Here is a 135872-nt window from a genome sequence, read left to right as displayed (position 1 = left end):
CCGCTGTGATTGGTCATGTGACTCGTATCTCCGCTGTGATTGATCATGTGACTCACATCTCCGCTGTGATTGGTCATGTTACTCGCATCTCCGCTGTGATCGATCATGTGACACGTATCTCCGCTGTGATTGATCATGTGACTCGCATCTCCGCTGTGATTGGTCATGTGACTCGTATCTCCGCTGTGATTGATCATGTGACTCGCATCTCCGCTGTGATTGGTCATGTGACTCGCATCTCCGCTGTGATCGATCATGTGACACGTATCTCCGCTGTGATTGATCATGTGACTCGCATCTCCGCTGTGATTGGTTATGTGACTTGCATCTCCGCTGTGATTGGTCATGTGACTCGCATCTCCGCTGTAATTGGTGGTTGTCAGTGTTCTACGATGGTACCAAACAGATAATAGTCCTCAACAGATCTGTAAATTAACATTATATCAATAGTGAAATACGATTTTTCACTGTAAATTTAAGTTACGTCTGTAAAATCTAAAATGTTGCTTTCATATTTTTTACAGTAAATTTCTGGCAACCTCAGCTGCCGTTTTATTACAGTAAATTTAATGGATTTTTTTTGCAGTGTGAGATATAGAAATGAACAAAGCCTACGTTTCTGATGAGAATCAGATACGGAAGCATGTGCATAAAGAGAATGAAAGCTTAGGACAGAACAGAAGAATGAAGAGTTTAGGCATTTGAGGAAAAACTCAAGAGTTTAATAAATAAATAAGCAGAAAACTGCATAAATATAGGCCTAGTTCCACAGACAGGGTTTAGATTAAACCAGGATTAGGCCCATTTAAGTAGCTTTTATAAATGTGCTTTAGAAAATAAAAATTCCCGATATGCATCTTGAGACAAAACAATCATATTTTACAAAAAGCTCTCAGGTAAAACAGCTCAAACATGCACTTCAGTCTGGGACTAGTAAAGCCTCGTCTGTGAAACTCATATTTTCAGGATTGATTGTGACTGAACGAACATAAGCTGCTCTGATAGCCACTGTTCATTCAGGATCATTGAACACACTTGTTAGTGATTATGCAGTATCGTATAACTTAATCTACCTCCACCAACTCCACCATATGCAAATTAACTGAAGGAAAATCACCTGTTTATTTAAATATCTCATTTGCATTCTGATTCCTGGATATAGTGAGTCTGTCAAGATGTTCCCACAGGTAGAGCGCATATGACTATCAGAGTCAATCATCAAACACACACACATGCCAGGGAAATGATGTCCTTCAGGAATGTTCGTGCATAAAAGCTCATTAAAAAAAACCTAAAATAATCATCACAGCCTTTATAATAATCATAACTGCCTTTATAATAACCTCAGCAGATCATGTCCGCTCTTGCAGTGCCACGGTTTCATCACCCCACATGTTGAGCTCTTCAGAAAGCGGTATTTTCACATTCCGAAATGGAGAAAGCTTATCGCAGATCAGTGCAAAGGAGGGTAAATAAACAGCAGACGATGGCACTCGATAAAACCGCAGAACGTCTCTTTCCTAAAGCACTCATTCAGTCAGGCTCAAAGAGCAAAGAACTCCACAATCCACATATCAATATTTCTCTATATCTGCATTAGCCTAGTCATGACATGTAAGCATAGTGAGACGTTTCAGTGTGTGTGTGTGTGTGTGTGTCTAAATGAAGGCCTGCTGTTGACAGAGCCAAACGAACTAGATCCTGATGTACCAGGATGGTCTCAGCGCTTGTGTTTGCTCTTCATACAAACACGACTGTAGACATGGCAAATCCTCCGAAACGGGGACGAGTTTATGCCTTCTGAAACATCACACTCAGATATTCACACTGCAAAAAAATATATTTAGTGCCTCTTGATTCAGATTTTAGGAAAGATAACATCAAGACACCGAAACACAACTCAACACTCGCTTACGATGTAATTATTTCCATAAAATAACATATTAAAGAAGAGATGATGCGAAAGGATCTTCTGATTAAAGATCAGGGCATGTGAATTTAAAAAAAACAAATGATGTGCAAAGATAAGTATAATTATAAAAAAATATATACTAACAAGTGAGAATGCTCACATAAGACCTGAAATAATCAGGATTAACAACAGATTTGTACTCATGATCTGTTGATAAACATGAATGAATGAATGAATGAATGAATGAATGAATTTCATCACGGAAGAAATCCACACATTTCGGTCAGCTATTGTCCTGTGCATTGCGGTATAATTAGCGTTAATTACAGCCACGCCTCACAGGACAGGAGCAGTTTGGGTTTAAACTCATTACGCACGAACAGGTGTCACAGGTAACACACACACACACTTTACAAAACACATCAAACTACTTTTCTGCTCGAGCACTAACACTCGCCAACTTTTCTTTTTTTTTTTTCTTTTTTTTGTTCACCACTGATTGTTCCTCGAGTGAGTCCCGGTTGCTAACACGCACATGTTTGTGTGGATACAAAATACCGGCGCGCTGCCAGATTTTTTATTATTTTTTCTCTTCTGAATGACGTCACGCCGTGTTTTTTCCTTCGGTTGCCTGGCGACGAGGGGCGTGTCCGGGGTTTAAGAACTAGGCGAGGAAAGCCCTAGTTTGACAACTCACTCACTCGAGTCCACAGCGCGGAGAACGAGCGCGTCCCGAATGGCACTGAGAGGGAACCGATAGACAGGGATTCCCCGACGAAACGAAACCGAGCCGGGTTCTGATGCGCGTGTCCATCGACATGGCACGGACACGCGTCTGACGCGCGCGTTGGACATTACTGTCAGTGTTGCAGAATTAAAAGACTGAGGATTTCATATTTTGACTGGACTCATGAGGTGCGTTTTGCACTTCTCCAATACTTTTTTCCTTTGGGCTTTTGTGTCATGTTTAGGAGCGATAGTTTTCCACAGCCCAGCAGCGTGACTAGGATTATTTTTTCTTTTATTTTTACCTTTTTTCTTCAATTGCAGGCAGCCACCGAGTGAGTTTGACAGTATGGCTCTGAGCGGCACGCTTTTGCCCTCGATCTCCAGCTTTGCTGATGTGAAGCACAATGCCATTATTGGACCTGGAAATGCCAGTTCGGTGAGTATCTCATCTATCAGACAGGTGATGGTCAGCAATCAGTTCACGCGCACATTCAGGCGCTTTACTCGCGAAATTCCGCTGCAGGTGAGATTATGTCATCGGCTCATATATAATATTCCTCGAGCGACGCGCGGGGCAGAGGCGTGAACCTCGCGAGCTCCTCGCGCTGTCCGACAGTCTTCCTTAACTCACACCCCAGGTTGGATTGTCCTTAAGGCACTATAGCTGGAAAAATAAAAACAGTCCTGCACTTAAGGCATAACATCAGATTAAAATCAACTGATAGTTTGGCGATTATTTAGCATGCAAAAATAAACGTTCGCATTTGATAATTACGTCTTTGAAACTTATTATTTATCCTCCACTTCAGGTTGGATTTTCTAAGTCGGAAACCTAATTCTGCATGAAAGTGTCTATTAATAATTAATAACATCAGACTAAAATCAACATAGTTTGGCAATTATTTAGCATGCAAGAATAAACGTTCGCATTTGATAATTACGTCTTTGAAACTTATTATTTATCCTCCACTTCAGGTTGGATTTTCTAAGTTGGAAACCTATGAAAGTGTCTATTAATAATTAATAACATCAGACTAAAATCAACATAGTTTGGCAATTATTTAGCATGCAAGAATAAACGTCCGCATTTGATAATTACGTTTTTGAGACATTGACTTATTTAACTTTAGGTTGGGATTCTCTTTGTTAAGAACATAATGCTAAATGAAAGAGTTTTTTAACAATTCATAAAAAAAAAATCAACTGATAGTTTGGCGATTATTTAGCATTCAAGAATAAACGTCCTTTAATTTTATTCATTAAATAATTACATCTTTGAGACTTATTATTTAGTTTATCGTCCACTCCAGGTTGGGATTCTCTTAAACATAATTCTGCATGAAAGGGTCTTTCAATAATTCATAACATCAGAACAACCAGGTTGATTAAAATCAACATGATAGTTTGGCAATTATTTACCATGCAAGAATAAATGTTTGATGATTACGTCTTTGTCCACTTCAGGGTGGATTCTCTTAGTTGGCAACATAATGGTGGATTTAAGAGTCTTTTAATAATTCATAACATCAGATTAAAATCAACATGATATTTTGCTGATTATTTAGCATGCAAGAATAAATGTTTGCTGAATACGTCTGTGAGACTCACCTTGTCTTATTCCCTGTCTCTGCATGTCTGTGTTTGAAATAAGAGATGGATGGAGGACATGTGTCAGCTGAAACACCCCTGCATGTCTTCAGGCGGGACTTGCACTGACCTTGACGTCCCATCCGTCATGACCAAGAGGGAACCGGAAGAGCTCGACCAATTGGACTATGATTTTATTCTGTCGAACAGCATGTTTCAAAAACAACAACAGCAACAACAGCAACAGGAGGCCTCGACGTCCAGACCTCTCCCTCCGTCCCCGTCGTCCTACACCTATCAGATGCCCTCTCCTCAGGACCAGGACAACAACATGTTGTACAACATACCGGACATCAGCGACGTGTCTCCCTCTGGAGGTTTCGTCGCGGAGTTGATGAGACCGGAGCTGGATCCTGCGTATCTTCATCCCACGAGCCTCCAAGGGAAATTTGTGGTGAAGACCACCAGGGACATGAGTGATTACAGCATCAGCAAGGGCGGGTTAATGTTGGACACGTCTTCTGTGCCGATCGTATGTCCTCCGATTAAACAGGAGTGTCCTAGCACTTGCAGCATCTCCCGACCCATGGATATTCACTTGGGATTGAACTCTGGCTCCGGGGTCGGTCCGAGAACGCTGTTGGATCCTCACGGTTTCGGCACGGGTCGATCTTCCACTTCTTCTCTCTCTCCGGACGAGCATCCTCAAGCTCAGGTGTTGGGAGAGCCTTCATTATCTCTGGGCTATTCCGGTTATTCTGGTTTTCCGCAGCCTCCTGCTCAGTACCAAGGTCAGTCACTACTATTACCCATTTGACCTTTAACCCATTGGTGCATTTCGCATGTCGGTCAAAAATGAATGAAATGAAATGAATGTTCTATATTATTTTTTTATACTTAATTATATTTATTCTGTATTTATAATCCATTTATTAAATTTGAGCATAAACCTAAAAATTTCATTTCTAACTTAAACTGTTGTAATTGTTGAATGCTTTAATTAAAGTAACAGACTGCAGTTTGATCTCAAAGATGACACTTGGCAGATTATTGCTGAAGTGAAAGAAGTTTTTTTAAAAGTAACAGAATTTACGAGTATTGTTATGGAAACTGCACAAAAATACTATTTTAAATTTGTATATGAAATATATATTTTAAAATCACATTTTACTCAAAAACGTCCAAATTCCAGTGAGATGTTGTTCGGCTGCAGTACCAAACGCTTCCACTAGAGGAAACTCGCTCATTTTTTACCGTGAGGAGCGCAAGTGACTATTTTTTACAGGACCATTTACCCTGTTTAATCATGTCCATGATTTTTGGTGTTCACATAACAGCTAAAACAAATGCCTTTGCCAAGTTTTGTTAAATTCCGTTGAAGTAAAAAATTCTAAAAAAAAAAAACGTAATGTAAAATTTTTCACTGTGACTTTTTCACTCGTACACACCTGTCTGTGCCCCGGGTCCTCTGAATCCACTAGCTGAAGTGTTTGATTGGGCTGGGAGCTCCAGGAACAGGATTGCTCTGCATGACAATAATGCTGTTAACATCTGTGTCAGTCAGACGACTGCTTTCTGTCAAAGCTCAACCAAAGCAGTCATTTTAAGCACTAAGTTTTAACCAAGCGTTAACCTCCCTCTCTCTTGTATCAAACACTGAGTGAGTTAACCTGCAGTTCCTCCGATGGCCACTAGAGGCCGGCTGCAGAAGAGACTCAATCCCATACACGCGGGGTCGCGTGTTAAAATGCCCAACTTTACAGCTAAAAAACATGTATATAGTCTGGGGCAAAAAAAAGGTTTTGGCCTTTATAGCTAATGTTGCCCTTCATGATGACTGAGGACAGTGAATATGTGAATATTTTCAGTTTAAAGTTCTGCATAATTAAGGGCGTGGCCACTTGAGTGACAGGTGGATTGTTGGCGCAAACAGTGGCTTTAGTCTATATAGCTAATTTTGCCCATTTTTTTTTCTTTGGCAGAGCTGATTTCTCCAGCTGAGGGTTTGCCGGAAGAGTCCAAGCCCAAGCGGGGTCGCCGCTCCTGGCCGAGGAAGCGGATCGCGACACACACATGCGATTACGCAGGCTGCGGGAAAACATACACCAAGAGCTCGCATCTCAAAGCCCACCACAGGACTCACACAGGTCAGTGTCTGTCCTTCCTCTGCTTGGTTCTGAATCGGTCTCTTGGATTGGTCAGATTGATCCGCCCCTGTGGCATCCACAGTGTTAGTGGGTTGGTCGATCCCCCTGTCAATCACAACGGCTGGACCAATCAGAGGCTGAGCTGATGAGGGAACAGGCCTGGCATCTTTCTTGCTGTCGTTAACAGTCCTGAAAACATCAGATGTGTGTTCAGCTTCACTGGCTGATTAATGAACATTTAATTGTAGCTGTATATCATGAGCAGAAATCATCAGCTGAAGAACACAAGGAACGCTTGCCAGTGGTTTAAGAACACCATAAAAACACTAGCTGAACTAATATACACTTCAAGCATTATTAAAGACAAGTAATGACTTGACAATTAAAAAAAACAACTGGAAACAATTAGCAATCTCAACAAATAAATAGAACTGAACAAAAATACGTTTGAAATAAAGTGTTTTAAGATTTCCAGGTTCAGAAAATGTATTAAATGTAAAACAACACTGCACATTATAAATGAAATATACAATACAAATAAAGTTACAAAATAGTGCTGTGCAATGATTATCACATCCAAAATAAAAGTTTGTGTTTACATAATATGTGTGTGTACTGTGTATAATTATTATTTTGTATATGTATTTAAGAAAAATGTTATGTATAAAATATGTATATTTAGATCTAATATAAAATATGTATAAATATATGAAGAGTTCAGATGCAAAAGCCTCTAAATGCCATTTGAAATTTTCTTCTTTAATGATGATTTTTATCAAACTTGTATATTTAAGTTCAGTGATTTCACTTAAATAACAATTAATAGGTAATTATCATTGCCATTTAAGTGAAATTACTGAACTTAAATATACAAGCTTGATAAAAATGATCATTCTAGAAGAAAATTTCAAATGGTACTTAGAGGCTTTTGCATCTGAACTCTTCATATATACAGTGTATATATACATGCAAATATTTCTTAAATACATACATGCATGCATGTGTGTATTTGTATATACAAAATAATTATACACAGTACACACACATATTATGTAAACACAAACTTTTATTTTGGATGCAATTAATCATTGCACCGCACTGTGTTTAATCATTAACTATATTTTATATAAATATACACTGTTACAAAAGTTATTCAGTGAAGAGTAAGGGAATTTTCTCTTTGTCTTGTGTTGTTTGATTAGTGTTATTATAGAGACGGGAGGAATATTAGTTATTAATATTGATAATCAGTTTAAGAGCTGCAGACCCAAAACGTGCGCAGAAAATGTGATTTTAAACCATTCAAGCATGAGACGACACAGTTTTCAATGCCTAATATCTCTCATCTTGAAATCCTCACAAAGGAATTGGAATCGCAATTTTAATTTTATAACAGGTATCCGATTCCTGACCTCAAGTATTCGCTTTTCGCTTCCCAAGCCCTGTTTGACACACATGTGCTGTAATGCCGATCTGAAGAGGGAGAGTTCAGTTGGCAGGTGTTCTGCTAGTCGAACAGCAGGTTAATACTGATCCCTGATGAAATAAACCACAACCCTGTGTTTGACTTCCCCTTCTATTCAATAAACCAAAGGACGAGCAACACCTGAATGGCCTCTCCCTCTCTTTAATTGTGTGTGATTGTTCTCGTTAGCACCTGAGGGTAAAGCGCTAACTGTTGCATATGTTTTTGTTTAGGAGAAAAGCCGTATCACTGTGACTGGGAGGGATGTGGCTGGAAGTTCGCCCGCTCGGACGAGCTCACGAGGCACTACCGAAAACACACGGGACACCGACCGTTCCAGTGCCAGAAGTGCGACCGAGCATTCTCCCGTTCCGACCACCTCGCACTGCACATGAAGCGCCATCTATAACCAAACCTGGAGGACCACAACCCCAGTGGAGAGACTGGAGAACCAAGTGTTGCCTTTGAAAAAGAGTCAGCGGCTACGTTTACATGCAAGCTAAGGAATCCGTTAGTAATCAGCTCAATCACTAAAAGCCTTCATGTAAACGCATGAATCTATCCGATTGAGCTCGATCCCAATTAGATTTCAATCCGATGTAAAGGAGTGTTTATTCTTTTTCTAATTCGATTGAGAGAACATGTGAAAACTTGATCGGATTGAAAATCGGAACTGAAAGACTGAGCATGAGCGATGACGTACAAATGGCGTGATGACATTTGAAATAGCTTACAAATGGCGTGATGATGTTTAAATAGTGTACAAATGGCGTTGAAATAGCGTGATGATGTTGATTGAACTGACAAAGAAATAGCGTGATGATGTTCAAATGGCGTAATGACTTTGAAATGGCATGATGATGTTCAAATGGCGTAGAAATAGCCTAATGGCATTGAAATGACGTAGAAATAGCATAATGACGTTGAAATGTCGCAGAAATAGCGTAATGGCGTTGAAATGACATGATGACGTTGAAATGGCGTAGAAATAGCGTAATGACATTGAAATGGCGTAATGCCGTTGAAATTACGTAAAATAGCGTAATGGCGTTGATTTGACGTAATGACGTTGAAATGGTGTTGAAATGCCATAGAAACAGCGTAATGACGTGGAAATAGCGTAATGAAGTATGACAGAACGAGCTGTTGTTCCTGTTGAAAGTGTCGTATAATTTCCCGTCATTATAAAATTACATTATTATTTCACTACATTAACAACAACATATTAATTACAGTATATTATTTATATATTTCTATTATCACCACCACCAGTGCTGGCTTCAGACTCATCCACAGACGAAAGAATAAATATAATCAAGGGCACAACGGCTCATGCGCTCATTATCTCCAAATTATGACCAGAAATGAATAAATATTAAGTCTGATGTTTAAAACAAAGAATCAGTGCATGTGAATAGTTATTACACATAAACAGCAGAAACACGTGCGCATGTCAAACAATATATCCAGATTGAAGCTTATGACATATAAACTCATCTTTGATCACCAAAATGACAATATTTAAAGTATAAACGCACATCAACCCGATCACATGTTCAGCGTTCATGTAAACACTACATTCAGATTAAAAGGAAAGTTGTGCATGTAAACGTAGCCGGTGAAACTCTACGACAAGCTGTGTTTTTCACAGCATCAGGGTTGGGAATTTCTGCTTTTTCTTCATTTTTTTTTCTTCTTTTTTTTTGTCGTCGTCGTCTTCCAACATGCTGGTGACTCGAGAGCTGGGACAATACTGGAACGTGCGTCTACTTACCGACAAAACTTGGAGATGCCAAGTGCCAAACTAAAGACTGGAAGTATATGAATATCAGGGATACACATTAGATTATATGCAGGGTTTGAAATTAACACTCGCCAAATGTGGCGGGAAAAATCAAATGTGGCGGGAAAAATCACTAGCCAATTTGGCGAGTTACTTATTACTCATTTGCCAAACCAAATCTGTGCAGATTTAGCGCAAATACTCAACATTTGTCATCATTGTATATTAAATACAGCGAAGAATCTGCTCATATCTGGCTTACTTGAACACACTCATCACTACGCTCCACATAACAATGCTTGCATTGAAGCGATAGCGAAGATTAAAATCATTCGTATCATTCACATCCTACATTTCTTTGTTCTTTGTAATGTATTGATCTGTCCATCTAAAACACATTTTGGAAGGGAGGAGAATAAGAATGAATGTATGAAATCAAAATATTACGTATATCCTGTGACGTATAGTTACTCTGGTTTATTTCTTTTTTACTTTTGGCTCGTAGAATTTCAGAATGTCTGGGAACTTAAAAATACAGGTGAAACTCGAAAAATTTGAATATGGTGCAAAAGTACATTTATTTCAGTGATTCAACTTAAAGGTGAAACTAATATATTATATAGACTCATTACATGCAAAGTGAGATATTTCAAGCCTTTATTTGTTATAATTGGGATGATCATGGCTTACAGCTTATGAAAACCCCAAATTCAAAATTCAGTTTTCATAAGCTGTAAGCTATAATTGTAATATATATTTCACAATATTCTAATGGTTCGAGTTTCACCCTTATTGTAGCCAAATTGTCCGGTGAGTGAATAATTAATTTCAAACCCTGATTATGTATTAAAGAGGCCTTTAATTGACCCACATTCCATCACTCGATCCTCAAACACTGATTCGTCGACTGGATTGTTTTGTTGCTCTCTCTAAAAGCCATTAATTTCAGGTACAGAATAATTTATAAGTGTGTTACAGGAGTATCGGCCGGCGTGTTCAGTGCGGTACCAAAGATAAGAGTTGCAAGGTGCAATAATTTTGATATGTAAGACATGCATATTTTTATATAAGAAACAACAAAAAATAACTCTGAACAAAGTTGTTTTGTTTATAGTCAGATTCATGTAATATAATCTTACATTTTGTACATTTTGTAAATATTTTCATTAAGGTTTTTTTGTATTTTATGTATGAATGCAATCCAATAATAAACCAAAAATAAAAGGTATGTGACTTACATTTTCTGTCTGGTGATTAATGTGTGATCAAGGCAGACGTTAATCTGCTTAATCGGGTTATTAAATTGCTATGAAGTTCCTGTTCATGTTAGTTCACAGTCTATTAACTAATAAAACTTTGGTTTTAATAACGTATTAGTAAATGTTAACATTAATATTAATTAAGATTCTGTAAATTGTTCATTCTTAGTTCATTTTAAAGAACCTTAAGTGTTTTCAAAATACGATTCATTTGTATTACATAATACCCTAATGTCAACAAATCAATTAAAATATTTGGATATTAAGATATTTTAATAATCTATTAATTATTAAAAAATGAACAGGTTTCCTTCTAATTATAAACTAAACTGATTCATTATGCCTCATAACTCAATGAAACTATTAATATTATTCCCTTCGACACCATTATTATTATTTACAGACTATATGTCTGTCCATTAGAGAAGTGTGTTCGTATGCAGTGGATATCAGACAAAATGATGTTTTGGCTTGCTTTTGTATATTTGAAGACATGCCGAATATCCTCGTCAACGATCACTAACTTGCTGATGTTTTTATGACTTTTTATCCAGATTAGATCCAGTCAACACACTTTTCAAAATAACATGTGAGGGGAAAGTAATGAAATATTGCTTTGATTTTTCGTTGGCAGCTTTAGTTTATGAGCATATGTGTGCACATGTATTACAGTTTTTCTCAATTGTTTACACACAAATTCTGGCATTTGAGACACAGTGACCATGTAACTCATTCACCAACCCCCTGAACCAATTCGGCTAAACTACAAGCACAATTCCTGCTTTACACTCAAATTGCAGTTCTAAAACACACTTTTTTCAAAACACTACACACAAATTCTCTGCATTTGGCACAATTTTCATGCAGAAAATCTCTTTTTTTCACGATCGAGGAACACGCTTCAAATATTCACGCTGACTCGTCACATGGGCAAAACACACGTCAGACGTCACACAGTTTTACAATTACCAATCAGAGCTTTAGCATAAAATACCAAAACCGAAGAGAGGATGCAGCATAGATATTTATTTCGTTTTTTTTTTTTTTACTTTAACAGCATAATTTTTTTTTCTGTTTTGTATGTAGACCCTGTATGTGCAACTTTGTATTGGTTGGGATGTATGAAATGTGCGATCTATCTCCCATTGTTTTTGTGGGAAAACAAAATATATTTGTTACCGTCTATTTGTGTGTACTGGACAACAATATTCTCAAATATTTTACAACAAACTTATCTATGTAATGTCTGTAGTAAGTGTAACACTGAACAAAAAAGGCCTAAGTCCTTATGATGAATGGAGAAGAAGTGTTTTCCATTGATCATGGTGTTTTACATTGAGCACATCAGAACTGGTTCTTATAAATGTCTATTCATATAATGGTTTGTGTGTTATTTGAAAACAAAATAACATTTTGAGAATATATAACATTGTTTTTAATGTAAAGTTTCATTTTGCACTGGAATTTGAGGGGTTTTGCCGATTGTGTGTGTGTGTGTTTTTGGATTTGTGTGTAGAGTTCTGAGAGTATGAGGCATACTTGCAGGAAATATGTGTAAACAATCGAGAAAAACTGTAACTTTTATTAAAAAAAAAATATGCTGGAATTTATTGCATTAAAAATATTTAATATTCTTTTAAATATTTCCCTAGCTATGCTGTGTATTTATTCACCTCTAAGCGGCAACAGGGAAATATATTTAATACACTGAATAAATGCATAGGCTTGTTTCCAGTCGCGGGCAACAGCGCCCCCTGGAGGATGAACTCAGCCAGAAAATACAAATTGTGTCATAATTTATTCACCCTCAACTTGTTCTAAATCTGTGTGTTGTTCTTTGTTCTGTGGAACAAAATAGTTTTTTTTTTTTCAAGAAGAATGTGAGTAGAAGAAAAGAAAAATACTAAACTTCCACAAAAGAACGAAACTCATACAGGTTTAGAACAACTTACAGCCATGCATTGTTAAATCATAATTACGACAAAATTATATTATGACATAATATTACGGGTTTTTTAATGACATTTACATCTTAATTAAAATTTCCAAAGCATTTGTTTCTAATGTTGTGGAAATGGGCCTCGATATGAAGCAAAGATGGTCATCATTCCTTGACATCTGGTTCAACCGAGGCTCAATTCAGTGTTTTTTTTTTTTTATATTAAAACAAAATGTGGCCTGATACTATAATTAAAGCACGTCTTACCCAAACACACCTGAAATGTAAGACGCAAAAATTAAATGTGAGGCGAATGCTTGAGAAATCAGGTCTGACCAAATATCTCAATTTCTTTAAAAATATGATTTACCAACGATTTAGATAACTCTCTACGGCCGCCTTTGAAGTTCGTCTTTATTTCTTAGCATATTTTGTTGTAATATTTCAATTATACAACGTATTTTTAAATCATTTTTTACTTACCTTTATGTAACGTCCATTTTAAAGTTCTCGTTATCGCTCACGTTTGCCCTAACTTTTGCAAGATTTCGCGCCATTTCTGTCGCAGGCGCGCGCAATTCTGTTCACGTGTTCATGTTTCAGTCAGACGTCTGCGACATGATTTTTACAACACTTTTGTCATTTTTATTTCTTTTTTAAAAGGGACATACTCACTTGCATTATTACTGTAAAATACTGCAAACTCGCCACCCATAAAAAACGGCCAAAAAAAGGTGCCGAGTGTTAATTTCCCATTTCCGCTCATAACGTTATTCTAAATATGGTCTATTTGAGGTTTAAGACATTACGTGCGTTATAAGGGTCTTTTATGTGTGTATACAGCTTAATCTGTCTCTCATTTGCTCGTTTTTAATGCAATAAAACATACGCTCCTCGCGACAAAACAGCATAAGATCAAGAAAAGGTATTTATCGTCGAAAACATTTATTTCCCTGTAAAAATTACAGTATAGTGATATTGACGTCCAAACTATGTCAAACGATGTAAGTCATATACATGCATTTAATGGTATAATGTCTATATGAAAGGCCTGAATGTATCAGTATTACTCAAAACATCAACAACAAGAGCCGATATCCTTTACTGATAATTTCATAAAGAAAGGAACCAATTTTATATAACTCTTTTGCTTATTTAAAAATCTTTACTGCGATTTAAAACTGCAGTTTAAGTATTTTCGAACCCTATTAACGGTCAACTTGAGTGAGTGAAAGATAAGAGAGAAAGAGAGAGAGAGAGAGAGAGAGAGAGAGAGAGAGAGAGAGAGCGAGAGAGAGAGAGAGAGAGAGAGAGAGAGAGAGAGAGAGAGAGAGCAAAAAAAAGCTGTCCTGAACAGGGACAATGATAATATGATTAAAGCAAAAGTCCTGATGAATCCTGATTCCGAATTCAAGGAAAACACATTCCACAAGCCTCTTGAACCTGCTATGTCCTAACAATGGAGAAAACAATGTTCTTTATTGGTCATTAAAAAAAGAACAAATGAAAAACAAACAGGCATCACACGGCCAAATGTTAGATGAAATAAGAGGCTTTTACTGATTTCTGCCACTGGAGACAAACAAATGAAGTTCAGAAGATCTCCAGACAAACTTGCTCATGTCATCCAGTGTGTAAAATGTAGAGTGTGTGTGTGTATGGGGGAGAGGGAGAGAGAGAGAGAGAGAGAGAGAGAGAGAGAGAGAGAGAGAGAGAGAGAGAGAGAGAGAGAGAGAGAGAGAGAGAGAGAGAGAGAGAGAGAGAGAGAGAGAGAGAGAGAGAGAGAGAGAGAGAGAAAGAAAGAAAGTGTATTTGTATAGATTTTCTTTTCCAAAAATGATCATTCAAACAGAAAAAAGAAACTTGAGAGGGGAAATGATAAGCGCTCCACTCCTCTAATCATCGTCAAAGTTCTGTTGTAAAAGGAAGTTTGCAGCCAGATTTTCATTCTTCTCACACGCGAAGTAAGCCTGTATAACGAGTCCTTCAGGGAATCCGAGAGCTTTTAGCTGAGGAGAGAGCAGAGGAACATGGGAAGGTTAGATAAGAGCACAGCCCGCGCACCTTTGATCGTTCGCCAGCAGATCCTCCATCTGTGGCTCTCTCGTAATTAAAGGCCCTCGCTTTAATTACATAAAAGTTAAAATTCAGACTTTGACTTTAAAAAGTATCTTACGTCTAAAGGATAAAGTAGGAAAAACCCTCGTTAGAATAGCACTGATAGAAACTTTGTGATGAGCAACAGCTTGCTGAGGCCAATCATAGTTTTTAAACTAATTAACTCTAAAGACCAACTCTACTGCTTTTTAATAATCTTACTAACTAAATCGCATGAAATAGTCATGAATCAGTAAAAACATCACAAATGTAATCTACAAATATATTTCCCCTATTATATTATTATTTTGTGTGTAACAATTAAAATTGAATTCAAACCACATATGAACGTGATTTTTTTTTTGCAAACTTGCTAATAAATATGATCAGATTCCAAAAGATATGTACAAAAATCAGATTTGGACTGACACTCTGAACAAGCTTTAAAAGTCCCGTAGTGTCTTGATTTCTGGCTATTATTAGGCATCTCTCTGAGCCAGTCACAGGCAGGAAAGACTAAAAACAGTCAATTCAATATATATATATATATATATATATATATATATATATATATATATATATAAATTTGTAGTATATTGTATATTAAAACACATTTGTTTTAAACACATTAGTATCAGCAAATAGCGATCAACCATATATGTTGACATATTAGTGCATAAACCAACTGCAATACATGTATATATATATATATATATATATATATATACACATACACATATATATATACATATATATACACACAACACACATGTATGTATTATTACATGTGTGTGTGTGAATATATACACATATATTAACAAATATACACATATATTACACATTACACACTTTTATGTTACATGCAATTCATCGATTTGTCACCCCATATATTATTTTATTATACTAATTGTATATAATATAATACACATTTTTATGTTTTACATTTTATATTTAAATTTTAGTTACTTTTTTGGTTATTTTTAAGCTACTTATCTCGGTTTTATTTCAGTTACACTAAAATAATTTGGTGAGGAAACTTAGAATTTTCACTCAAAAATTGCTAATAAATTTTAAAAAACACTTTTTTGTTTACATAATGTGTGTACTGTATATAATTATTTTGTATACATAAATACACACATGCATGTGTATATTTAATACATATTTGCATGTATATACTGTATATATATTTATACATAATTTACATGACATACATAACATTTTTCTTAAATATATACATGCATATGTGTGTATTTACATATACAAATGAATCATACACAGCACACATATATTATGTAAACACTTATTTTGGATTCGATTAATCGTTGCACATTCATTTTTGAGATTGCATGAGTTAATTCTGTTTGAACAATTTTTTATTTTATTTGTGGGTCTTAAAGTCTTGAATTTGATTTAAAAAGACAAAATATTGTTCTTAAAGCTGAAGTTTCACCCTCTCAATAGCTTCTTTCTCCTGCGGCGTGACCTGGATGTAGTTCATGCCTCCCGCCTCAGCCACGCCCCCGGCCACGCCCCCACTGCCCGCCTGCCCCCCCTCCTGGACCGGCTCGTTCAGCATCTGGATGAACTGCTCCTGATGGCTGCTGATTTGCTGGGAAAACAAGAGAAACAGAAAAAGCTTAGCCCTGATTTTCTGGGCGTCAGGGACATGGACAGGAATTTTGAGGTGCAAGGGCTCAAGTGAAAGAAAAAAAAGGGGCACTTCTCAAAGTTACGTTTCGTTTTTAAACAAAAAAGTATAAATATTAGAGGTGGGCATAGATTATTTTTTTTAATCTAGATTAATTTTGAAATTAATCTAGATTAAAATGGCTCATTTGAATTCTCCCGTAGGCATTCAGAATATGTGTGCTGCCCAAATAATGACTAAAAATCTTTGAGAATAGTTCGCCTCATGTAGGGATGTGCATTTCTGCCAAAAATACCATTCGAGTCAATAGAGGAGCAAAAGTCGAATATCGTTCGAAAACAAAACAAAAAAACCCCACAATGACAGAAAGGGAGGCCAATTTCATCTTTAGCGATTTGTCATCAAACAAACTGTTTTTTAATTTAACAAGTAACATGTTTTCGTTGTTTTTTTTTTTGTTTTTTTGTTTGTTTTTTTTACATAATTTGAAGAAGAAAAAAAAACAATACACACGAAGGTCAGTTTTTGCATCGCCAATGCTCGTTAGATCAAAAAATAATGTCATCATATATCATAATGATTTTATGTGAACCTGCCTTATTACTGAAATAGCCTCATTTTTAAACAAATTAGTTTCAATCAATGTAAACTATTCGTGTGATTATGCCATTGTGCAATACACACACATTACCGCGGGGTGGCGGGTGTTCATTTCATAAAAAGTGGATAATGGTAGCTTATTTAACCTGTTAAACGCTCTGAAGCGACACTCTGAAGTGTTTTTTTGTAGCATATAAATAAAAGTATGACATTATCCGGTTTTTGGACATACATTCTAGTAGTGCTATCGTGGCATAATAATCTGTTTGGTTGTAAAATGTATTACCCGAATGTATCGTCCTGTGGAAACATTCAGCTTATGAAGATGTTAAACAAATAAAGATCTACATCGCTGGCAAAAACATGATGCATTTGCAGATTTGCTTTCACTAGACTAAACTGTACATCCACAGCGACTTCATCCAACGCTCTTGATGTTCTTAAATATTCCTGTTACTTACGACTCCTCGTTTGTGAATTGAAAGCGCTTCAGACGATGTGCGTGAGGAACTGAACAGATCAGCTGATTCGCAAACCAATTTAGACCATAGACAGTTTAAGAAGATTTAGACAGATCTGACAAATTGTTTGATGAAGTCTTTGAACAGAATCAACTCAAAAGAGTGATTCATTTGTAAAGCATGTGAGCATCGCTCATGCCCATTCAAAGGATACAGCGCGCTTGGAATAAAATCATTTAACAACGAGAAGAACGTCGCCCACCGTAACAAAGTAAAAGTACACCTTATTGCGTCACTGACAGGAAAATACCCTGCTGCGCGATCTGTGACAGTAGGCGCTGCGTCAATTATGTCATACTTAGGGTTGGGTACCAAAACTCGGTGCCAATAGGGAACCGGTTCTGACGTAAACGGTAGTAACCAGACCGAATTAGACTGAACATTTCGGTGCCTGATTTCGATGCCTGAGTCTGTGACATGTGGCGCATACATGCAGTCTCTCGCTGTCTCCCTCTCCGACGTGCGCTCACTATCCACAAGTTTCCTACGCCCCATGAGGCCTTGCGTCAAAAGTGGGCGCGACTTCCGGTTGGAAGTAAACAAAGCGCGATTTGACATGCTTGACACTCGTTCATTCAACAGTTGACAGTCATTCAAGTTATAGCGATCCAAACTAGCTAACGATGTGGGAACACAACCTCAACGAAATTCAAAAGGGTGAAATAACAGTACCTTTACCCTCCGCAGTAGTTGATTGGGAGTATAATAACATTATTAATAATCAATACTCATCAAGGCATGGTGACAGACAGTTGTGCGAGCTGACAAACAATTAAAATAAAAAAATACACACTTAGTCATTGTGCTTTGGAGTTTATTCAAAATTATAAATGAATGTGCTGCTTGAATACATTAACTGCACATTTGGTATTCTGTCAACACAGGCTTTGATCCTGAGTTTAGGTGTAACATCAGTAGCGAACAGCCAAACACATGCTGATAGAGTTTATAGAACATTAAGAATTTAAACAAATGTACACAGGAAGATTCGTCGTCTTTTGGGAGGTGATGGAAACTACAGTCGTTGGCAGGATCAGAGACGGGCTCTGGCAAGATCACTCTGATTTCGTTTTCAGCTTATGTACAAAACAATCCCGTTTAAGCCACTAAATTTGTTTAGTCCGCCTATACATACAACCGCGAACAGCACATGTTGTTCCTGAGCTCCGTAACGACATCTCTCATAAAGATTTGCGTCTTTAAATAGTAAAATAATTCTCCGGAAAACAGCTAGCCTCTTCGCTAACTAACACACAAAATACCATTGGAATGCTACTTCCGCCGTATTTTTTACAGGAGCGCCCCTCGGAAACTTGTGGATACGGTTTATTGAAGCACTGTCTGATCTGTCTTGCACGTGCGCTCTTGCTCGCTCTAGATTCCGGGAGATTTGAACTAATTTGCGATCATCCGGGAGCCGTTATCAATATGCGGGTGACTCCCGGAACGTCTGCTGATAGAGAGGAGATTAAACACACGTGAAATGTACGCGTGAAATGTTTGGCTGCATTTCACGTGTAGAAGTTACGCATCAGAATAACGATTGTCTATGGATATAGAAGAATCACCATTTGCGCCGCGTTGACGCGAACGTCGTCATATTATATTAGCGCGCGCATCATCTGCTCCTCAGAGTTCTCTGCCAAAAAAGGAAGCTTGTCGGCAGCGCGAGATATTTGGCAGCGAACGCAGCGTCTTGTTCCCTATTCAGAGAACATGGGTTACACAGAGACGTTCTCTTTCATATACTCAAAGCTGCGTATTAGACGCAATGGGAACGAAATATCAAACTGGCTAAGAGCTTAACTAGTAAATAAAAACGAGATAACTTAGCCTACATGACTAGTTAAAGCAGAAAAAACATGGAAACCTGTAGCCATGTCGATATTATATTACCCTGGTAGTAATCTCTATTAATCTCCAGTATAATTACAATGTTTAATATAATATTGTTTTATTTGATATTATGTAAATATGAACTTTTATTTTATATTGGTTTATTTATTATTACCATATGTTACATGTATTTATATTGCAAGTTAATATTGTGTCCAGTTTGGCCCTGTAAATAAAGGGGTATTATTTTTTTGACAAAGTGTGTGCGGTTCCATTTTCTTAAGTACCGTTTCAAGAACCGTTTAGGCACCGGAACCGTTTAAAAAATACCGAGTAGGTACTGGTATCGGATAAAACCCAACCGATACCCAACCCTAGTCATACTACACATTAGAATTTCACGAAAATATAACGATATTCCGAAAAGCTATGTAATATGATTCCAACCCAACTTTGATTAACGGTGATATTTTTTTTAATCGCTCGATAAGAGTCTCACGTTCACGCCGATAACGGCCCAGCACTAATATATATATATATATATATATATATATATACACTCACCGGCCACTTTATTAGGTACACCTGTCCAACTGCGCGTTAACACTTAATTTCTAAGCAGCCAATCACATGGCGGCAACTCAGTGCATTTAGGCATGTAGACATGGTCAAGACAATCTCCTGCAGTTCAAACCGAGCATCAGTATGGGGAAGAAAGGTGATTTGAGTGACTTTGAACGTAGCATGATTGTTGGTGCCAGAAGGGCTGGTCTGAGTATTTCAGAAACTGCTAATCTACTGGGATTTTCACGCACAACCATCTCTAGGGTTTACAGAGAATGGTCCGAAAAAGAAAAAACATCCAGTGAGCGGCAGTTCTGTGGGCGGAAATGCCTTGTTGATGAATATTTTCTTGGCACTCTTTGGGCCCCTTGGTACCAATTGAGCATCGTTGCAACGCCACAGCCTACCTGAGTATTGTTGCTGACCATGTCCATCCTTTTATGACCACAATGTACCCAACTTCTGATGGCTACTTTCAGCAGGATAATGCGCCATGTCATAAAGCTGGAATCATCTCAGACTGGTTTCTTGAACATGACAATGAGTTCGCTGTACTCAAATGGCCTCCACAGTCACCAGATCTCAATCCAATAGAGCATCTTTGGGATGTGGTGGAACGGGAGATTCGCATCATGGATGTGCAGCCGACAAATCTGCGGCAACTGTGTGATGCCATCATGTCAATATGGACCAAACTCCCTGAGGAATGCTTCCAGCACCTTGTTGAATCTATGCCACGAAGAATTGAGGCAGTTCTGAAGGCAAAAGGGGGTCCAACCCGTTACTAGCATGGGGTACCTAATAAAGTGGCCGGTGAGTGTATATATATATATATAAACACAACGGTTATATTACAACACAAAGATCTTCCTCAAACTCGCGCAATTGTTTCATTTTCAAAAGATGTCTACAAAATAATCAGTTCACACAGAAACCATGGTCTCCTTATTATTCATCGGTTTATAGAGCAGCAAAGAAAACCACGCCACAATGACAGGGTTCCTGCACACTTTTTAAAGTAAAATTTAAGGCTTTTTAAGACCTTTTTAAGACCTGAAGAAATCAAAATTAATACCATACATTAGGGGTGTGCGATATTGACAAAAATATATCTTGATATTTTCACGTTTTGTTGATAAACACAAAACAAAAACAAAATCAGTAAAATATCAACTAATTATTATCAACAATAATTAGTTGATATTTTACTGATTGTGTTTTTGTGCTGGTGCCATGGCTGGTTTAGGCCTGTTGTTGACAGCAGACTCGCGGAGATATTTATATTTTTCATATTCTATGCAGTGGTCAGTTCACAGCAGTGACAGAAATTATTAATTAATGTGCAATATTTGCCACCTTAAATTGATTTCCAGGGCATTTTCACCTATGTATGGAGATTTTTTTTCTAAACTTATTTAGAGTTATGCATCACGTATATACAGTAATTATACACTTATTTATACAATAATATTTAATTACACAATAATTATACAGTACCACTGTTAGCAGTCAAATTAAATCATTCAATCAAAAATCCATCTTTGCAGTGCAGAGTAGACGCAGAAGCAGCCTTAGAAGTGGCATTAATACACTCCATTTACAATTGCATTAATCAAGCTATAAGGTTTTTAAAAAAAATCAATATTCAATATTTAAATGTGAAATGATTTCTAATTTTTTACTTTTAATATGAAACTAAAACAGCCAGTAGGCGGTGGCAAATCGCTGTCTTAATAAGCGAGTTGAGGGAGTCATTCATTCAACCGATTTGTTAAAACGGGAAAGAAGCAAGTGATTGAATCGTTAAAATGACTCGTTCAAGACGCGGCTTTCCTTCAAGAAATCATCGCTGTCTGTTGCATTGAGACTCTGCTATGGTTTCATTTTGAAATTCTAGTCGGCGAAATAAAGGAAAAACAAACAATATCGATAATGTTATGGCTAAAAACTAACTCACAATGTCACTTTATTTTTAATTTAACTATTGTATAACATAAATATCACACTTGTGCACGGGAAAACGGCACTCTTACTGATGTGATATTCTAATAACAACATGATATAAATATAAGGCAAAAACTAATTTGGGGACATACCTATAACCATAATAAATACATGTCTATGCCTATAACTGCACACATCACGCCGTGAAAACACGAGAGACAAATGCGATGTCAGCTCACACTCACAGTGCCTCGTTCATCGTTAAAAGAATAGAGTATCATAATAGACAATACATATCGCACACCTCTACGCACATAAAGAATTAACTTACGACTTAACTGACATTTGCCAACTTTCTTCTCTCCTCCTCTCCTGTCTCGCGTGCAGAAGACGGACGTTATTCTGCCGCGAATGTGACGCGAATTTGTCACGTGAACAAGCAAATCCACAAAGATAAAAATTAATACGTACGCAAATTAGATGGTTTTAATTTGGAAAACATTAAGATATGACTGAGTCGAAGTGTCATCTAATATTTAAGACCTTTCATACCTAAAAATAAGACTTTATAAGACTTTTAATGGCCTTAAATTTTAAATATCTAATTTAAGACATTTTAAGACTTTTTAAGGACCCGCGGGAACCCTGAATGAGCATATTTTCTATGCTACTAGCTTCAATCAAATAGCCCATATTAGGAGTGCTCCGATCAGGATTTTTGGGGCCGATTACCGATTACTGGAATCTGTATCACCTGATACCGATCACAGATTACAGGGTCATATCATGTAGCAGTATTATTAAACTATATTTAACAACAATGTAAATTAAGTATTACATTTAAGAGAAGACAATGTATTATGAATTTACACCTGTGTATTTATGTCCAGCATATTATCTTAGCAGCTTGTGCTTGGTTATTGGGAGCAGCTTAGGACTTGGCAAACAACTTTCCTGTAAAATATAAAATAAAGTAAATAAAAGACAGAACATCTGAGTCTTTAAATTTAGCTTTAGATCATGTTAAACTAAAAACTGCAACAAAAAAAGCTATAGCCAAAATTATGTTTTGAGTCAGACAGTCAACAGTTTTTCTAATACATTTAAAGGACCACATGTAGTAAAGCGACCGATCAATTGGAGCACCCTTATGCTACGTTCACACCGGACGCGAACAGCGCGTCAAATTCGCGTCTACCGTGTCTAGTTTGACGCTTGACCACTTTGGGTTAATTCGCCCGTCAAGAGCGAAACTGACGTGCCTAAAATCAAAAGTTTGAAGCGAAATTTATGCGCGTCAAATCTCGCGCGTCAAAATCGAAACCCATTGGCGGCCATCTTTTTTTTTATGTTGATCGAGCATTCATCGAGAGATTCACCACACTGTATTTGCTCTGGAGAGCTATAACAGTGGCGTGGGGATCATCGTTGCTGTATTTGTGTCCACCGGACCCTTCAGAGGCGAACCGTTTGGCGAGTTGGAGCTGCGCCTGGATGACGGCCGCTATCAGCGGTACTTCCGCCTGTCACGCACCCAGTTTGATGATCTGTTGTCCCGCATCGGAGCAAGGATCACCCTCGCCCTCATCCATCTAATCTAGCTGTCATTTATTTTTGTTTTGATGATAAATAGAGCCAGCCTTCAAAAGTTATTAACCTGTCCTGTGATTTTTTTTCTCCCACGTCCAGACACGAAATTATGCTCATGTATGTTGGTTGTCTTTACATCATAATACTATTTCATATAATCTAGATATGGAATGAATAACATTCAATACAATGAACATGTCTCGTATATAGAAAAAAAGTTAAGTGATAAAATATTTGCTTTGTTGTGCATAAGAATCTCACCATGCATTTAGTCATATTAACAAAATAATTTATTGAAGCATCCAGACCACGTGAGCAAGCAGCTAGGCTTGGTTGGTTGGCTGATTTGATTTGTTAACGCGGCGCGAATTGATGCCAAAGTTCAGATTTTTTAACTCGGGCGAAGTTGTCAACTTCGCGTCAAACGCGTGAATGCACAAATAACACTAACTAAACCATTTGCGCTTAACGCGCCAGACGCTCAATTCGCGCCATTCGTGCAAACTTGCGTATTTGCGTCGTGCTCTACGCCTCATTCACGCCGCAGGAATTTTACGCGCGTCTTTGCATTGACTTAACATTGAAATCATTCAAGTAAGCCTATATATTTGATACACCTGATGGTAACATGGACTTAGTTTCACATTTGAGGAAGGACTGTATCATCAATAAAACCTTCAAAAAACACATTTAGATGGATTTTGTTTTAAACCTACCATCCTCCATCTGTTTGCATCTATAGATTTCTTCTAAATTCACCAATTTAGATTTCTCAATTTCAGGTGGAAAGGATCTTGATGTATTTAAGTCATTAACTTTAATAACAAGAATTTTAGGCCATAGTCATACAACGTGTAATTTTCCATTCAAGGAAGCTGTGCGCAAAAAGGAATATACATTATATTTCAAGAGTAAGCTGCCACCAGTAAGCTGCTGTTTAATAATGAAACGCTTATTGAGATGCAGGGAAAGTTTGCCTATCTGTTTGTGCAACCATTGTGCTACCGCGGCATATGCGCGCAGTTTGTGTGTAGATAAATGTTGATAATTGTTGCAGTGGGAACATTGATAATCTCGTTTACAACCAATGTTTAATGTTGTCATATTAATAGTATTCGCGGTAATACTTAAGTAAATGTTTGGATTTGGAGCGTTTCACTTTCGCATGAGTTACTTCCTGGTTTGCGATGCCGGATGGGAAATGTAGTTTGTCGACTTGCGTTGATAATGATTTACTATGCTAAAGTGTCACTACATAAACTACACTCACTAGATTCACGTTGGGCCAACGCACTGAGAATATCTCTTTGATTTAGAGCGATGTATATCTTATATGTGTGAAGCTGTTGCATTTCTGAGTTTAATGTTTATGTTTGTATAGTCATTTAGATTGAAAACTAAATTATATTATAATATTTATAGAGAATGTTGATTAATATAGTATCCCGTAATGTTTATTGGAATTTATATTTATTTTATATATTTCAGAAGTTATAGTATGTTATGTAAGTGGTTATTGATATTGTCATTTGCATTGTCTTTTTATGTCTATAGGTTTATAACCTCTTTGTTTGTGGACTAATCAACTATATGTGGAAAAAATAAATCCAAGTAAAACAAAACCACAATGAGTTATGAAAACGTGTTCTCTCCTGATGCCCCGTTCGATGGGGAAATTCTTGAAAAAACTGAACAATCACACTGAAACAGGAAGATCAAGTCAAGAGTCAATAATCTGTAACAGAACGCTATTGCAAACATAGAGACAGAGCACATTTAGGCCACCCCCACACCACCTCCATTGACTTTGCATTGCGAGAAGCTGCCTCCTTGTCATTTCTGACTTTGTGTGTGTGTGTGTGTATGCGTACCTGCAAGAGCTGTGGGTTCTCTCTGCCGATCTGCTGTAGTAGAGCTGGTAGCAGAGACGGGTTCTGCTGGATGATCTGTCTCATCTGCAGGAACTGAGGCTGGTTCCTCAAGAACTCCAGAGGATTGGCTGCAAACACACACACACACACGAGAGCGTCAAAGAACCTGTTGCACATCAAGAACTAGAGCTGCACGATTAATCACAATGAAACGGCACAAGATTTGGCAAAAATTTTGGCTGTGATTATTTTATGTGCAGTTTGTGCCAGAGGGCGTCTCACACACACACCACATATCCATCTGAACACTAGAGGGTGTTTCACACACACACACACACACACACACAACATATCCATCTGAACACTAGAGGGTGTTTCACACACACACACCACATATCCATCTGAACACCAGAGGGCATCATGCACACACACACGCCACATATCCATCTGAACACCAGAGGGCGTCACACCCCCCCAGAAGTATGGTAACACACATCAGTCCAGGTCATCACTCTCTGTGTCTGAATAAACAGCAGATGAACAGGAGGAGACGCGTTTACAGAGACGATCCTCACTGACAGTGTGCGTGTGTGTGTGAGAGAGAGAGAGAGAGAGAGAGAGACTCACCCCCTGATCCTGTGCTGGGCTGTGACGGGGCGGTACTGGACGGTGAAGAGAGACCCGAGGTTACAAGAGGAGCGCCACCTACTGGAGCCACTGGGTCAGCAGGTCCTACACTGCCCTCACCCTCCGCGGGAATGCCCTAACACACACGCGCACACACACAGACACACAAACAAAATAAAAGTATAATTTTAGGGCTTTGGGTCATTTTGATCCTCAAGGGAAAGATGAGTCAGTGTTGTGCTGTGCCCTCTTGTGGGCATGGGAGACAAAACAGTACTTTTTCTCTCTAACATTAAAGGGATATTCCACGCAAAAATGAAAATTCTGTCATCATTTACTCACTCTCAAGTTGTAGTTAACCTGTATGATTTTCTTTCTTCTGCTGAACACAAAGAAAGATATTTTGTAGAACGACTGGAACTTTGGCACCATTGACTTCCATTGTATTTTTTTCTACTATGGAAGCCAATGGTGCCAAACAATTGTTTGGTTCTAATCGTTAGGGATGGGTATCGTTAAGGTTTTATCGGTATTACTACTCTTACCGATACCGCTTATCGATCCGGTACTTTAACGGTATTCTTATCGGTTCTTTTTGGTGTTTTTTTTTTTAAGAATTAAGAACATAATTAAACTCTATATTTTGAAATGTAAAATAGAAAAAGCAAAACGAAGAAAAATATATTTTTGTTATGCAGCAATGTGCAGGCTTTTTTGTTAATAAAAAAAGGACACATAAGAAAAAAAAACAAGTACAAACACAAGAATAAAATCAATCAAAGATACAAATTATATACAAAAGTGCTTTAATTTCAGGAAGGTGTACTAACATATCTTTTCAGGTAATTGTTTCTGTCTGAAAAGAAACCTAATTTAGTAATCAAATATAAAATAGCACTAGTTTATCATAGATAGATTAATGCTTATTAAATCTAAAGTTACTTATTCAAAAGCTGTGAGTGATTTTCTCTGCCTTTTGTTGTTTGATTTGCATTAATGGCTGAATCGTCAGCAAGTTTAGGCTATTAGACTGCTGCCCCTTTTAGACCGAGACCAAATCTAATCGGTAACCGGTAACTGAAGCACCATCATTTTCTCCCTATTATTTACGTCCATTTAAGACATAATTGTGTTTAAGTGAATAAACTGTGTTTAAGCGAATCTCAGAGCTGGTCATTTTGTTAAGGAGGACACACGAAGCCCAAAGTATAGGCTACTTTTCTTGTCTCGTTGCAGTCCGTTTCGGAGCGCGCACCGCCTTGTGAACAGGCTCTTTCGCAGGCTTTTGTGTTTTTAATAGCCATTTTTGATCTTGCAACAGCAGAAGACAGCATTTTGCAACAATCGCCGATTGTGCTGACGGTACGTTTGGGTTTTAGGAAGAACTGACAGCGCTCCGCAGTGCTGTGAAGTAAAGGAAGTTAAGCTGGACAGATCATGCGTCTTGTTTTTTAACGGTTTTATCTCAAATATCTTCTTTATATAATCTTTGGAAGCCGAAATACAAAATATATTAGAATAATATCCCACATCTAAAGTGTAACCACGTTGAATGTTTAGTTCTGTCCTCATTGTCACTCATTAAGCAGGGCTGTCGTGTTGCGCGTGCTGTGGCTTTGCGTGAGAGATCGCTCTCTCTCCTCTCTCCCTTCTGAACTGCGAATTTCAAATTTGCATCACAGACAAATGGTTTAATTAAAATATAGTTTATATATAGAAAAGGCTGGCGATATAAACATGTTCAAGAAAACGTATTTATAGGAATGATAAATAATTTCTCCAGTACCGACAGCAGAACCGATAACGTCCGAGCTTATCGATACAGCGGTCTTTCAAAATTCAGCACCGGGGCCCGTTTAATACCGGGTTTCGGTACCCATCCCTACTAATCGTCATTCAAAATATCTTCCTTTGTGTTCAGCAGAAGAAAGAATCATACAGGTTTTCAACAACTTGAGGGTGAGTAAATGATGACAGAATTTTTTATTTTTGGGTTGAGCATCCCTTTAAGTATTGCCTTAAATATCCAAATACACTTCGAATTTTGCTATTATTAAAAAAGACATTTGAATTTAGCATTTCAGCCATTTTGACAGCCCTAATACGCAGCCCTCGATAACATAAGAGGGGGTAGAGTGTCACCCTAAATATGTGACCTGCTGATTTACATGTCAGAGTTTTGCTGCATAAAGACAGTGTGTTCTCACCGTGAGCAGGTACTCCACGGCGCGATCCGGATTGTTGAAACTGGCTCTCAGTGCCGCCACAACTCTGTCCCGCTCGTATCCCATCAACATGATCTCCGTAACCATGTTCTCGTAGGACTGCCCCGTCACTGCACACACACAAACACGCGCGCATCAGCTGAGAACGAGAGCACACAGATGTGAACGCGAGCGTGTGTATGGATTTACCCAGCGCTGACGTCGCCTCCTCAAATATGTTTGCATTTGGCGAAGAATCCGAACTGTAATGAGGAAAAGGATAAACATTAATCTTGTTGAGGTTCAGTTTTTCATATTTGAGTATAAAAGACTAAAGTGAATCTGCTGATCATCTAAAGTGATTGTGTCTCTTCAGAAGCGCTCCATTCATATTTGACCATCTCTTTATGAACGTTTCCCAGTGGCAGTTTTAATGGGAGGGACAGAAATCTTTGAGATCTCCATGTGTGTGGGACTGACGTAGCCCAGAAGCCTATGCTGAACCTTTCACTGAATCTAAAAGAGTATCAAAGTGGCGTTTGCATCATGTGCTCATTTAGTTTGGAATGGCATTTTAAAAAAAGACTATGATGGAATTTGGAAAAGACTGAAATGGATTTGGAAAAGACTGAAATGGAATTTGAAAAAGACTGAAATGGATTTGGAAAAGACTGAAATGGAATTTGAAAAAGACTGAAATGGATTTGGTAAAGCATAAAAAGGAATTTGGGAAAAAATGAAATGGAATTTGGGAAAGGATAAATGGAATTTCATTTGTTACCGACTAAAATGGAATATGGAAAAGAATCAATGGAATTTGAGAAACTAAAATGGAATTTGGGAAAGGATAAATCGAATTTGAGATGGACCAAAATGGAATTTGCTACTGACTAAAATGGAATTTAATTTGGGAGAAAAAAAAAATGGAATTTGGAAAAGAAAAAAATGGAATTTAAAAAAAAAATGGAATTTGGGAAAGGAAAAAAATGGAATTTGAGAAAAAATAAAAAAATTTTGGGCAAGACTAAACTGTTAAAGACTTTATGAATTTAAAAGTGAACTATCGCTTATATACATCAGAAAAAATGTTCAAGATGACGTTTATATCATGTGTTTATTTAGTTTCCTCACATTATTTGCTTTAGAAGAGAAACTAGATCATCCAGCGACAGCATTCACATCTAATAAACATTAACTGAGTCTGTAACATCCCATGTGTGTGTGTGAGTGAACAAGCGAGCAAGTGAAAGCAAGTGTGTGTGTGAGATGAGTGAGTGAGTTGGGTTTTTTTGTGATTTAAGAGGACAGAAATTTGAATAAGGACATTTCCTGAGTCCTCGTATTTCAAATTGCTTTAAAAAAATACCAAACAGTGTTTTATTAAAAATGTTAGTGTGTGTGTGTGTGTGTGTGTGCACCTGGCGGGTGTGGAGGAGGGCGCAGTGCTGCCGGCTGGTTTCTCCTCAGTGGGTTTGTCGTCTTTGGCCGGGGTCGAGGTCGGGCTTTCTGGGGTCGCAGTCGGGGTTGTCGCTGTAGTGATGGAGGAGGCGGAGCCGGTCGCTGTGGCAACAGATGAGGAGGCGGATCCAGATGAAGATGAAGATGCAGGAGCCGCTTTAGGCTGCAGGAGACACATCACATTATACTTCATATAAACACACACACATCCACATTATCAACAACGCATCATCTACTGTTCAGGGAATTGCAGCAGCAAGCAGAAATAGCCAATCGAAACAGAGCTCATTAGCATCTAGATGTCTTAAAGGAACAGCAGCAGGAATGTTCAATTGTAAAGGTTTAAACTGTAAAATGGAATTTACTGTAGAATATTGAATGTTAAAGAATTGGCATATTTTGGATGAACAGATCAACATGTAATGAGGACTAGAGGACTTCAGACTCCAACACCTCATAAATGTCTCACCTTTGCAACCATAACCACCACGAAGTTCTTCTCATCTATCTTGTACTCCTTGAGTGCTGTGTCATCATTCAAAATTTTGCCTGTAGGAGGACACAAAATAATGGAAACAAACGTCCAGTTATTCATCAGCCAGCAGCTCTCGTGTCTGAATCTGACAGCTGTCAGTCATCCATCAAACGATGCCACTGCACAAACACATTTAATCGCTGCATTTCACATCATTTTAGAGCGCATAGAATCCTTATCAGCCAGAAACAGCCATCCAAACACCATTATACCTTATCACAAATATGACATACCTGCGTATATCAACTTCTGTCCCGCCACCGGAAAGCCATCTTTTCCCTTTTCATTCTCGATTTTTTCCTTTAAGGCTTTTACCTGTGAAAGACAGAGCAGGAGAAAACAAATCAGAGTCTGAGAAGAGAAAAAGTGGATCCGCCTTACGCAGCTCGTTAGTTCAGAGTAAACGAGTCCGGATCCAAACCAACCATTCCAGTCTAATCTGATCATTCAGACTAAAGTTGACTGCACTTTCACTATTGAATGAGAATAAAACCTAAGGCTACACGATCATTAATGACATAGTGATTGTAAATCACGATTATTTTGATCAAAAATTATAATCATGTTTTTCTCCTTGGCTATTGACTTTATGATGAAAATTAATGATTACAATTGTATTGATACGAGTAAAGTGAATACTACGTACTCACCATAATTTATTTGGTAAGAGCTTAGTAAATCATATTATGGCGCTTTTCCACTACACAGTACCAGCTCGACTCAACTCGGCTCGGCTGGCCTTTGTTTGGTTTTCCACTGTGTAAAAATCGTACCGGTTCCTGCTTTCGGGCACTTTTTGTACAGCGAGGTTCTAAATGAGCTAAAGCGATGCCAAAATCTCACGTGAAAACAATGCCGAATGCTGATCGGTCAGACTGCTGGTCAGAGAGAATAGTTACCATTCACTGCTTCATCATTACACATGTCAGATGGAGTATCCAGAATAACCCCACTATTTTTAAATAGTTGGGCCAGAGATAGTTACTAAACTTACTACTATTATTATGGCAACTTGGAAAAATACGCCGTGGTCAAACGAGGAGGTGCAGACTTTCCTTTGTTTGGTGGCCGAAGAGAGGATCTAGCGAGAGATTGATAGAGCAACGAGGAACAAAAGGCGTCGCTATGACAACCAGGTACTATTTGTGGCGGTACTGTCTGCAATGGAAAACGGAACGAAAAGCGAGCTGAGGCGAGCCGAGCTGGTACTGGAAAAGCGGAATTAGCCTAGATATTTCATAAGTAGCAATTCAGTTGCAAATGAAACCAGATTCAGATTGCCTCGAAAATGCAAATTTTTACTTGTCCTCATATCTTCGAAATGGCTAAACCATGCGAACGGACACGTACCTTCAACTGCTTTAAATTATTAAACTGGTATAATCTTCAGATGCTAAAACTTAATTTCATCTGTTAAATTTCTACTTTTGTGTTGCAGCACAAAAATTGTCATTCACCAACCATGATCAAACCAATATGGTCTTTCATGTTTGGATTTAGTACAGGTTCTTTTCGCAGATTTAGCAGCAGCTAACAGCTTTAAAGTGTCATTTTAAAGGGGCACTTGGCAGCTATTTCAACTTAATAAAACCATTTAAAATCATTTGAATGGTTCAATAAACTGTTCTGGAGAGAATGGTGGCTTTCCCCGCTCCCCCCAGCGGTCCCGTGGCGGAAAACCAATCTTGAAACATGACGACTAACGTCCCAGTAAGTTGGAAATAGAAGTCTCGTGAGAAGCGAGAACGAGCGAGAACAAGTGAGAAACACGAACTGCTTTATGGCAATTCGACATAATTCTATGATACGACGAATGATGTATAACCCACTCGGTAGACATAGCTCCACACGATTGAGTTGGCCTGCTACGATAATAAACAGAAGCACATGAGCAGCGGTAGAAAGCTGGAAGGCACCGTAAGTGAGTTTCTTTATAGCCCCCTTTCACACAGAACGTTGATCCCGGGAAATTGCTGGGAAATTGCCAGAACGCCTTCTGTGTGAACGCAAAAACGACCCGGGATTGATCCCGGGATCGATACCAGTTTGGGGACCTAGTAACATTGCCGGAATCAGTCCTGCAACGTGTGCCGTGTGAACAAAAGCCAGGACCAATGCCGTAAGGGGTGTGTCATAGTGATGACGCTCGTGCCATCGCGCGACTCTGTTGCTCTTAGAAGAAAGTTTGTGTTCCTCATCAACAAAGAAAGGACGAACAAATGTCTGCAAACTGGAACGGAGCAGAGACCAGGAGCTCCTCTCTATCCGCGCTGAAGCTGAGATCGTTCACCAGCTTTGTGGAACGGTATGCGCGTGTACATGTTTTTGACGCGCAAGTTACACGTTTCGTCCTGACGTCATGTGTCTTTCCGGGATGTTTCCGGGTTGTGCAACATGACATCATGACTTTTGAGTAAACATGCACGCCAATTTCAAGTCAAGTGGCGTGTTATCTCGACGCATTTTGAACTATCCGCATGTATGTCTACGCCATTAATATCCGCGTCATTCCGTGTGTCTGTACACGCCGTCAAATGTCCGAGCAAAACAAAGCAAAATGTAGATCTACATCTGGGGAGCTATGTTTTTCTTTCCTAGGATGGTGAGGGAACAGTCATAAATGCAATTAACCCTAGTGACGGTTAGGTTTAGGGACAGGGTTTGAAGTAATTCATATATTTATATATACAGTAATAACGTTAAGTCAACGGCGTTCATAAACACGCTGAAAAGCAATTATGCGTGTTGATAGCACACCAAAAATGGAAACACGAATTGGCATGTCATTCACACGCTACTTCATGAGATCAGTCTGGGTTGTGTGTGAACACACTCTCACAGACCGGCAAATCACTGACAGTGTGAATAAACCGAAATCAAACAATCCCGGGACAAATGCCGAGTCACATTATCCGTGTATTTTCCGGAATCTCTGTGTGAAAGGGGCTTATGACAGTGTTGTGAAATATATGCCGCACAGCTATAGGGGGCGCTGAAGAGAACACGCCACAACAAAAGTGGAAATCAGCGATGATAAAACTAGAGTTGCCAAGTGCCCCTTTAACATCATTAAAATGATTCATGTGACTCCAGTGGTTCAACCTTAATGTTATGAAGCGACAAGAAACTTTTTGTGCTCAAAATAAAACAAAATATTGTTTTACAAAGTTGTTATTTTGGGGGGGTTGCCATGAAGTTTGAACCCCTGTTTATGTAAAAACTTTATGCAGATACTTTTAGACTTTATTCAACAATATTCCTGGGGGGGGGGGTATAAAAACACAAAAAGTATTCTTGTCGCTTCATAACATGAATGTTGAACTAGAGTCATATGGACCACTTTAACGATGTTTTACTTTCTTGGCGTTGAAAGCTGCACTGATTCATTCTTCTGTCTATGGAGGATCAAAACCCTCTCAGATTTCTTCAAAACATCTTCATTTGTGATATAAAGATGAAGGTCTTACGGGTCTGGAACGACATGAGGGTGAGTAATTAATGACAGAAACTTTTTAGCGTGAACTAACCCTTAAAATCAGCTAAACTGTACAGGTTTGCTGTGTTGTCTGACCATCAGCGCAGAGAAAGCGAAGGTTGGCTTTGCAAGATGGAGAAGGAGAAGATTAAATAAAACACTGTGCAGAAAATGTGTCCTTTTAAGAGGAAAGCTTCATCCGGAAGATTTATTGTCCTGTAATCTGGCAACCGCAAGCCAAACTAAGTGAACGCTTGTTACCAAAGCAAGATAAAGCAAATGTCTAATATATTTTTTACGTTTTTAGGACACATAATCAGCGGCGCAAATATAGTGATGATTGTTTTTAAATCATAGACAAAAGCAAAACATCGTTATCACGATAATAAAAGCTTGACCTTGATTATAATATGATTAATCGTGCAGTCCTAATAAAACTAGAACTGAATTGATCTGAATTATCGTATCGGTAATAATAGACCTATTGGCGCTAGTTATGAGGGAAAGAATGGCATATTTATGGTTTTGCTTTCCTGGGAAAGACAATTTCTAAGAATGATCTGTTCCAAAAGGCCTGATCAACAGGAAGTGAGGAGTAAACCCAGCGAGTGTCTTCCTTCCGAAAGCTCCAGCTGACTTATTCAACTGCACAAACAAGTCATTTGGTTTAAAAAGAAGCTTTTTCAAGGGGCTTATGGGTAATAACACAACTCTATAATATAGCACATGAAGTTGAATAATAATAGATAATATGAAATGAATGATAATAAAAATGAAATGAATGTATAATAAATTAATGCCCAAAACATCCACCCTATTAGTCAAGACAGTTTTATTTCTATAGCGCTTTATACAGTACAGATGTTGCAAAGCAGCTTTACAGTAATAAACAGGACAATAACAGAATCAATGATGCAAACTAAGACAAATTAAAGTGTCATTATTTCAGATCAATTCAGCTCAAGTTTGTTCTCAACTGATAGTGTCAGTAATACACAAACATGAACAGCAGTGTGCAGTAATCTCTTAAAGTGACAGTTCACCCAAACATTTACTTTATCCCATAATTTACTCACTCTCTCAATCCATCCTAAAGTGAAACTCAGAAAATTATGAATATCATGCAAAAGTTAATTTATTTCAGTAATTCAACTTAAAAGGTGAAACTATTATATAGACTCATTACATGCAAAATGAGATATTTCACGCCTTTATTTGTTACAATTGTGATGATTATGGCTTACAGATATGAAAACCTTTTCACAATATTCAAATTTTGAATTTGGGGTTATCATAGATGTAAGACAAGTCATTTGGTGAGGTCAATTTGTAGAGAAAGTCTACTCAATATGGAGACGTATGGATTACTTTTATGATGGATGCATTGCACTTATTTTTGGCCTTCAAAATCTCAGGTTTCCCATTATAAAGCTTGGAAGAGCAGGATATTCTTTGATACAACTCAGTGTTCATCTGAAAGAGGAAAGTCATATACACCTAGGGTGCCTTGAGTGTTATTAAATCGTGGGCTAATTTTCATTTCAGTGTGAACTAACCCTTTAATTGGCCAACAGGGACCAAAAGACAAAGACCAGCAATAGATCGAGATCACGCAACAGTCACGTGACTATCAGGCAACAGACATGAGAAAACAGACAGAAACACAAATCTGTGATAAGAAGTCACTGGGTAACATTAAAGTTACAGTAAAGCCAGCACCAGTGACCTTTCATCAATGCTCTTATGAGGCCAAACTAAACCAACTGATATGGGAAAATCCCCATCTAGAGGACACCGTCACCGCAGCCTGGTGAAGACATTCACTGACTGCGAGCAATAAAAACGTGTTAGTAATCCAATAATGAAGCACTTGCACACAAAATATACCAAACTCTGTCATTTCGATGTCTGCAAAATAGATAAATCATATTAATGGACCAAACACACACAGAGAGTTGTGTGAGTGTGTTTATATGAATCCCTCTCACACATTAAAACATGGTTTAACGCATTTACAACACCACAGCATGACTTGCTAAAACACCCAAATTACCCACTGAGTGTCTTCCTTGCCCTTCTAAAAGGTAATATTGACGTTTAAAAGTTGATTGCAGAGATTTACAAGTAATCACAAAATAGCGTGTCTTATTTAGAAAACTTTAAGTATGTTTCGATGAAAGTAAAAACTAATTTTACGAGCAGCTAATATGCTAATGCTAAAACGGTTCTTATAACTCCTTAAACACCCAACAGCGCCGCGCGCACACAGAAACGCGTCTAGTGTGGCCATATAAAGCATATACGTAAAATTCTGGTGTGTTTGAGTGGCTTAATGGAGTGTTTTCGTGTGTTTTAGTGACATCGCTGATAGAAATCCGTTAGCTGTTAGTCGCTAGCATCGCGCGCTCCTCTCACGCGCGCGTCTCTCACCGTCTCCTCTGCGTCGATGTCGATTTTAAACGTCTGCTGCTGGAGGGTTTTCAGCGTGATCTGCATCTTCAAGTTCGTCCGTGTCGCCGGTGTGGAAACTGATCGAGGGCTGGATCGCTGGATGTGTGTTTTACGCCGTGGCTCATCACAACCTGATCGCCGCCATTACGCGCATAAACACTCGACGGCCCGGCCCCCCTCGCGCCACACAGGGCATGCGCAACGATTCCGTCACTGCAAACAGGGCTGCTGGGAAATTGAGTTTTTCAACAGTTGTTGAATATAAAAACTACGTTATCAGGAGCTCATTATGGAGGACCAAACCCGCAGAAATAAAATTGAATGAATGAATGAATTAATAACTAAATATATAAATGAATAAATAGATAAATAAATGTGAAAATAAATAAAGCAATAAACCACTTAATAAAATAAATATTATTTATTTTTAATCAAATTAATGTTTGTATTATTTTTCTCCTAATTTATTATTTTATTACTTTTAAATTGTATTTATTATTATTATGATTATTTTTCAATGTATTTAATTATTATTATTTTTTTTTTTTATTCACACAGGTATAATTTTTTAGTCATTTATTTATTATTTTCTGCTGGTTTGGTCTCCTAGCGTTTAGTAGATTACACTCAATCAGGGTGACTACGTTGAAATAAAAGTAAAACTGGTTGATTTGAAATAAATATTAGGGTTAACCCTAACCTGGCATCCGGCTCTACAGGGATTGGCATCATCAGTCGATATGTTGCATGTTTTCAAAGGTTCCATTGCCGCACTCCTCGAGCAAATGGAAAGAGTGGAAAAGCAGCAGATGCACAAACAACAGGAGCCTCACACACTCTCATGTTTACGTCACTGAGTGACTCAACCTGAGGCTCAAACTGCCAAGAGACCCTGGGAATCAGGCAAGAACACCAATGATCCTGCAGTCAATAATCACCTAATACATAAAATGGAAATATAGCCTACACTACATTCAAGTTCTCCATAGGCTAGAGATAACAGTAACTTCTAAACTTTTAAAGTCAGTCCTACTGTGAGCTATGGGGCTGTTAATCGATAGAATGTGCTTCTGCTTCACATTATTTCAACTCAGTTTTTTAAATAGAAGTGTTAAAAAGCTGAATTTGTGGTGAAAAACTACATTACCCATGATGCTGTGCTACAAATTCCACCAACTGAGAGTCGCTGTGAGTAAATCCACCAATCCACCATGGCACTTAGAGGCTTTTGCATCTGTTCATAGTTCTCACTAAAGCTAATAAGTTCACATTCTTGTATTTTTGTCTGATTTCCAAATACGTTTTTTCTTCTAATTAACGTTTGCAATGTTGTTATTCTTGTCGTTGCTTATTGGTTTGTTGTATTGCTTATAATGCTTTAACAAAGCTTTTTTTTTTTAAATCCTTATGGGAGAAATGAATGGAAAAAATACTTCTGGAACCAATTCCTAAAACAAACTACCGGGGAAAAAAAAACGTTTGTTCATAACTTTAAGAGAGAATGTTCTGAGAATGTTCTGGCATGACACATTTAGATTAATATTAATATGCATTGCATAAATGATTGTCAATGTCGTTCAATAGGCTATACTGATCCTAATGCATGATGCAAAGTTTGCAGAAAGTCCACAGAATCCGAGAAGAATGAATTATTCAACAGGGAGTTTGTCACAGGTTTTAATCAAATATGCAAGGTTTTGCCCTGAAGGATGTGACCCGGGTTCACACATTTCACTTGTGAACCCGGGTCTTGTGGAAATCCTGCCAGCTTTCTCCGCCGTCGACTGAATGTGTGCTTTAACACAAGGTGTTCGCTGAGAGTCGAGCTCAAAATCAGTGACACATGCATGTAAAACATCTACTTTTGTGTTTCACAGACGAAAGAAAGGACATGAAGGTGAGCAAATTATAATATTGATAATTTGCTGTGCTTTATTAACTGAAAAAGATTTACTTTAAAATCCTTTAAGAATTTGCATTAAATTTTACTGCCACTGCTCTGTACAACTGACTTGTTGTTGAACATGAATTCATGAAATATGTAAATATTACTTAAATATATATGATTTATTTAATTTTGAATATAGAGTTTAAGTAAAATCTAGTAAATTCAAAATTAACCTTTCATCAAAATCTTTGTGTGACACACTAACATTGCAGTTCACATCGACTCTTTTCCTGAACATTCTATAAGCATTCTTGACAGACACACAACAAACATTTAAGATGAACTATTAAAGAAAATTAACTTTTTTTTTCATTCAGCAGAATTAATCATGATATTTTTCTAAAATCCCTATGGGAGAAATTAATAGAAAAAAAATATTTTGGATCCAACGCCCCTGAAAAAGTGGACAATGCACTAAGAACTTTTATTCATAAAAATAAAAATGTATTCAGCAGAGTTAATAACTTACATGCATAAAGGTAAACGCATTAAAACACCGGCAGAGAACCGGCAGTAGAAACGCATTTTGCTCGCACTGGTTTGCTCGTGTTTTCACACTGAAGGGAAGTGGGAATATTCCTGAGGAACGTGCGGTTCTCATCACTCTTCTTCGTCTGTGTCGAGGCGTCTCCAGGGTCTCCTTCCTTCCACAGAAACACTCTGATGTTCTGATCCGATGATCCCTCATGTCTAGCAGATATTTTTAAAAGATGATGTTATAGTTGAGAAATAAAAGCAGCTCTGGAGTCTTCTGTTGGTTCACACGTGATGTCTTCATATCAGCATCTGCTCAAACGGACTGCATATTAATATGCATTTCAAATCTTTAACCAAATGATCATGTGGTGCATTATTACATTTACTTAATATTTATTTTTTTAAGGCTGTCAAAGTTACAAACAAATGTTCCTCCAGTAACGATCTGGTCTTTGATAATGTTATGAAAACATTAGTACAAAAACGTTATTTATACATCATTCATGCAGCATTTTGTCTGAAATGTTTCAGTTAGACGTTTTTTTTAAACGTGACCACGCGTTTTCGAATGTTGCATTCAAAAGTAACGTTAATCTTTGAAGAATGATACAATGTTCCATTTCAATAGCTTTTTAAACATTTAAATTTTTTGAACGTTCAGAGAACATTTAAATATTGTTTTCATAACTTAATGGGAACGTTGTACATATTTTTGTAAAGCATCTAGTATAAAATGTAAGTACATTTTCATTTAATTCTGTTTAAATAAAATGTCCGAAAAACATATTTTAAGGTTTTTTTCTTCAAAAATTCATGAATTGGAATCATATATTTTAGAAGATTATATGAATACATACACTCACCTAAAGGATTATTAGGAACAATTTCTCATTAATGCAATTATCTAATCAACCAATCACATGGCAGTTGCTTCAATGCTTTTAGGGGTGTGGTCCTGGTCAGGACAATCTCCTGAACTCCAAACTGAATGTCAGAATGGGAAAGAAAGGAGATTTAAGCAATTATGAGTGTGGCATGTTTGTTGGTGCCAGAAGGGCCGGTCTGAGTATTTCACAATCTGCTCAGTTACTGGGATTTTCACAGACAACCATTTCTAGGGTTTACAAAGAATGGTGTGAAAAGGGAAAAACATCCAGTATGCGGCAGTCTTGTGGGCGAAAATGCCTTGTTGGTGCTAGAGGTCAGAGGAGAATAGGCCGACTGATTCAAGCTGATAGAAGAGCAACTTTGACTGAAATAACCACTCGTTACAACCGAGGTATGCAAAAAAGCATTTGTTAAGCCACAACACGCACAACCTTGAGGCAGATGGGCTACAACACCAGAAGACCCCACCGGGTTATACTCATCTCCACTACAAATAGGAAAAAGAGGCTACAATTTGCAAGAGCTAACCAAAAATGGACAGTTGAAGACTGGAAAAATGTTGCCTGGTCTGATGAGTCTCGATTTCTGTTGAGGCATTCAGATGGTAGAGTCAGAATTTGGCGTAAACAGAATGAGAACATGGATCCATCATGCCTTGTTGCCACTGGCACTGTGCAGGCTGGTGGTGGTGGTGATGTAATGGTGTGGGGGATTTTTTCTTGGCACACTTTAGGCCCCTTAGTGCCAATTGGACATTGTTTAAATGCCACGGCCTACCTGAGCATTGTTTCTGACCATGTCCATCCCTTTATGGCCACCATGTACTATCTCTGATACTGGCTACTTCCAGCACCACAAAGCTTGAATCATTTCAAATTGGTTTCTTGAACATGACAATGAGTTGACTGTACTAAAATGGCCCCCACAGTCACCAGATCTCAACCCAATAGAGCATCTTTGGGATGTGGTGGAACGGGAGCTTTGTGCCCTAGATGTGGATCCCACAAATCTCCATCAACTGCAAGATGCTATCCTATCAATATGGGCCAACATTTCTAAAGAATGCTTTCAGCACCTTGTTGAATCAATGCCACATAGAATTAAGGCAGATCTGAAGGCGAAAGGGGGTCAAACACAGCATTAGTATGGTGTTTGTAATAATCCTTTAGGTGAGTGCATATGATGAACTGGAATCATTTATGATCATGTAATCATATTTATAAATACAACATGTTTTTTTGGTTTCCAAGATAAAGATGAAGGTCAAATGTAGGAAATATTTCCAAAAATCATTGAGTTTTGAGTAAATAATGCTGTTCACAGACATGCAAATATAATCTATTTGTGTTGGTTTGTTTGTAAATATTTGTTTTTGTTGGTCAATGTTCCCTCGATGTTCCCATAATGTTTGAAGAAAAACTGGATGATAACTGGATGTAATGTAAATATAAATACATTTTGCTTTCATTTTGTTTAATCAAAATAATCAAAAAACATATTTTCAGTTTTTTTTTCTACAAAATATCATGATTCGGAATCATAAATACAACACATTTTATGGTTTTGTTATCACATAACAACAACAAAACGGCTTTCTGTGTGTTTGATTTAATGAACAAAATGATTTCAAATGATAATTGTAATAAAACAATTTTGTAAAATTTTACAAGGTGGATTAATTTGTTACATTATTAACTAACAATGAGCAATATATGTTTACAGCATTTATTAACCTTTGTTAATGTCAAATGTTTTGGGACCGCAATGTTAATGTTTGACCACTCATTTTACTTCACACACATGAACAAAAGACGACGGAAGCCGTGCGTTTAGGTTATCTGATAACTTTATTACCAAGTTAAAAAAAGACAATGAATTACAATATTTACAGAATATAGAGAAATCAAAGGAATAAAACTGTAAACAACCAGTCTAGTCGACATCACAACCCACCATCAGAAATCATCAGGAGTTTCACAGAGCCGAACGCAGAGATCTAAGGTCAACTATGGCCAAACCAGGAGAACTAAAGCATATATATATACAGATATCCAGTGTGTCACAAGAGTCTTAAAAGCTTATTCTGATGGTTTTCTACACGGGCGTCTTTTAGAAAGGCTGGGCTACTCCTTATGAAGGGCTTTAAGGGTACAAAAGTTTTTTTTTTTCCTTAACCAGAACATTTACAACAGCTTTTGAACAGTGGAGAGCTAAAAACGGAAAGAGACGTCATCTATTGATTTGTATTTTTCTTCTCTCTCTCTCTCTTTTTAATTTTTTTTTGTTAAGTTAAATATCAGAACAACACTTAAAGGAACAGACCCCGTTCAGTTTCAAACACGTAGCTTTGAGTTTATACACGGCTGCAAAACGGCATGCAGATTACCCAGAAGGCCACTGGGTTTCACCCTCAGCAATGTCCAGTCATTGCTCGGGAAAGACAATCATATCTTGCTTTGGGACTTTGGGAAGCGACACTTTTGGTACCGAGGAGAGGTTATGTTTAGTGATCGATACGTTGGTAGAAGCGTCTAACATATAAGGCTTTGGGGTTTTCGAGCAGCAACTTCCATCACGTACAATCTCAGCCTCACGGGGGATAAGCTTCCCTCTTTTAAAGGAACGAGCTCAAAGAGCCGGAAGTGACGGGATGTTTACGGCGCAGGAAAACACTGAATCTGCCATCTTTGTTCCAGTGAAAAAACTGAGCTTGTTTTGAAGCCAGAATATTCCTTTAAACATCCGTACGGGAGGAGATCGGCAGAAACACGCGATCTTTTCATCCATCTCGTGTAAATCGTTATCAAAGTGAAGTGGAAGTGAGCCGGGAAGAGGTCGAAATCTTCAAAGTAGCATTTTTCTACGAGTTTTCTTCTTTTTTATTGGGGGCAAGTGTTGATACTCTAAAATCAGGTCTAAAAGAATCAAGATTATCTAGATAAACAACTATTCCTCAAGGAATTCAGCTACGGGAAGATTAACACAAGGCTAAAATGTAAATAAAAAACAGAAACCGCGTGTCGGCGTTCCGACCGAATCCGAAAGCCTTCCCGTGTTCGGTGTGAATTCGCCTCTGGTTTCTCGTCTGTGACGAACGTGACGCGCGACACACCGTCTTCAAGACTATCAGTGTGTGTGTGTGTGCGTTCACCGCGGCGGAAGACATTCGATTCTTATCGTTCGCAGTTATCTTTCATAAACGAATGGGAAAGTGCATTGAAAGGAACATGAGAAGGGCTTTGAGCGTGGGAGATCTCAGGCTCACGGACCGACTCGGGATTCGATCGCAATATCGACTTCGCGGTTTCATTCACTATTGGTTACCAATATATCAACATCTGTCCTGAGGGACCAAGTCACACTTTGTAAAATTCAGTGTAAGATTCAGCAACTGAACAAACATCTATCGATACTAGCTTTTTTTTAAAACCAAAAACAAGCAGCCAAAACAAATGATAAACAGACAGACAAACGTACGACATTCTTAACCGCGTCTAAAGCCGAACGACGTGTTCACTACAGCTTTCCTGCCCTCCTACGGGTCGTTGTTTTTGGTCTCCAGCGTCTTTTCCTCTTCCTGGTTCTGAATCGGACTCTTGGATTGGTCAGATTGATCCGCCCCTGTGGCGTCCACAGTGTTAGTGGGTTGGTCGATCCCCCCGTCAATCACAGCGGCTGGACCAATCAGAGGCTGAGCTGAAGAGGGAACAGGACCGGTGTCTTTCTTGCTGTCGTTAACAGTCCTGGAAACATCAGATGTGTGTTCAGCTTCACTGGCTGATTAATGTGGCACATTTTAGAAGGTTAAAGGGTTATTTACCAAAAAACTAAAATCCTGTCGTTAATTACTCGACCTCGTGTCGTTCCAAACCCGTAAGACTTCTGTTCATCTTCGAAACACAAACCAGAGATTTCTGTCCCTCCATTGAAAGTCTGTTCAAGTAGTGTTTGATCAATTCCGATTCTTATTCCTAATTTTGATTCATTCACATTTAGTCGTTTACAAAAAAAACAACCTTCTGTTTATGATTTATATCCGAATCAAAGCCTAAATTCAATCTGTTGATCATATAAAGAAACCGTGTCTCTTCAGAAAGCTTGGAAACCGCTTCATTCATATGGATTTATTTCCCCATCTCTTTACAAATGTTGTGAAGCGAGTTGTTGAGGAAGGAAAGCCTCACGGGTTCGGGACGGCATGAGTCATTAACGACAGGATTTTGATCTGATTTTAATGGCGAGACTCACATGCCGTGTCGAAGGACATGCCGCTCCCACTCGATGCTCAGCGTGAACGTGCGTCCGCAGAACTCGCACGGATAGCGCTTCACAGGAGACTCTGGAGCTCCTGGAACAACATCGACACGATATAACACAATATTCACAGAGCGAACGAGCAAACAACTTCTGAAACATTCAACATGTCATCTTTCAACGTCCAACTACATTTACATTCAGACGCTTTTATCTCAAGAACACGGCATTCCCCCGGGGAATTGAACACATGACATTGGCATCGGGATTTACAGTATTCCTATAGGTAGAGGATCAGCTGAGAGTCACTGATGTGAGCTTAACTAACGTGACCTACATGACCTAACGTGACCTACCGTAAAACTTCAAATAATAGCCCCGGCTTTTATTTTCCCAAATCGCCGAACTGCACTGGCTTGAATTTGAAACAGGCGTCTATATGAGACCGGCCTTTATAATTTAGTGTTGAGATGTTGTTCATTAAATCTCTAATCTCTAAAAATCTCTAAAAAAAAAAGACACTGCTCGTGTTTGAAGACGTGAGAAAGCACGAGTGCGGCCAGGTCTCTCTCTCTCTCTCTCTCTCTCTCTCTCTCTCTCTCTCTCTCTCTCTGTTCGTTCTGCACCCAGTCAAGCGCAGCAGTCATTATAACATCACTCACCCATCAAAATAGGCTTTGGCGGGACAAAAACTTGCTTTGGCAGCCGCCAAAAAGCGGACGATCTGACGGTTTTAGAAGATTAACAACCCGAAACGGAAAAACAGACCCGGCCTCTATTTGAGACTGGCTTTTATTTACCCAAACCTGCAACCACACCTGGCGCGTAAAAGAGACAGGCGTCTATTTGGGACTCGGCTATTATTTGAAGTTTTGCGGTATGTGACCTAACGTAACCTATGCGACCTAACGTGACCTACAAGACCTAATGTGACCTAACATGACCTAACGTGACCTAACATGACCTACGTGATCTAACGTCACTTACATGACATAACGTGATCTGTGACTATTTGGGACTCGCCAATTATATGAAGTTTTACGGTATGTGACCTAACGTAATCTATGTGACCTAACGTGACCTACATGACCTAATGTGACCTATGTGACCTAACATGACCTAACGTGACCTACGTGACCTAACGTGACCTGTGACCTAACGTGACCTATGTGACCTAACGTTACGTGACCTGCTGTTGCCTTGGCTTTTGGCTTGCTTAGTTGGGGACATTTAATATTCAACAATATTATTGATCTGTGTTGTATTATTTTCATGTTATCACTGTGAAGCTGCTTTGATAGAATATGTATTGTAAAAAGCGCTATACAAATAAAGGTGATTTGACTTGACTATGTGACCTAACATGACCTAACATGACCTACATGACCTAACATGACCTACGCTTGATAGTAGGGCTGGGTGTTGAGACAAATTTCACAATTCGATTCAATTTCGATTCACAAGCTTGCAATTCGATTCGATTTCGATTCGATTCGATTCAATATCGATTATTTTGGATGTCATTTACAATAAATGGCCATTTTTCTCAAGGGAATCAAATCTCTTAAATGCTGTAAACTATGGGAGTCTAGTTGTAGCCTATAGACTTCATTAGCCTAATATGAAGGTAATAATGAACTGTTTTGTAGCTATACAGACACTTAAATTACACTTTTATTTATTTTTATAATAAGAAGATTATATGAAATATAAACATTAAAATGGTGGCTGTCATAAAAACTTGCCATATTTATTCAAATATGCATTAAATATTAAAGAAGATTAAGAATATAATGCATATGTAATATGGTGTATATATTTAGCAAAATGCTCCTCTCTAGAGTTATTTTTTTCTAGCTGACTAACGAGTTTATGTGGGTTTTCTGAGATAAATATGACGATACATGACATTGATTACAAGCTGTTTAACGACGTCTTTCCACGGTCGAAACGCTGATTGAGGGAATCAATGTGACATGATACGGATTTCGATAAGTTGTACTCTATCTTTTAACACACGTTCAGATGCGCATTCATGTTTATTTTGCGCTGTGACTGGTATTATTAACCCGGAAGAGAGATCAGCGCTGCTGCTTCTCTTGAACTGAGCCAGAGTGATCTCACGCCACAGCGCCAAAATGCTATTTATGTTTTTGAATTTCTAAAGAAAATGGACGTAATTTGAAAATTGAGACTTTGTTTCATATCAATAGTAACAAAGGACAAAGATTATTGCGATTTTTTTGGATGCGCGCAGCCGCGATACAATGTCCCATTCATTCAAATGAAACAGGATGACTAATCGATTCTTGAGATTTAAGAATCCATATCGGTTCATAAAAATGAGAATCGATTAATATCGAGAAATCGATATTTATTACCCAGCCCTACTTGATAGCGTTATATTTTTGACCTCCTGTTGGTTATCTTTACCCAGATTGAGTGAATCTGCTGAACTGTTACCTGTGTCCTCTGTCTCTTCCGGAATCTTCTCCTCCTCTTCCTCATCCATCATCTCCTCCTCCTCCTCTTCCTCTTCATCTGCCTCCTCTTCTTCTCTCTCCTCTTCCTCGCTGCTGTTCGCGTCCTTCATCTTGTCCTTCATCAGCTCCAGCTGGTCCAGGTTCACCCGCCCCACCAGCTCAAAGTTACGGATCACCTGCAGATCAATTGGAATATGGTATAAAACATTTGTGAATAAAGCAGCATTTCCATCCCATGTGTTTAAGAGAACAAAATCATCACTTCCTGGGAAATAGGTGCACAATATCAGTAATAAACTGTAAGTTTCTGACATCGGACTGTTTTTCCCTCCATCATAAATGAGTTGGCTCTCACAGTAAACGCTGTCATGTTGTCTGGTGTTCGGATGCTGGTTTTTGTGAACACACTCGTGTGCGTGAGACACTTCTGGAGGGAATTAAACCCAATCATTCTGATCACACACTTTGACTTTCAGAAACACTAAACCAACATTTGAGATGCTGTGATGCCTAGTCCAGTAATCCAATCACAGCCTTTATTTTTTAAGGGATTTGTTTACTTATTGGATAATTTTTTATGGACCTCAATTGAGTGCATATGTTATGTGCATTTGTATAATTTATGAACATCTTTAAGTTTTTTTTTCTTATGTGATATCCAAAAAATGCATGAAAATATCTCAATGGAAACACAATTGAGATTCACAATCTTCTTAAGAAAAAGATCAATTAGAAATTAACAATAGAAACATGAATGTAAAGTGTTCCAGTATTGTCTCAGAGGCACAATTTGTAAGATATCTAACCAGTAAAACAATCTATATTTTTTGTTGACTTGTTTAAATGTTTCCAGCTGAAACAATGTAACCTCGGGACCGTTTTCAGGCCGTCCCACTTAAATGCTGAAAAGTTTTTCTGATACTAACGTGTCTCCTATAAAGCGCTTGCTTGATCATAACCTTTCTCTTTCCAGTGATATTGCCCTGACCTTTTCTCTTTTGTAATGTCTCTCAGCCATCTCCCTTTCTACAGTCTTTCTTCAAATCCCTCTTGCTCACTTTAGCCCTATTCAGACGGGATTAGCTTTACAAGGGTAGGTGGAGTAATGTCTGTAATATTTATGGCCAATTCGCACGGGATAAGATATCTCAGTAAAACTAGCAGAAGTGGGAGAGTAACTCGATAGGCATATCTTGTTGCTTCCTGATATCATGTGCGCAAACACATATAACTCTCCTCCCCATCATGACTGCTGATCGGATCACTCTCTGTCGTCCCCCATCATGAGTGGACACGCCCCTACTGCTGATCGGATCACTCTCTGTCGTCCCCCATCATGAGTGGACACGCCCCTACTGCTGATCGGATCACTCTCTGTCGTCCCCATCATGAGTGGACAAGCCCCTACTGCTGATCGGATCACCCTCTCTCCTCCCCATCATAAGACACGCCCCTACTGGTGATCGGATCACTCTCTCTCCTCCCCATCATAAGTGGACTGGACACGCCCCTACTGGTGATCGGATCACTCTCTCTCCTCCCCATCATAAGTGGACACGCCCCTACTGGTGATCGGATCACTCTCTCTCCTCCCCATCATAAGTGGACTGGACACGCCCCTACTGGTGATCGGATCACTCTCTCTCCTCCCCATCATAAGTGGACTGGACACGCCCCTACTGGTGATCGGATCACTCTCTCTCCTCCCCATCATAAGTGGACACGCCCCTACTGCTGATCGGATCACTCTCTCTCCTCCCCATCATGAGTGGACACGCCCCTACTGCTGATCGGATCACTCTCTGTCGTCCCCCATCATGAGTGGACACGCCCCTACTGCTGATCGGATCACTCTCTGTCGTCCCCATCATGAGTGGAAAAGCCCCTACTGCTGATCGGATCACCCTCTCTCCTCCCCATCATAAGACACGCCCCTACTGGTGATCGGATCACTCTCTCTCCTCCCCATCATGAGTGGACACGCCCCTACTGCTGATCGGATCACTCTCTGTCGTCCCCATCATGAGTGGAAAAGCCCCTACTGCTGATCGGATCACCCTCTCTCCTCCCCATCATAAGACACGCCCCTACTGGTGATCGGATCACTCTCTCTCCTCCCCATCATGAGTGGACACGCCCCTACTGCTGATCGGATCACTCTCTGTCGTCCCCATCATGAGTGGAAAAGCCCCTACTGCTGATCGGATCACCCTCTCTCCTCCCCATCATAAGACACGCCCCTACTGGTGATCGGATCACTCTCTCTCCTCCCCATCATAAGTGGACTGGACACGCCCCTACTGGTGATCGGATCACTCTCTCTCCTCCCCATCATAAGTGGACACTCCCCCTACTGCTGATCGGATCACTCTCTGTCGTCCCCATCATGAGTGGACAAGCCCCTACTGCTGATCGGATCACCCTCTCTCCTCCCCATCATAAGTGGACTGGACACGCCCCTACTGGTGATCGGATCACTCTCTCTCCTCCCCATCATAAGTGGACACTCCCCCTACTGCTGATCGGATCACTCTCTGTCGTCCCCATCATGAGTGGAAAAGCCCCTACTGCTGATCGGATCACCCTCTCTCCTCCCCATCATAAGACACGCCCCTACTGGTGATCGGATCACTCTCTCTCCTCCCCATCATAAGTGGACTGGACACGCCCCTACTGGTGATCGGATCACTCTCTCTCCTCCCCATCATAAGTGGACACGCCCCTACTGGTGATCGGATCACTCTCTCTCCTCCCCATCATAAGTGGACTGGACACGCCCCTACTGGTGATCGGATCACTCTCTCTCCTCCCCATCATAAGTGGACTGGACACGCCCCTACTGGTGATCGGATCACTCTCTCTCCTCCCCATCATAAGTGGACACGCCCCTACTGCTGATCGGATCACTCTCTCTCCTCCCCATCATGAGTGGACACGCCCCTACTGCTGATCGGATCACTCTCTGTCGTCCCCCATCATGAGTGGACACGCCCCTACTGCTGATCGGATCACTCTCTGTCGTCCCCATCATGAGTGGAAAAGCCCCTACTGCTGATCGGATCACCCTCTCTCCTCCCCATCATAAGACACGCCCCTACTGGTGATCGGATCACTCTCTCTCCTCCCCATCATAAGTGGACTGGACACGCCCCTACTGGTGATCGGATCACTCTCTCTCCTCCCCATCATAAGTGGACACTCCCCTACTGCTGATCGGATCACTCTCTGTCGTCCCCATCATGAGTGGACAAGCCCCTACTGCTGATCGGATCACCCTCTCTCCTCCCCATCATAAGTGGACTGGACACGCCCCTACTGGTGATCGGATCACTCTCTCTCCTCCCCATCATAAGTGGACACGCCCCTACTGCTGATCGGATCACTCTCTGTCGTCCCCATCATGAGTGGACAAGCCCCTACTGCTGATCGGATCACCCTCTCTCCTCCCCATCATAAGTGGACTGGACACGCCCCTACTGGTGATCGGATCACTCTCTCTCCTCCCCATCATAAGTGGACACTCCCCCTACTGCTGATCGGATCACCCTCTCTCCTCCCCATCATAAGACACGCCCCTACTGGTGATCGGATCACTCTCTCTCCTCCCCCATCATAAGTGGACACTCCCCCTACTGGTGATCGGATCACCCTCTCTCCTCCCCCATCATGAGTGGACCCGCCCCCTACTGATGATCGTGAGCACAGGCACCTTGTGTTCCTCTTGCAGGTGTATCTCCAGCTCGTGCAGGCGCTTGCTGTCATAGTAGCAGAGCTGGCACTGGTACGGCTTCAGTTCATCGTGCTTCTGGATGTGCATCTGCAGGTTCTGCTCGCTGGAGCAGGTGAAGGTGCATTTATGACAGCGGAAGACCAGGCCCTCCAGGTGACGGGATAGCTTTGAGCGCGAGACCTCCAGCGGCGCCACGCGCTCCTCTGACAAACACACACACACACAGTCAATCAATCAGTACCTGGAACCTTCTACTCTTAATTCTACGCACAAAACGCATCTAAAACTGGAAAGAGCTTTGAGATTGACTATTTAAATATTTTTGAGAAAGTGACAATGCATAACCTCTATAATATAATTTATATTTAATGATATCAAATCAATGGTGTTTGTAATTGTATGATACAATTTGTTTAAGTGGATAAAATAAAAATAAATACATGATCACTGAGCCAGTGAGTTAAATGACCCACTGAACACAGGGAGCCAAAAGAAAACCAACATCAAAATAGACTGATGAAACGCTAATAATTAAACAATGGAAATGAGGAGTGTGTCACCTCTGTGCAGGACGATGTGGTCGATCATGCTGGTCTTGTGTTTGCTGTGGTAAAGACAGAAGGGGCAGCGAAGGTCTTTGAGAAGCTCCTCTGATCCACTGCTGTGACCGCCTTCCACATGCAACGTGAACGTAGACCTGATACACACACACACGCACACACAGGGATATTCTGATGATTAGATTCCAGGCGTTTCAAGGTCAGGGTTTCTCAAAATGGGGCTTGTGAGTGGATGAAAAGCTAATATAATAGCTGTCAAAATAAAATGAAATAGAGAAAAATATATATAATAAAAAATGAAATATTTTATAATATAATAACAACGTAAAATTTTAATAAATCTAAAAATAAAAAACGAATCAAAAAGAGTTGATGAAAAGCTAATAATTAAAGAATTTGAAGAATTTGAAAATAAAATCAATCAAAATAAGACACTAAAAAAATATTTTATCGTGTAATTTAACGTCAAATTAAAATAATTTTAAAAAATCAAAAAGAGTTGAAGTAATAAGGAGTTGAAGTTTCAAAAGCAAAACAAAGCAAAAAAATATAATACAAATATATAAAAAACATTTTATCATGTAATGTTAACGTAAAATTAAAATAATAATTGAAAAATAAATCAGAAAAGAGTTAAAGAAAAGCTAGTAAGGAAATCATGAATATGTAAATTTAAATTAATTTTTAAATACAAAAATAAAAAACAAACTAAAATACAATTTTATCATGTAATGTCAACGTAAAATTAAAATAATAAAAAATATCTAAAAGAGAAATCATGAAAACATAAATTTAAAATAGTTTCAAAATCAAAACAGCAAAAAAATACATACTGGTAATTCAAATATTTAATAGAACAAAGTACTAAAATAAAATTGTATCATGTAATGTTAACGTTGAAGAAAACTAATAAGGAAATGCTGCTTTTCCTCATGAGCTGAGATACGGTGAGTGAGTTAGCATAAGAGCGATGAAGGAGCTGTTACTTGTAGCAGGTGAAGAAACAGCAGTCCTTGCACTTGAAGAGCTTCTTCCCCCCGTGCCGGTCCCGGTAGTGTCTGCGCAGACTCTGCATGTACCCGGAGCTGAACTCGCAGAACTCGCAGGTGAGGATGGAGTCGGGTCGGGCCGGAGCAGCGGGAGCGTCGGGAAGAGGAGGAAGAGGAGGAGGAGGGGAAACATCGGCCTGGACTCGAGACGTCTGCTGGAAGTGACTGAGCTGCTGCTGAACATCGGCTGGCTCCAGATACGCCAGCGACTCTGAGACCAGACGAGACAGCAGGTTAAAAGCAGGCGTCTCAAAGGTCATGAAACCCCACAACACATTATTTTAGACATTTTTTAAAGATATGTACATCACTGAAAACACAATCGGAGGGAGAGGGGCCTTCGGAGTGTGTGATTGGCTGAATGTGAGGCAGAAGCAACTTCGGAGTGTGTGATTGGCTGAATGTGATATAGAAGCGCCTCCGGAGTGTGTGATTGGCTGAATGTGAGGGAAAAGCACCTTTGCAGTGTGTGATTGGCTGAATGTGAGGGAAAAGCACCTTCTCAGTGTGTGATTGGCTGAATGTGAGGTAGAAGCGCCTTTGGAGTGTGTGATTGGCTAAATGTGAGGGAAAAGCACCTTCTCAGTGTGTGATTGGCTGAATTTGAGGTAGAAGCGCCTTCGGAGTGTGTGATTGGCTAAATGTGAGGTAGAAGCGCCTTCAGAGTGTGTGGTTGGCTGAATGTGAGGTAGAAGCGCCTTCGTAGTGTGTGATTGGTTGAATGTGAGGGAAGAGCACCTTTGCAGTGTGTGATTGGCTGAATGTGAGGGAAAAGCACCTTCTCAGTGTGTGATTGGCTGAATTTGAGGTAGAAGCGCCTTTGGAGTGTGTGATTGGCTGAATGTGAGGTAGAAGCGCCTTCGGAGTGTGTGATTGGCTGAATGTGAGGTAGAAGCGCCTTCGTAGTGTGTGATTGACTGAACGTGAGGTACAAGCGCCTTCGGAGTGTGTGATTTGCTGAATGTGAGGTAGAAGCGATTTCGGGGTGTGTTATTGGCTGAATGTGAGCTAGAAGCTCCTTTGGATTGTTTGATTGGCAGAATGTGAAGTAGAAGAAACTTCGGAGTGTGTGATTGGCTGAATGTGAGCTAGAAGCTCCTTCAGAGTGTGTGATTGGCTGAATGTGAGGTAGAAGCGCCTTCAGAGTGTGTGATTGGCTGAATGTGAGGTAGAAGCGCTTTCAGAGTGTGTGATTGGCTGAATGTGAGGTAGAAGCGCCTTCGGAGTGTGTGATTGGCTGAATGTGAGGTAGAAGCGCCTTCAGAGTGTGTGGTTGGCTGAATGTGAGGTAGAAGCGCCTTCGTAGTGTGTGATTGACTGAACGTGAGGTACAAGCGCCTTCGGAGTGTGTGATTTGCTGAATGTGAGGTAGAAGCGATTTCGGGGTGTGTTATTGGCTGAATGTGATGGAGAAGAAACTTCGGAGTGTGTGATTGGCTGAATGTGAGCTAGAAGCTCCTTCAGAGTGTATGATTGGCTGAATGTGAGCTAGAAGCTCCTTCAGAGTGTGTGATTGGCTGAATGTGAGGTAGAAGCGCCTTCAGAGTGTGTGATTGGCTGAATGTGATGGACAAGCGCCTTCGAAGTGTGTGGTTGGCTGAATGTGACGGAGAAGCGCCTTCAGAGTGTGTCATTGGCTGAATGTGATGGAGAAGCGCCTTCGGAGTGTGTGGTTGGCTGAATGTGAGGTAGAAGCTCCTTCAGAGTGTATGATTGGCTGAATGTGATGGAGAAGCGCCTTCGGAGTGTGTGATTGGCCCTACAGCCCCCCCTTCTCAAAATACGTTCCCGCGGCTATGCGTGTGTGTGTGTGTTACCAGTGCAGTCTGGGTCGAGGGGAGTGTTTTCGTCGCTGTTTTCGGCGCTGGGTCGCGTGGAGCTCCGGGCGGCTCCGGCTTTGAGTTTGGGAAGCGTGAGTGTCTCTCCATGCTCCTGCAGAGAGTGCTCCTTCAGCTGGCTGATGGTGGTGGTGGAGAACGCACACGACAAACATTTATACGTGTGTTCACCTGCGACAGAGACACATACCGCATCAAACCACCGGCAACATCTGACGCCGATAACGGAACATTTCCGAGCCAAAGCCAATGAGAAAAACTGTGCAGAATTTAAATGAAGTGTGTGTAAGAGAGTGAATGTATGTGAGTGATTGAGTGAGTGTGAGTGTGTTTGTGTGTGAGAGTGAGTGAATGAGTAAGTGAGTGAGAGTGAGTGACTGAGTGTGTGTGTGTGGCGTCTCACCTGCGTGTGCTTTGTGCAGGTGGCTCTTGAGGCGGCTCAGGTAGGAGGATTTAAAGGGACAGGACTTACAGCGGAACGGCTTCTGGTGTCCATGATGAGACTGGATGTGACGATCCAGGCTGGAGGAAACCAATAAATCACACGAATGATGGAGGAGAAATATACATTCTATCAAAACTGAAAGAGTTGCTACATTCACTTCAGGAAGAGGGAGAAACGGCCAAGTGTTTCATAACTAAACGTACAATTACATTCAATGAAGAATGAAAACAAACATCATCCAAATAGTAAAGCCAACCCAAAAATATCTACATTTTGTTTCAGTTTTACTTCAATTAAGTTTTAGTTTACATACTAGGGATGCACCGATATAAACATTTTGGCTGATAAGATAACCGATAATTCTTTATATTTGAAAGCCGATAACCGATATATTAGCCGATATCTAAATCCAAATTTTTTCATAATTTTTGAGAGCCTGATTACAAAAACAAAAGTCTTACCATTAAAATCCATGTCCCAAACACACAATTATAATTATGGTCTCTTTATATTATAGATTCATATATTCATTTATATATAAAGGAGACAGAGACGGCACGGACCCGCATCCTGTTTTTTTCTTTATTTTCAAAAGGCATGACATTTTGTAGTCATTTATAATGTAGCCTATATGGAGCACTTTATTTGAAGGGGTGTGTATAAGACTGACATGACACTGTCATAAACATGAAGGAGTCTTTATGAAGGTTTATGACTGTTGTCATTAAGTGTCATTCGGTAAATTATGACACTTTTAATGCAAAGTTGACATTGTTTAAAATGTCTTTGTTATGACAACTTGACATTAACCAAGAAATTATAACCTGTCAAACTGTCACAAATATGTCATAACAGGTCTAATTATCAAACTTACAGAAGTTTTTTAGCTTTGTGTTAACATTACCCTGTCATATGTTATGATTTATGACAGTGTCATGACAGTCTTATGCACACCCCTTCAAATAAAGTGTTACCATAGGGTAGTCTTATCTGTATGACCATATAAGAGGAGTCCTTTGTTTCCACTGTTGAGGAAAAAATCCCAAGTAATCGCGCCGGCATTTCGCACGTGCACAAAATATGTCAGTTTGACATTTGATATTAGAACCTTGATCATTATCAAAATAAATGTGCATAGGGACAGGGCCGTACCTTGGACCTGACTAATTTTTCTGTGTGTACCTATATAATGAAAGTTGTGAAATAATTGCCAAAAATTAACTTAATTTGGTGCTGCAAGGAAGGATACTGTAGGCTACATCGCGATGATAACTGACCTTCTCGTCTGAGCTGCTTCAGCAGACTAACAACAACAGCTCATCAATGTCAAAATGTTTTGAGTCGGAGATGAATTTAAAGTAATCAGGCTTATGTTCAGAAGCTGCAGATTTTCTGATATTTAGAAGAATATCAGTAACCAGACAGTTTCTGGTCCCATTGACTTCCATAGTTGGAAAAAAATATACTATGGAAGTCAATGAGACCAGAAACTGTCTGGTTACTGATATTCTTCTAAATATCAGAAAATCGGCTGAATGGATTCGAAAACGGTAAAACTCAACTGTTTAACTCTGTGGGAGTTGTAAAATGAGCCTATTTCCAAAAAAAGTGGAGTATCCCTTTAACTCTATTTTCCTTTTTTGAAGTGATTCAATCATATTTCAAGCAACTCAAAACCATCATTTTAAACAGTGTGTATCTGAAGTGTCTTAGTTGAAGGAAATAATACATTACTTATCGCCTTTAATATATCGGACAAATTTTCGTATTCAGCCAATAACAAGAACATTAAAAATTATCATACGTCAGCCGATACCGATATGGTGGCCGATATATCGTGCATCACTAGTTTACATGCATTTTCACATAGAATAACTGTAATAATGCATTAGTGCTCACAGGTGTGCTGTTCATTAACAACAAAATCCCAGGAAAGATTTGTGACGTGTGAACGATTCCACAAGGAAAGGAAACACTAATGATAACTAGTGAAAGAAGCGTCTCTCTGCCGAAGATCCCAGCTTTAGTGCTGAGACTTTGACAAAACAGCCGTCTCCGACCGGGATCTTGGGAATCAGTGTTTTTTATCCCGGTTCCCGTGTGGCACATGAATGCGGCACTTTTTTGGGTCACGGAACATCCAGTCAGGATGGATTTACTCCAGGGAACCAAACAAAAGTCCTGCACTTCAGACGAGACTAACTGCTCAGTCAAAGCATCTCACAGGAAGTAAATGAGGAGACGAATCCACATTTTCTCTCGGGATTCTATGTTTTTATCTATTTATCTTTAAAGGAGTGGTATAATGCCCTTTTCACAAGATGTAAAATAAGTCTCTGATGGCCCGAGTGTGTATGTGAAGTTTTAACTCAAGATACCCCACAGATAATTTTATATAGCATGTTAAAGTTGTCACTTTTTTGAGGGTGAGCAAAAAAAAAAACGTTTTTGAGTGTGTCCCTTTAAATGCAAATGAGCCGCTGCTTCCAGCAGAGGGGGGCGGAGCCTCAAGAGCTCATGTCCTTTTACCTCACACACATGTGAGGTAAAAGAAGTGAAGTGACAACATGTAGAAGCAACAGGCCATTTCTGAGGTTAATTGATGAATTTATGCAGCTGATGTGTCATTATCGTCTAGTCATTGATTAGCATGTTCAGTCATAATAATCTATAAATCATGTTCCGGGGCGGGGCTTATGCAAATTTTAGGGTTTGTGATGTCACCAACCCAGGGGGAATATTGTGATGTCACTACCAGCCGTTTGTTGTACTCCTTAAAAAACTATTTCCATAAAAGGCAATCTCTCCCTTTGTTTTGAACATTGAGTGTCGTAACTTTGCACACTAACTAAAGCTAGAAAAGTGAAATCATAATCAGACAGTGGCGAGACGCTTAATGCACTCACTTGTGTCTGAAGGGCGAGGCGAAGTGGCAGAACTGGCAGCTGTATTTGTGGCTCCTGTTGACGAGTGCGACGGCCGAGTGGCTCCTCTCGTGAGAGCGAAGGCCCTGCATGGACATGAACATGCGGCTGCACATCCCACAAGGATGACCGGGAACAACACGAGGCTTTTCCGGCTCCGGCGGGCCCGCGACCGACTCCTCCGTCTCCATGGCGACTGAAGTCTCTGAAGGGTCAGGGGTCACCACGTCCACGTCCTCCACCTCGCCGTTGGTTATTCCGGGAACGGGATCGGGAACGGCCGTTTCGGCTGCTTCCTGCTGTCAGAGGGAATTACTGGAATTAGCCATTCAGTCATATTAAACAAACTCCCCACTACCTCACGTTCAGGCAGCATTTATTTAACCAAAACTGGTTGTGTTGTGAAATATTACAATTCAAAATAGGTTTCTTTGTGAATATATAGTAAACTGTCATTTATTCCGGAGATTTTCAGCATCATTACTCCAGTCTTCATTCACACGTTCTTCAGAAATCACTCTAATATGACGATTTGCTGCTCAGGAAATATTTATAATTGTTATCAATGTTAAAAACTGTTCATATTTTTTTGTGGAAACTGTGATGCACAAATTGAAAAGTTTGAGGTCGGTAAGATTTATTAAAAAAATTAATTTTATTGTATTCAGCAAGGACGCATTAAATTGATCAAAAGTGATAGTAAAGACATTTATGTTACAAAAGATTTCTGTTAAATGTTTTTTTTTTATGTTTCTAAAAAATCATGAAAATAAGAAACATAATTATGTTTCTTATGCAAAAAAACCCCCAGCATATTACAATTATTTTAGGATTAATTCTATACAGTTATTAAAGAGCACCTATCATGGATTTTTGAAAATGACTGTTCATGTAGTGTGGAATATAGCTCTAAGGGAATGAAAACATCCTGGAAAGATTTATATCTGAAAGTGCACCGTATATAAAGTTATTGTCTTTCAAAAGTGAGAGTCGACTCTGAGTCTATGAAATGAATTGTTTTTGAAACGAGTCATTAGCTGTTTCGTAGTGACGTAGACACAAAACATTAGCTCATTGGTCGCTCCCAACAACTGCGTGCGCAGACGGGAGTGTAAACTTGAAGTCTAGAACACATTCAAAAACTTCAGCTGAATCGCATCATGTCGAGAAGACGCTGTGTTCTACATTGCAAAGACAGTTCAGCCACTTGTTTTCATTGCCCAGGGACGAACATGTGAAGAATCAGTGGTTAGAGTTCATATTTGCAACTATACCACAACAGTAGCCCGAGCCTTATTATCATTTTAATGACGAATCATTCAAAAACATAAATGAATTCAAATGTGAATTCAAATGTCGCAAGCCGGTTGTTCGCGAAGGAGGGCTCAGTATCCAGTATATATGGATCAGGTTCGTCCTCCGACGAATCACAATCTGTAAGTATTATTAATAATGTTTGCTGTTATGTTTTCTTTAGCATGCACAATATAGTTATATTGTGTTGTGTACACTCCGCGCAGCTTCTAAGCGGGGTAAAGTTAGTTTTGTTTTTGACATTCCCTAGACATTCATTGAAAAATGGCAATTACCTCCTAAACGACTTAGCCAAATATGACATCGCTCTATATAATAAGCACTGCCCCTCAAAAGCCGCCGCAATGTGAGTTTCGCCGGGAAAGCTTGCTCTTGATGGAGACGCGAGTAAAGGAAAGTGCACTTTTTCTGACACGTTTGTTCAAACACTATATACAATTTTCAACACTTGACAAGCTATAATCCTGGTTATGGGCGTTACGTTGCCGTCAGTCTCTGCCTATGGTTTACCAATAACAACTGACTGGGTCATTTGACCAATCGCCACAGATTCGCGTCACTCAAAGGAGGTGTTTGGGAAAATTAATCATCGAACGAATCATTTGGGAGTCGTTGAGCAAATCGGGTAAAAATAAATGCATATTTAAGACAAATAAAGTGTTTTTTTATCCTTGCATGCACGTTAAACTGTTTTTGGGAACTCCCAAAACAAAAATAGGAACATTTCAAATGCTATGATAGGGGCTCTTTAACTATTAACTAGATTTTGCTCACCAGCCACTGTGGCAAGTGGTTTTCCAAAGTTACAAGCCACTTTCCCTGGCCACAATTCTGACATTGATACCACGGGGAACGACTGCCATTTAGATATGTTTAATATTATCTCATAATTTGGCAGTGGGTTTATTAGGCTGCTGTCTATTTAAGACCTGAAGCACGGATCCAATATACAGGGGTTGGACAATGAAACTGAAACACTGGCCAATGTTGGAGGTTTCACATCTATATGCCTGGCGGCCAATCTTCAGAGTGAAGCACGGGTGGATCAGTGATGGTTTGAGCTCCAATATCATGACAATCCTGATTGTATTTGATGGACACGACACTGCCGAGGACTACCAAACCCTTCTGGAGGATCATGAGCACCTGATGCTCAAACCGCATGATCATGCACCAACACACACAGCAAGACTTGTGACAGAAGGGTTTGATGAAGATGAAAGTGACGTTGAACATCTCCCATGGTCTGACAGTCACCAGATCTGAATATTATTGAGGTGTTTTGGAGGAGCGAGTCCACCAGCATCATATAGTGACCTGGACACTGTTCTGGAAGAGGAACGGCTCATAATCCCTCTGGTCACTGTGAAGGACTTCTATCTGTCAATTGGTGCTGTATTTGGATGCAAAATGAGGCCCTCACCATTCTAACAAATTATTGTGTAGTAAAACCAGGTGTTTCAGTTTTTTTGTCCAACCCCTGTACTGTTACACATGCATTTTCTGCCTCAACTGTTTACTTTGACGTAATACGTTTGTGAATACTCGCCAAAACATTGACATTATTTTGTGTGTATTTGACTGTTTAAGCACAATAAGCATCGCAAAAGAACTCAATTTAGTACTGAAAGGCATTTTAATGCATGAGCGCTTTGAGTGTCAAAAATCTGCGGAACGAGTATAATTGTCACACACCGAGATACAAGATTCAATGTAAAAAATTTTTTTTTCAATTTTTGGCAACCCTACACTGTACTTAGTTTATTATTTCAGATGCCTTTTAATTAAAAGACTACAATTAAAAAAGTATATATTATACATAAAATTCAACACGCAAAAGTGGCTAGGCTAGTGACTATGTTACACACCACTAATGAAATATACACATTTGGTGGGTGTTAGTGTCAAGACCTGAGACTATATATATATATTATTTTTTTTTTCTCCATTGTGTATTGAAATAAACCTCTATATGTTTTTGACAGGTCTGTGACGTTTAATAATCATGATAAATGTCAGTGTCATTCAGTGTCTTATATGATATGATTCTCCCAGGGATGAAGCACAGATGATCAGTGTTTGATTACGGCCATTAAAGCTCTCTTCCTGCATTGGGACATCCCTCTTTCTTAATTTAGAAACAGCCAAGAGGTTCCTGTGTGTTTCTGAAACATCTGCAGCTTTACAGCCCACAGCAAATTCAGCATCTTAGAGAGAGATAGAGAGAGAGAGATAGAGAGAGTGACAGAGACAGAAACCGAAAGAGAGAGAAAACTGACCCTGCACTTCAGATACACCTCTGCACCGTCAGCCAAACAGAGCCATCCACATTGAGAGACAGAGAACTACATTTGTCAGTGCAAACTAGATGACCGATTTGACCTTTTAATTCCACCATCATGAATGAACCAGAAGTGATAACTGATTTTTAACAACCTATATTTGAGTCAATATTTTGATTAATGACTAATATTTTTTTTAACACATAAAGATTAAAAATACACACATGTGCATGATAATAACTAGAGGCCACCACAACACAGTGACATATACAGTAATATGGCATATTACCAACTAAAACATTTCAAGTCACATGAAATGTTTTTTTTTATATAGAATATTGCTGTTTATTCGAAATTATGGTTTTAAATCCATGTTCCTGGTAAATTTTGAATCAGAATCATTTCCTCTTGCAGCATCTCTTCTCTTCTCTGATGATGATGTGGGCGGGGCAACCTGTCACTCACATGAGATCAGCCAATAGCAAACCCCAACCATCCAATCAATTCCCCACGGACACAATCAAGCCCCGCCCACATGTGTTCTTCTACCAGAAATGTTTCACTTGAATATATACGGAACAAAAGAGAAGAAAAGACGAGCACACCTTTAACACAGCATACCATAACAAATGAGAAAAAATAGTATGTAGTACACTAGCATTACAGTATTTCTACATAGTAGCCCAGTGTTTCCCAAATTGGGGTTCAAATTGATTAAAAGCTATTCATTAAATCATTACAAATTAAACATTAAAATAATATAATTTTTAAATAAAAAAATCAAACTGAAAAATTCCTGCCCTTGTGTCTCTACTCAGAGTATCTGTTCTGAGTCTGTGAGTGTGTGTGAGCGCGCGCGTGTGTGTGTGTGTGTGTGTGTGTGTGTGATTGCACTGCCCCCTAGTGTCCGGTTTGATTCAGCCCTATCCTGGCCTCTGTCTGCTGATCCTCACTGGGATCCCATTCAAATCCTCCCTGCCCGCGTCCTGGCACTCTCAGTGGAACACTAACACTAAGACGCTTACACGCCACTCTCCACGCCACACTGTCAAGCCCACCAAACTGGCTTTCTCTTCAGAGAGACGAAGGGTTGCGTTGCCAGTCTCAGGATTCTGCTGCGATAAAGAGACTTGGCCCTGTAAATGCAGCCCTCTGCACCTTAAACACTGTGAATGTCCTCATTAAGAAATTCATCACACTCGCACACATTCTTGTATATATTTATATTCCAAACACAAATGCAACTGCATTATCTGATTGAAGTTAAAGTAATAAAAAATATTACGCACCAGTCTTTAAACAGCATTTTGGATACTATGAATTCACAAGCTCACAACACTTTTGAAATTTCCTTTGTCACAGTGCATAACAATTTTAAATCCACTAGAGAAGTCATTCGATTAAAAGTGGAATTAAGAACACACTTTCCATTCACATAAATGTTAACCGAATATTTTTTAAATATTCACGTCAGCTACCCTACCCCTAGAGAGCATTTTACACAAAGGCGGTTCCAAAAGGTGGATAGCAACATTGTTGCCCTCAAAAACCCTTATTTAGTCCAAGGCAGCATCACATTCAGAAAAGAGCTTTAGAAAAAGAAAAAAATCTTTCATTCTCTATATGCAAAAAAGAAAACCCTCCAGGCCACAAGATTTAATTGCATGATCAACTTTACGACACGTTCAAGGCTTTCTTCATGAATGCCCACACGATAAAATAAAACATACTTGAGTTTAAACAGAAGTCATAACACTGCGCTCGTCCATTTTCCGTGTTTCTTCTACACACTCAAGGATTTACCTTTATTTGTCTATTTCATTGAATGTGCAGCTGAATTGTAGCAGTTTAACCATGCAAGCAAGAGAAAAAGACACTTAAGCAGAAGGTCCAAACGGCCTGTGAATGCAGTTGAGGAGACGCTGAGGCCACCTCAGGGAAAAGACTGAATATAGACATTGTGCTGGAGTCTAAAAAGACTGAAAATGTAAACAGATGGGAAGTTGAAAATAAAACAGGCTTTAGAACTAATGCAACTGTTTAAAGCTCTCTGATAGATGGTGCTCGTACCTTCACGTGTCCCTCCTTGGCCTCGCCGTACTGCACGTGCTTTCTCAGGTGGTTACAGATGGCCCGAAGGGTGGGGTGGACCTCCACGCAGAAGTTGCACCTGTAGCCGACGGGAGTCTTATCAGGTGTGCTCTCCACCTATGAAAAGAGACAATGACGAAAAACTTTACTGATGCAATCTAGTTATTTGAACTGCTTGCATCTATAATTAAGCTGTAGTGATGCTGTGTCTAGTTTTGTTGCAATGTGCTGGCTTGCAAACTCGCTTTTTAAGGGGACATATCATGAAAATATGAATTTGTCCGTGTTTAAGTGCTTTAAGCTTGTAAGCCGTTCTCTGTGAGACACCATAAGACACCATACATTTATATCACATCTTGTGAAAAGGGGCATAATATGTCACCTTAAACACATTAGGAGGCTCACCTTATTCTCTGGTTTGGCTTCTGGTGGCTCTGTCGTCCTCTGCTTGCTTTGAAGCTGTTTTCTTCTTTCCAGCCTCATGGCTCTTTTCTGGAAATCCTCATTATGGTTAATCAGATGGACACTGAGTTCTGGAAGAGTCAAGAACTTGATTTCACAGTGGGTGCACTGGTAGAGCTCCGTCCCATCTTCTGCAGGGCTTGGGATGGTGACGAAATCCCACTTGAGTTCCTTGCTATGGCAGTCGTTGTAATGCATCACCAGTAACTCTTCCGCACTGAACGAGAGCTTGAAGCATTTCAGACATTTGAAGGGAAGCCAGTCCACTTCACCTTCAGGCTCCTCCTCAGCCTTAACTTCAACTATTTCCAACTCCTCTGTGGATGAAGGTTTCTCTGCTTCCTGGGAATAGATCACAGTGAAGTAACGGCCCAGTTTGCTGGAAGGCTGCTTTTTGGGAAAGACTCCGGGGTGGCGCTTTATGTAATGAGAAACAATACTCTTCCTGCTGAAAGCCTGGAAGGAGCAGAGTGAACATTTTCTTCGGTCCACCGCGAGCCTGAGCTCCTCGCTCATCGCTGGAGACTCCGCTTCTGATGCCAAGGGCAACATCACCTTGTTCGGTTTCTCAGTCACCGTCTTGGATGCTGCCAAGCAATGTGTGTAGTAAGCATCAATGTCGTGGCGTTTCTGGTAGTGTGCTGCGAGGCCTTTGCGGATGGGGTTGGTGTAGGCGCAGAGCGCACATTTAAAGACGTTGTTCTTTCCCTCAGGTTGCGCTCTGACATTGTTATGCTTTATGCGATAGTGGCGAGCGATACCCTTCCGGGTGGAGCAGAAGTATTTGCACAGCTGACAATTAAACACAGTGTTCTTGTCACTCTTTGCGACTTCAGAAAGTGTGATGTCGAAGTCACACATATCTGAGACTTCGGTCACCCTGTTACTACTGCATTCAGCAACTGAATCGTCTCTTCTAGCCGGCGACTGTGTGGTGGTTCCTTTGAACATGTCTGCAGCAGGTTGGTTATGATATTTCTCATAGTGTATCTTGAGTTTCTCTAAAGTGCCATGTGTATAAGGGCACATCTTGCAGCGGTACGCACCATAGCCCTGCCTCTGTGTTTTAGATCGCTCATCTCCCTCGCTGGTTAACTCGTGTACATGCTCAACATCATCAGCAAAGTCCTCAGCCGTGACTTTGATGGAAGGATGTCGTTTCTGGTAGTGTGTGAGAACTCCGTGGATACGAGAGTTCACGTACGGACAGTGTCTGCACTTGTAAACTGAGCTAGGGTTAATGTCTGCTTCCTGAGCAAAGTCAGCAGCTTTGACTTTCATGCCTGGGTGTTTCTTGCCATAGTGGGTCAGAAGCCCATGAAGACTGTTGTACTCGGACAAGCACACGGTGCACTGGTACGGGTTATTTGAGATTAACGAGGTGGCAGACAGAGAGAGATTAGATTGCCGCTCATGTGTTGGACGACTGACTTCAACTGCTGTCTCTTCTTGCTGGTGACTATTGAACGAACTGGACGACGAAACGTGTCCTTTGGACAGCAGCTTATCAGGTGATTGGTTCCCCTTGATAATGTCGATGAGGACAGATTCATCACCTTTAATGGCCCAAGGGTGCACTACTTGGTAATGGTTAGTAATGTCCCAGATGGAGCAAGCCTCAAAGGCACAATCTCTGCATTGGTAATGCTTCGTTTCAGAGTTCCCCCCCTGTCTGCTTGTGGAAGTATCAGGACCAGCCCACAGCTTGCTGGCCATATAAGTGTAGTCGACATTGTGCTCAGGGTGGCGTCTTTGGTAATGCATGAGCAGCCCACTTGGTTCAGCATGGGAATATATGCACCACTCACAGTGATAACCAGCCTCCAACAAACCATCCTGATAAGCCCAGTGTAAGATCGTCATGGCCGTGGCCTTCACAGTAGGATGATCCTTCTTCAAATGCTTCTTCAAGGCATACACATAAGGAGACGTGTACACACAGTGTCTACATTTCAAAGATCGCAACGACCTGGATTTGTCTGCTTCAGTAGATACAGTTGCGGTGGACGTGGAACTTCCCGCGTGGATCATCTGCGCTCTTTCTCTCTGACTCCGGACCACAGCTGTATGTCTACGTACGAGGTCGGCATTGGCTTTCACATCCCTGTGCTTCTTCTGGTAGTGAATCAACACTCCCTTCACAGTGCGGTTCCCATAGTCGCAGTGCTGGCAGAAGAACAGCATTTCAGGTTCCCCTTTGTCGGATGCTCCTTTAGTGTTGGAATTACCTGACCCTTCAATCCCGTTGTTGTTGAATTGCTTCAGAAACTGTTTAGGGGGTGCGATCTGTAACTCGTCCATGAGTTTCAGCAGTCCTGGGGTTGGGGGTGCCTGCTTTATGTACTTTGCCGTCACCTTAATCTCTGGATGTCGCTTTTGATAGTGGACCAGAACACCAACTACAGAGCGGTTGTTGTAGACACAGTGTTTGCAATAATAAACATCTTCATCCAGAGCCATAGGTAGGGTGGCGTTCGAAGACTTGGGGGTGCTAGTTAGGCTGTAGGTTGAATTGCTCGACAACTGTGCTCGGTCAACAGATATGACCCGCATTGTCTTCTGTATTCGGAAGTATGAGGCCTTTTGCTCTGGGTGTTTTTTCTGATAATGGACCAGCACTGAGTGCATGTTGGGACTTGAGAAAGAACAGATATCACAGTCATACACCACCACATTACCACCCAGACCTTCTCGAATAACTTCAGCCTCTGTGTTTGCTTCTGGCGTTTTGCAGATGCTTTTGAGAGCCGGACTAGATGATGATCTGGACCCAGACGAGGTGGAGCTTAAACTCTTCGGCCCAGAATTCAAGATTTCTCTTAGTGTTTGGGACTCAGAAGCACTCTTCGGAGGCTGATCAACCATGTAGCTGGAAAAAATCATGGCATTGTTGATCTTCACTGCAGGGTGCATTCTTTGATAATGGGGCATCAGACTCCGCACATTTGGACTTGTGTAGGAACAGAAACGGCACATATACACCAGATCTGGCTGGTTAAAGTTCAAGACATTGCTTGCTTCTGGATGGTGCGTCATATAGTGCTGGTGCAGATCATTAAAGTTGTTATATTCGATGAAGCACTCGAGACAACGGAAGACTGCGCTCTGATCCTCTGGGTCCAGGATGTATCTGAAGCTAAACTTGATGTAAGGGTGCATCCTTTGGTAGTGTGTGCTGACACTGCGAGCGGACTTATTTTGGTACTCACAATGTTTGCAGTAGAACAGGTTCCCGGGTACCGCAGTGTATTCAACATTATCCTGATACGTCTCCCTGCCATCTTGACTGCTTTGATCTTGAGCATCTTTAGATTCCAAAGAGGCACTATAATTATCTTCATCATCAGAAATGGTTAATTGAATGGGAATGTTTCTTGATCCGAGTTTGGACTGAAGACTGCGCTTTCTTTTCCCAACGCCACGCTCTGCCTGAAGACCTCCAGAATTCCTAACATGCTGAGTGTTGAATGTGTAGAGCTGACTTTGAGCATCAGAGGTTTCTCTCTCTCTGCTTGCTTCTACATCGATGTGATTGCCATTCTCCTCCACATCATCATCCATCTCCTCAAGGTTAATCACATCCTCGTGCTGTTGGCTTTGACTAATCTTGCTCTGGAGATTATTTGCAATTTCATCAATCCTTGTCCGTTTTTTGACAGGAGAGAGATCCAAGGGCAAATCGTTGATGGACTTTCTTGCTGTCTTCCCAATAAGGTGCTTCTTGGTTGAAAATCCAAGGATTGATGTTTGAGTTTTCTGGACAAAGCTTGAGGAGCTGTAGGACTCAGACTCAGAATCTTGCTGCTCATTAGACAAACCCTCTTGACCAGTAACTTGTGTTCCATCACAGTACGAGTGTTTGTGTTGCTGGTGGACACGTAGGCCTTTCAGTGTGATGGTGGAGAAGTTACACAGTGAGCACCGATGAGGACCCTGCTGTTCCTCGACTGCACTGGATTTTTTCCCGTTGATTTTTGAGCTGCTGTTTCCTCCATTTACGGGCTCGGAGCGTTCACCTTGACCATCTAGACTTTCACCGGGTAAGTCCATGGTGTCCCATTCGGAAGACCCGCTATGACATTTTTTGTGCGTGTCAAGCTTAAGTGGGTTGGTGCAAAGAAAGGGGCACTTGTCACATTTATACACTGTAGCTTTGCCAGATAAGTGTATGTTCTCTATGTGACGAGAAATACTACGTCGGTGCATGGTCAAGAAGGAGCAGAAAGGGCACTGGAACCTGTTCATATGTCTTTTGAATGGTACGCCTTTCGTTTCTAGAAGGTCATTATCCTCTTCTGACAGAAGCAGCTTAGTAGAATCCTCAGCTGGCTCCGTGAAATGGGGATCCTCCAAGTCACAGAGTTCATCATCTGTACTGCTTCTGGAATCATTCAGAATGCTGGCATCTAGATCCATGCCAGACCTAGACATATCTGACATGGTGAAAGTCGATCTCTCTGACAGTATGGAAGATCCTGTGCTGTTAGGTATTTTTGCTGTGAGCTGTGAGTAGTGAAAACTTGATATCCCTGAAGTGGACTTGAGTGATGCATTGCCAGAGGATCCTTTGACTGATGAGGCATTTGTGGAGGAACCTTCATTGCTCGGTAGATCGTTCAGGTTTAAATTGGAGGTTGGAGTGCTTCTCCTAGACGAAGTCGAATCAGACTTGCTGGATCCTGCACTTCCGTCATGCATTTTGGGCTGTTGCAATGACACCATAATCTTCACCATGTTACGGTGTTTCTTCATCATGTGATCGGCTAACTGCTGCCTTTGCAAAGTATGAAAGCCACACCACTCACAGTTAAAGCTTCCTTTTGACTGGGGTTTGATCATAGATTCCAACACACGACGTTCTACATTCCCTGGTGACTCTTCACTCTGTTCTTCAACGGAGGAGGCTTCAGAGTCTAAATCCAGAACTTCTGCTTCGACAGGAGCTGAGTGGCCTGGTAGACCTTCTTTGTGATGCACTTTCTGGTGTTTCAGAATCCGTGCTCTGTGTGGGGATTTATAAGTGCAATACTGGCAGGAAAAGACAGTCCCTACACCATCATAAGTAGTAGCGCTGCAGCTGGCCTGCTTGGAAGTTTTGAAGGATCTCTCATCACTTGCTTCTCCATGGACCTTCCTGGTGTGTTCGCTGAGAAGAGAGCTAGATCTGAAGTACCGCACACAGAACTTGCACTGAAAAAATGAAGTTGACGTTTTGCTTGAAGGCTTTGCTGATTGGTTGTGTTTAGCTTGCTTTGAACTGGAGGAGTGCCCAAGGTCTTTGTTAAAGGAGTGGATGCCTGAAACATGAACAGAGAAAGAAAAGCGTTGAGCGCTTCAATTTTACACAAATTAGGATGCCAGAATGACTGTTCTGATGTAGTTTCTGTACTTCTAGAAGACTGCACTCATCATCTATATCTATTTCATGTCGCAATAAGAAATGTTGATATACCTGCGTCTTTTTTCAAGGAGTCATAATCATGATTGGTCAAGTCTTCCTCGTCCTCTGTTTGGCTGTGGGAGTTTATTGAGTTCGACCTGGACCGTCTGGGAGACTCCTCACCTTCTCCCACTTCTGTAGGCTGTAGGAAGGCCGTGTGGACGTCTTGTATGTGCGCCTTGAGCTCATCGTTTGTCTCTGCACGGAAATCACAGCCATCGCACTGCAGCACTTCCATCGCTTAGGACTCCCTGGAAAATCAGGGAAACCTGTTTAGAGACAGAAAGAGAGAAAGGGGTAAGAGTATAAACTTTGAATGGACATTTTATACCATTGTATTTCACACAAAAGAGACAAATACAAGATACAGAATCTATCTTTTTTTTGGTGAGTGGTCAGTCTGCTCCAAGAACAATAGCTGAGGAGGGATTATGGGCTGATTTGTTCCATTTTTTATTACCCAGGGATAAGCCTCAGCTGCAGCACAACAGTGGGCCTTGGTATTTACATCAGTATGTTCCATTAGATTGCATCAAGCCCTTCTGAAATAAGATTGAGTGAATCCGCAGAGGGATGAGGAATGCTCAGGGCTTCAGAGATGCAGTGCAAACACAAATGATTAAGGGGCGGGCTGTCACTTGGAGGTGGCATTATTATGTCCCATGACCTAAGAGCACCCGGCAACTGTGCCAATCAATGAGCTGAAACAAAGTATGATTCAGTCCCTGATCAATACTTTTTCATTAATACGCACACTGCTGCCAAATTCAGCACATACACATGCTGTCCATGCACAAATCTCTGTTGTATTTGGGGAAAATTGCAATAGTCCATTAGACTGCAGTGAACATTTTCATAAGCCAATGAAATATTTTCACGAAAATCTACAACCTGAGCCAGAAATTACAGTATGTTAGGAACATATGATTTGAATGAAACTAATTCAGCATTGACCTCATGTAAACCTTATGTCCCAAATCTATATATATATATATATTATTTTTTTTAAAACCACAACCATTGCAAAGATTAATGGTTTTCTTTACAACACTAAGCGTGTCTTCCAGTAAGAGACCACGAACAGATACAGCAAACATGTTTTTCTTTCATCATGGGTCATTCTCAATGTGATCCGTGTGTGGCAAGGACATGAGTGTTAGCATGAACTCAACAACAGCAATGCATTTAAGCTGCCGTACAGCACTGTACCAGCTCTGCATATCTGAGAGTAATCAACAAAGACCAGAGTGATTCTTCAGCCTTGGCTGGCTCACACATCAGGACACATTCTCTGGGTGATTTCTGCAAGAAACGGCCTCAATGTCAAGGCCAGAATTATATGGGTTTAGTTGCAATGCTACACATTAGAGGAGGCCTTGAATGCTGTAAAAGCAAACAAAAATAGATTCTACTTGGTTCTTAGTCGCTCCTAAAGTTACAAGGGCCACTTTCACTGGGAACTGAGGACGAGCCGAGAAAAAATGTGAAAATCAGTGAGGTAACTCTGCATTCAGAAAGGGACCAGAATACTGTCAAGGACATGATGAGAAATTGTTGTTGAAATAAGAGACACAAAAGCATGATCTACAGTTATTATCATTAACATGTGTGTCTCAAAGATGATGTGAAATCAAAATCCACTATTTACTATTTCATTTCACTGTTGTTATTTTGCATAAATAGCAGTGCATGCAATTTCGAAGCAACATTTTTTTTTTTGCTTATATACATCAAAAGGTAATATGTTATTACAATATGACTTTCTTTCTTCTGATGTCACCAATGCCATGTGGGTGGATGAAAACAATGTCTACAACAATTCTTATTGATATGGAAAAGATGCCTTTTCTTGCATGCTGTGGCATCACATAACATGTGATTAGGACAAAGTGTTAGACAAAAAGGTTCAATGGGGTTCTGTATAGAACTCTAGGGTTCTTGACTTAATTTTAAAAAACCTTTATGACAAAAAGTTCAGTGTTGTTTTATATAGAACCCTAGGGTTCTTGACACCATTTTAAAGAACCTTTATGCCTAAATGGTCCAATGGGGTTCTATATAGAACTCTAGGGTTCTTGACTCAATTTTAAAGAACCTTTTATGGCAAAAAGCTTAAATGGGATTCTATATAGAACTCTAGGGTTCTTGAAACAAATTTAAAGAATGATTTATGCCAAAAGGGTCCAATGGGTTCCATTTGCATAGGGTTCTTGACTCAATTTTAAAGAAGCTTTATTCGAAAAAGGTTCTATATAAGGAGAAACGTTACTGCATAATCCTTTCAAGTTTAAAAGGTTATTTCAACTGTTTCTATTGATAAAGCTGTTTAAATCATAAAATGTACTTGAAAAGAAAAATGAATTGAAGCTAAATCCATGAAATGACTTCATGATGGGAAAAGTTTTGATATATGAATGAACATTCTATAGAGTGTAGACTTAACCAACAGAAGAGAAAACAGGTTTCATGACTGAATGGTTGGAATTCCTGCCGGATGAGAAAAGAATAAAGACATCCGAGCCCTCACACCTACATCTTATCACCTGTGGCCTCAAACCGTAAAAGCAGACACTGGTTTCAACCCTCATTCTGAACAACACTGCCAGTGTGTCCCAGGGCAGGTTCGCCCATTGTCTCTAGAGGTCGAGTTTCAGCTCCGCCCGGATCTGTTCCGGTACTCCAGAGGAACTCACAACAAAGTTACATCCATATCTGGACAAACCCAGGTAGAGGAGAAAACACAAACTCGACGCAAATTGCACCAAGCAGCCAGTCTGTCGGATCCTAATGGGGTGAAATCTGTGAAGCTTTGATGTGCTTCTGACAGCCACTGAGCGCCACAGATGCTTTGAGCTTCAAGGGCAGCCATTTTAAGAGCAGCAATGTGTGCTGAGGTGTTCAGGCAGAGCGTAACATGGACTCGCAGATCTGATCCTCTCGCTGCCACTGGAGAGCAGCTGACAGAAATATATCTAGCAGATGTAACGCACCCAAAACCTTCAAGCTCAGCAGAACTGCAGGAAGAAAAACCCTTCTCTCGTGCCAGCCTGAGCTCAGCTCTTCACTTTTTCAACATCTTGGGATTTTAAAACGTGGTCAAAATGATTCCAGTTCACATGGATACGTGGAGGCAACAAAAAGCTCTATTATGAATTTTAAAAGCCAGACAAGTCATTTGGTGAGGTCAATTTGTGGGGAAAGACTACACGCCTGCGCACACATATATTCACTCATACCAATAGACTGAACACGTGATGCGCATGTGCACGCCATCAGTGTTTCACAGGTTTGCGTTTTTGATCTTGTTTATCAAAAACGTTCAACTGTTGCACCTTAGAACATGTTTCAGGTTTGTGTTCTCGAGCTCCAAAAAATGTTGTTGTGTAAATGAACGTCCAGAACACATAAAAAGTTTTTTGTTTGCAGTTAGAACGGTGTCGTATTACCGTCATAAGACAGTCTCAAAAACACGGTTTGAAATCGCTAGTGTTTCTGACATCACAAACGACCTTGTAACCAATCAGATCAATGTGTGATCGTCAACCAGTGGATCTCTGAGTGAGTGAGTGAGTGAGTGGAGGCGGGACTCATTTGCATATTCATAGAACCGTGCATACTAAATGAGGCAAGGGTTTCGAGTTACAGTCAAGATATTTTAAGACATGAAGACATTTATTTTTAAACAGGAAAAAATGCCTAAATGTGTCATTTTGATGATCAAAGATGGGTTTTAAGGGATGAAATTATGGACTACAGGGAGACTTTAAGTAAAGTTGCTTCAGGTGGACTTTTTTGTGTCTTGCATTTTTCATTGCAAAAAAAAACAAGTTCTCTGTGAAGACAATTTTTGGTCAATATGAACCCAAAACCGGTTTCCTCAAGACTGACGAGTCTAGTCCCAGCTGGTTAATTTCTGATTAGTTCATTTTGAACACACACACACACACACACACACACACACAGGACAGAGATTGAAGGACTCTCATGTCCTCAAAACAAGCTTAGAGAAACTAAAGCTTCACAAGGGGGTCTAAAAATGCAAAGCATGCCTGAACTTCCCTCTTCCAGAGCTAAGAAACATCTGCAGCCCTCGGGTGAGAACAAAGACCTGGAAAAGGCTTTTAACATGGGGAAAACCGGGAGCTCTCTATGCAAACGTCCAATGCAAACGCCCGACTTCACGGATTCCAAAGTCTATGGTCGCTTGTTAATCACCAATGCAGCTGCCCCCCCTCCTCAAAGAATAAGCCAACATTAAGCTGATTAGAAGTACAGGGGTTTTGTCCTTAACCGTCAGTCCACCATCTCACACAACAGATCTCGTTCCTTATTCTGTTTCACCAGAAACATCTAATCATCTTTCGTGGACGAATAATGATGCACTGATTGAGCAAATTAACTGATACTTGAAAAACATGTTAAAACCAAACCAGAATCTAGTATTAATATTTAACTGGATAATTACAAATAGATGTAGATACAAATGATAGAGCCACTTGAGGACTGTTAATTTGCTCATTGATTTACTTTTCATAGCTCAGGCAATGCATGTTTCATTAAAGTGTCATCTAATGTTCCCCAGTGGTCAAGTTTGGAATTATTCATATTTTAAAATATTTCTGAAAGAGTCTCTTCTATTTACAAATGCTGCAGTTATTTGCTCAAAATACAGTAAACATTATGAAATATTACTCGTGTAAATCATCTGTTTTCTAAGTGAATATATAGTAAAGTGTAATTTATTCCTGTGATCAAAGCTGAATTTTCAGCATTATTACTCCAGTCTTCAGTGTCACACGATCCTTCAGAAATCACTCAAATATGAAGATCTGATGATCAAGAAATATTTATGATTATTATCAATATTGAAAACAGTTCATATTTTTGTGGAAGTTGTGATACATTTTATTTTTCAGGATTCTTAGATTAATAGAAAGCTCAAATGAACAGCATTTAATTCAAAAATAATTGTATGTAACATTATAAATGTCTTTACTGACACTTCTGATCAATTCAATGCGTCTTAGAGGAATAACATTCATTCATTCATCCATTCATTCATTCATTTATTTTATCTTTCTTATCCCAAAATTTTGAATGGTAGCGTAGCAGTTTCCACAAACATATAAACTGTTTTCAACACCGATAAATAATAATCATAAATGTTTCCTGATCATCAAATCCTCACATTAGAGTGATTTCTGAAGGATCGTGACACTGAAGACTGGAGTAATGATGTTGAAAATTCAGTTTATTCACATAGAAAACAGATCAATTACATTACAATAATATCTCATATTTTTTACTGTATTTTTGATCAAAATAACGCAGCCTTGATGAGCAGAATTTTTTAAGCAATCGTAATTATTCCAAACTTTTGACATGCATTATAAAAACAAAGACAAAATAGAGACAAAAATGAATATGCACAGTAGCAGATATTTCAGTTAAGATATTGCAGACATCATTTGAGATTTTCCTTCATAGGTTAGTGACTATCAACTAATCGCTTCTGGTCTTTCCACAGTCTAGAGATTGAGGAACTGCAGATCAGGTTCTCAGACGGGTGGAACGGGATCTCCAGCGTGTGGTTTGGACGAATGTGTGACTGTCTCAGCCGGTTATATAAGCTTATGGAACATATTATGTAAAACAAATGACAGATTTCCCACATAACCATCACAGGGAGAGTCACTAGAGATGTCTAAGGTGCTGGTGCTTCAATACCAGGATGATCCTAAAATACAACTAGAAGAGGAGCAGAAAATCAATATGGTTTGTATTTATCTTCATAAAAAAAGAAGGCTCTCCTCAACAATCTGCCGTTTGAGACAACATTTATCATCAGAGAACTTAAAGTCGGCCTGTAGTCAACCATTGTCTACCTTAAAACTCATCTTTGAATACCAGAATGGCATATTTAAAAAAAAAAAAAAAAATTGTCGAGTTCACGTGTGCGATCATTGGTAACTAGATAACTAAGGATCGCGCACGCAAACTCGACAATCGACTACTTTGGACTTCGAACAAAAACAGGAAGAAAATTGACTTGGACAAAAACTACGATAAAACCTGTTGGAAAGCATATTTTGCAGCGATTTTTGTGTGAGCATATCAGTGAACACCCCAGACCACTCGGTGAGTTTCACGTCTTTGTGAACTAAAGTTTTATTTATTTAGTTTTAATTAATTATTGTTCGAGTGCACCTATGCTTTCATTATAAAGGTGTGTGTGTGTGTGTGTGTGGGGGGGGGGTACTAACACAGAATCCAAAAATTCTCGTGACAGGAGCATTTGTCTAAAAAACAATCTTAACTATTCTATTTCATCAGGGACGATCTTAAAACAGGGCTTTATTTGTAAAATACCAAACTTGTCCTTTAAAATATCTTGAATGCAACGCCTCGACACCCTTGCCTCATTTAGAATCCTCTCTTCAATGAATATGCAAATGAGCCTCACCTCCACTCACTCACTCACTCACTCAGAGATCCATTGGTTGAAGACCATACGTTGATCTGATTGATTACAAGGTCGTTTGTGATGTCAGAAACACCAGCGATTTCAAACCGTGTTTTTGAGACTGTCTTTGGTTCACTGCAGTTTTAAGCAGAAAATACTCAGTAATGCTGTCGACTTATGAATTTATTCTTAAAGCATATTAAAAAGACACATAAATAAACAACATTTAAACGCTGGATTTTCAACACAGGGGGACTTTAAAGCAGATTTTTGCAGAACTGAAAGCACTTCGAGAAATGAAAGTGGAAAGTTTACTGCAAAGCAAACGTACTGAACTAAAAACACTCAAACGTTCTTGACTCAGTTTTCCTTGATGCCAAACAGGTTTTATAAGGAGAAGCGTAAATGATTGCACATAAAACGATCCAATGATGGCAGGATCTACGAACTCTTTTCTCCCTAAGATCAGGATTCTGCTCACACGCTGACCGGTTTCCTGAAGAAGACTTCCTGAAGCATGCTTTGAGAGTTATTTCTGGTTGAATTGGGAACGGTGCCCTTAAGGTTATGCAAGCGACCAAAATAACCCTGGACTGAGGGCTTGAACAAACCTACCAGCACTCTGAATCTCTTTGACTTGCTGATGGTGTCACACAAAGCTGGAGATCATGAGAGGCCAGAGAAGAAGAGGAAACTCAGCCAGACATTCAGTTTCATACGTCCCGAGCAAAAAACACATCTCAAACACATGTTCTCCATTATTACAAGCTCTGCAAACCTCCAGTTCCTCAAAACGCTCGGTCATGCGCCGTCTGCCGAACGGGGAAGTCTCAGATGCTTCTCATGATAAGCTCAGTTTGCACTGAAGATCTGCCAGATGGCATCAGAGATCGAACACAAACCAGTTCCTGTTCTTACTGTTGACTTTTCAGACAAACTGGATGGAGAAAATGCCAGCGAGTGACACATTACTGGTATCTCCAACCGTTTCCAACATCAGGTCTAAAAAACAAAGCCATTTTCACACTTTTAATTTAGATTTATCATCACGCTCTCTGCATTATGAAAGCTTCTCTCAAAAGTGTTATTCCTACTATCATTTAGAATAATTTCAAAGTATGTTCATGTTTTTCAAGTAGAACAACCATATAAGACTTTGTATAATTGTAGCACAGATTGCAAGTGTATTTAACAATAAGCGTAAACAATATAGTCTTGGATGCATCGCAAATATAGATTATGCTTTAAAGGAGAACTCCGGCGAACAATGAACCTTTGGTCTAATAAAACATCGGTACATAGTCAACCGTTCTCTGAGATTTGTTTTCATGATAATCGAATGTAAAGAGTTTTATCTCTAAAAACTGTTTAGCGTATAATGCTAGTAATGGGGGCATTGACTTAGTAAAAAGAAATCGCTAGTTTATACCACTAACAAGGCTCAAAATAGCCCCACACTCACACTGTAACATAATGAGGCTCCATACATCCAAAACGAAGCATTGAGAACTTTAAGTGTACAGACCGTTTAATAAGAAGATACTTTATGAAGACAGTTCACTTCATGTATACAGACAGGAGCCATCTTAAAAAATAGTCTCGATAAGTCAAACCACGAACGTCGTGCTGAGTGATCAGAACTGTATGAAGTTCAACGAACTTCTGAACTGTATGAACAGCGTTCGGGGATCGACTTATCGAGACTATTTTTTAAGATGGCGCCTGTCTGTATACGTGAAGTGAACTGTCTTCATAAAGTATCTTCTTATTAAACGGTCTGTACACTTACAAAGTTCTCAATGCTTCGTTTTGCATGTATGGAGCCTCATTATATTACTGCGTTAGTGTGGGGCTATTTTGAGCCTTGTTAGTGGTATAAACTAGTGATTTCTTTTTACTTAGTCAATGCCCCCATTACTAGCATATACGCTAAACAGTTTTTAGAGATAAAACTCTTTACATTCGATCATCATGAAAACAAAACTCAGAGAACGATTGACTAGGTATCGATGTTTTATTAGACCAAAGGTTCATTGTTCGCCGGAGTTCTCCTTTAAGTCTCCTGTAGTCAATAACTTTACCCCTTAACGTACCTTTGATCATCAAAATGACATATTTAAGCGCAAAAATGCCTTAAAATATCTTGACTGTAACTCGACACCCTTGCCTCATTAAGAATGTGCGGTTCTATGAATATACAAATGAGCCCCGCCTCTACTCACTCACTCAACTCAGAAATCCACTGGTTGATGATCACACGTTGATCTGATTGGTTACAAGGTTGTTTGTGATGTCAGAAAACTAGCGATTTCAAACCGTGTTTTTGAGACTGTCTTTGTTTCACTGCAGTTTTAAGGAGGAAATACTCAGCAACGCTGTCGACTTATGACTTTATGCACATGTTTGTCTTATTAACAACACCACACAGGCATATAAATATTAAAAGCTTCACATAACGCTGACTATTTCCCAACGTTCATATCAACAGATGTGAGATCTTCTGCAGCGATGTGCTCATAATCTTCTTCCTCCATCCAAATCATTGCTTTTATGTTTCAAAGCAAATCCCTTCCAGGAAGCATATGGCAGCAGAAATAGGTCAGCCATTAACAAACCTACATGAAGCTTCTGAGACGCATCCAACACACGCCGTTCCCAAGAGCAGATTTAAGACCCGCTAACCTCTTCTGCAAAAACACCAGTGTTATTCTTGTTCTGAAACGGCCATGAGGAACAGAAGGAGAGTGAGCGCGACCTCGTACTGCGTTTCCCCTGAGACACATTCTCCTTATGCTGTAACACACACTAACACTACACTGATATATAACCAATATCACACAAGACAATCCAGAAAACAGCTTTTATACAACATCAATACACAAGCTGCTACTGAGTGACTTATGTTTTAGACATATTACAGTTTGTCTCGATTCTGAACGAATCAGTAATTTTGAATCATCTGAATGTCTTTCTCTAAACGAATGACTGTTGTTGAACAAATACGATTCAATGAGACACTCAATATTATTGAGCTCACGGATATTATTTCCCTGAACAAAACAGCAATTTCAACAAATGAATGAATGATTCAATGACTCATTCATACAGACAGACACTTATTTCTCATTCATAAAGACAGTCACTTATATCACTTATTTCAAAAGACAATTGTCTTTTGACAAAGACTCAACAAACAATACAACAATGACAAATAACAACACATACTCTCCAAGAGGTACTTATTATAAATCAATAATTACTTCACGACTGTTAAAACATTACGTTCTATATAGTATGAATGTAATCCGGAGACACTACAGTATATTTGTACAGCATTGCCAGCTTCGGTGGCATCGCTCAATGAATGATTCAATGAATCATTCATAAAGATTGTCACTTGTTTCCTTCCTGAGTTTGAATAAGTGATTCAGTGATCACTCATGGTGACAGCTACTTGTTTTGTTTCTCAATGAATCAGTGTTTTTGAACAAATTGACTCAATGAATGTTTCAATGATTGAGTTGCTTAATTCCTAAATTAATCAGTGTTTTGAACAAATCAGTTGACTGGATGAGTCACTCAGTGAGTGGATGATTCAGTGAGTCACTCACTCACTGAATCGCCTGTTAACACCTACTGGCGTCAGTCACTTGCACATACCTCAACAATGGCAAAGATGCACACAAAATAGACAAATTTAAATGTACGCAATTCACTAAAATGCTATGCTCTAGTATAACAATATAATCTCTATGCCCTAAATCAAATGTTTTTTTATGAAGACTTTAGCCCTGTACTGTACATACTGTATGCACTACTTCAGCCATGTGTGTTACTAACTTTAATACTGAATTAATATTGATTAACCCACTCGACGGCGCTAACCCTGGCTCCAACCAAGGAATCTCAGTGAAGGAACCTCAGTAGAACCTCGCTCCACTGCTCCTGCCTGAGTTATCTTGTGAGAGTAGAAACACACAGATGCTGATGTGATCGAGGAGACTCGTCGCTCCACTGCTCCTGCCTGAGTTATCTTGTGAGAGTAGAAACACACAGATGTTGATGTGATCGAGGAGACTCGTCGCTCCACTGCTCCTGCCTGAGTTATCTTGTGAGAGTAGAAACACACAGATGTTGATGTGATCGAGGAGACTCGTCGCTCCACTGCTCCTGCCTGAGTTATCTTGTGACAGTAGAAACACACAGATGTTGATGTGATCAAGGAGACTCGTCGCTCCACTGCTCCTGCCTGAGTTATCTTGTGAGAGTAGAAACACACAGATGTTGATGTGATCGAGGAGACTCGTCGCTCCACTGCTCCTGCCTGAGTTATCTTGTGAGAGTAGAAACACACAGATGTTGATGTGATCGAGGAGACTCGTCGCTCCACTGCTCCTGCCTGAGTTATCTTGTGAGAGTAGAAACACACAGATGTTGATGTGATCGAGGAGACTCGTCGCTCCACTGCTCCTGCCTGAGTTATCTTGTGACAGTAGAAACACACAGATGTTGATGTGATCAAGGAGACTCGTCGCTCCACTGCTCCTGCCTGAGTTATCTTGTGAGAGTAGAAACACACAGATGTTGATGTGATCGAGGAGACTCGTCGCTCCACTGCTCCTGCCTGAGTTATCTTGTGAGAGTAGAAACACACAGATGTTGATGTGATCGAGGAGACTCGTCGCTCCACTGCTCCTGCCTGAGTTATCTTGTGAGAGTAGAAACACACAGATGTTGATGTGATCGAGGAGACTCGTCGCTCCACTGCTCCTGCCTGAGTTATCTTGTGAGAGTAGAAACACACAGATGTTGATGTGATCGAGGAGACTCGTCGCTCCACTGCTCCTGCCTGAGTTATCTTGTGAGAGTAGAAACACACAGATGTTGATGTGATCGAGGAGACTCGTCGCTCCACTGCTCCTGCCTGAGTTATCTTGTGAGAGTAGAAACACACAGATGTTGATGTGATCGAGGAGACTCGTCGCTCCACTGCTCCTGCCTGAGTTATCTTGTGAGAGTAGAAACACACAGATGTTGATGTGATCGAGGAGACTCGTCGCTCCACTGCTCCTGCCTGAGTTATCTTGTGAGAGTAGAAACACACAGATGTTGATGTGATCGAGGAGACTCGTCGCTCCACTGCTCCTGCCTGAGTTATCTTGTGAGAGTAGAAACACACAGATGTTGATGTGATCGAGGAGACTCGTCGCTCCACTGCTCCTGCCTGAGTTATCTTGTGACAGTAGAAACACACAGATGTTGATGTGATCGAGGAGACTCGTCGCTCCACTGCTCCTGCCTGAGTTATCTTGTGAGAGTAGAAACACACAGATGTTGATGTGATCGAGGAGACTCGTCGCTCCACTGCTCCTGCCTGAGTTATCTTGTGACAGTAGAAACACACAGGCTGCGTCCGAAATCGCGTACTTCCATACTATATAGTATGCGAAAAACAGTACGCGAGCAGAGTAGTATGTCCGAATTCATAGAATTCGAAAAACAGTAGGCGAGAAGTACCCGGATGGCCTACTACTTCCGGCGAGATTCTGAAGTGCGCATACGATGGACACTTTACTATCCCATGATGCCACGGGAGAGGAGGAGTTGTCGTTATATTTGAAAATGCCGGAAACCGGAGACGCGGGAGTTTTCCACTGTATATGGAGTTTTCAAGTGTAAGTACTATATTAAACACTTTTTGTTTATTTGTGGTGAAATTGTGTTTGTTTAACATCATATAAGTAAACGATTGACTTGTTAAACGTTTAAATAATGTAAATCGCGGGTGCAATTTTCTGATTTGGCTGCAAAATGTTACAATAATATGATAATGCATTTTAAAAAGAAACTTGTTTTGTTTATTGTTAGAACAGACTGATGATAGTGGCATTAGCTAGCTTTGTGGTTAGCTAGTCTATGATGAGCCATAATTTAGCAATGGATTGCGTCATACTGCAAATTGTAAAACATACATTTTCAATATAACAGGCCAAGGAGAGATGATACGTCTCATTGCTATAACTGTCACATGCTATTCAAGAAATACTTCAGTCACATTGTCAAAATTTAAAAGGACAGTCAGTCAACTACACTGTAACAACGTAACGTGACTATTACTAGCTAATTCCGCTTCACTCTCGGCTTATTTAACAGCAGCAAAACTGGACATGATAGTCACAAATTTTGTCATGCTTATTAAACAAAATCCGCAAAAGCTCTCGATGAAGGCATGATCTACGACCATCTGGAAAAACGCAGATGAAAACAAAGCAAAACAGCGCGAAGGTGGGCTCTTTAAATTTCCGCGCTGTTATGACAGCGGCAGCGCATGACACGTGACATTTCCAATATGTCGCATGTAGTACGTCCGGAATTCATTCATACTACCCGTATTCATACTATATAGAACGTACTTTTTTAACGGTCGCGAAGTACGTTCTTTTTTAAATGTAGTACCTACTTACATAGTACGCGATTTCGGACGCAGCCACAGATGTTGATGTGATCGAGGTGACTCGTCGCTCCACTGCTCCTGCCTGAGTTATCTCATGACAGTAGAAACACACAGATGTTGATGTGATCGAGGAGACTCGTCGCTCCACTGCTCCTGCCTGAGTTATCTTGTGACAGTAGAAACACACAGATGTTGATGTGATCGAGGTGACTCGTCGCTCCACTGCTCCTGCCTGAGTTATCTCATGACAGTAGAAACACACAGATGTTGATGTGATCAAGGAGACTCGTCTCTCCACTGCTCCTGCCTGAGTTATCTTGTGACAGTAGAAACACAGGGATGTTGATGTGATCAAGGAGACTCGTCGCTCCACTGCTCCTGCCTGAGTTATCTTGTGACAGTAGAAACATAGGGATGCTGTTGTGGTCGAGGACTCTCGCCGCTCCACTGCTCCTGCCTGAGTTATCTCATGACAGTAGAAACACACGAATATTGATGTAATCAAGGAGACTCATCGCTCCACTGCTCCTGTCTGAGTTATCTTGTGACAGTAGAAACACAGGGATGTTGACGTGATCAAGGAGACTCGTCGCTCCACTGCTCCTGCCTGAGTTATCTCGTGACAGTAGAAACACACGGATGTTGATGTGGTCGAGGACTCTCGTCACTCCACTGCTCCTGCCTGAGTTATCTCGTGACAGTAGAAACACACGGATGTTGATGTGGTCGAGGACTCTCGTCACTCCACTGCTCCTGTCTGTGTTATCTTCCGCATCAGCGCTAGCGGCTCCATTTCACTCGTGCGCACACACTCGTCAACGAGGCAACAAGGCAACGCTGACACTGGTCATCCACCATTTTGTGCTCCTCAAGGCATCGGCTACAGATCTTCCTGACTCTTCAAACCCTGCTGGCCTTTTCACACACACATGCACTCACACACACTCACACATATTTTGGATGTTCTGATCCAATCTGACTTCTTACCTTCAATGCCTAAATCATAATCACAATCACAACACTGTAGGCCAGAGGAGAACTGAGGCTGAGTTTGGTTTCTCACAAGGGTTTTTCTCCATTCTGTCACAGATGGATTTTCAGTTCCTGTTGCTTATTTGGGGACATTTCATTTAATATTCAACAATATTATTGATCTTCTGCATTGACAGCATTATATGAGAACTGAACTGAGCTGGGTGATGACATCACGGTTTTCACCAGAGCCGCTATATATTTAAATAACCTAAATTAATAACTTTTTTACAACAGAAATGAAGCATCACTGAACTGACTTAAGCTGGACTGTGACACTATTATCTTCTGGAAACAATCTCTGTTGCATTATTGTCCTGTTATCTCTGTAAAGCTGCTCTGTGTTGTAAAAGGCGCTGTATGAATAAAGGAGACTTGAGTTGAACACACGAGAGCAAACAATACACAGCTTCCTCCAGCGAGAGCTAAACTAACACCAGATCCTCTAAATCACTAATGAGATCACTTAATGCACTGTGAACTAACATGAACATCTGTATTATTATCAACTAACATTAACAAATATTATAAATACAGCAAATGTGTTGTTCATGTGTTAGTTCATGTTAGTAAATACATTAACTAATGTTATTTAATGTAAACCTTATTGTAAAGTGTTTCTAGTAAATATCAAAAATCCCATGAATCACAGGAAATTGAACTGTGAAAATATCAAATGTACTCAAATAAATCTAATATATATATATATATATATATATATATATATATATTCACAGTGTATTTGATCAGATTCGCATGTAAAACCCACAATGCGAGCCTGATTTCTGATCAGATAAACATTTTGCGACTAAAAATGCTACTTTACACGTATAAGCCGAGTCTCAGACACAATCTCAGCTCTCCATTATTTAAAGACACATATTTCATCTTCTGAGCGCCATAAATCGCCGGCCTCAGGCATGGAAACGTTTTAGCTAACGATGACGGATGAACCTCTTGGAGATTCTTCACTCAACAAGGTCACGCTTTCCTCAACACTTTAATCTGATCGCAAAAACATATCTCATAAATGTGCTGGATTACAGTAAACGCAGAACGGTATCTCATACATGTGCTGGATTACAGTAAACACAGAACGATATCTCATACATGTGCTGGATTACAGTAAATGCAGAAACATGTTACATACATGTGCTGAATTTCAGTAAACGCAGAACGGTATCTCATACATGTGCTGGATTACAGTAAACGCAGAACGATAACTCATACATGTGCTGGATTACAGTAAACGCAGAACGGTATCTCATACATGTGCTGGATTACAGTAAACGCAGAACAATATCTCATACATGTGCTGGATTACAGTAAACGCAGAACGATAACTCATACATGTGCTGGATTACAGTAAACGCAGAACGATAACTCATACATGTGCTGGATTACAGTAAACGCAGAACGGTATCTCATACATGTGCTGGATTACAGTAAACGCAGAACGGTATTGCATACAAGTGCTGGATTACAGTATACGCAGAACGATAACTCATACATGTGCTGGATTACAGTAAACGCAGAACGGTATTGCATACAAGTGCTGGATTACAGTATACGCAGAACGATAACTCATACATGTGCTGGATTACAGTAAACGCAGAACGACAACTCATACATGTGCTGGATTACAGTAAACGCAGAACGGTATCTCATATATGTGCTGGATTACAGTAAACGCAGAACGGTATCTCATACATGTGGTGGATTACAGTAAACGCAGAACGGTATCTCATACATGTGCTGGATTACAGTAAACGCAGAACGATATCTCATACATGTGCTGGATTACAGTAAACGCAGAACGATAACTCATACACTCATACATATGCTATACTGCACTACACTACACTCTACTGCACTAGACTATAGTACACTGTACAGTACACAACGCTACACTATACAGTAAACAACACTACAACACAAACTCTGAGGTCAAGAGGGCAAGATGCTACATAGTGTCACTAATGTCACGTATCATCATCCAGCGAGGCCATCGAGCTTCAGGAGCGACTGGAAGAGAATGAGACGCTCAGAACCACAACACTGGAAAACAACCAGGAAGCGTTTTCCCTCAGGAAACCTTCAGTTCCAGTTCTGCAGTTCTCCTTCAGCCTCTGGCCTGATTTGGGTAGCGTCTCCATCAAACCCCATACAACACAATTCCACAAAGAACAGTTTACATGTAGTTTGTTGGAAGCGGACGTTTACAGCAGATAAATGTAATTTCATCCGAGCGTAATGAAACTCCACTACTTCAACAGTAAACGCTGCAGACTCTCAGAGCAAATGGTGAATGTAAATAGTTTACCATCACGTGTTGTCGTTCTGCTCTGATCTGTGATTCACTTTAGAATGAAATCATTTAGAGACAATATTTGTTGATAATTTTTTTTCTGAAACATCAGCTTGTAAGTGCCATATATCAATGAGAACTGTCTTTTGAACTTTCTATTCATCAAAGAAACCTGCTAAATAAAATGTATCAAGTTTTCCACAAAACATAATCAACACTGATAATAATCATAAATGTTTACGTTATGATGTTATGATTTATGAGTTATGATGCTGAAAATACAGCTTTGATCAGAGGAATAAATTACACTTTACTATATATTCACATTGAAAACAGCTGATTTACATTACAAAAATATTTCATATTTTTTAATGTATTTTTGATCAAATATACACAGGCTTGGTGAAAATAAAGAGACTCTTTCAGAGACACTAAAGAAATCTTACTGGTGCGCATATATTTATGACCAGTAGTGTATACTGATAATTTCACATTTTGACTGTACATGTTATAATAATAATAATAATAATAATAATTAACTTTATTTTCTATAGCACCTTTAAAAGTTACATTTAAAAGCTCCACACAAAAATGAGAAAAAATAAAAGTGAAATGTAACATCATAAAAGAGAAGAACATTCAAATATACACTACAAATATAAAATGTTATCATTACAAATTTATGTCCGTAATGCTAGAACCAGTCGGTCACCACAGTTTAAACGTTGTCGTATGTTTGTGTTGTAAATGTACAGTACAGGAAGAACCAGTTATTATTATTAACCCGATCACTAACCTGAAGGACTAGAAAACCAAAACAGACAGTTTATGATTCTGCACATATCCAACCCTAGCTTTCAATCACCAATAACAATATCTACAGAGATGATGTTTTTCAATCCACAGATTTTACAGTAACAGCAGCTAAGATGTAAATAAATTATATATTTCTGATATATAATTGCTTATTTCACACCATACATGCTCAAAATACACAAAACTGACTGTCATCTGCACAATTCAACACCACTGCACAGAATTATGAAGCTTCTCCTTTTGAAATGGAGCAGAAACTGCAAGAAAACCCATAAGAGTGAAAGCATGAAGAACAACCAGCGTGGACATGAGCTGTGACCCATGAAGCTGAAGGGTTTCAAACACACACACACACACACACACACACACAAACACACACACACACACTCTCACAGCCTGTAGATGTCCCGGGTCCTCACATCCACACGTCTCGGTTCAGACCCATTGCTTCTGTTTAGCGCGACTCTCTCACGACACGACAGAAAGACGAGATCCATTAATATTAACTCCCTGACGAGAGCTTCAACGTCGTCAATATTTAATCACACTTGGACACTGGCAGCTTGCAGCTGAACGAGAGCAACATGCCCGGCGCTGTCGGGCTGAAGGAGGCCTCATACTCGGCCTGTGGAGGAGCTGACCCGGCAACAGAACATCTGAAGATCCAGAACATCTGCAGACCCGACCACAGAACATCTGTAAACCCAGAACATCTGCAAACCTGCCCACAGAACATCTGCTGACCTGTCCACAGAACATCTGCAAACCCAGAACATTTGCAAACCCAGAACATCTGCAGACCCGCCCACAGAACATCTGCAAACCCAGAACATCTGCAGACCCGTACACAGAATATCTGAAAATCCAGAACATCTGCAAACCCAGAACTTCTGCAGACCTGTCCACAGAACATCTGCAATCTCAGAACATCTGCAGACCCGTCCACAAAACACCTGAAAACCCAGAACATCTGTAGACCCAGAACATCTGCAGACCCAGAACATCCACAAACCCAGAACATCTGCAAACCCAGAACATCTGCAGACCCAGAACATCTGCAAACCCAGAACATCTGCAAACCCAGAAAATCAGCAAACCCAGAACATCTGCAAACCCAGAACATCTGCAGACCCAGAACATTTGCAAACCCAGAACATCTGCAGACCCGTCCACAGAACATCTGCAAACACAGAACATCTGCAGACCCGTACACAGAATATCTGAAAATCCAGAACATCTGCAAACCCAGAACTTCTGCAGACCTGTCCACAGAACATCTGCAATCTCAGAACATCTGCAGACCCGTCCACAAAACACCTGAAAACCCAGAACATCTGTAGACCCAGAAAATCTGCAGACCCAGAACATCCACAAACCCAGAACATCTGCAAACCCAGAACATCTGCAAACCCAGAAAATCAGCCAACCCAGAACATCTGCAAACCCAGAACATCTGCAGACCCAGAACATTTGCAAACCCAGAACATCTGCAGACCCGTCCACAGAACATCTGCAAACCCAGAACATCTGCAGACCCGTACACAGAATATCTGAAAATCCAGAACATCTGCAAACCCAGAACTTCTGCAGACCTGTCCACAGAACATCTGCAATCTCAGAACATCTGCAGACCCGTCCACAAAACACATGAAAACCCAGAACATCTGTAGACCCAGAACATCTGCAGACCCAGAACATCCACAAACCCAGAACATCTGCAGACCCAGAAAATCTGCAGACCCAGAACATCTGCAAGCCCAGAAAATCTGCAAACCCAGAACATCTGCAGACCCAGAACATCTGCAAACCCAGAACATCTGCAAATCCAGAACATCTGCAGACCCAGAACATCTGCAGACCCAGAAAGTCAGCAAACCCAGAACATCTGCAAACCCAGAACATCTGGAGACCCAGAAAATCTGCAAACCCAGAACATCTGCAGACCCAGAACATCTGCAGACCCAGAAAATCTGCAAACCCAGAACATTTGCAAACCCAGAACATCTGCAGACCCAGAAAACCTGCAGACCCAGAACATCTGCAAACCCAGAACATCTGCAAACCCAGAACATCTGGAGACCCAGAAAATCTGCAAACCCAGAACATCTGCAGACCCAGAACATCTGCAAACCCAGACCATCTGCAAACCCAGAACATCTGCAGACCCAGAAAACCTGCAAACCCAGAACATCTGCAAACCCAGAACATCTGCAGACCCAGAAAATCTGCAGACCCAGAACATTTGCAAACCCAGAACATCTGCAAACCCAGAACATCTGCAGACCCAGAACATCTGCAGACCCAGAACATCTGCAGACCCAGAACATCTGCAGACCCAGAACATCTGCAGACCCAGAACATCTGCAGACCCAGAACATTTGCAAACCCAGAACATCTGCAAACCCAGAACATCTGCAGACCCAGAACATCTGCAGACCCAGAACATCTGCAGACCCAGAACATCTGCAAACCCAGAACATCTGAAGACCCAGAAGACCTGCAGACACAGAACTTCTTTTTGATAAAATAAATACAGCCTTATTGAGCAGAAGAGACCTCTTTCAAAAACATTACAATTTGTAATATTAGTATATTATTATTATTAATATGAGAGAGAGAGAGATAGAGAGAAAGAGAGATATAGACAGAGAGAAAGCGAGAGAGACAGAGAGAGTCCAGCAGAACCTCGACGGGCACATCCTTTAACAGGATCCTTCAGAGGAACACGAAACCGGTCTGGAGGATCTCAAACACACACACACACATACACAAACAAGCTTGCGAACACACATTTCTGTGATCATCAGAGAAGAGAATCCAATTAAACTAGTAATAACAAACAGATCTTCAAACCATCAGACTACTGTAATTTCAATAAAAACACCCAAAGCACAACTAATTTGAACAAAACCACGTTACGTAAACGGACACAGTGTTAACTCGAGGGTCTGTTTCTAATGTCCAGCAGAATGTTATATAACTCAGATAAGCCCATGCATCATGTCAAGAAAGCATCCACTGGACCATTTCAATAGGCTTTTGTGTGTCTCTGTGCGGCTGCCTGAGGAACGACTCCAAACTTCAGCGCTTCTGTGAGTTTCTGCTGAAAGGTCCATTTTGTAGCTCAAATCACTCGACCATCAAAATGGAAGCCCTTCAGCTGCCTCTTAAAACCCGATCTGAAGCACACAGATCACCAGCGAGAGCTCAGGGATCTCATGTGCGTCTGCAAAGGGAATTTCAGGAGAAACATCTGAGACATAAGAAACATTGTAACTCCTAAACAATGAGAGTAGTTAAGTCTCCTGCTTTATAATAACAGCATTATTCACATTCATTACTTCAACATATACTGAATCCAGGCTGTAAATCCTGCGTGAGATTCAGAGCAACAGACTGTCGTCAAAAATCTCTTTTCCGTCAAAATAAAAGCTCGATGATTTAATGTTTGAAAATGAAAACATTAAAGGGGTCCCATTATGCCCTTAAAGGACAACTCCGGTGCAAAATGAACCTTTAGTCTTACACATTGTTACCTAGTCAACCGTTATCTGAGATTTGTTTTCATGATTGCCTTATGTAAATAGTTTTATCTCTAAAACCAGTTTAGCCTATAACGCTAGTATAACGCTAGTATAAAAATCGCTAAATCGCGGTAAAAATCGCTTGTTATTACCACTAACAAGGCTCAAAATAGCCCCACACTAACACGACAGCATAATAAGGGTCCCTACATTCAAACCGAAGCATTGAGAACTTTGTCAGTGTCCATACAGTTTAATAAGAAGATATTTTATACACACAGTCAACTTCTCGAATACAGGAAGAAGCCATCTTTGAAAAATAGTCTCTACCAGTCGATCTACGAACGCCGATCCAAGTGTGCTGGTGAGATGTGAATAAGGTGATAAGGTGAGCGTGAACAGTAGGCTACGTGTACATATTGAAGAGAATAAAACGGTTCGTGTTTGTGTTTCTTCCGGAAACAACGGATCATATGAGATTCTGCACAGTTCAGCGCACTTGGATCGGCGTTCGTAGATCGACTGGTAGAGACTATTGTTCAAAGATGGCTTCTTCCTGTATTCGCGAAGTTGACTGTGTGTATAAAATATCTTCTTATTAAACTGTATGGACACTGACAAAGTTCTCAATGCTTCGGTTTGAATGTAGGGACCCTTATTATGCTGTCGTGTTAGTGTGGGGCTATTTTGAGCCTTGTTAGTGGTAATAACAAGCGATTTTTATTTGTCATTACTCTATTCCCTATATACTAGCGTTATACTATCGTTATAAGCTAAACTGTTTTTAGAGATAAAACTATTTACATTCGGCAATCATGAAAACAAATCTCAGATAACGGTTGACTAGGTAGCAATGTGTAATTAGACCAAAGGTTCATTTTGCGCCGGAGTTCTCCTTTAATTTTGTTTTCGGGGTGTATTAGAATATGTTTGCATGCTTGGTTGTTCAAAAAACGCAATATCTTTCAAATTTACATTATCACAACTCCTCTCTCTGCCGATTGGTTGAACGTTTCGTTTTCGAATAAGCCCCTCCTTCCGAACTGTGCTGTGATTGGTCAGCTGACCTAGTGTGTTGTGATTGGCTGCGTTCGGGAAATGTCCCGCCTCTTTATAACCGCGAGCTCTACTAAATATTAACAATGGCATCCATTTCAAACCATTTCGCGCAGATTCAGACCCTGACGATGTTACCGACCGAGAGGATCGTGCACAACGGATTTCAAGCACACATTTTACAGGATGTTTCAGAGTGGTATGTTTTTTTTTTTAATTTTCTCATACGTTTTAGATACGATGTTATCCACCATTTAATATTTGTCTGAAAACTAATATGCAACAACAACACTACACACTAACTAAAGTTAATAAGGGGAGAAGCATAAAATGACCCATTCAAGATATTAGTATTGAAATTTTACAGTTGTAATGAAATATAAAATGGTTACTATATGATTTTTATTAAGTACTCTTTTTATTGGGGTTTAATATTTTCATTTAGTAATAATAATCATAATCAAAACAACAATTACTATTATCTGTAGTCCCATTATTATGTGATTTGACAAATATGATTTTTTTCCCCTAAATCATGCAGCCCTAAAATCTAAGAATACAATACCAGAATTTTAGACACCAGTGAAACTTAATCAGAACAAACACTAAGACTAGCACTCAAGCTTATCGCAGAAAAGTCAACATACATGGCAACTCATATTTTTAGTTTCCCCCTTTAAATATGACATAATTTGCTCAATAACTACGATATTTCAGACTCCAATAGATGTGTATAAGCTAAAAGTGCACTTGGTTTTTGACACAAACACTAAGTATCTTGCACTAGTGCACTAGAATGACATCTCTGTCCAGTTTGCATCTGATTTTAGATAAAAATGATCTTTTTAAACTCCTCGTCGACATTCGCATGAATTGATGTTTTGGTTTCCAGTAGTTTGTTGTCGTTCAGTTTCGTCTTCAACTACAAAATAACTAAATAGTGCGAATAACGAATAACTCCGTGTTCAATGTACATGTGATTAGAAAAAACAGTTACACTTTATATCAATAGTCCACTTTAGACAAATACTAACTACAAGTACCTTTTCAACTACTTCTCATTAGTGTATTAGTGGACTGAGGGTTCAGTAAAATAAAGTCACTTATAGTTAGTAGAATATTTGAAGTGGACTGTTGAAATAAATTGTTATTGAAAAACCCAAGCTGTTATGTCAAGCTCTCACTAGTGTATGGTTAAAAAAAAACATTTCATTTAGTTATTTAAAGTGCTGCTTTGGTTTAGAACGTAGTGTTTTATATTATAAATGTATAGCGTAGTTTACGTACACTAGATTTGATCTTAAAGTTTTCCATTTGTATGTTGTTTGGATGAAAACACTGGGCATGATGTGCATGTGGAACTTTTCCCCAATGGAAAAAATACAGAAAATAAAAAATCCTCAAAGAAACAATCAACAGTTAGTTGAAGGCGTAGAGTCTAATGCTGAAACATTAGGGAAACATCTGAAATATATATCATCACAAACTAGCATTGTCTAAATGTTTTAGTGAGGCAATACACCATTCATTCATCCACTGATGAACATGTTGTAGTTGACACCTGGAAAATAACACTGAAGTCAATATGAGCTGCGAAACAGTCGCTCAAGTCAACAGGTCATTAACACAAAAGCCTGGTGAACTCGTCGTGGGCCACACAAATATCACTCACACGTAACTTCAGGGGAGTTTTACATCAAATCACACATAAACTAACACTGGGCAAAATAGTGAATTTTCCATTCTAGGTAGGCAGCTCAACAGGGTTTGGAACGGAGCTCATGTTTGCACTGTTAACTTCATCCTCGCTGGTTTATCATTAAAAATAGATGAGACGCCTTTGTGTCTATTCTTTCGTTTTCTGTGTTCAACATGACAAAGACACAATAAAGAACGTGCAATAAGCCTCACTGAGAGTCATAAACAGATCTGATGTCTACGACGGATCATCATCTACAATCATCTGCCAAAAACACTACAACATGAGACACTGTAAATGTTCTGTTGTGTTCTTCATATTTGATGAAGTTTGCATGTTTTATATATGTCTCGTGAAGCTGCTTTGAGACTTTGCATTGTGGAAATAAAGCTTGATACTCCTGAAAACAAAGCACAGGTTTAGGAGCGAACTGCGACCCGAGCGTTTCTCCTGCGAGCTGAACCGGCTTTAGACTGGATCTTCATGAAAAGTGGGTCAGCGGTGAGCTTGAACCATGAGCCATCGCTGTGTGTCAACAGTTGCATAAGAAGGCTTTTAGCTTTTCCAGGTCAGACACTCGACCAGATCACAGTCGTTACGCGAAACTACAGGAAAAATCCCTCTAAAATCTACAGCCTGAGACAAATGACCAGCTGGATGAACGAGATCACTTATGCATTGCTTGCAAATCCATAAAACATTTGAGAGAAATCAGTAAAATGTTACAAATAACATGTATACGTCTACATAAAACCATAGAGAACCTGCTTAGAAACATCAGACAGAAGCAGTGTCTGAAAAACAGCCAGTAACCTTCATGTGAGAGAACCTGTTTGCCCTGACATGGGAGACGTGCCACCATTTTGAGTTCCTCTGGCCTGCGTCTGTCGCATTGAGTGTGTGTGTGTGTGTGTGTGTGAGTGTGCTGTCTTTGTCAGCGGGATTTCACAGTGGCCAGAGCGTTTGCAGAAGGACACACACACAGACATCTTCCACCCTAATGCTCTGATGGTGTGCAATCATGTTCAGCGTGTCACAATCAAACATGCATGTCAGATTATTAAACTATTAAACCAGACAAGTACACAAACACTCACTTTCACTTCCAAGCAGAAGCTTCACATTTGGTCCAAAACGACACACAGGTGCATTAAGGGAACTGTACCACCAGAAAGTTCAGTATTAATGGATTCATAAGTTCTAAGACCATGGCTCATCAACATAATACATTGATATACATGACTGAAAATCCAATGAAATGACAGTAAAGAGAGCAGGAACTCTGTAGGAGCGTCTGTAGGCCACCGTAGTATTCATCAGAAACATGCTAAAGTCATCATGAAACCTTCAACTAAACCGCGTTTCACTCTAAAAAACGGCACAATAACAAACCGCAGCGTGAGTGTTATTAAAAATATCGCGCGTTGGTCAAAGTAACAGAGAAAAAAAGTGCAAAGAAGCGTGAAATGTGTCACCAAACGCCTGGCTCGCGGCGCGTCCGGGTCCATGCAGTGGCCAGGAGAAAGTCAACCTTTGTTCTCCAGCGAGACTCCAGCGAGACTCCATTTTCTGGTGTCATTCTACACCTGCGGGGACAAACACCTGGAGCCCGGCGCGAAAAACACACACAATAACAACATCAACAACACAAGCGTTACATTGTAACTACACCGTCACGTCACGAGAGCGTAGTGCGCGCGCGTTCGCTCGCGTCGCGTCCGTCAGTCTATATCTCTCTCTCTCTCTCTCTCGCTCGCTCGCTCGCTCTCTCTCTCTTTCCTTGACTAATGGACGCGGAGCTCCAAATCCGCGCAATGGCTTCCAACGCTCCCGTCAGACGCGCAACGCGTCCCTCAAACGCCCGAAAAACAGAAGCTCTGCGATCAGAAGCTCTGGAGGAGACGCGTCACTTTACATGCACCAAGGTGCCCGTTCTGAAGGATTCGCTCGGTTCTGTTCTATTGAGAAGCAAGAGCGTTTCCAGATCGTTCCTCTCCACAGATCCCGCGTTCAAAAGCGTCGTTATACGGGTCGAGAAAGCGAATACTCACGCCTGGATCCTGGATCTTCTGTACTGAAGTTGTTCCCGGTTTAGAGCAGGAGAATGTTCGCCATCTTCTTCTCTCCTCCTCCTTCTTCTTCTTCTTCTTCTTCTCCTCCTCCTCCTTCTTCTTCTTCTTCTTCTTCAGTACGCCAGCTGCAGATGACCTGAGCTCTTGCTGTCTCTGAATAATGAGCAGCCTCAGAGACAAGGAAGACAATCTGCTAAGCATGCAACACAAAGAAGTTTTGGAGTCTAGCAAGCACCAGAGGGTGCACAAGAGTTTGCGATGAGACAGTGAGACAGGAGGAAGGTCCACAGAGCCTCTCATGACTCCAGCAGTAATGGAGCTCAAACATGGAGCCCCTCACGGCGCTTATGACACATTATGATGAGCCATATGATGAGAACGCGTCATTACAGACATTCATTATGGCGCGCGCGCTATAGACGGCGGTCGCGTCATAATATCCCAATCTTCCGTTTCATATGTTCTCTATTCTGAGGAACATGGTAAAAAAAGGTTTCACGTGCATAAAGATCATTATCCAGCATGTAAATATGTACCACATACAGTGTTGTGGCTGATTTCAAAATAAATAACATCATGTGAATCTTTTTTCTGAGGAACATGGTCAATAAAAGGTTTCACGTGCATGACAATCATTGTCCAACACAATATATATATATACATATATATATATATATATATATATATATATATATATATATATTTATTTATTTATTTTGAAATATATATATATATATATATATATATATATATATTGTGTTGGACAATGATTGTCATATATATACAGTATATATATATATATATATATATATATATATATATATATATAGTCACGTGATGTGGCTGATTTCAAAATAAATTGCATTTTGTGAATGCAATTAAAATCTCTTTTAAAAGGAACATGGTAAAAAAAAAAAATTATTTAGACTTCGTTTAAATCTGTATGCTCCACTCGTTCTGATAATAATATAATATGTTTTGACACATATTCTGAACGTTTTTCCAAGCATGTTATGTATTCCCTGTTATGCCTGTATTTAGAGTGAAAGCTTCTCGAACAAGCACAATAAATAATAGGCGGGGCTTGATTTTGTCTGTGGGATCTCTGGTAAGTTGTGAGGAACACAATATCGAGTCTAAGATTTAGTTTAAATAAGCATTTTTAGATAATAAGAATTTAGATAATCTTTCGTTTTACTCGCCTTTTCGCAGTTTCCTCTATTAAATCTAGTCATATGGTTATTTTGCCACTCGGTGTGTGTTCCAATGGGAAAGTGACGTCAATGCATAACCTCTATTGGTGGATCTCATGTGAGTGACAGACTGGAACGTCATTTTCATTCAGAGAGCATGCTGGGAAGCCAATCTCCTCTCCAGCTGCATTTATGTAAGACGGCACGCTTGTTTTCTCCTGTTCATCTCTGGGTTTCTGTCTGTGGCCACTTGACACAACGGTTAATTAGATTTTTAGCTGCTCTTAACCACTAATTCATAAATCATAACTCAATGAGCCTGACTGACACAGAACACCAATAAAGCATGACAGAACCATAAATCATTGACACGGAAACTGCTACTTTTTCAGTTGTACTCTGAATGTCATTAAACATAACGACTTCTATGGTTATGGGTTTCATTCCCTAGTAATGCATGAACCGACAAATTGTCCATAAATGTAAAATACATCATGGTATGAAAATGTATGAAGAATATGTGTGTAAACTCAAACTTAAAAGTAAAAAGCTTCTATTAAAGAGCCGTTAAACTCGTTGACTGTCTTGGTTTAATCATTCTCTTTTTGTGGACGATTCATTGACTCACTCAAAACTCACAAAAAAGTCTTCATAATCGACTTACTAATTTTGCACAAAAATGGAAACTGGAAATAAATTACTGTAAGAGACCACTGAAAAATTAGCAGTTTCTCTGGATTATTATTTATGTGACATATTAACATTTTTTGATTGATTCTACAAACTACTGACAACATTTCTTCTAAATTTCTGAACTTAAAGAAAAACCAGCTTTTAATGTGTTAAAAGCACAAACAAACTTGTAACCAATCAGATCAATGTGTGATTGTCAACCAGTGGATCTCTGAGCTGAGTGAGTAAGTGGAGGCGGGGCTCATTTGCATATTCATAGAACAGTCCATACTTAATGAGTCAAGGGTGTCGAGTTACGTTCAAGATATTTAAAGACATTAAGACACTTTTTTTCAAGGAAAAAAAAAGTTTAAATATGTAACTTTGGTGATTAAAGATGAGTTTTGGAGGTATAAAATTACTGACTACATAAAGACTTTTAAACATTAGTATTGTGTTGTTTAAAAATGAATATAAACTTTGCATTATTCAAGTTCTGAAAACATGACAAAAACATTTGCTATGACCAGTTGTCATTTTTTTTGCAAAACTCAACAGCAGATTTATTTGAAATTTGGAAGAAATGTTGTAAATAGTTGTAAATAGTGTAGAATCAATCAAAAATAATTTAACTCAAGCGGATTTACTAAAATAATAAATCCAGAGAAACTGCAAACTTTTCAGTGGTCTTTTAATTTATATATATATATATATATATATATATATATATATATATACCGTATGGGAATCAATATTATTCATATATTATTAATAATATTAAAATATTATTAATATATATATATATATATATATATATATATATATATATAAATTTTTTTTTTATTTAGCAGACAGTATCCAGTGTCCACTACCCTTGAGAGAGAGATCATAATAAATCAAAGACCTCCTGATAAAAGAGAATAAAAGCTGTTCAGTCTCAGGTGAGCTCTTAATCTTCATTACCTGCTCGACTTCACCGCATCATGTTTCAGGTAAATATTTGGACACAAAGGCAGGTGTAATAGACAGCAGCCTTGTGAGGTGATGATGACTTACCATAGTATTTCCCCTCAGGACTCAGTTGCACCTCATTAAATGCCTTTCACAGGTTTAGAGACATTAAAGTCTACATCACCTCATCAGTGCACACACACATATCTACTGAACGCGCGCACACACACACACACACACACACACACACACACACACACACACAACTGAGGTGGAGTGAGCATGATTTAATCAAACCGATTAACTTAATATGGTGTATATTTGTCAGTCATAGAGAAATGTTAAAGGTAAGGTTTTTGCATAGAAAAAGAGTTTATTATTAACTGTTTGCATTTATTTGATTATATTTAAATGATAATGCGTTTAATCAAGGGTTTAGAATCAGAATAAATCAGTTAATTGTAAACACAATTAAATGTATTCAGTTAAATAGAATGAACATGGTTAAAATATGACTACCCTTTTGTTTTTAGAATAATATGCCGATTTAACACTTTTATCAAATATTTTCATTTGATAATCCTCAAAAAGAGAGCAGCACTTACTACTTAACACAGTTCACTTTCAGGGAAACTGGCGCTGCGTCAATGGCGCTTTGGAAACGCCCCTATGTGATCACATCTGAAGCATGTCCGTCAACTAGTCCAACGGCGTGAGTGAACGTCATGACCAGGAGAGGATAAAAGCACAACCGGTCTGACCGGCGTTAGCTTCTGTGCCTTTAGCAAAAGCAATCTTTTTCAGCCCCCAGGTTATTAGGCTATGTTAATGCGGCTATGGGGCGAAGGCCCCGGTGAAGGCCCCGGAAGGCCCCGGTGCTGCCCACTACACTACACTGGACCGCACTACACTACACTACAGTACACTATAAAGTACACAATGCTACACTACATTACACTACGCACATCTGCAAAACCAAAAAAAAAAAAAAATTGCACAAGCCTCCAAAAGCCTCCGTCTCAGGGGTTTTTCTACAGGAGGCATGTGATGTGGCGGGCTGGTCTTCCCCGCTCACATGTGTGAGGTTTTATAGGCTGGACCTGGACGCTGCCCCAAGGTCTCAGGTGCTTATGACTTAGTTGCCACGGTTTCATATACTGGCAATTGTAAGTATGGCGTTTAGGTATTGTCATTCCCAAAGCACCATCAACGCAGCGTCTCATTCCCTTCTCAAGGAGCTAGGGTTAAAGTCATAGTCTGAGACGATTTCAGGTTTAATCCATTAAAGGGTTAGTTCACCCAAAAATGAAAATTAAGTCATTAATTACTCACCCCCATGCTGTACCAACCCCGTAAGACCGTTCGTCTTCGGAACACAAATGAAGATATTTTTTATTAAATTTGAGGGCTGTATAACTACCACATTGGCTCCTAAGGGACTGCCTCTTGACGGCCCAGAAAGTCAATGAAGAAAATGTTTAAATATCCCAAGTGACTACCGTGGCTCAACTATATGTTTATCAAGCGACACGAATACTTTTTGTGCGAAAAAACAAACAAAAATAACGAGTTTATTCGACTATTTCTTTTCTTCCTTGTAGGCCAGAACGAGACTTCCTTAGATTTCCACGACGCATGCGCGAGAATTGCGATCTGAAGTAGTGTAAGCTGGTGTAAGCAGATCGCAATTCTCGCGCATGCGTCGTGGAAATCTAAGGAAGTCTCGTTTCTGGCCTACAAGGAAGAAAAGAAATAGTCGAATAAACTCGTTATTTTTGTTTGTTTTTTCGCACAAAAAGTATTCGCGTCGCTTGATAAACATATAGTTGAGCTCGAAAATATCTTCATTTGTGTTCCGAAGATGAACGAAGGTCTTACGGGGTTGGTACAGCATGGGGGTGAGTAATTAATGACTTAATTTTCATTTTTGGGTGAACTAACCCTTTAACAGAAATCCAGAAGAACCCTGAAGAATCATATCCAGCAAACCATGTATCTTGATATGAAGAACTCAGCGAACAGCGAACAATCTGATAAGGTTCTCTTAACAAACGTTCTTCCAATAACATTTACCTTCATTCAGAGATATCTGGTCTTTAATAATGTTTAAAAAAAACAGTATTTATAAGTCGTTCATGGAAGGATTTTACATTTAACGTTTAAGTTGGACGTTCCTCTATTGTTTTTTTTTAAATGTAACGGTTTTCGTAATGTTCAGAGAACATACAAAAGAAATGTTCCAGTAATGTGTGAAGAGTGATACATTGTAATATTCTATTCACGTTCATGTAAAAAAGTAAATTACAAAAAAACTGGATGTTTTGAACATTCAGAAATAATGTTTTCATAACTTAACATTCTTAGATCATATTTTTGTTTGCTGTTTGTGTAACCTAACCACTGAAGAATCATTTCTAAACCCAGTAAGGCCCTGACAGCATCCGAAGAGCTGATTGTTCTGTGCTGACCTGAGATGTGTGTATGGTTCAGAATGAGCTGATCTGGGATCAGGGTGGGACAGTCACACGCTGCCTCGACATATGGCCGGCGCACTAAATCTGATTAATTTGGGAGCCCAGGACAGAATGCACCGGGAAAACCCAGCCGGGATCTCCTCCAGAGTGGCTAAAAACGGACAAACACACGTCACACACTCAGATGGTCCTGCTGAGGACGGGTCTCGGGTCTCAACGCACAAACACACGTCACACACTCACTCACTCACACACTCAGATAAACCTGCTGAGGACAAGTCTCGGGTCTCAACACACAAACACGTCACACACTCAGATGGCCCTGCTGAGGACGCGTCTCGGGTCCACACAAACACACGTCACACACTCATTCACTCCGACACACACCCACATACACTCACAGTCACACTTACTCACAGACTCACACTCACTCACACTCACTCACTCACACTCACTCACTCACAGTCACTCACTCACTCACTCACACTCACTCACTCACACTCACTCACAGTCACACTCACACTCACACTCACTCACAGACTCACACTCACTCACTCACACACTCACTCACACACTCACTCACACACTCACTCACAGTCACATACACTTACACTCACTCAGTCACACTCACTCACAGTCACATACACTTACACTCACTCACAGTCACACTCACTCACAGTCACACTCACTCACTCACTCACTCACTCACTCACACCCAAACACACACACACACACACACACACACACACACACACACACACACACACACACACACAACCACTCACACTCACTTACACTCACACTTTCACTCACAATCACACTCACTCACTCACTCACTCACACACTCGCTCACAATCACTTACACTCACACACTCACTCACTCACTCACTCACACACACACTCACTCACACACACACACACACATACTCTCAGTCACACTCACTCACTCACACCCACACTCACTCACAGTCACACTCAATCACTCACATACACCCACACTCCCTCACACTCACTCAGTCACACTCACTCACATTCATTTACACTCTCACACTCACTTATTTCCACTTACTCACACTCATGTACACACTCACACATACATAAACACTCACTCACTCACTCAAACTCACACACACTTACACTCAAACTCTCACACACACATTCAGGCACACTCACTCCCTCACAGTCACTCACACACTCACTCACACTCATTCACACACTCACATACCCCCCCCCCACACACACACACTTACACACTCAATCACACTCACTCACACACACACACACACACACACACACATACACACACTCACACTCATAGTCACAGTCATTCACTCACACTCACTCGCTCATTCACTCACAGTATCCCAGCATCCTCTCTAACCCAAGGGTGTGCCCGCATGTTCTCTGACCCAATGTATTCTGGCATCTTCTCTAACTCAAGGGTATCCAGGTGGTGATGACGCAGTGGATAAGACACATGCCTTTGGTGTGAAAGACCCAGGTTCGAATGCACTGTGAGACAGCAATGTGTCCCTGAGCAAGACACTTAACCCCTAGTTGCTCCAGAGGTGTGCGACCTCTGCTCTGACATATATAGCAACTGTAAGTCGCTTTGGATAAAAGCGTCAGCGAAATGAATAAATGTAAATCCAGGTATCTTCTCTGACCCAACAGTATCCCGGCATCCTCTCTGACCCAACAGTATCCCAGCATCCTCTGCTGCGGCTCTAGAACAGGCAGCTTTGATGAATTTGACAGCAAACAAAATTCATTATACGGTCCGAATGATGAGAATTTTCACATTTGAATAAGTGAAGTGTCACTTCCTGTGTGATGCTATTGAACTGTGACACGTTACTGCAGATCAGACACTCGACACTGCGATTTCAGAAAGTCTGCATACGCCGTATTTAAACATCTTATAATAATGGATTGATGCTCCTGCTGTAGAGCCGATGTTCATCCATCCTGAGAGGAGCTGTTTTCTGGAAACTGCTGAATCAACACTGAACCACGGATAGTCCATCCATCAGCATCTGCTCCAAATCACACACACACACACACACACACACTAGTTAGTGAACAAAAACTCCTGTATGATCTACCTCTCATGGTTTATTCTGACTGAAGCATGAGATAAAAACTGTGTGTTGTTTCACCCGAATATCACTCGTGTGTGTGTGCGTTGGTGCGACCGGATTATGAGGACAAAACACATGGATACATACCGACTCTATGAGGACATACCGTAACTATGAGGACAGCACTAATGTCCTCATAAGTCGAGCAATGTAGAAAGGCTTATAAGGTAGCGATAAACCACCTCCCGCTTTTTCTCAATATGTCCTTATAAATCCGTTGTACCCGTTTTTCAGTGTGTATCAGTGTATGCTCAGAGTGTATAATCTCCCTCTATGTGAAATTCGATGGTACTGCAGTATCATACACATTTCATACACCCAGACCACGCCCAAGCGCGATTCATTGGTGGAACGCTGGAATCCTCGTCAGTGATTGGCTGCTTTTCACGTCCGTCAAAGTCAGCGCGCCGCGCCTGCGCATTTGATCTCTATCGCCTGTGTGTTGTGACGGTGTGATTAATCAGAAGAGAAGATTATTAATTAGCAGAATTCGAGCGAAGTTGACGAGCTATTGCGGGAGATTATCACGAGGAAGGTAAGTGTGTTTATTTATATTCTACCTTTATGGAGTTAAGTGTTATGAGTCAGTTTTAAATAACGTTAGTTACATTATTTTAAACATGGCCGCTAATATCAGTCCATAGGCATTTAAAAAGGGCGTCCCCAAACATCTTGCACATGCTATTCACTTTTTTTTGTTTTGTTTATTACAAAAGAAATTCTCTTGTTGTTCATAGACTTATTTTGAAATAAATCAAATCTATGTTGTCATCACGATGACTGGTAAAGTTGAGTGGATGAATTTACAGTTTAATACAGTAAGATACAGAAATATATTAATAAGCAGAAACGAAAAATAATGTAAAAGTAGGCTATACTTTCGTTAATGTAACGTTACTGTCAATAGAATTATGTGACAAAACTATTTAACTTTAGTTGATTTATTTTAGGGCTGGATATTAGCAGATATTTTATGATTCCATTCAATTTTAATTCACATTCTTTCGATTCTATTTTTATTGATTATTTTAATGTTTAAATAGGTGTAATACCTGTAACATTTTCTAAAACTTTCTCTCTATAGTTAATTTTTCTAACGTAACGAGTTTGGCTTTATTTGATCTGAGGCACCACATTAAGGAGTGATAAAATGTTATTAAAATGGACTGAATTTGAAATCAGTGACTGTTTCTTATCAAAAGTAACAAGTCTTAAAAACCTATTTATGTGTGAAGTGACTTGACTTGAAATGTTGTATATATTGATATAGACTACAGTCTGACGATAATGAACTGTATATTATGAAGCTTATAGGCTACATACTAATTATGTTTTCTGGAATGTTTTCAGTCAACATGTTAAGAAAGAAGCGAATAAAACCTGAGCAGGATGCAAAAGAACACATATTGTCGGATAAAGACAAAGCCTTCATTGAGGGACGACAAATCAACACATTCAAAGGTAAATTGATTGTGCACCACAAGGCAATTTGACCATGTTCAGACTGCAGGCAAATTAAATCATAAAGTAGACAAGACATGCATTTGAAAGAATGAAAAGTACCCCTATTGCTGGCAGTCTGGACATGATCTTTCACATTCACACATTTAAGCTGCTCATTTTCGTAAAGGTTAAGAGATTAATCAATTTTTATAATTATTATTATTATTGTTACTTTTAAATAAATACTTAAAACTATGTATACAGTAGGGATGTCAATTTTCACAATTTTACAATTAATATCACAGTGAAAACCAATGCTTAATTTTTTTTTTAAATTTATTTCCTGCACCTCATATTACAGTACACATTTTTACAGGTTTTAACTCTTTAAAATGATAGGTTGTTTAACTGTGTAACATATAGGTGCTCTTGGGTTCATGTTTTATTTTTATTATTCATTTAATTTTATTGTTTATATTATTTTGCCCTTTTAGGGAGAGGTGTGTTTGCACTTGAGCACATTGAACCATCCACCTTTGTTGTTGAATACCGTGGGATTCTCTCTCAAAGTAAACATGTTAAAGATGTTTAAGGCAACTACTTGTTCAACTTCACATGGAATGAAACACGTTATTGGTAAGCTGGCTGTTTCTTTTTAGTTATGATTATGATGATTATTATTATTACAATATAGGGCTGCATGATTTGGGGAAAATTTTATATTGGAATTTTTGAGGTCAATATTGCAAATGCGATATAATAAACAAATAGTTTCATGAGTCGACTTGCTTGGTTCTAAAGCAAAATGCACACACAGATTAGTGATAATTCTGAAATGTGTATTTCTCAACTCAAACTAGCAACAACAACTAAATGATTGATAACATCTATAATGATCAATAAGCCATTGATTTCTGGAAAAAAATGAATTGTACTGTATTCTGGCGCGCGGTCTGTGCATGCACATGATACTGGCACACGTCTTTCTGTGAGTCACAGTCGGATGCGCGCTTTCTTTTGACTTGTCTCGCGTGAATGGTTTTAAGCAATCGCATGAGAGCATTATCATGTAACACTAGCCAAAGGATGACAAAAAATAACAGATGCTGGGTTAATTGCGTTAACAGCCCATTGTTTATTTTACATAAAATTGCAGCATTTTGATCGCATAAGCTTGACATAGTGATTACAATTTTGATATGGTTAATCATGCCGCACTATTACAATATGCCGCACTATTACAATAGCAGATTTGCTAGGGTTCTCATAACATTAGGAACATATTAGTTAGAGATAATCAATAACATGTGGAGATGCACCGATTGGTCGGCTGGTGATCGGAATCGACCAATTTCCACGTGATCGGCCGTGATCGGCGACCGGCCAGTCAGTCTGACATATGCCGATTTTATTTATATTAAATATATCATTTTTTTCTAGTTGTTTATTGGATGTGAAAAGGAAATGGTTCTTCCATAACACTGCACTTCAGATGTGTGTTAATTTTCCACACCAGGAGAACTTGATATAGTTCTGTTTTATAGCAATTATCTTTTCAAAAATGTTCTATGCAAAATGTTCAATTAAAGAGAAGATAGAAAATAAATATTTGTGTGTAATGTGAAGTGATTTGAAAAAATGAAATCAGAATCGGCTAAAATCGGCAGGTCAAACTCAAGGAAAAATCGGAAATTGGGATTGGCCTAGAAAATTGTAATCGGTTCATCTCTAATAACATGGTTATTGTTCATCTGGGGTATTATTATTTTTTACCTTATGTGGATCATCTGACCTATTAAATTCTTAGGAAGTCAAGTTAACTTTCACAATGTGTATTTGAGTATAGGTTAAATAGGCCAGCCAAGGATAGCCTAACCCAAATGTTCAACTAGAACCTTATATTCTTACTGCACTATTTTTTATCACCACATAGATGCAACAAAAGAGGACACTTCGCTTGGTCCACTTCGGTTGGTGAATGATGACAAAAATCCAAATTGCAAAGTCAAGACAATCATTGTTGATGGAAGGCCACACCTGTGTCTGTTTAGTATAAGACATATCTTTCCAGATGAAGAGGTCACATACAACTATGGGGATTCCTCTTGGCCTTGGCGTTTAAGGGTGAGTCTCTCAAAGACTTTATCACTGAAAGTCAACCATGTTCTGTATTTCATGAATTTTAGTTTTTTATATGATGCAGATTATTAAAAAAAAAAAGTCTGCATTTCTGCTTTATTTTCATAACTCGTGTGTTGGGGGATGGGCATGACACTGACCTGAAATGTAAGGACAGTTCTCCACTACGAGGACCGTCATGTCAGGGTTAGGGTTTTAGGAAAAGCTGTTGCTTTGGGTATGTGTCAGCTGCTGCTTTATTGTGGATAAGCTGTAGACCCAATATGCACTGGAAAGGAAATGGTATGTTGATGTTTATAATGTTATCTGACTTTATAGACAAGATCTGTGTGTCAGCCTTCTCCTCCTCACATGTTTTATATGTCTGCTTTGTGCACGACGAAGCCATGAAAGGGCCACTAGATATTAAGACTTTGGTTGATTCTAGAATTAGTTGCGGTGACCAATTAGCAAACATCCTTGCCTCAGTGTTGTACCTGTCTTTCTCATAATTACAGGAATTGTGTGACGAGACATCAGTGGCTGTGACTGAATGCAGTGTGAATCCTTCCTCATCAGTGAAACAGAAAGTAAGTGCACGGATGTTCCTTCATTGTTTTCTTCTCTTTGACACAGGCAATGTTAAAGGGTTAGTTCACCTAAAAATGAAAATTCTGTCAGTATTTACTCACCCTCATGTTGTTCCAAACCTCTATGTGTTTATTTGTTCTGCTGAACACAAAGGAAGATATTTGTATATGTATTTTTTCCTACTATGGTAGTCAATGGGGAATGAGATCTGTTTGATTAAAACATTCTTCCAAATATCTTCCTTTTTGTTCAGCAGAACAAATAAACACATAGAGGTTTGGAACAACCTGAGGGTGAGTAAATACTGACTGAAATTTCATTTTTGGGTGAACTAACCCTTTAAGTGTAGGATGGTTGGGCATCATACTCGACTGGCTGACGCGGACTGTCGTCTTAAAGACGCTGTTGTGACGTCTCAAATTCAAGTAAAATGTACCTTGCTCAGTTCATACATTTTCATAACTCGTGTGTTGGGGGATGGGCATGACACTGACCTGAAATGTAAGGACAGTTCTCCACTACGAGGACCGTCATGTTAGGGTTAGGGTTTGAGGAAAAGCTGTTGCTTTGGGTATGTGTCAGCTGCTGCTTTATTGTGGATAAGCTGTAGACCCAATATGCACTGGAAAGGAAATGGTATGTTGATGTTTATAATGTAATGTGTTTTGGATTTATTTGACTTTATAGACAAGATCTGCATGTCAGCCTTCTCCTCCTCACATGTTTTATATGTCTGCTTTTTGCACGACGGAGCCATGAAAGGGCCACTAGATATTAAGACTTTGGTTGATTCTAGAATTAGTTGCGGTGACCAATTAGCAAACATCCTTGCCTCAGTGTTGTACCTGTCTTTCTCATAATTACAGGAATTGTGTGACGAGACATCAGTGGCTGTGACTGTGTAGGAGTGAGGGGTAGGGGGAAGGGGTAAGGGGTGGGGGATAGGGGTGGGGTGAGGGGAAGGTGGAAGGGGTGAGGGGAAGGGCTGAGGGGTAGGGGGAAGGGGAAAGGGTAAGACGGATAATTGGGATTCAGCCTAAGACTTTGGTTGATTCTAGAATTAGTTGCAGTGACCAATTAGCAAACATCCTTGCCTCAGTGTTGTACCTGTCTTTCTCATAATTACAGGAATTGTGTGACGAGACATCAGTGGCTGTGACTGAATGCAGTGTGAATCCTTCCTCATCAGTGAAACAGAAAGTAAGTGAACGGATGTTCCTTCATTGTTTTCTTCTCATTGACACAGGCAATGTTAAGTGTAGGATGGTTGGGCATCATACTCGACTGGTTGACGTGGACTGTCGTCTTAAAGACGCTGTTGTGACGTCTCAAATTCGAGTAAAATGTACCTTGCTCAGTTCATACATTTTCATAACTCGTGTGTTGGGGGATGGGCATGACACTGACCTGAAATGTAAGGACAGTTCTCCACTACGAGGACAGTCATGTCAGGGTTAGGGTTTGAGGAAAAGCTGTTGCTTTGGGTATGTGTCAGCTGCTGCTTTATTGTGGATAAGCTGTAGACCCAATATGCACTGGAAAGGAAATGATATGTTGATGTTTATAATGTTATCTGACTTTATAGACAAGATCTGTGTGTCAGCCTTCTCCTCCTCACATGTTTTATATGTCTGCTTTGTGCACGACGAAGCCATGAAAGGGCCACTAGATATTAAGACTTTGGTTGATTCTAGAATTAGTTGCGGTGACCAATTAGCAAACATCCTTGCCTCAGTGTTGTACCTGTCTTTCTCATAATTACAGGAATTGTGTGACGAGACATCAGTGGCTGTGACTGAATGCAGTGTGAATCCTTCCTCATCAGTGAAACAGAAAGTAAGTGAACGGATGTTCCTTCATTGTTTTCTTCTCTTTGACACAGGCAATGTAAGAGGGTTAGTTCACCTAAAAATGAAATTTCAGTCTGTATTTACTCACCCTCATGTTGTTCCAAACCTCTATGTGTTTATTTGTTCTGCTGAACACAAAGGAAGATATTTGTATATGTATTTTTTCCTACTATGGTAGTCAATGGGGAATGAGATCTGTTTGATTAAAACATTCTTCCAAATATCTTCCTTTGTGTTCAGCAGAACAAATAAACACATAGAGGTTTGGAACAACATGAGGGTGAGTAAATACTGACTGAAATTTCATTTTTGGGTGAACTAACCCTTTAAGTGTAGGATGGTTGGGCATCATACTCGACTGGTTGACGTGGACTGTCGTCTTAAAGACGCTGTTGTGATGTCTCAAATTCGAGTAAAATGTACCTTGCTCAGTTCATACATTTTCATAACTCGTGTGTTGGGGGATGGGCATGACACTGACCTGAAATGTAAGGACAGTTCTCCACTATGAGGACCGTCATGTCAGGGTTAGGGTTTGAGGAAAAGCTGTTGCTTTGGGTATGTGTCAGCTGCTGCTTTATTGTGGATAAGATGTAGAACCAATATGCACTGGAAAGGAAATGGTATGTTGATGTTTATAATGTAATGTGTATTGGATTTATTTGACTTTATAGACCAGATCTGCATGTATCAGCCTTCTCTTCACATGTTTTATATGTCTGCTTTGTGCACGACGGAGCCATGAAAGGGCCACTAGATATTAAGGCTGAATCCCAATTCTCTGTCTTACCCCTTCCCCTTCGTCTTACCCCTAGGCCTTGTCCCTCGAAATCGAGTGGTAAGCGCTAGTGCAAACATACCCCTATGAAATGAGACACCACTCGGTTACGTCCTTGGCGTCTATCACCAGGGGCGAAAAGTGTTGATCACAAACTTCTCGTAACTTTTAAGATGCCGTCTGCAAGTATGCTTATGTCGATTGCGTTGGTACTGGAGATTTATTTGCGATTGTCAGCAACAAATACAGGACAGTATATTTAAAGCACGTACTGATGTCTCCAGGGTGACCATACAACGTCATCCTTTTCCCGGACATGTCACCCGGATTTCGGGATCGCTGAAAATGTCCGGGATTCTGCTTTTGCTTTCTGCCTTCACTATTCATTATGTTTACATGCACAAGGTGTTGTTTCAATCGGACTGAATTCATTCATTTAAATCTGTGAATCTGAATGGATTGTTTATCTAATATTCCCGTGTTTTCGTCTCAGTCGGGATCCGTTTGAAGCTGAATGCATCATCTGAGAAGCTGATCACGTACGTGTCAGTGTCAAATAATGTACACATAATGAATGGCGACTGTAGAAAGCCAAAGCTGAATACCGTAAATTTTGGGTGATCTTGAAATGTGGGACTGATTGTGCAAATCAGCAACGTAACGTTAGCATAGCCTAGCGTAGCAAAGTAGCGATTTTTAAAAAAGTTTCAATAAACAACATACAGTAGTTGCAAATATAGCCTATATGTACATAACTGTGTAGAGCACAAAACAAGACTGTCATATTTTTTTTTATCAATCATGTAAGTGAAAAAACTTTAATTTATGGGACACTCTGGATGGTATGCCATCCAGAGTGAAGGAGAGGCAATGCCATCGTTGCCAGTTGCGCAGTGCATTTCTTACCCCTTGGTTTCAAGTAAGCTCATGAAAATTCTTGGTCTTAAGTGGTATATACCCCTTCCCCTTACCCCTAGATCAAAATGAAAATTGGGATGGCGCTTCCTCTCACGTGAACGTGCAAAACTGAGGGGGGTAGGGGTGAGGGGAAGGGGTAAGGAGTGGGGGGTACGGGTGGGGTGTAGGAGTGAGGGGTAGGGGGAAGGGGTAAGGAGTGGGGGGTAGGGGTGGGGTGTAGGAGTGAGGGGTAGGGGGAAGGGGTAAGGAGTGGGGGGTAGGGGTGGGGTGTAGGAGTGAGGGGTAGGGGGAAGGGGTAAGGAGTGGGGGGTAGGGGTGGGGTGTAGGAGTGAGGGGTAGGGGGAAGGGTTAAGGAGTGGGGGGTACGGGTGGGGTGTAGGAGTGAGGGGTAGGGGGAAGGGGTAAGGAGTGGGGGGTAGGGGTGGGGTGTAGGAGTGAGGGGTAGGGGGAAGGGTAAGGGTAAGGGGTGGGGGTGGGGTGTAGGAGTGAGGGGTGAGGGGAAGGGCTGAGGGGTAGGGGGAAGGGGAAAGGGTAAGACGGATAATTGGGATTCAGCCTAAGACTTTGGTTGATTCTAGAATTAGTTGCAGTGACCAATTAGCAAACATCCTTGCCTCAGTGTTGTACCTGTCTTTCTCATAATTACATTAATTGTGTGACGAGACATCAGTGGCTGTGACTGAATGCAGTGTGAATCCTTCCTCATCAGTGAAACAGAAAGTAAGTGAACGGATGTTCCTTCATTGTTTTCTTCTCATTGACACAGGCAATGTTAAGTGTAGGATGGTTGGGCATCATACTCGACTGGTTGACGTGGACTGTCGTCTTAAAGACGCTGTTGTGACGTCTCAAATTCGAGTAAAATGTACCTTGCTCGGTTCATACATTTTCATAACTCGTGTGTTGGGGGATGGGCATGACACTGACCTGAAATGTAAGGACAGTTCTCCACTACGAGGACCGTCATGTTAGGGTTAGGGTTTGAGGAAAAGCTGTTGCTTTGGGTATGTGTCAGCTGCTGCTTTATTGTGGATAAGATGTAGAACCAATATGCACTGGAAAGGAAATGGTATGTTGATGTTTATAATGTAATGTGTTTTGGATTTATTTGACTTTATAGACAAGATCTGCATGTCAGCCTTCTCCTCCTCACGTTTTATATGTCTGCTTTGTGCACGACGAAGCCATGAAAGGGCCACTAGATATTAAGACTTTGGTTGATTCTAGAATTAGTTGCGGTGACCAATTAGCAAACATCCTTGCCTCAGTGTTGTACCTGTCTTTCTCATAATTACAGGAATTGTGTGACGAGACATCAGTGGCTGTGACTGAATGCAGTGTGAATCCTTCCTCATCAGTGAAACAGAAAGTAAGTGCACGGATGTTCCTTCATTGTTTTCTTCTCTTTGACACAGGCAATGTTAAAGGGTTAGTTCACACAAAAATGAAATTTCAGTCTGTATTTACTCACCCTCATGTTGTTCCAAACCTATATGTGTTTATTTGTTCTGCTGATATTTGGAAGAATGTTTTAATCAAACAGATCTCATTCCCCATTGACTACCATTGTATGTATTTTTTCCTACTATGGTAGTCAATGGGGAATGAGATCTGTTTGATTAAAACATTCTTCCAAATATCTTCCTTTTTGTTCAGCAGAACAAATAAACACATAGAGGTTTAGAACAACATGAGGGTGAGTAAATACAGACTGAAATTTCATTTTTGGGTGAACTAACCCTTTAAGTGTAGGATGGTTGGGCATCATACTCGACTGGTTGACGTGGACTGTCGTCTTAAAGACGCTGTTGTGACGTCTCAAATTCGAGTAAAATGTACCTTGCTCGGTTCATACATTTTCATAACTCGTGTGTTGGGGGATGGGCATGACACTGACCTGAAATGTAAGGACAGTTCTCCACTACGAGGACCGTCATGTCAGGGTTAGGGTTTGAGGAAAAGCTGTTGCTTTGGGTATGTGTCAGCTGCTGCTTTATTGTGGATAAGCTGTAGAACCAATATGCACTGGAAAGGAAATGGTATGTTGATGTTTATAATGTAATTTCACTTTATAGACAAGATCTGCATGTCAGCCGTGTCCTCCTCACATGTTTTATATGTCTGCTTTGTGCACGACGAAGCCATGAAAGGGCCACTAGATATTAAGACTTTGGTTGATTCTAGAATTAGTTGCGGTGACCAATTAGCAAACATCCTTGCCTCAGTGTTGTACCTGTCTTTCTCATAATTACAGGAATTGTGTGACGAGACATCAGTGGCTGTGACTGAATGCAGTGTGAATCCTTCCTCATCAGTGAAACAGAAAGTAAGTGAACGGATGTTCCTTCATTGTTTTCTTCTCTTTGACACAGGCAATGTTAAAGGGTTAGTTCACCTAAAAATGAAAATTCTGTCAGTATTTACTCACCCTCATGTTGTTCCAAACCTCTATGTGTTTATTTGTTCTGCTGAACACAAAGGAAGATATTTGTATATGTATTTTTTCCTACTATGGTAGTCAATGGGGAATGAGATCTGTTTGATTAAAACATTCTTCCAAATATCTTCCTTTGTGTTCAGCAGAACAAATAAACACATAGAGGTTTGGAACAACCTGAGGGTGAGTAAATACTGACTGAAATTTCATTTTTGGGTGAACTAACCCTTTAAGTGTAGGATGGTTGGGCATCATACTCGACTGGTTGACGTGGACTGTCGTCTTAAAGACGCTGTTGTGACGTCTCAAATTCGAGTAAAATGTACCTTGCTCAGTTCATACATTTTCATAACTCGTGTGTTGGGGGATGGGCATGACACTGACCTGAAATGTAAGGACAGTTCTCCACTATGAGGACCGTCATGTCAGGGTTAGGGTTTGAGGAAAAGATGTTGCTTTGGGTATGTGTCAGCTGCTGCTTTATTGTGGATAAGATGTAGACCCAATATGCACTGGAAAGGAAATGGTATGTTGATGTTTATAATGTAATGTGTATTGGATTTATTTGACTTTATAGACCAGATCTGCATGTATCAGCCTTCTCTTCACATGTTTTATATGTCTGCTTTGTGCACGACGGAGCCATGAAAGGGCCACTAGATATTAAGGCTGAATCCCAATTCTCTGTCTTACCCCTTCCCCTTCGTCTTACCCTTAGGCCTTGTCCCTCGAAATCGAGTGGTAAGCGCTAGTGCAAACATACCCCTATGAAATGAGACACCACTCGGTTACGTCATCTTACATCGTCCTTGGCGTCTATCACCAGGGGTGAAAAGTGTTGATCACAAACTTCTCGTAACTTTTAAGATGCCGTCTGCAAGTATGCTTATGTCGATTGCGTTGGTACTGGAGATTTATTTGCGATTGTCAGCAACAAATACAGGACAGTATATTTAAAGCACGTATTGATGTCTCCAGGGTGACCATACAACGTCCTCCTTTTCCCGGACATGTCACCCGGATTTCGGGATCGCTGAAAATGTCCGGGATTCGGCTTTTGCTTTCTGCCTTCACTATTCATTATGTTTACATGCACAAGGTGTTGTTTCAATCGGACTGAATTCATTCATTTAAATCTGTGAATCTGAATGGATTGTTTATCTAATATTCCCGTGTTTTCGTCTCAGTCGGGATCCGTTTGAAGCTGAATGCATCATCTGAGAAGCTGATCACGTACGTGTCAGTGTCAAATAATGTACACATAATGAATGGCGACTGTAGAAAGCCAAAGCTGAATACCGTAAATTTTGGGTGATCTTGAAATGTGGGACTGATTGTGCAAATCAGCAATGTAACGTTAGCATAGCCCAGCGTAGCAAAGTAGCGATTTTTAAAAACGTTTCAATAAACAACATAGTTGCAAATATAGCCTATATGTACATAACTGTGTAGAGCACAAAACAAGACTGTCATATTTTTTTTTATCAATCATGTAAGTAAAAAAACTTCAATTTATGGGACACTCTGGATGGTATGCCATCCAGAGTGAAGGAGAGGCAATGCCATCGTTGCCAGTTGCGCAGTGCATTTCTTACCCCTTGGTTTCAAGTAAGCTCATGAAAATTCTTGGTCTTAAGTGGTATATACCCCTTCCCCTTACCCCTAGATCAAAATGAAAATTGGGATGGCGCTTCCTCTCACGTGAACGTGCAAAACTGAGGGGGGTAGGGGTGAGGGGAAGGGGTAAGGGGTGGGGGTGGGGGGTAGGGGTGAGGGTAAGGGGTGGGGGTGGGGTGTAGGAGTGAGGGGTGAGGGGAAGGGCTGAGGGGTAGGGGGAAGGGGAAAGGGTAAGACGGATAATTGGGATTCAGCCTAAGACTTTGGTTGATTCTAGAATTAGTTGCAGTGACCAATTAGCAAACATCCTTGCCTCAGTGTTGTACCTGTCTTTCTCATAATTACATTAATTGTGTGACGAGACATCAGTGGCTGTGACTGAATGCAGTGTGAATCCTTCCTCATCAGTGAAACAGAAAGTAAGTGAACGGATGTTCCTTCATTGTTTTCTTCTCATTGACACAGGCAATGTTAAGTGTAGGATGGTTGGGCATCATACTCGACTGGTTGACGTGGACTGTCGTCTTAAAGACGCTGTTGTGACGTCTCAAATTCGAGTAAAATGTACCTTGCTCAGTTCATACATTTTCATAACTCGTGTGTTGGGGGATGGGCATGACACTGACCTGAAATGTAAGGACAGTTCTCCACTACGAGGACAGTCATGTCAGGGTTAGGGTTTGAGGAAAAGCTGTTGCTTTGGGTATGTGTCAGCTGCTGCTTTATTGTGGATAAGCTGTAGAACCAATATGCACTGGAAAGGAAATGATATGTTGATGTTTATAATGTTATCTGACTTTATAGACAAGATCTGTGTGTCAGCCTTCTCCTCCTCACATGTTTTATATGTCTGCTTTGTGCACGACGAAGCCATGAAAGGGCCACTAGATATTAAGACTTTGGTTGATTCTAGAATTAGTTGCGGTGACCAATTAGCAAACATCCTTGCCTCAGTGTTGTACCTGTCTTTCTCATAATTACAGGAATTGTGTGACGAGACATCAGTGGCTGTGACTGAATGCAGTGTGAATCCTTCCTCATCAGTGAAACAGAAAGTAAGTGAACGGATGTTCCTTCATTGTTTTCTTCTCTTTGACACAGGCAATGTTAAAGGGTTAGTTCACACAAAAATGAAATTTCAGTCTGTATTTACTCACCCTCATGTTGTTCCAAACCTATATGTGTTTATTTGTTCTGCTGATATTTGGAAGAATGTTTTAATCAAACAGATCTCATTCCCCATTGACTACCATTGTATGTATTTTTTCCTACTATGGTAGTCAATGGGGAATGAGATCTGTTTGATTAAAACATTCTTCCAAATATCTTCCTTTTTGTTCAGCAGAACAAATAAACACATAGAGGTTTGGAACAACATGAGGGTGAGTAAATACAGACTGAAATTTCATTTTTGGGTGAACTAACCCTTTAAGTGTAGGATGGTTGGGCATCATACTCGACTGGCTGACGCGGACTGTCGTCTTAAAGACGCTGTTGTGACGTCTCAAATTCGAGTAAAATGTACCTTGCTCGGTTCATACATTTTCATAACTCGTGTGTTGGGGGATGGGCATGACACTGACCTGAAATGTAAGGACAGTTCTCCACTACGAGGACCGTCATGTTAGGGTTAGGGTTTGAGGAAAAGCTGTTGCTTTGGGTATGTGTCAGCTGCTGCTTTATTGTGGATAAGCTGTAGAACCAATATGCACTGGAAAGGAAATGGTACGTTGATGTTTATAATGTAATGTGTTTTGGATTTATTTGACTTTATAGACAAGATCTGCATGTCAGCCTTCTCCTCCTCACATGTTTTATATGTCTGCTTTGTGCACGACGAAGCCATGAAAGGGCCACTAGATATTAAGACTTTGGTTGATTCTAGAATTAGTTGCGGTGACCAATTGGCAAACATCCTTGCAGGCAGGCAGCAGAAAAATCAGAGGTCGATATAACAGTCCGAGTCGAGGCAGGCAGCAGAAGAATCAGAGGTCGATATAACTAGTGCTGTGTTGAAAAAATCGATTCACCAATTGTTACGACAATGGACTTTATTTCATTAAACCATTCATTCAACGAACACGTTCAAAAAATATTCATTAAATTCATTTTAATTTCATTAAAATAGTTATTAGATTCATTAAAATAGATGTAATGAAACAACTTCAAGGTGTTAATTATTTTGAACTTTGAGTTCCACTTAAGGCTCAGCTGAGCAGCAATGCGTCGCATGGGCAAATGGCATTGATTCAATGCGTGACTCACTGATTTTATTTCCCCGTGGCTTCCTAGTGCTGTGGGATGCTGATCAGCGCTGCTGCTGACGCGCATTTATGGTAAATACCCGTAACGTGAACGTTAAAAGGATGATTCGACAACTATTTTGCATTCCTTTGACACGGCACGGCAAGCTTCCATGAATACATATGACTTCAAAGACAGACGCAGGTAATCGCACGCGCTCTGCCGATCTGTTTCATTCACTGTCTGTGCGAAGCCTCTGTAGGCTACACATCACCACGATAAACAGTCTCGTTATCATTATGAACTTGTCTAACATTCAATACACATGCATGAAGTTCAAAACAAGAAGGGTATAGCCTTATAAAAAATGTTAATATCAAAGTTCCTGCGGTTACTTGCAATCCTCCTGCTGATTGCCTACCTCTGCGTCCTCTGTCGTCTACACCAGTGCAAGTTAGTGAAAGCAGTTGTATCAACACGGAAGGGGGATTTTTGTTTACAACAATCAATAGAATGATTGTACATTAATTTGCAGTTGAATGTCTATAATAAATTATTACAGGAATGTAGTTATGCAACATATTGATACTATTATTATTAATAATACTATCAATATGTTGCATTGCATAATAACAGTCCGAGTCGAGGCAGGCAGCAGAAGAATCAGAGGTCGATATAACAGTCCGAGTCGAGGCAGGCAGCAGAAGAATCAGAGGTCGATATAACAGTCCGAGTCGAGGCAGGCAGCAGAAGAATCAGAGGTCGATATAACAGTCCGAGTCGAGGCAGGCAGCAGAAGAATCAGAGGTCGATATAACAGTCCGAGTCGAGGCAGGCAGCAGAAGAATCAGAGGTCGATATAACAGTCCGAGTCGAGGCAGGCAGCAGAAGAATCAGAGGTCGATATAACAGTCCGGGTCGAGGCAGGCAGCAGAAGAATCAGAGGTCGATATAACAGTCCGAGTCGAGGCAGGCAGCAGAAGAATCAGAGGTCGATATAACAGTCCGGGTCGAGGCAGGCAGCAGAAGAATCAGAGGTCGATATAACAGTCCGGGTCGAGGCAGGCAGCAGAAGAATCAGAGGTCGATATAACAGTCCGGGTCGAGGCAGGCAGCAGAAGAATCAGAGGTCGATATAACAGTCCGGGTCGAGGCAGGCAGCAGAAGAATCAGAGGTCGATATAACAGTCCGAGTCGAGGCAGGCAGCAGAACAATCAGAGGTCGATATAACAGTCAGAGTCGAGGCAGGCAGCAGAAGAATCAGAGGTCGATATAACAGTCCGAGTCGAGGCAGGCAGCAGAAGAATCAGAGGTCGATATAACAGTCCGAGTCGAGGCAGGCAGCAGAACAATCAGAGGTCGATATAACAGTCAGAGTCGAGGCAGGCAGCAGAACAATCAGAGGTCGATATAACAGTCCGAGTCGAGGCAGGCAGCAGAAGAATCAGAGGTCGATATAACAGTCCGAGTCGAGGCAGGCAGCAGAAGAATCAGAGGTCGATATAACAGTCCGAGTCGAGGCAGGCAGCAGAAGAATCAGAGGTCGATATAACAGTCCGAGTCGAGGCAGGCAGCAGAAGAATCAGAGGTCGATATAACAGTCCGAGTCGAGGCAGGCAGCAGAACAATCAGAGGTCGATATAACAGTCCGAGTCGAGGCAGGCAGCAGAAGAATCAGAGGTCGATATAACAGTCCGAGTCGAGGCAGGCAGCAGAAGAATCAGAGGCTGATATAACAGTCCGAGTCGAGGCAGGCAGCAGAACAATCAGAGGTCGATACAACAGTCCGAGTCGAGGCAGGCAGCAGAAGAATCAGAGGTCGATATAACAGTCCGGGTCGAGGCAGGCAGCAGAAGAATCAGAGGTCGATATAACAGTCAGAGTCGAGGCAGGCAGCAGAAGAATCAGAGGTCGATATAACAGTCCGAGTCGAGGCAGGCAGCAGAAGAATCAGAGGTCGATATAACAGTCAGAGTCGAGGCAGGCAGCAGAAGAATCAGAGGTCGATATAACAGTCCGGGTCGAGGCAGGCAGCAGAAGAATCAGAGGTCGATATAACAGTCCGGGTCGAGGCAGGCAGCAGAAGAATCAGAGGTCGATATAACAGTCCGGGTCGAGGCAGGCAGCAGAAGAATCAGAGGTCGATATAACAGTCAGAGTCGAGGCAGGCAGCAGAAGAATCAGAGGTCGATATAACAGTCCGAGTCGAGGCAGGCAGCAGAAGAATCAGAGGTCGATATAACAGTCCGAGTCGAGGCAGGCAGCAGAACAATCAGAGGTCGATATAACAGTCCGAGTCGAGGCAGGCAGCAGAAGAATCAGAGGTCGATATAACAGTCCGGGTCGAGGCAGGCAGCAGAAGAATCAGAGGTCGATATAACAGTCAGAGTCGAGGCAGGCAGCAGAAGAATCAGAGGTCGATATAACAGTCAGAGTCGAGGCAGGCAGCAGAAGAATCAGAGGTCGATATAACAGTCCGAGTCGAGGCAGGCAGCAGAACAATCAGAGGTCGATATAACAGTCCGAGTCGAGGCAGGCAGCAGAAGAATCAGAGGTCGATATAACAGTCCGAGTCGAGGCAGGCAGCAGAAGAATCAGAGGTCGATATAACAGTCCGGGTCGAGGCAGGCAGCAGAAGAATCAGAGGTCGATATAACAGTCCGGGTCGAGGCAGGCAGCAGAAGAATCAGAGGTCGATATAACAGTCAGAGTCGAGGCAGGCAGCAGAAGAATCAGAGGTCGATATAACAGTCCGAGTCGAGGCAGGCAGCAGAAGAATCAGAGGTCGATATAACAGTCCGGGTCGAGGCAGGCAGCAGAACAATCAGAGGTCGATATAACAGTCAGAGTCGAGGCAGGCAGCAGAAGAATCAGAGGTCGATATAACAGTCCGAGTCGAGGCAGGCAGCAGAAGAATCAGAGGTCGATATAACAGTCAGAGTCGAGGCAGGCAGCAGAAGAATCAGAGGTCCATATAACAGTCAGAGTCGAGGCAGGCAGCAGAAGAATCAGAGGTCGATATAACAGTCCGGGTCGAGGCAGGCAGCAGAACAATCAGAGGTCGATATAACAGTCAGAGTCGAGGCAGGCAGCAGAAGAATCAGAGGTCGATATAACAGTCAGAGTCGAGGCAGGCAGCAGAAGAATCAGAGGTCGATATAACAGTCAGAGTCGAGGCAGGCAGCAGAAGAATCAGAGGTCCATATAACAGTCAGAGTCGAGGCAGGCAGCAGAAGAATCAGAGGTCGATATAACAGTCCGAGTCGAGGCAGGCAGCAGAAGAATCAGAGGTCGATATAACAGTCCGGGTCGAGGCAGGCAGCAGAAGAATCAGAGGTCGATATAACAGTCAGAGTCGAGGCAGGCAGCAGAAGAATCAGAGGTCGATATAACAGTCCGAGTCGAGGCAGGCAGCAGAAGAATCAGAGGTCGATATAACAGTCCGGGTCGAGGCAGGCAGCAGAACAATCAGAGGTCGATATAACAGTCAGAGTCGAGGCAGGCAGCAGAAGAATCAGAGGTCGATATAACAGTCCGAGTCGAGGCAGGCAGCAGAAGAATCAGAGGTCGATATAACAGTCCGAGTCGAGGCAGGCAGCAGAAGAATCAGAGGTCCATATAACAGTCAGAGTCGAGGCAGGCAGCAGAAGAATCAGAGGTCGATATAACAGTCCGGGTCGAGGCAGGCAGCAGAACAATCAGAGGTCGATATAACAGTCAGAGTCGAGGCAGGCAGCAGAAGAATCAGAGGTCGATATAACAGTCAGAGTCGAGGCAGGCAGCAGAAGAATCAGAGGTCGATATAACAGTCAGAGTCGAGGCAGGCAGCAGAAGAATCAGAGGTCCATATAACAGTCAGAGTCGAGGCAGGCAGCAGAAGAATCAGAGGTCGATATAACAGTCCGAGTCGAGGCAGGCAGCAGAAGAATCAGAGGTCGATATAACAGTCCGAGTCGAGGCAGGCAGCAGAACAATCAGAGGTCGATATAACAGTCCGAGTCGAGGCAGGCAGCAGAAGAATCAGAGGTCGATATAACAGTCCGAGTCGAGGCAGGCAGCAGAAGAATCAGAGGTCGATATAACAGTCCGAGTCGAGGCAGGCAGCAGAAGAATCAGAGGTCGATATAACAGTCCGAGTCGAGGCAGGCAGCAGAAGAATCAGAGGTCGATATAACAGTCCGAGTCGAGGCAGGCAGCAGAAGAATCAGAGGTCGATATAACAGTCCGAGTCGAGGCAGGCAGCAGAAGAATCAGAGGTCGATATAACAGTCCGAGTCGAGGCAGGCAGCAGAAGAATCAGAGGTCGATATAACAGTCCGGGTCGAGGCAGGCAGCAGAAGAATCAGAGGTCGATATAACAGTCCGGGTCGAGGCAGGCAGCAGAAGAATCAGAGGTCGATATAACAGTCCGAGTCGAGGCAGGCAGCAGAACAATCAGAGGTCGATATAACAGTCAGAGTCGAGGCAGGCAGCAGAACAATCAGAGGTCGATATAACAGTCAGAGTCGAGGCAGGCAGCAGAACAATCAGAGGTCGATATAACAGTCCGAGTCGAGGCAGGCAGCAGAAGAATCAGAGGTCGATATAACAGTCCGGGTCGAGGCAGGCAGCAGAAGAATCAGAGGTCGATATAACAGTCCGAGTCGAGGCAGGCAGCAGAAGAATCAGAGGTCGATATAACAGTCCGGGTCGAGGCAGGCAGCAGAAGAATCAGAGGTCGATATAACAGTCCGAGTCGAGGCAGGCAGCAGAACAATCAGAGGTCGATATAACAGTCAGAGTCGAGGCAGGCAGCAGAACAATCAGAGGTCGATATAACAGTCAGAGTCGAGGCAGGCAGCAGAACAATCAGAGGTCGATATAACAGTCAGAGTCGAGGCAGGCAGCAGAAGAATCAGAGGTCGATATAACAGTCCGGGTCGAGGCAGGCAGCAGAAGAATCAGAGGTCGATATAACAGTCCGAGTCGAGGCAGGCAGCAGAACAATCAGAGGTCGATATAACAGTCCGAGTCGAGGCAGGCAGCAGAAGAATTAGAGGTCGATATAACAGTCCGGGTCAAGGCAGGCAGCAGAAGAATCAGAGGTCGATAAAACAGTCAGTGAACGGGGTTTATATGGGTGAGTGTGCATGAGCTGCAGGTGTTTGTAATCGGTCTCAGGTAAGCGGCATGATGGGATGTTGAGCTCATGATGGTTAATATTCTGGTGAAAGTGTCCTACAGTGGTGAAGAGGAGGTGTAGTGGAAGCCTACTCTGTAACAGTAGTAGGGAAAGGGAACTGGGGTCTGATCTTCGTACACCGCTAACAGTGTAAATGTGGTCCTTTTTGTGTTGCACAGGACCAGAGACTAGTTTCCCTGTGTGCTTATCTGCTGATGTTTCACATGGTCCGAAACTGTTTGGATTGTTGGGCTGGAATACATTTTAATTGTTGCTTTTTACCCCTCAGGAAAAAGACAAATGAATCAGGATGAAACTGAGAACTCCAGAGGTATTTAAACATTTGGGTATATTAAAGTTATTCCATGTACATACATATAGGTATACATATGTGTATGTATATGTTTGTTTGTTTGTTTGTTTGTTTTACAGAGACCAAATCAAGGAGAATAGCGAAAAGGCCATGGAGCCCAAATGAAGATAATGCTTTTGTGAAACATTTCCATATTTCAAAGGGACACCTAGCAACAAAGGCAGAGTGTGAGCTGTGCAAGACTGCAGAGGACCCTGTCCTGAGAGAAAGAATGGCCCAAAATATAAGGCATTTCGTGAGGAACCGAGGTTTGATGTTGAAAAAGAAATCTTCTTAGAGTTCTTAGAGAGATCAGTATCGCTGATACCACCTTTAATGTCTGCCTGTTCAAGACATCCTTTTATATACTTTTATTAAACACTGTTTTGAAAGAAATGTACAAATACATGCATTTACTGGAAGGCATTATGTGCTTATTAGATCTCAGTTGTTGAGCCTTTTTTACCATTTGCAAAATAAAAAAAAAATGCCCTTTCAGTTTAATTTTGTTAGTTTTATTGGCTGTCTAGTTGCATTTCTTCATCTAATTGCCCTTTAACTAGTCTTCAGTGAAGTGTAAAACCTGCTGATCTTTGATCACTGACTTTTCTCCAACCAGGCTCATTTTGCACCACATTTGTATATGTTGGCTGATATATGTTAGCTACAGCACATGGTAGCACTTCATTTCGTGTGCGTATTACTTTTACAGGTTTAGTGGCAGCAAAAAGATGCACAATCATTCGTGAATTCACTCTTTAATGTTGAATAGTTGATTTGGTTTTACTCTAATACAGGTACTCCTGCTATGTGTGGACTTAATAGTGATGTCCATTTAAACCCAGTTTGTCCTCATAATCAAGGGTTAGTCAGGTGGTTGTGTGTGTTTGAGTGTGTGTGATCGAGGTCCAGTTAAACTCAAAATGTCCTCATAATCAAGGGTTAGTCAGGTGGTTGTGTGTGTTTCAGAGTGTGTGATCGAGGTCCAGTTAAACCCAAAATGTCCTCATAATCAAGGGTTAGTCAGGTGGTTGTGTGTGTGTGTGTGTGATCGAGGTCCAGTTAAACCCAAAATGTCCTCATAATCAAGGGTTAGTCAGGTGGTTGTGTGTGTTTGAGTGTGTGTGATCGAGGTCCAGTTAAACCCAAAATGTCCTCATAATCAAGGGTTAGTCAGGTGGTTGTGTGTGTTTCAGAGTGTGTGATCGAGGTCCAGTTAAACCCAAAATGTCCTCATAATCAAGGGTTAGTCAGGTGGTTGTGTGTGTGTGTGATCGAGGTCCAGTTAAACCCAAAATGTCCTCATAATCAAGGGTTAGTCAGGTGGTTGTGTGTGTGTGTGAGTGAGGTCCAGTTAAACCCAAAATGTCCTCATAATCAAGGGTTAGTCAGGTGGTTGTGTGTGTTTGAGTGTGTGTGATTGAGGTCCAGTTAAACCCAAAATGTCCTCATAATCAAGGGTTAGTCAGGGTTGTGTGTGTGTGTATGCATGATTCATATGGTTACTAATGTCCAGTTAAAACCAAATGGTCAGCAATGTTCATTTAGATATAAAACTAAGTCTTAAACAATCTTCTCTTTTCACATTAACAAAACCCAAACCCAATCAACTGGAAATATTTAGCTTTATTCAAAAGTATCTTTAGACAAAACTTTGTCATTTGTCAGTGATGGTTAAGTAGTAAACTTTCCATTTGTTTTTGTTTTTTTTATTTCTTAATTTTTAATGTTAAAATATTTCCATATTTATTTCACTTTCCCTCATCTCTCTTTGCTCTTCACTCACTTCATACCTGCTTAATCTCACATTACAAACTCAGGTTAGTTTTCTGAAATCTCTCTTAAACTTTAAGCCAGGTTGAACAATTGCTAATAATTATTATTTTATTTATTTATTTATTTATTTTATATGCTGGTATTGAAACAGACTTAAGTGATGTGGCACTGCCATGGATAAAGTTAAACTATGATGCTCATCTATAATAATGTGTGTACTAGTAGATAATGTCCAGATAAACCAGGTTAGTCCCCATAATTAAGGGTTAGCTGTGTGTGTTTGTGTATGTGAGTGATGTCCAGATAAACCGGGGTTGTCCTCATAATTAAGGGTCAGATGGGTGTGTGTGCGTGTATGTGAGTGATGTCCAGATAAACCAGGGTGGTCCTCATAAATCATAATTAAACCAAGAAACGCCCACTCCTGCCCTGTCCTCATAGTGCTGTAGTTTGTCAGGTCTTCATATTTCCAGACTGTTTCATTAGAATGAAATTCTGAGTAGTCAGAATTTTACCCCATGCCATAAGGAGCAGTTTAATATTTCTTATTAATCTCTATGACAAAGGGAAAGGTGGGTCCCCATAAACCATGATGGGACTTTTTTGGGGAAAAAGTCCTTATAAACCACCCGTACCAGTATAGGTGTGTGTGTGTGTGTGTGTGTGTGTGTGTGTGTGTGTGTGTGTGTGTGTGTGTGTTTAAGAGCCACTGGAGGATCCGTGATGATGGCTTCTTAAAACTGATTCCTGATGAAGAATCAACAGGAAGAAGATTATTTAGAAGAGCGAGCCTCGGGACTGTTTTATCGACAGCAGATTCTGGAGAGGGACTCGCTCTGACAATCTGTGAGACGCAAATCAAAAAGAAATTACAAAACACACAACAATAGGCTCCTGCAGTGTAATTTGAATGCAATTTAAAATCCTTTCAGTGAAAACCACGACTTTGTGCTCGAGGCGTTTTGATGTGTTTTGACAGAAAGTGGAAGTGGCCGTCTGTGAAACCAGAGGTATCCCAGAATCCTTCAGTAACACGTGTTTGTGTGTGTGTGTGTGTGTGTGCGTATGAGTGTGTGTCAGTGTGTTATAGCTAAAACTATGTTTTAACGCCAACTTTCCCATTTCAGTTATGAAAACATTATTTCTCTGAACGTTCAGTTTTTAAAATGTCTTTTTTCTTGGTTATGCCGTTGTGTTATTGTGTCGTTCTTCAAACATTATGGAAATTTTTACTAAAGAGGTAGCAACATTTAAATATTAGACGAACATCAGATAAAAATATTCCATGAACGATGAATGAATAGCATAAACTTTTGATAACATGACTGGGTCACTTTGAATGTATGAACAATTAACATCAATTTATTGTCATAACATCATTGACTCGGTTCAAACGTCCCTCAGCTGTGATGAAAATACATTCAAGAGCAACCAAGTAGAAATTGTGTTTAAAAGCTAAAAAGACGAATTGAGACACACAAACACCAAATATATTTGATACTATATTTGATTTTCGGAGTGAAAATTGTTTCAAATTAAATCCTGCACCGGATTTAATATGATTTACTGTAACGGTCAATGACAAAGCAAGACACTGTTTGGTTACATATAAAAAAACTGACCAAACAAACCAGCTAAACATTGAAACACACAACATACACACACACACTCACTCACACACACAAATTCTTTATTTGAATTAAAAGATAACAGCTAAGCTTACGTCATGGCATAATCCAAATTTGACGAAAAGGTGTACAACAGCAGCTAATGTCTCAGTCCATTATGCACATTTAAGGGTAAAGGTACGCCTCCATAGAGGCTACCAATTACTGCTGAAACAGAGCAATATCTTGTCAGTTTTTTGCTGTTGTTTTAATATAGTCTGCAAATCTGCAGGCCTCTTACACACAACTTGTGCACATGGCCTAAACTACCAAAAATGAGGGCAATAACTTTACAAGAATAGCCAAAGTTATTGAAGACATTGTACCGTGGAACACACACTTGTACTCACTCACTCACTCTCACACACAAATGTGTGGTTCAAATGGTCTGATTTAAACGTTTTCTTTTATGAGCATAAATAATAAAAATTAATAAAACACTTTTATAATTGGGGCCCCTCTAAATGTTACCAATGTGCCGTTTTGTCTTGGTATTGTGTATTGTCAATATTTTCTTCATGTAATTGTTGCAGTATTAATAATGATAATAATAATAATTGAAAATGGTCGTCCCCTTCCCCTTTGTTGCAGAGTGTTATTGTGGATTCTGGTCGCAGGATCCCAGTTCTCCAGGAGAGAGGCTTCTGGCAGTGATTTATGCAAATGCATCCGTGTATCCGTCAGGAAGCAGATTACTTTCCCTGCATTTACTATTCATATATTTGCAAGGTGACTCACTTCAGACAAAGCAGGTGATCAAGAGAGTGAGAGAGAGAGAGGGGTTCAGAAGCCCTGTGAATGTTGCTTTCTACAATGGAGAGCGGCACATTTGATATGTTCACTGTCAGCAAACCCGCTTTAATCCATTTCACTGTCAGTTTCTGAGAAAACCACCAGCGGAGAGAGAAACACTGTGGATCTGAACCAGAGGCTCGTTTACTGCAGCATCGTCTCATTAATCACTGAAAACATCCTGATCAACGACACGATGCTGGACATCCACAGATTCATCTCATATTCCGATCACATGACTGAGTCAATGCTGTGAAACTACAGCAGATGCGCTGAATATTCACTGGAAATATATTCAATATTCATCAAGAACTGCGGTGCAAATGTTATTTTACATTTGCATTAGTTTAAGTTTATGTCATATTTATATTTTATTAATAGTTAAAGGGCTGTCTGTACACTGCAAAATTCTTACTTGCTATTTTTTTGTCTTGTTTCCAGTCCAAATATCTAAAAAGTCTTAAATCAAGAAGTATTTACTAAATAAGTTAAATAATATAAGAAATTATATCTTGTTAAAAAAAAAAAAATAACTTTGGGGTAAGAAGAGAAAAATCTTGATTCAAATGGAAAACAAGTTTTTGCAATGTAAGAATTATCATGTGTTAATTGCTTTTTATTGCCAGAATATATAAAACGAGACCTTCCCCGGTTGTGTCTAAAAGCATAGACTGAAGTTTATGTGAAGGAATTTTTACCGGTGAAATCAAAGCATGTGACCTTTATTCTCCTTCCTTTCAATCGCACATGAAACGAATGCTTATGTTCAGGATTAGAGTCGTTCTGTATAATGTTAAAGGAGAACTCCGGCGAACAATGAACCTTTGGTCTAATAAAACATCGGTACATAGTCAACCGTTCTCTGAGATTTGTTTTCATGATAATCGAATGTAAAGAATTTTATTTTTAAAAACTGTTTAGCGTATAATGCTAGTAATGGGGGCCCCATTACTAGCATTATACGCTAAACAGTTTGGGGGCATTGAAGTAAAATGAAATCGCTAGTTTATACCACTAACAAGGCTCAAAATAGCCCCACACTAACGCAGTAATATAATGAGGCTCCATACATGCAAAACGAAGCATTGGAACTTTGTAAGTGTACAGACCGTTTAATAAGAAGATACTTTATGAAGACAGTTCACTTTGTGTATACAGACAGTATCTTCTTATTAAATGGTCTGTACACTTACAAAGTTCATGCTTTGTTTTGCATGTATGGAGCCTCATTATGTTAGTGTGGGGCTACTTTGAGCCTTGTTAGTGTAAACTAGCGATTTCTTTGGTAACACTTTATTTTACGACCCGCAAACAACTGGGTAAGTACACAGAAATTACGGTGTACGTTTCTGTAATTATAGTGTACTTCCGTGTAGGTATAAGGGAACAATATGTTAAGTTTGGGGTAATAAGGGGGTAACAAGCAGATATACTGTACATGCAAATTATTTAATTGGTTAAAAAATAACAGGTAAGTTACCTATTCTTTTAATATATTCCAGGCAAAAAAATGTACGTCTGTTGTTAATAAAATGTATCACATTTCTGGTTAAATATGTTCTTGTGCAATGTTACGGGGTAATTTTGACATCTGTGGGTTGAAAATTATATATATATATATATATATATATATATATATATATATATATATAATAAAAATATATAATGATAAAAATCTAATTTATTGGCTTTTCTTACTAGATTACTTAATGTTAATGTCACGGGCGTGGGTGAGGGCTGAAGAGGACGAGGAGTCAGGATACAAATAACAATAACATTTATTCCAAATACTGGACTGAAGACAAGTTTCACGTACACGCAGGGTAACATTCAACATTGACCGACAAACACAGACTGAAGGAGGGAGAACTAAATACACTGAGGAATCAAACAATAATGATGTGAAGACAGGTGATACTGATGAACAAGACGAGGAACAGGTGGCTGATGAGGGAGTGAGTTCAGAAGTGGAGACAAGAGGATCCTGGGAAGTGTAGTGCTGATGACAAGACAGGACGGTGCAGACGAAGACTGTGACAGAACTCCCCCCTCCCGGGAGGCGTGACCTCACGCCGCATAACAGAGGAAGGAGGGGGGACGAACTGGGGCCTGGGCGGGGCGTGGCCAGGGCGGAGCAGGCTGAGGGCGTGGCCAGGGCGGAGCAGGCTGAGGGCGTGGCCAGGGCGGAGCAGGCTGAGGGCGTGGCCAGGGCGGAGCAGGCTGAGGGCGTGGCCAGGGTGAAGCAGGCTGAGGGCGAGACCAGGGCGGAGCAGGCTGAGGGCGAGACCAGGGCGGAGCCGATGGAGGGAGGACCCCTGGTGGAGCCGATGGAATCGGGGCTGACAACACCAGGGGGCCGACTGACAGGGGCGGAGCAGATGGGAGAGGAGACCAGGGTGAAGCAGAGGGACCGATGACATATGGTGCTGAGGAGGGACCGAGGGACCATGGTGATACCGCAGGCTCAGGTGACGGAAGTGACGACAGGGGCACAGAGGGACACGGTGAGGTCAGAGGGCGTGAGGGCTGACGGGTGACTGGAGGGAGTGAGGAGTCCGACAGAACTGGGGGGGTGACATGACGGGGCGAAGCCAGAGGAAGGAAGTCCAAAGGTGAAGGGAGGACGACGAGGGAGCGAAGGGAGTCCGGAGGGTCGAGGGAGTCTGGCCGAGCTGGTGGACTGAGGGGCCATGGAGGAGCTGAGGGAGGTAGGAGCCACGGGGGAGCCAATGGGACCGGGGGCCGAGGAAGTGTCCAGATGGAGGAGGTGTGAGGCGAAGGCCGGGGATCCAACGACCCAGCTGGGTCAGGGGAGCTGGCAGACGGAAGGGCTGACGGCTGCGTCACGGGAGGAGGTGGGAGAGGGAGGCTGGGTGGGATCCTGGTCTCAGCCTCTGGCTGAACGGTCTCGGGCTCTGGCTGGACGGTCTCGGGCTCTGGCTGGACGGTCTCGGGCTCTGGCCGGACGGTCTCGGGCTCTGGCTGGACGGTCTCGGGCTCTGGCTGGACGGTCTCGGCCTCTGGCCGGACGGTCTCGGGCGCTGGCTGGACGGTCTCTGGCGCAGGCTGGACGGTCTCTGGCGCAGGCTGGACGGTCTCTGGCGCAGGCTGGACGGTCTCTGGCGCAGGCTGGACGGTCTCTGGCTCTGGCTGGACGGTCTCTGGCGCTGGCTGGACGGTCTCCGGCGCAGGCTGGACGGTCTCCGGCGCTGGCTGGACGGTCTCCGGCGCTGGCTGGACGGTCTCCGGCGCTGGCTGGACGGTCTCCGGCGCTGGCTGGACGGTCACTGGGGCTGGCTGGACGGTCACTGGGGCTGGCTGGACGGTCACTGGGGCTGGCTGGACGGTCACTGGGGCTGGCTGGACGGTCTCTGGGGCTGGCTGGACGGGGCTGGACGGAACCAGCGAAGAAATCTCGGGCTCGGCGAGGCTGGGCGGAACCAGCGGAGAGGAGAGCTCGAGCTCGAGCTTTGGAGGGGTGCTGGTGACTTCCTCCACCGTGAATGGAGACTCACAGCACACCAGCACCCACTCCACACAGGCGGCGAAATCATCTGGACCGTTCCCTGGGAGGCGTGCCCGGGACCGCTCGCTGAGGCTGGCGATGTAGAACTCACTCAGCGAGTGGTCAGAATAGTGAGTGAGGCACGCCAACTCCAGAAAATCCCTAGTATGGGATTCCAGGGAACGGTCTTCCTGATCAAGGCAGAGAAGAGCCACGGCGGGAATGTCCATTATTTCTTCTCCTTTTTTTCTTTTGGGTCGGTCAATCTGTCACGGGCGTGGGTGAGGGCTGAAGAGGACGAGGAGTCAGGATACAAATAACAATAACATTTATTCCAAATACTGGACTGAAGACAAGTTTCACGTACACGCAGGGTAACATTCAACATTGACCGACAAACACAGACTGAAGGAGGGAGAACTAAATACACTGAGGAATCAAACAATAATGATGTGAAGACAGGTGATACTGATGAACAAGACGAGGAACAGGTGGCTGATGAGGGAGTGAGTTCAGAAGTGGAGACAAGAGGATCCTGGGAAGTGTAGTGCTGATGACAAGACAGGACGGTGCAGACGAAGACTGTGACAGTTAAATCAAAATAATTATTTTCTGTTATGATTTTTATTTAGACTGTACCTTGTGGTAATTAGTATCCCATTGAATTGCAATGGCACTTAAATGTCAGGGCAAATATACTGTGTAATTAAAACTTTTTGTTGTTGTTGTTTTTTATTTTCTTGATACCGTTCTCTGTAATTGCAGTGCAAATAGTGTTGTTTCGTATTGCTACATAGTAAGTAGCTGTCACGGAACACTTACAAAAATGGGAAGAGAACTCAAGTGCAAAAACAAGGAGGATTTATTAACAAAAACAAAACAAACACAAATCAAAAACCCACAAGGGGGAAAACACAATAAATGAACATGAAACCAACATAGACTCTGACCATAAGAACATCAACAAGGAACTGGGATGACGTATGACAACGAACCGACAAAGACTGCATAGAAGAGGAGACTTAAAAAGGGAACAAATCAAGAGGGGACAGGTGGAACAACTCAAACACTAATCAGGTAACGAGGGGGAGGGATCAACAATCACAACAGCACATGGCACAACATGACAAACACCCATGTGCAACACAAGACAGGACAGGCATGTGACATAACCCCCTCCCTACGGAGCGGCTACCAGACGCTCCATCAGGCTAGGGCGGGGCAGGAAGGAAACATCAGGGCGGAATGGAAGGGACTGATCGGAGGGACTAAAGGGATAGACCAGGGAGGGACGGGAGGGATAGACCAGGGAGGGACGGGAGGGATAGACCAGGGAGGGACGGGAGGGATAGACCAGGGAGGGACGGGAGGGATATCGGGTGGCCAGGGCGAAACAGAGAGTCCATAGGGCAGTGAGGGAGAAACAGAGAGTCCATAGGGCGGTGAGGGAGAAACACAGAGTCCATCGGGCGGCCAAGGAGAAACACAGAGTCCATCGGGTGGCCAGGGCGGTGAAGACCCCTCAGGCGGCCAGGGCGGTGAAGACCCCTCGGGCGGCCAGGGCGGTAAAGACCTCTCGGGCGGCCAGGGCGGTGAAGACCCCTCGGGCGGCCAGGGCGGTGAAGATCTTTCGGGCGGCCAGGGAGGTGAAGACCTCTCGGGCGGCCAGGGCGGTGAAGACCCCTCGGGCGGCCAGGGCGGTGAAGACCCCTCGGGTGGCCAGGGCGGTGAAGACCCCTCGGGCGGCCTGGGCGGTGCAGACCCCTCGGACGACCAGGGCGGAGAAGACCCCTTGGGCGGCCAGGGCGGAGAAGACCCCTCGGGTGGCCAGGGCGGTGAAGACCCCTCGGGTGGCCAGGGCTGAGCAGATCTCTCGGGTTGCCAGGGCGGAGCAGATCTCTCGGGTGGCCAGGGCGGTGAAGACCCCTCGGGAACAGACACCGGCTCGAGAACAGACACCTGCTCGGGAACAGACACCGGCTCGGGAACAGACACTAGAACGGAAACAGTCACAAAGACAGACACAAACACAGACACAAACACTGGGTCCGGAACCGACATAAGCTCCGGCTCAGGAACAGGCACTGGCTCTGCCTCCGGCTCAGGAACCGGCACTGGCTCTGCCTCCGGCTCAGGAACCGGCACTGGCTCTGCCTCTGGAATAGGCATAGCAGAAACCGGCCTCTCCAAGATCCAAGTCAGATGCTCCAAATAGTCCGTCACAAATTGGGCGGCCACGCCAAAGGGGATCTCTGGCTCTGTCTTAGACTGGACAGATGGGCCGTGAGCAGTCTCTCGCTGGGCAGACAGGACTTGAGCAGTCTCTCGCTGGGCAGACGGGACGTGAGCAGTCTCTCGCTGGGCAGACGGGACGTGAGCAGTCTCTCGCTGGGCAGACGGGACGTGAGCAGTCTCTCGCTGGGCAGATGGAACGTGAGCCGTCTCTCGCTGGGCAGACGGGACGTGAGCCGTCTCTCGCTGGGCAGACGGGACGTGAGCAGTCTCTCGCTGGGCAGACGGGACGTGAGCAGTCTCTCGCTGGGCAGACGGGACGTGAGCAGTCTCTCGCTGGGCAGACGGGACGTGAGCAGTCTCTCGCTGGGCAGACGGGATGTGAGCAGTCCCTCGCTGGGCAGACGGGACGTGAGCAGTCTCTCGCTGGGCAGACGGGTGTCTCCTCCTCCTTCGTTCATGACTGCGAGAAGCCGGCCCAGAACTGCCTTCCACCGGTCCAGGATCGAAGGGGGGCCAGGATGGAGAGTGATGTTGACCCTCCTCTCGACCACCTCCTCCTCCTTTACAACCTCCCCGGGTCCCACGAAAAATTACCTGGCGGGTCCCCCGAAAATCTCTCCTCCCCTGCTCCTTGGCTGGGGAAGAGAAGTCTGAAACCCCCCCGCTGGAACCCAGGTTTGGCGAAGTCCTTCTGACCCCGCCGATCGGAGAGAATTGGGTTGATCCAAATGTGGAAATGATGTAGTCTGGGCAATCCAAGTCGTCGTCGTCCATATACCTCCAGCAAAAATCCTCCATGCTGCTGAGTTCTCAAAGGGTCGGTTCGTTCTGTCACGGAACACTTACAAAAATGGGAAGAGAACTCAAGTGCAAAAACAAGGAGGATTTATTAACAAAAACAAAACAAACACAAATCAAAAACCCACAAGGGGGAAAACACAATAAATGAACATGAAACCAACATAGACTCTGACCATAAGAACATCAACAAGGAACTGGGATGACGTATGACAACGAACCGACAAAGACTGCATAGAAGAGGAGACTTAAAAAGGGAACAAATCAAGAGGGGACAGGTGGAACAACTCAAACACTAATCAGGTAACGAGGGGGAGGGATCAACAATCACAACAGCACATGGCACAACATGACAAACACCCATGTGCAACACAAGACAGGACAGGCATGTGACAGTAGCGTTTGTTACCCCCTTGTTCTGTGTAGTTACAGGGTGTAACTCCTGCGGGCTGTAAATTAAAGTGGTGCTTGTTGTTACCCCCTTTTTACCCCAAACTTACACATTGTTCCCTTATACACAGAAGTACACTATAATTACAGAAACGTACATCGTAATTTCAGTGTACTTACGAAGTTATTTGCAGGTTGTATATCTGCTTGTTACCCCTTTATACCCCAAACTTAACATATTGTTCCCTTATACTTACATGGAAGTACACTATAATTACAGAAACGTACACCGTAATTATTGTGTACTTACCCAGTTGTTTGCGGGTCGTAAAATAAAGTGTTACCATTTCTTTTTATTTAGTCAATGCCCCCATTACTAGCATTATACGCTAAACAGTTTTTAGAGATAAAACTCTTTACATTCGATTATCATGAAAACAAAACTCAGAGAACGATTTACTAGATACCGATGTTTTATTAGACCAAAGCTTCATTGTTCGCCGGAGTTCTCCTTTAATATTTCATTCAAAGAAAAAGGATCCATTTAATAGTCTCACATAGTCAGATCTATGTCTATAGTCTCAGGTTGACAATTAAACCTAAATTTATTCAGACACCTTCAACATTTCTCACATTATCTCAGTTTATTTGCTATAGTTTAGAAAAAGGTAATACAAAATGAGCAGAATTCAGAGTTCTCAGATCAGTGGATATTTGACTGGTTTCCCAGATAGCAGACTGACATTGAATCAACGTGGAAATATGACATCGAAACAACGTTGATCTGACATTGTTTTGCTCATCGAATTAACGTTGAACCAACGTCAGGCGCGTCATTCTTTCAAAACTAACGGAAAATCAACTTGAAATCAACGCGTTGTTTCAACGTTATGAAAGCAAACCAATTTTCGATTTCATTTAGCTTTGAAGAATGCCGCGTCTGACGTTGGTTCAACGTTAATTCGATGAGCAAATCAACGTTGTTTCAATGTCATGAGAGACGTCGTTTCCACGTTGATTCAATGTCAGTTTGCTATCTGGGTTTGACCATACTTCTCTTAGGCCCTGTTTACACGAGAACGCTCGCGGGTGAAAACGTAAAAATATTTTATCGGATGTGCCTTTCGTTTACACGGCAACTGTGTTTTTGAGCCTCAAAAACGCAAAAAAGTGAAACCACCCTCCAGAGTGGAAATCTTAAAAACGCTCCACCGCCGCGTTCCCGTGTGAACGGTAAAAACGCAAAAGTCTATACTTGACGGTGAAAGTTGTTTCCGCAGGCGCGTGGACTTGGTGTTGTTGTAGTATGCACTCCTAGCCGCCTGAAGTGCATACTACATTGAATTTCACACACTTTTGCGTCTCCGTTTGCACGCGGATTTACCACTCAAAACGCTCGTCTAAACGCAGAATAAATAAAGATGACGCAACGCCACTTTTGCATTTCTCTTCAGAATCGTTTCCGTGCAAACATAGCCTTAGACTCTCACACATGAATGATGTTGAATATTTGTCAGCTGTTAAATTTAACTACACAATTAGATAATACCAGTTAGCTCAACCTGTGACCAAGCAATGTTTCATGTTGTTCAGTTTGTGTGTAAAAAGAGCATTAGCAATTATAGAAAACACACTTCAGCAAAACATGATCAGATCAAAGTGGAGGAATAATATTTGCTCCCACATTTTACTGGTAGTCACTGTAGGAAGAATATAAGTGTATAATATGTCACAGTTTATTTTTGCTCTGTAGGCTAATAAGTGTCCTGCAATATATCTGATGTCTAAATAATTTTGGGTTTGACTATACTACTTTATAATCAAACTATCAGCAACAGTATCTCACGCACATGTGCAGACTGCATGTATAGATTACATTCTGCAGAAATGCTAAGAGAAGTGAGATAGTGCTGATCTAAAAAGTGCAGATGCATGATGGGAAATCAGGGCCATTCGTGAACATCCACTGAATGATTTGTAGATCACGATCAAGGACACTTTGAGCGGTGTTTATTTCCCTGACCTCCAGGTCTAATGAAGACTGATGCAGTGAAGGACTCCAGGCTTTCAACTCACCTGATCGTCAGGAAAATATGTTGAGCTTTTATAGGTTTGATTAACTTGAATCTAATGGCATTAAATTCATTATTTTGCCTGTCTGTTTAGTCACGGACTCATTTAAAGGAACAATTTGTCTCTGATTGGTCATTTAAAGTCCCCGTGAAATCAAAATTTAACCTTTACTTTGTTAGCGCATATTACTAGTGTTGTGGTGAACAATTAATTCGTGCAAGTAAATATATATTAAATTTTTTTTTACCTTGGTAATCTTTAATCAAAATCTGAAAAGTTACTTCCGGTCTGGAACGGTTTCTTTTTCTGATGACGTAGGTTTCACAGCTTGGGTGGGGAAACGCTTAACCACTCCCCTCAAACCGTTAGTTTGCTATGAGCGAGAGATGGAGAGGAGGAGCGCTAGAGTAAAACCCTGCCCTTTGTTCAATATTCCGTTTCACTTGGAAATACGTCACAGCACTGGAGAAAAATCGTTTGCAACTTCCGGTTCACGGGGACTTTAACATGTGTTTGAATGTGTTCACTGATGTGACAGTCCTGAAGAGTTTCATCCCTTATCTATTTTGAACTTGAGGGTGAGTAAATGATGACACGTTTCATTTAATAATTGTGAGTTTAAAGGTAAATCAGCAGTGTTAAAAAAAAGTCAAACTTCGGTAGTTGCAGTTATTGTGGACTGTGGGTGTTTTAGATGGTTTCTAGGGTGTTCCTAAGCAGTTGATCTGGTGTTCTAACATAACTATGTGGTTGCTAGGGTGTTTTGGATGATATTTAGGGCATTGCTAAGAAGTTATTTTGGTGTCCTGAAATTGCTAGGTGGTTGCTAATCTATTGGCCGGTTTCTAGGGTGTTGTTAGACAGTTGATGAAGTGCTCTAACATTACTAGGTGGTTGCTAGTGTATTTTGGCCGGTTTCTTGGGTGTTGTTAGGCAGTTGATCTTGTGTTCTAACATTACTAGGTTGCTAGTGTGTTTTGGCCAGTTTCTAAGGTGTTGCTTGCCAGTTGATGTGGTGTTCTAACATTACTAGGTGTTTGCTAGTGTGTTTTTGCAGGTTTCTAGGGTGTTGTTAGGCACTTGTTGTAGTGTTCTAACGTTAGTAGACCTGTGGTTGCCAGTGTGTTTTAGCCGGTTTATATGGTGTTGCAGTTGATATGATGTTCTAACATTACTAGTTGGTTGCTAGTGGAGTTTTGGCAGGTTTCTAGGCTGTTGTTAGGTACTTGTTGTAGTGTTCTAACATTTCTAGGTGGTTGCTAGTGTGTTTTGGCCAGTTTCAAAGGTTTTGCTAGGCAGTTAATGTGGTGTTCTAGCATTACTAGGTGATTGCTATTGTGTTTTAGCTGGTTTTTATGGTGTTACATTTGATATGGTGTTCCAACATTATGATCTGTGTTCAGACTCAGACTGAAGCAGATGAATTAGCCGACTCAACCATTTATACACGTGTAAAATCTATCCCGAGGGTTATGATTATGATGCTGCTCTCGGACACATTCAAGGCAACCGTCATTTAAGACGAGATTATGAAAAGTGAGGGAAGCAGTCAGCCATGGTTATTTTCCTCACGTTAGAGCCAGATGTTAGCGCACTTCCTTACGAACTGAAGGTCAAGGCCAGACGATTAATAGCGGATAAAACTTCACTAATGTTTCATCTCGAAAACAAAGAGCTGCACGGGGAGAACAGAGCAAATGCTGTGGATCTGCTCGAGCTTCTGTTTTGGAAACATGATCTTGTTTTTGACTATGACGAAGGAACGTGTGATGATTATAACTTCCAAAGAGCTGCTGACACCATCCACACGAGAGTCTGTGTTTACCAGCCGACTGATCCAA

The 135872-nt window shown here is 40.9% G+C and overlaps 3 protein-coding genes and 2 long non-coding RNA genes across 9 annotated transcripts; 3 read left to right on the top strand and 2 right to left on the bottom strand.

Moving 5' to 3' along the window:
* The first annotated feature begins 2588 nt into the window (after positions 1 to 2588).
* klf4 (Kruppel like factor 4) lies at positions 2589 to 10862 on the top strand. Its single transcript, XM_039663976.2, has 5 exons — positions 2589 to 2827; positions 2963 to 3077; positions 4293 to 5019; positions 6211 to 6375; positions 8074 to 10862. The coding sequence occupies exons 1-5, from the start codon at positions 2823 to 2825 to the stop codon at positions 8247 to 8249; spliced, it is 1188 nt and encodes a 395-aa protein (XP_039519910.2). The 5' UTR covers positions 2589 to 2822; the 3' UTR covers positions 8250 to 10862.
* Positions 10863 to 14272: 3410 nt separating this feature from the next.
* Positions 14273 to 36442, bottom strand: rad23b (RAD23 homolog B, nucleotide excision repair protein). The gene is made up of 10 exons (XM_039663974.2): positions 36225 to 36442; positions 30553 to 30634; positions 30254 to 30333; positions 29745 to 29947; positions 28537 to 28589; positions 28330 to 28457; positions 26123 to 26258; positions 25496 to 25623; positions 16372 to 16530; positions 14273 to 14830 (listed from the first exon to the last, which is right to left on the bottom strand). The coding sequence occupies exons 1-10, from the start codon at positions 36288 to 36290 to the stop codon at positions 14717 to 14719; spliced, it is 1149 nt and encodes a 382-aa protein (XP_039519908.2). The 5' UTR covers positions 36291 to 36442; the 3' UTR covers positions 14273 to 14716.
* Positions 36443 to 41386: 4944 nt separating this feature from the next.
* Positions 41387 to 94154, bottom strand: znf462 (zinc finger protein 462). 4 transcript variants are annotated; one of them, XM_039663972.2, is made up of 13 exons: positions 93834 to 94154; positions 68443 to 68699; positions 62934 to 68287; positions 62508 to 62645; positions 56824 to 57137; positions 53876 to 53994; positions 53452 to 53643; positions 51572 to 51845; positions 50586 to 50722; positions 50005 to 50228; positions 46276 to 46471; positions 43807 to 43906; positions 41387 to 43301 (listed from the first exon to the last, which is right to left on the bottom strand). In XM_039663972.2, exons 2-13 carry the CDS (start codon positions 68666 to 68668, stop codon positions 43094 to 43096), a joined length of 7482 nt encoding a protein of 2493 aa, XP_039519906.2. In that variant the 5' UTR covers positions 68669 to 68699; positions 93834 to 94154; the 3' UTR covers positions 41387 to 43093. The 4 variants fall into 4 exon arrangements, with proteins under 4 accessions (XP_039519906.2, XP_039519903.2, XP_039519904.2 ...); XM_039663969.2 differs by having other exon boundaries at positions 56824 to 57140; positions 93834 to 94153; XM_039663970.2 differs by lacking the exon at positions 93834 to 94154 and adding an exon at positions 93258 to 93499 and having other exon boundaries at positions 56824 to 57140.
* A 7172-nt stretch (positions 94155 to 101326) lies between these two features.
* LOC148970739 (uncharacterized) lies at positions 101327 to 105437 on the top strand. Of its 2 annotated transcripts, XR_016147796.1 has the most exons (5): positions 101327 to 101820; positions 102636 to 102746; positions 103223 to 103364; positions 104662 to 104852; positions 105365 to 105437. It is a non-coding gene; the product is annotated as an uncharacterized LOC148970739 (long non-coding RNA). The 2 variants fall into 2 exon arrangements; XR_016147795.1 differs by lacking the exon at positions 101327 to 101820 and having other exon boundaries at positions 101997 to 102746.
* A 7948-nt stretch (positions 105438 to 113385) lies between these two features.
* On the top strand, positions 113386 to 121065 carry LOC120475770 (uncharacterized). Its single transcript, XR_005622014.2, has 4 exons — positions 113386 to 113456; positions 114021 to 114092; positions 120733 to 120774; positions 120876 to 121065. It is a non-coding gene; the product is annotated as an uncharacterized LOC120475770 (long non-coding RNA).
* The last annotated feature ends 14807 nt before the right edge of the window (positions 121066 to 135872 follow it).

The sequence above is a fragment of the Pimephales promelas genome, chromosome 19, assembly GCF_988280905.1.
Source record: "Pimephales promelas chromosome 19, fPimPro1.hap1.1, whole genome shotgun sequence".
NCBI lineage: Eukaryota > Metazoa > Chordata > Actinopteri > Cypriniformes > Leuciscidae > Pimephales > Pimephales promelas.
The sequence above is the reverse complement of the archived record's forward strand: the minus strand, read 5'-3'. Positions and strand labels throughout refer to the sequence as shown.

Coding starts and splice junctions, on each gene's coding strand:
- klf4 (XM_039663976.2), top strand. Junction 5,020..6,210: donor GCCTCCTGCTCAGTACCAAG/GTCAGTCACTAC, acceptor TTTCTTTGGCAG/AGCTGATTTCTCCAGCTGAG. Junction 6,376..8,073: donor CCACCACAGGACTCACACAG/GTCAGTGTCTGT, acceptor GTTTTTGTTTAG/GAGAAAAGCCGTATCACTGT.
- rad23b (XM_039663974.2), bottom strand. CDS start 36,290: ATGCAGATCACGCTGAAAACCCTCCAGCAGCAGACGTTTAAAATCGAC. Junction 30,635..36,224: donor ACATCGACGCAGAGGAGACG/GTGAGAGACGCG, acceptor TGTCTTTCACAG/GTAAAAGCCTTAAAGGAAAA. Junction 30,334..30,552: donor ACAGAAGTTGATATACGCAG/GTATGTCATATT, acceptor GTCCTCCTACAG/GCAAAATTTTGAATGATGAC.
- znf462 (XM_039663969.2), bottom strand. CDS start 68,668: ATGGAAGTGCTGCAGTGCGATGGCTGTGATTTCCGTGCAGAGACAAAC. Junction 50,723..51,571: donor TGTTTCTTCACCTGCTACAA/GTAACAGCTCCT, acceptor TGTGTGTATCAG/GTCTACGTTCACGTTGCATG. Junction 43,907..46,275: donor GGAAGAGACAGAGGACACAG/GTAACAGTTCAG, acceptor ATGTTGTTCCAG/GAGCTCCAGAGTCTCCTGTG.